The following is a 128,745-nucleotide window of genomic DNA, read 5'->3' as shown; positions in this document are numbered from 1 at the left end:
GTTCGTTTGTCAAATATTTCGCTTGAAGTATTTCCCCCAATAGCTCCGGTCAACACTGACTACATCTTTATGGTGCATTTTGCTGCCTGATGATATTTGATAGCAATTTGATTATATATTGCCTTTGTATGCTTATTTTTATCTTTGTTGTGTTCAATTGAATTTTTCCTTCAGTTTATGGTTCCCTAAAACTGCCAGATATTTTTGCCTGTCTTCTTCACAGCCAATATGTTCTCTGTAGCTCTGATGACTCATGACCAAAGAATGCAACTCTTTCAAAAAGAAGAGATTTCTAAAGTTTCTCATTCATTCACTAAATATCAGATTTAGTATCGTAAAGTTCTTTAGTTTCTTGATCTTGTCTATCTTTGGGCAATATTTTCCTAAGACTCTACATTCATTTCCCCAAGGCCATGTGATTGTTGAAATATCTAGATATATCTTAGCTACTTTTCATTATGGACTCATTTTTTTCTTTATTTTTTTAAATTTTTTTTTATTCGACAGAGAGAGAGAGACAGCCAGCGAGAGAGGGAACACAGGCAGGGGGAGTGGGAGAGGAAGAAGCAGGCTCCTAGCAGAGGAGCCTAATAGGGGGCTCGATCCCACAACGCCGGGATCACGCCCTGAGCCGAAGGCAGATGCCTAACCGCTGTGCCACCCAGGTGCCCCAGGACTCATTTTTTAAAGTATGAAGAAACCGCCATACTTTTCTTTAAAGTATGAAGGAAGCGGTGATGTTCTGCCAAGGAACTTTGTAAAAGACATGGGAGGATTTGGAAGACTTTGACAGAAGGAACAGAAACAGGGCATGATTCAGAGGAATGCCAGGAAAATTTGTGTTTGAGTCTCATCTCTTCTGTGACCTGGGAAACACTACCTTTAAATTTCAGTTCATTGAGGATAAGAAAATAATTGACAGGATTTTTTAAGATCCCAGGTTGATAATACATATGAAGTAAAGTCTATCATTATGTTTATTTCTTTAACTTAATACTACACTGCCTTCTCTGGGTAATAGCTATTTTCCCAGATTGTCAGAACTTTTAGAAAAAGAGAGTTTTCCCTCAGTATTAAAAGAGTCAGCATGCCTCACACTTGGGATTAGGGAAGTATTTGAAATAATGTTAACATGTAGGTTTTATTACTACTCAGACATGGTGAAGCCAACAGATCAGGAGAGCGAGTGACATTGAAAAGACAGTTGGTGACAGTTTCCAAGAGGAGGGAACATGTCATACCTTGGGGAAGCACCAGGATTGGTCAAGAGGCAGAAGGAGCCAGGGAAAATAGAAGCAAGAGACTTTATTGTGTTTCCTGTGTGAAGGAGCAGGCAAGACCAGGTAATCAGGCTTAAGATTGTCTGCTTTGAATAATACCAGCAGGCTCGGGGGCACAGGAGCTGTCCCTAGTTGTCTGGACCCAGATCCTGGGGTGATTAGAGCAGGTGGATAGTGGCTCCGAATGTGAAAGCCCAGTGAGAACTTAGTTAAAGAAGGTTTTTGGGATACGGGCTCTGGCTTGGTTGGAATTGGCCAGCCTTAGGAAAAACAATCTCTCCAGGGTCAGCAAGGCCCCAGATGTCAAGACATCAGAAATGCATGGTTAACACAATACTCTACACCCACCTGTCATGGGACTCTTCTCCCGACTCAACCTAGTTTAGTCCTGCTACAAAGGAAGGCATGCGGTTTTCTTCAGGCCCCTGTTAATACACGTTTACCTTGGGTGGGTGGGGGCAGGACAGGGGCTAAGTGCTGTATTATGACGGACCAGTATCTTGATTCATATTCTCATCCATTTATTTAAATACTTACTAATCAATTATAAGGGTGCCAAGCAAAATTTCCTCCTTAAAGAGCACAGTTAGCCTTGGATGAGGAGCTGTAGAAGGGGGACATATCAGTTACAGTGACAACATGGGGTCGCCTGGAGGCCATCAGACTGGTTGTGGGTCATGGGCAGGGACCAACAGAACCGGGAAAGCTGAATGAAGAAGAGGGCTGCTGTGAAGAGGGATGGACAGGAGGCTGGAAATAAACCAAGGAAGTCTCATAGTTAGGGGAAGAGTAGCCACAAAGAAAAATAGTTTACTGCACAGGGGAAGAGGCTCATCATGGACTAACTATTTCACAATGAGTTTGGAACCAGCCCTATTTATTTTACCTTTCTGAAAATATCTGGTTTTCTAAGCAAAGAAAAATAAAACAAGGAGTGGGATGTATCGGACCCACGCTCCTAATACAGCACTTCTACATTTCTAGAGAAGAGAAAAAAGAGGAAGTTAAAAACCTCTTTTCAGTTGGAACCTTTGGAGAACAGGTACTCTAGAAATCAAGCAAACGAATGAATTTTAAAGTCCTACTCCTGTAAGTTTGAAGGCGAGTCCCCTTCCTTTGAATCATTTCCACAAGAGGCCAGTGTGTCCTCCTTTTCTTTCCATTCTGTCATTGCTCTCATGCGTTTTACAATAAAATGTCTGAGTTCCACCAGGAGTAAAGGTAAGGAGGGGAGAGTGAGGGCAAGGGGGTTAAGCACTTCTATAGGTTATGAAAAGTGTGAAATCCAGACTCTAATGTTTCGTTGTCCAAATAGTTGCACTAGTCTTTCTTTAATTGAAGAATAATTGACATACAATATTGTATCAGTTTCAGGCATATAACATAATGATTTGATACATTTTAAAATGGTCACCACAATAAGTCTACTTACCACCTGTCACCATTACAGAGTTATTACAGTATTATTAACTGTGTTTCCTATTCTGTACCTTACATCCATGTCGTATTTATTTTCTAACTGGAAGATTATACCTCGTAATCCCCTTCACCTATCTTGCCCATCCTCCCAATCTACTCCTTCCTTTAGATTTACAGAAGTGAAATTGAATGGTATTTGTTTCTCTCTGTCTGACTTATTTCACTTGTACAATACCCATTAGCTCCATCCATGCTATGGTAAATGGCAAGATTTCATTCTTTTTTAATGGTTGAGTAATATTCCATTATATATATTCCATTATATATATATTCCATTATATATATATTCCATTATATATATATTCCATTATATATATATATATTCTGTATATGTGTGTGTGTATATATATATATATATATATATATATATATATATATCCATTCATCTTCTTTATCCATTCATCTATCCATGGATACTTGGGCTGCTTCCATTATCTTGGCTTTTGCAAATAACATTGCAGTGAATATAGGGGTGCATATGTCTTTTCAAATTAGTGCTTTTGTTTTCTTCGGATTAATACCTAGAAGTAGAATTGCTAGATTGTAGGGTAGTTCTATTTTTAATTGTTTGAGGAACCTCCATGCTGTTTTCCATAGTGGCTGCAGCAACTTCCATTCCCATCAATGATGCATGAAGTTTCCCTTTTCTCCACATCCTCACCAACACTTGTTATTTTGGTTGCACTCAGTCTTAATAGCAGGATTCAATTTCTACATTAGGCCTACTGGTCTTAATATGGGAACATAGTGTTAGCCTAGGCTTGAGGAAGAAAAAATAGACAAGATCTGACATAATTCTAACTGTGGTGAAGTAAGAATTTTAAAATTAACAAATATGTTGTGTCAGAGGTTATGTTTCCCAGGAAGAAGACTCTGAGACTAAATTTCCTTGCTGGAAGTTCATTGGAGAGTACTCTTGGGACCTGTGGGGAAAGGAGGAAAGTAGGATTGAGTCGAAAGGAAAAGTTGGGCTATGACATAGTCACAGCCAAGGCTCAGATTACCCCATGGGGACATTTAGTGCTGGGGTGTCCTTGCAGAGTTGTCCCAGATTGGAGAATGGGGGCCTTATCCTGTTATCTCCACTTCCTGCTCCTCTCCACCTCTGGCACATCAACTCTCTTGCTAATAATTACCACCCTGTGGTCCAGCTTTTATTACTTTCCTACCAACTCATGGCCTCTATCTTTACTTCTTCCTCCATCTTCACCTCATTCTTGGATGTTGCTCCAGGTCACCACATGGGTCAGCAGTTGAAGCAGGTTGAGTTATAGTATCAGGGCAGAGCACAATGGAGTATCAGGAATGGAAGTATCTGGAAGGAAGTGGTATACATTGAACAGTACATCAAAAGTTGTGGCCCTGTCCTGAAATCTCTACACTCTACGTCGGGACCATGAGAATCTCACTGGTCTCAAAGGGCACTCCACCACACTTGGGCAAACATGCTGCAGAATGAGTAACCCTCACTCCACCACATTTGGGCAAACATGCCCCAGAATGAAGATCGGAAATAATTACTTGTGATCTAACTCCTTAGACCCGCAGCCTCTCTCTGATTGACTCATTCTGGTCGCTCCACATGTTCTTTTCCTTTAATGCCACAAATGATATGCCAGGGCTGGAGAAGAGAAGAGAAGGGAAGACTTGCACAGTCAACAAGTGGAAATATTAGGTGTTCACAGCAGGCAGGTAGTTTGTGGGAAGGTATTTACATGATTGTGAAACGTGAGAATGGTAATGGCCAATAATGTGATGTTGATTTGTAAGAGGAGGGCTAAGGGTCAAGGAGCCACTGCTCTCCAGCTGTTGTTTGGGAAAGAATGGTAGCCAGTGAGGTTAAGGCTGGATATAATTATGGAAGCCAGACCAAGTGTTAAAATGGCAATTTACTAAGGGCTACAGTTTTAGAACTGTCATCAGCTTATGACCTTCTAGTTCTCCTTCCACCTTCTCATTTTCTAATTTGCTAAATTATAGAATATTCAAGTCCATCAGGGTTTCCTGAAGGAGAAATTCACCATTTTCCAATCTGTGTGAGTTTAATTATATCTTAGTATCTAAGCATAACGATTTCTGGAAAGCGCAAGTCACAAAACACAATTTCCACATAGTTCACAAATATCTGGTTTTAAGCACAATGTTTTCAAGTTCCGAGAAGAAATAGAAATTTCAAGAATAAACTTAAAAGGACTTTGTCACGAGGTAACTAATGAATGAAGGAGGAAAGCTGTGATAACCATCAAGCAGGATCTTAAAAGGGAAGCATTTGGAAGAGGCCATATGTTAGTTACAGTTCTTAGTCACGTAAAACAGAATAGAACCCAAACCCCAGCAAAGGCCATTTTGTTTGCAGAGTTAATACTAATTTTTCATGCACCTTTATGAATTCTCGACAGTGTTTCTGTAAAGGACACAGTCCTTAAATAAACAGATTCCAAAAAATCCATCAAGATTAAAAGCTTCATTTTTTTTTTTCCGTAAGAGAGATCAAGCCTCTAAGATTGGAGCAAAGTGGCCATCATTATAGTAAAGGGGAAAAAATTCAAAGGAATGGGAAATCTAAGGGAAAAGCCACTTCTCCAAGCAAACTATCTCTTCCATCACTTCTCTGCTCTGCACTTAAGAGACTGTCAGAAGGTTTCATTTATTTAAGACATTAAGACAGTTAAGACACGTCATAGGAAAATGACTGTCCATGAGACGAGTCTGGCACGGAGTACCGCTCATCACAAAGAGGCTGATGAAAGGATCTGCCTCTTTAGATAGGGAGAATTAAATTTTAAATAAATGGGATCAAGAAAAAAAGTGACATATGGGTTCCAAATGCCACACGTCTCTTCAAAATTAGCCGAATGTGTTGAAGCAAATTAACTAGAAGCATCTTTTGTAAAAATGAACGTAGGCGCACAGGTACCTCCCAGCGTCCATGTATCGTGAAACTTCTTTATGTCATACTAATGGAGGGAGCGGGGGGGAGAGTGTGGCCCTACCCTTAGGAAAACTAGAACAGTTCTGACTTCTCCATTAAATTTAGCATGTCCCTTTGGGAACGTCACTGTGTCTCATTTTTCCCTTTCCCGTCATTTTCCCTCACTTTCCCACTCTGTGAACATGTGAAATGGAGTTAATTTTAACTTTCTATCTCCTCGCAAATAGATAGCAAGGATAGCATGAAGTGAGGAATGGGGAAGTTCTGAGATGTAAAAATACACATTGACTCTGGCCTGGACCCAGAAACTCCTCTGAGCAAGCGCGCTACACACCCCCGCACACTCACACTTGTGTCCCAACGAAGCACCATTAAGGACAGCCTCACACGGCTAAGGAGAGAGAAGGAAGCTGGACACCCTCCCACGCAGAGTCTATCAATTAATACAGTCGACTGTGAACGTATGCTCACATGTGTGCACACTGAACTGTTTCCACGTTTATCCTCCCAACGCAGAAGAGCCAAAATGGAATCTCCTCATTTGTGGGGACCATCCTGTAGTGTAGTGACACATTGTTCTAATCTAATGCTATCAGGGCGGCGGGAGATGTCTGACTCATCAGAGTCTCGGTTCCCTCCACACAAAATTAGGTGAGGAAGAAAATCGCCGTAAAGGTTCTTTTCAACTCCAGCATTTTGGGTTTTTGAAAACTGGAGGAAAAGGAGGGCAGAACTGACCAGTTCGTGTCCTGGGCGCCAGGCCAGACATTCTACCTCCCCATTGTCTCCTTATAATGAAAATAACTTTGGTTCAGTTAAGGCCAATGCAACCTCAATCTCCCACTGGTTTGAAAATCAGTCATTAGACTCAACTCAAAAGCAGCTGATTCTATTTCTGTCTGACTTTCGGTGCCAAAGCTCAACCCCCAGTTTGTTTGGTTTTAATAAATTTATTCTGTTGTTGCGGACATTGTGTAAAATGGAAAAAACAAGTCTAGACTGGTTTGAGTTCAGGAAGTTAGGGCAGGGTCTCTTTATTAAAAATAAACATCCTTCTTCTTGTTTCCTTTTCACTCTTTTCTCACAAATCTGCTCCCCGAAGCCTTTGGAATGAGGGGATCCACTGTGTGATTATTGCCCCAGATCCCTGAAGAACACCTGACCGCTTCATGAATAATAATGCCAAGAATACAAGTAGTTCTTAAGGGAAGTTAACAGTAATACAATTTGGACATGACAAAAAGATTAATTAACTGAACCCTGGTAGGATCTTTTATCTTCCTTTTATAAAAGCTGGCACATTAATCCCAGTGAGTGGGACCCATTTTTATCTTCATCTCCCACTCCATGTTTTTTGGCACTCACTGCCCTTCTAGCTTTAACTAAGGATGCTGGTCTTTATCACTTCCTGTCCCAGGTTCTATAACGGGATCCAGGATTGAGTTTGCACTCAGTCCCCTCCCTTCCACCTTCTAGGGGTTTTCCTTTCCTTGTGAATCTGCCTCTCTCTTTTCTCCTCACAGATTTTGTGAAGTGCTATTAAAATATAGGGGTTTATGATTAGTGAGGTTCACAAGTGACCTGCAAAAGAAACCATACTAATAATTATGTCTAGTTCTTCAACAAACACTTGGAAGGGCCTGTTGGAAGGCAATAGATCATGGCAGTTAAGCCCAGAGGCTCTGGAGTCAGTCTGATTCTACACACACGTATTAACGGTGTGTGTGTTTACAAGTTTCCTAATTCCTCTGTGTCTCCGTTCCTACAATGCAAAATGGGAATAATTAACAGACTAACCATGTAGGTTTATTGTGAAGATCAAATGAAGTAGCACAAGTTAAGGACTTGGAACATCGCTTGGCACAGAGCAAGCATCAATTCTGATCCCTGAGGAATATCCCAGTGTGTGCAGACACACACTTCACAAGCTTTCTTTGCTTTTCCTTCCCCCCATCCTACTTTGTACTACGGTACTAGCTATTCATTCCACATAGAATATCCACTGCACCTTCCCTAATGGGCCGCCCCTCATTAGCCGCCAAGGGCCGCACTCAAATGCATCTCTTTGGAGGTCCCCTCGGGCCTAAAGTCTCCCCTAGTACATGATACAGGGATGTATCAACCAATACGGCAGTGATCATATCCTATTGCCACTATTAATGGACATACACGTCTCACTTTCTTTTAAAAGCATACAGCGTAAGTACGCCTGGGTGGCATAGTCAGTGAAGCGCCAGACTCTTGGTCTCAGTTCAGGTCATGGTTTCAGGGTTGTGAGATCGAGCCCCGAGTCAGGCTCCGCACTCAGCACGGAGTCTGCTTGAGATTCTCTGTCCGTCTCCCTCTGCCCCTGCTGCTCATGCTCTCTCTCTCTCTCTCAAATAATTAATAAGCATATAGCATATACTGAGAACTCAACGCAATTAGATATCTCTGGGATAGATCCAAAAACCTGTTGTCAATCATTTCTTTCCACCACATCTATGCTAATCAGAAAATGTATGAGTATATGACAGTGACCAGTCAGAAAGAGACTCCATGTGGTTCGTCTTTTTAGCATAGAAAACTAGCTAAGTTGCCTCCAAGAGTAAATTTTCTAGAACCTTTTCATTTTCTTCTCTTAGAATTTCTCTCTCTAGATAGATAGATAGATAGATAGATCCCACCTCCACCCCCGACCCCCCTGAGGAAGACCATATAAATTTACCCCTGCTGGAAAAATTAACTTTTTGGAATTTAGCTATTTACCTAAAGAGCTTTTGGAAAATTAAACGTATGAATTAGACATTTTACGGATGGAAAATTAAATCAGGGAGGTGGGAGGAACTGTTGAAGTATGATGTAAAAAAATCTCTTTATTAAATTTTTTTAGTAAATGTGAACAAGAAAGAGGAAAAAGAACAGTGAAGGCAAAAACAAAGAAAGATGAAAACCAAAAAAAAAAAGACACTGACGTTTTTCCTATCTGAAATGAGGAGGCACAAAATGTGGGCCTCTTTCTTCTATCTATCTATCTATCTATCTATCTATCTATCTATCTATCTATCATCTATCTATCATCATTTCTCTCTCTCCGGTTCCTGTGTATACTGGCTCTATCGATAGCCACAGAAGCTCTAGGCGATGGGTGACATAAACTCTCTAACCAACAATTCAGGTTAATCAATTCAACAGATATTCAAAGGCAGCCTAGAATAATGGAAAACTCAAATCTGAGTTTTGGTCTCAGCTCCAGCATTTACTGGTTCTATCTTTGAGCAGGTTAGCCTTTCCAAACCCAAAATGGGAATAACATGAATACCTGGAAGGGTTTTTATGAAAATTAGAAATAATATGGGTGAAGTATCTCAAATGTAATTGACACTGGATAAATAACAGGTATTATTATTATTATTATTATTATTATTATTTTAAGTAATCTCTATACCCAATGTGAGACTCGAACCCACGACTGCAAGATTAAGGGTCTCATGCTCAAAAAAAAAAAAAAAAGTGTCACATGTTCTACAAACAGCCAGCCAGGCACCCCTATTATCATTATTATTACAAAGTATATAAAGCAATATAAATAAACCTGATTCTTACTCTCGGAAAGGTTTCTAAGCAATAAAACCAGAAAAAATTACAGAAAAAATTTCTGAAAATGTTGAGGAAACAGGAGCAAAATGCTTAAAGACACATAAAAGGTTGCAAAATTTCCCGCCTAAAACAATGGCTTGGCATTTTTGTTGGGAAGTAGATTTTGCCCGGTTATTCTCAGGCAAATTGAATACTGTTATCAGTGATCACACACCACATAGGACTTGGTCCGGTCCAAAGGAAATAGATACGATTTAGGTAGACAAAGGGAGAGGAAAGCATTCTAAAAGAGGGGAGTTGTGTGCAGCAAAGGGACACAGGTGTCCGAGATGATCCTGAGCCTTGAAACACCCGTGCCCCAGCCCCAGTGGGAGAAACTTCTGACACCCTTGCTTTATTCAGAGCTACATTCGGGAACTTTTTTTGTAGTCTCGTATCCTTGCATGACACTCAGAGACCTATAGCTGGTCTCTTGACTTCTTGCTACATTTTCCATGTACAGCCCAGATCTCTACCCGAGGACACATTTAACATTGTTCCTCCAGTTCTGTCCCATGCCTTCCCTTTCTTTGATAATAATTTGAACTTGGCCAATAAATAGCATCTTTTTCTGGTCTATCCAGATGATTACTCAGCCTGATCCCATGAGGCTATTATAGCCAGGATTCATGCTGACTACTTGGTCCCTAGAGAGGGAATGGAAAATACAAGATATTTGTAAATTAATTTGACTGAGGAGAGCATTTGAAAAGATGAGTGGTTAAAAACGTTGGCAAAATCTTTTACAAAATTATAGAGTTCTTTCCACACTGCCCATCTCATAAAACACTTTGTGTTTGTCAAATTATATTAGCTGAGAGGGCCCACGGCCCACCAAAGTCTAAGTGACACACTGAAACTTTGGGTCTTAGGTCATGCCAGGTCACTTGAACTATGCAGCCAAAGTCAGCCTCTCCAGAGTGGGAAGGGCTTTCTCTTGTCTTCTTACAGTATTTATGGTCATAGTCATGGTTTTTTTTACAACAAACCCAATTATAAGCCATCATTTAAAAAATGATTTAGCAATATTTTTAGTGTGACTTGGTCAAACAACAAATATGTATTGATCGCCTACTCAGAGCAAATCATCCCAATGAACTTGGTGTTTAAACTCTTTCTGTGTAATTTTGTTGATGTTGTACAATATATTTATTGTCTGGTTTTATTATTATATTGGTTTTATTTATTATTATAACTCGTGAAGGCGTTAGGAAATAGTAAGCGAAAGGATTCGACACGACTCATCTCCTTCATTCATCCCTGAGTGAAAAGCAGCTTGTTTTATGGAGAAGAGCAGGTGGGAACACATTTAGGGAAAGGTGTATTTTTATTATTTTGAAAGATCAATGTGTTTCATTTATATGGACTAATGACTCCCAAATTTGCATTTCCAGTTCCGATCAGACACTGAACACCGAATACACTCTCTACGTTTCTATATAGAGATCACAAAAACATCTCAACTCATTTTCATTTCGCCCTAAAACTGTGAGCTGTTCTAGATCAGCAAGACTTGAATGATCCAGAAACAAAGGACCCATCTTTGAGGCTACACCTTTACCTCTACGTTTACCGGTTCAACATTTCCTTCTAAGTACCTTTTATATCCCTTGTCCTTTCCTTCTTTTCAACATCATCTTGGATTAAGCTACCATCACCGAGCCCTGGGCTACAACAATGGCCCCCCAAACTGATCTTCCTGCATTAACCTTGCCCCTTTTCAATCTATTCTCTACACGGCAGCCAGACTCATGTTTTCCGAAACAGTATTTTATTATGTCTCCCTCCTCCTTCTTAAAGTTCTTCAGTGGTTTTTAATTAGTTTTAAGACTTAAAAATGTGAGGGGCACCTGGGTGCCACAGTCAGTTAAATGTCCAGTCTTGGTTTTAGCTCCAGTCGTGATCTCAGGGTCGTGGGATCGAGCCCTGTATCAGGCTCTGTTTTCAGCAGGTTGTCAGCTTGAGATTCTCTTTCCCTCTCCCTCTGCCTCTCCACACTATGTGCTCTCTCTCTCAAATAAATAAATAAATCTTAAAAAATTTAAAAAATGTTAGCTCTTTGGCATTTTCACATGGTCCTGCCTAATTCCCAAACCTTGTGTCTTTTTTTTTCCAGTTGTATTAAGGTATGATTGACAAATAAAAATTGTAAATACTTGGGTTGCACAATGTGTTTTTAAGTTGTCCAAGATGATAACTTACATGTACATTGTGAAATGATTACCATAGTCAATTAATTCATCCATCACCTCACATAGCTACCTTTGTGTGTGTGTGTGTGTGTGTGTGTGTGTGTGTGTGTGTGCGCGCGCGCGTGCGCAGTGGGAACACTTAAGATCTTATGTCTTTGAACACACACAGCCTCATTCCACCTTATGATGTACACAGTTACTGTATCTCAGTTTTTCTCCTCCTGTTTTTACTGCCCCCTTTATACATTTAGCTCTTATTTATACCTCAAATTGCAGACCAAACATTCTTCTTCAAGAAATTTTTTCCTAACCTCCTAAATCAAGTCTGGATCCATTGTCACATACTTCCCTAACTTGAAGTACTTTTCCTTCATGGTACTTATTAAAGTTTATAATTATGCATTTTCACACTTATCTCATTCGACAAGACTATGTGTCCCACAGGGTAGAGATGCATCCCTCTTCCTACACTGTGATAAGCCTGTGTTGGGGGTAGATGGGGGTGGGTTAACCCAAAGGAACATTCAGATATGAATCCGTGAGCTGCAGGTCACGCGGTGCGTTAGTGCAGACCCTCAAAGCAATTCCTATAATCCTTCCGTTTCTTCTTAGCATTTACCGCTAGCTCCTATGAAATTATTTATTTACTTTTATTGGTTTGCTGGTCACCCCCTCTGCTACTAGGACAACACATAGTGTCGGCTTGATAAATTGATGGTTTGAAAAATGAATGAAAGCAAATGTCACATGAAAATGAAAAAAATTAATGAATCAATTCAAGAGAAATAACTCATGCCACAAAAATGAATGTGTGCCCCAGGGAAGAAGGAAATTACGTCTATAATTAGAAATCAGTATAAATGTGTGACGGTGGTCAGCGTCTAAGAATACTATGCATGACTGGAAAGTGTGAATAAATACCCAGGGAGGCAGCTGTGGAGAGAGCTGCAGGCATCCGAAATGGCTGTGAGATATGTGACTATATTATTACAGTTGTTGAATGCATCGCTGTACACCTCTGTTTATGTTGTTGTTGTTTATTTATTTATTTATTTATTTATTTATTTATTTATTTATTTGAGAGAGAGAGAGCAAGCAGAGGGGAGAGGAGAGGGAGAGGGACAGTCCTGAAGCAGACTCCCGCCTGAGCTACGAAGGCTCACCGTTGGGCCTGATCCTGGGACCCTGAGATGGTGACCTGAGGCGAAATCAAGAGTCGGCCGCTCAACCGCCTGAGCCACCCAGGGGCCCCTGTTGTTGCTATTTTAATAAGCGGCAAAATTAACAATGAGTGGACAGAGGAAGGAGCTGACTAACCTTGTACTCACCCCATGGAACCACTTCAGTGAAAAATGAGCCTCTAATATCGGTTCTAACCTTTTTAAATATTCTAAGCAGCTAAAACTTTGAAACCCCACCATGGCAGACCTATGAACTAGGAGAAAGTGTTGAGGCCATTATTCGAGGTGTGGTTGAGCTTTGGGGCTTTTCAGAGGCTAGAGGAATGAGCAGCACAGACTGACCGAGGTGACTCATGCCAATGAGTCATTCATTCTTTCCATTGAGAAGTGTTAAAAACAAACCAACACAACTTCCTGGTTCCGGAATCTGAAGTCGGAAGTGTAGTGTCTGTGCCCTGGCACAGACCGAAGCTGGCTAACTCCTGAGGAGGCTCTACTGTCTCAGGATGCAGGAGTGCCTACATTTTTGTCATTGTGACATTTGAGTGACTGAGCCTTTTTACCTTCTGGGTTTTTTTTTTTTTGAGAACCGTAGCAGGTACCTCTGTGTATTAAAAGTAGCCAGCATCTAGCACTGTGTGTAGCACACTGTTAATACGCAATAAATATTGTGGGATAAATGAGTCAATAAATGGCCAGAAAGAAATTTATCCAGCAGCACAGAGAGATTACACAGATGCTTGTTGGTATCTGTGTATTTAAAAAAAAAAAAGTGGGGTGCCTGGGTGGCACAGCGGTTAAGCGTCTGCCTTCGGCTCAGGGCGTGATCCCCGCGTTACGAGATTGAGCCCCACATCAGGCTCCTCTGCTATGAGCCTGCTTCTTCCTCTCCCACTCCCCCTGCTTGTGTTCCCCCTCTCGCTGGCTGTCTCTATCTCTGTCAAATAAATAAATAAATAAATAAAATCTTTAAAAAAAAAAAGTTTCCCATGAGAAATCAAAAAGTTAGGCCTTCTCTGAAGGTGGGTTTGAATTCTAAATATATACCAACTTTGTGTCCAAGAGCTCTCAAGTTGATAAATTAGCACAAAATTCTGCCCCCTTGGGCACCTGCATAAAAAGTAGAACAATTCTGGAAAGATAATCCAATAACTTGGTTGATTAGGATTCCCACCAATAGCAGCCCAAATAAGATAAACTCATTATCCAGAGACACAAAACATATGAGGGAACTCATCAACAGACATAAAAATCAAGAAGAGAAAATTAGTGAATAGGAGGAAATATTTCAGCAAACTTCTCACAATTCAGTATGAAAGAGTATTAAGACACGTGGAGGATAAAATGAGAAGGTCCAACACAAATGAGTAAAAGTTGAAGAAAGAGTCATTAAAGAAAGTGTGGCAGAGGCAATATTTGAAGAAATAATTCTTTGAAAATGCACGAATTGCAGAAAGATATGAATTCATTACATTACAGAAGCACAGTCCTGAGCCATGTAAATAGAAACATAGCCTCAGCTCCCCATATCCTAGCAAAACACGGAACACCAAAGAATTAGGAGAAAAATCTTAAAATCACTGAAGAGAAAAGGCAACTGTTAGACTGACATCAGATTTTGCAAAAATATCAGAAGAAGCCAGAAGATAATGGAAAAACATTTTGAAAGTACTAAGGAAAGCAAATTTCAAACTAAAATTTTTATTTCTAAGTGAACTATCACTTTAGAGAAAGGACCAAATAAATATATTTTTCTATTTATTTATTGATTTATTTGAGATGGGGGTGGGGGGGTTGGGAGGGAGGAAGAAGAGAGAAGGGGACAAGCAGGCTCCACACAGGGCTTGATCTTATGACCCCAAGATCATGACCTGAGCTGAAATCCAGAGTCAGTCGCTTAACTGACTGAGCCACCGAGGTGCCCCAAAATACATACATTTTTAGACAAATACTGTAACTTGTTGGTAATGGATTTACTTCAGGAAGGTGTACAAAGAGAAGAAATTGAATGCAAGGGGATTGATAAATGTGTAAGTCAAAACAAATAATGGCTGTATAAAACATTAATGGTAACAGTGACTAATTGCGGGAATAACTTAATTGGCATTAAAACCTTTTAATAATCAAGGAAACCAAAATAATTTAATGAGGACAACATTAGAAAATCTATTATTGTAACTCACCATGTTGAGATATTAACAGGGAGAAAAACAGTGGTATTACGACAGATGGAAAAACATTAGATATAATTTAACACCCCCTTGGTTTTAAAAATAATAACTCTCAGAAGATTAAGATTAGAAGAGAGCATTTTTCTCCTGATAAAGGATACTCATTAAAAAATCTATAAATATATCACATTACAATCAAGAGGCATCACGAGAAGCATTTCCTTTCAAGTTAAGAACAAGGTAAAGATACCTACTGTCTACCTTATTCCTATCAATGCAATAAAACAAACAAAAAACCTAAAATATATTTTTAAAAGGAATATGCAAAAACAGCACTGTCAGTATTTATTGTTTATATATTTTCCTATACAGAAAATTGAAGAAATATATAGAAATCTTTTTTAAATTAATACAAGAGTTCTATATGATTACCATGTTATAAAATACGGGTTTTTTTTTTTTTAAATCCTCACTGTCCCTAAATACACCAGTAGAAATTGTATTTAAATGTAACTTTTAAAATGCCATCCACAAAAGCACTGAAAGTCATAATAAATCAAACAAAAGTCATGCAAGATCTTTGCAGAAAAAAATGTAAAATTTTTATAATAAATATAAAGCAACTAAAGAAATTTTAAAACATGTCATGGCCATGGATAGAGCAATTCAATTTTCTAAAGATGTCATTTCTTCCCAAATTCTTCAGTGAATATAAATGTAATTCCAAGAAAAAAAACCAAGAAGATTTTAAATAAAATTTGGCAGGTTAATCAAAAAAAGCATATGAGAAGCCAAGAAGCCAAGCATAGCCAAAATAATTTTAAGGAAAGGGGAACACTTAGTCTTCTAGATAGCAAAATTACTGGACATCTTGGGAAATTGGAAGATTTGTTGTGGCACAGGGAAAACAGCTCTCTAACAGAATACAGGAACTAGAAACAGTTGCTCTTTGATGGGAGCTTGAGAACATTGCAAATCAATGAGGAAAGGATGACATTATTACATTAAAAGTACCAGAACAAAAATATTTCCAGATGGATTAAAGACCTAAATGTGAAAAAGAAAAAGTAAAATTTTTGAGAGATTATGTTTATGACATCTCAAAATTTACAGCTGGAATTTTTATTGGGATTGCATTGAGTTTACAGGTTAAGTTCAGGAAAATTGCTGTCTTTAAGGTGAGAAATCATCCTATCCATGGGCATGGAAGTTATATCCATCTATTCAGATTATTTTCCATCACTCTTGTTGGAATCTTGGAGTTTTCTTCATAGAGAGTTTATGTATTCTTGGTTAAGTTAATTCAAAGACACCCAACAGTTCTTGTTGGTATTGTGAAATGTATTCTATTTTCATTATTTTTTTCAGTTATTACTGATGTAAAGAAATGGTACTTTCTCAATTGATCTTTTACAGGCAAGTTTGCTAAACTCTCATGGATTCTAATAGTTTGTAGAATGGATGATTATTTTTGTGTTTTTTAGATAATATTGTCTCAAAACAACATTATTTACCTTTCTCTTCCCTTTCAGTCCTTGTTTTACTTCTTTCTCTCTGTATAACACTGGTCAGGGCTTCTAGTCCTATGACAAATAATAGTGATAACAGTAAGTGTGTTTTTCTTATCCCTAGTTTTAAAGGAAATGCATTTTAACTTTCTCCATTAAGAAGAATGTTTGCGATGAGTTTTTGGCATGTAACTTTTACCAATTTAAGGAATTTCCTATCTATCCCTAATTTGGTAAGATACATATATGTAATTATATGTAAAAATTATATTTCTATTTCTAAATATATAAATACAAAATTAATATATAAAATATATATAAAATTAAAACTATACATCACCAGCTGCTTTTTCTCCATCTATTGAGATAATGACATAATTTTTGTCTTTTGATCTATTATTATGGTGAATAACACTGGTATATTTTCTTTTTTTTTTAAAGATTTTATTTATTTATTTATTTGACAGAGAGAGACAGCCAGCGAGAGAGGGAACACAAGCAGGGGGAGTGGGAGAGGAAGAAGCAGGCTCCTAGCAGAGGAGCCTGATGTGGGGCTTGATCCCAGAACGCTGGGATCACGCCCTGAGCTAAAGGCAGACGCTTAACAACTGCACCACCCAGGCGCCCCAACACTGGTATATTTTCTAATGCTAAAAATGCTTGCATTCCTGGTATAAACCTACTTGATCAGTGTATGTAGACTTTTTAATATGTTTTCAAACTATGTTAACTATTGTTTTATTTGGGATTCTAGTATCCACATTCATAAAATAGGCCTAATAATGTTTTCTTCAGTGGTTTTTATCTGGTTTTACAATGAAGAGCTCACTAGTCTCAGAAAATGAGCTACATAACTTTAACATTTTAAAAATTTTGTAGAACAACTTGTATAAGATAGAAACAATTTCTCAAAAGATTTTTATGTCTGAACTAGAAAGCCATCTGCACAGGGAGGATTTTGGAGGGGAGGTACTCGGCTGCCATTTTTGTTTCTTTGGCATTTAATGATCTGTTCAAATTTTCTATTTCTTCTTCCCCCAGTTTTGGGTTTTCTACTTTTGTGTTTGCAGAGATATTTCGCTTATTTACTTATCTTTCAAGCAGTAAGTTTGTATACGTATCTACTACATTTTCTTCTGTATTTCACCTATTTCTTATCATATCCTTATTCTTTGTTCCTTCTTTTCTTGGGTTGTTTCTCTTGCTCTTTTTCCAGCTTGGGTTGCATGCTTAGCTCCCTTGTTTTCAACTTTTCTTTTTTTCTGATTAACATATGTAAAGCTACGCATTTTCCTCTCAGCACTACTTTGATTGGCTCTCACAAATTTTGATATGTAGTGTTCTCTTTATTATTCAGATCTAAGCACTGCTTTCTTTCCTTTAATCCTTTATTTCATTTTTTCCCTAAGGGTTATTTGATAACATATTTTTAATTTCCAAATGTTTCACTTCTTTCAGCTATCTTTTTCACATTAAATTCTACTTTTACTGGATCATAATCAGAAAATGCAGCCTATCTATAATAGCAGTACTTTGATAATGAAGCTTCCTTTGTGTCATGAAATAGAATATTGAAATGAAGTACAATATAATAAGGAAAAAAATCCACAAGATATAATTTAAGGGACGCCTGCGTGGCTCAGTCCATGAAGCATTGCCTTCTCCTTAGGTGATGACCCCAGGGTCCTGGGATAGAGTCCCGCATTGGGCTCCTTGCTCAGCAGGGAGCCTGCTTCTCCCTCCCCCTGCTTGTCCCTCCTCTTCCTCTCTCTCTTTCTCAGACAAATAATTAAAATCTTTTTTAAAAAACCCACAATATAAGGCCTAGATAGTTTAAATAATAGGCTACATGTCATGATCTCGTAAATCTATTTAGAGAATCACTGAAATGTCTCTGTATCTCTTCCTTGCTTGCTCTTTTCTTTCAGGACACTTAAAATGCCTTAGGGTCCTTCAACTACCCTGTGTTTGAGTAATTAATCTTACACCATATGGAAATCATTCCTACAAGGAAGACTTGCGAAATCTACTCATGACAGCCTACGTTGTTGCTTTTGTTTGGGGCAACAGAGAAACACGCCGGCAAGGACAGTGAGTCCATTTTTTTACTTATCTTTGAGCCTCCACAGGAAGCAACACAGCCAGATGAACGTGTCTGGCGTCGGAAGGGGTGGGCCCAGGTATAGAGCACAATACGAGGACCAAATGTAGGGGCTGAGAAGTCCAAGTTGAAGTTGCCGAACTAGCTAAGGCCAAAAGCCTCCAGTTATTCCAGGAACATTTTTACTTTTGTGCCATCGTCCATTTTTTCTGGCACAAAAAATATTAAGTATTTTTTAAAAACTGCTTTTCTGGAGAGTGCACAGCCTAGAGACCGGCCAATATCTGTATCTCAGTTTCTTCTTGTTCCCAAGAATTTTTGGCCTCAAAACACAAATCCCCACAAATCCTCCAGCTCCGGCTTGCCGACCTTGTGAGAAAGTTCATCTGTCACAGTCATCCGAAAATGGGAAGAAAGCGTCGAAATTCGTTCCAATAAATACAGCACAGCTTCTGGGAAAAGGGAAAATGGTACAAAAGTGTCTTCCTTTCAGCTACTCAGTAAAATGTTCGGTGAATATAAAACATTTGCATTATCGAGGTAGATAGAGGAGAAGCTTTTGGTAGCCCAACTCTCTCTTTTTCGAGTTAACTTTCTGTATATTAATTATAGGTAGGTCAGTCCTTTTCTTTTTCAAACTAAAAATGGTGCTTTGTTTTAAGCTCTTTGGCATAGATGAGAGGCTTGTTTTGGTGAACCAGAAAAAAAAAGTGGAGAAAGGAAAGAAATGACATACCGTTTAATAAATGTTATTCACTTCTAATATAAGGAAAAGGGTCATTTAATTAATTAATTACTTCTGCCCTTTGGCAATCTTTCACATATTCTTGATTTCCTTCCATCGAACTTCTCATATCCGTGGTCGGCAAGCATCCGGAGCTATAACACGGAGTCAGTCTCTTTACCTGATCTCATGTTGCAAGTACAGGTCTACGCCAGCAGATCAACGTGTAAAACTTGAGAAGGAAAAGCACGTAAGGGCAGAGCTTACATTTCACACACAGCAATGGTACATTATTTTATTCTTCCGGAGGAAGTCTTGCTTTTCAAGTGACTTTCCTTGAAGAAAGAATATACGTTTTCATGTGTTTATGCTGCAATTTAATTTTACAATGCTGGTATCTGGAAACCTTTCAGGAATACCTGCTATTTCGTAAAGGCGATAGTCCACTAATTCAATCGTTTGATTGCTGCATAACGCAAAGGTAGAAAAAATAGGAGTGAAATGGCATTTTCCCTTCTTTTTTTTTAGCATACGGTGTAATTATTTCATGTTTCAAATGATATCAATCCCTTGTCTTCACAAGAATTAAATTTATATTTTAATTAAAGGGCAGGGATAGCCCGAGTGGGTGTGTAATGTGACTTTGGAGTGGATTGTAAAGGGCAAGATGATTGGGCTCCTGTGGTTTTCAAGCATTGATGACACGTAACGGGACTAAGGCTACAAAGATGAATAGAATACAAACCCTGGCTTCCCTGAGAAGCTTCAAATTCAGTGAAGAACACGATCGTGTAAACGAACAATTTCAGTGTCTGTAACCAAATCAGATAAGATTTATGAAAGGGTGTCTTCGGGTTACCGTGAGAACATACTAGAGACATTTAACTCGATGCATGAATTCAGCAAGAGAATTCTTTCTTCTTTCAGAAAGATTTCAATCTTCTAGAAATGATAGTTTCCTAGATAACGAGGTAGATAGAGTCTAGTAGATGAATATGTCTGGAGACCAGTGATTATACCCTCAACAGCTGGGAAGAGGGTGAGTAGCAAGATGGAGCACAGAAATGCCTGTAACTCAAAAAGGAAGACACATATAGTAAAGAAATAAAACAGAGTATTAAGGGAGTGTTTAAAGGAGAGAAAACACAGTTGGAAGCTAACTTAGTAATACATCTCATAAAGTCAGTGGTTTTGGAGATTAGCTTCAAAGGGTGCCCAAGTTTCCTAGAGACAGACCCAGAAAAGCCAAAAACAGAGAGTAAACAATAAAATGAGCAAAGATATGATAGCAAACATTGAGGGACATCTCAGGAACAAGTTGCTCCATTTGGCTAGAGTATTGGTTACATGCAGGGAAATAGTGAAAGAAAAGAATGGAAAAGACAACCATGAGTAGAGGGAAGGGAACGAACATTTAATGACCAACTACTATATCAGAGACACTGAGTATTTTGCAAGCACTAGCTCATTAAATCTTTACGACAATTTATGGAACAATTGTCATCCCTCACATACTATAGCAAGGAAATGACTTACCCAGAGTCACATAGCTAGTTTGAAATAATAATAATAATAATAATAATAATAATAATAATAATAGTTACTTTCATGGTATATTTACTGCATGCTGGCACTATGCCAGCTAGATGTTCACGGGCATTATTTCATTTAATCTTCATTATAACTGTATAAGCTACTTTCCATGATCACTTCCTTTTTTTTTTTTTTTTGGATAAAGAAAATGAGAATTAGGGAAAAGGCAGAGATCCCTAAGTGATGGATCAGAATTCACATTCTGTCCCATCAACTCCAAAGCCCATGCTCTTGTCTACTGTTTCATGTCACCAGAGAACGGGGATCCATGTGAGAGGGTTATTGGCTTCATTCAAGCAGTGGGCAGTCACTGTTGTATGTTTTGAAGATGAATAAGACCCAGAGGCTAACCTCAAAGCCCTCGAAGTCTGGAGGAAGAGCAAGACAAACAAGTGTTCGCGCCGAACTCTCATCGTTACTAATCCCACACCCCAGCTCCTATCCATTTCACCTACCTGCCCCTCTACTGCTCTCCCAAAACAAAACAAAACACTCCAGTTCATCTTGTTGGTTTTTTTTTTTTTTCAGTTTATCTTCCTTTCCTTTGGATTCCATTCTTAACACCCACTCATTTTCTCCCACCCAAAGCCAGAGGAAGAACTCCACTGAAAGGTCCTTTCATTCCCCTGACAAAATAAAAGCCTCTTTCCAAATTCCCTAGGGACAGGAAATAAATAATCTAAGATTATGAGAAAGACAGGAAACACAGAGAATGATAAATTGGAAGAAACAGAGTTCGGGTGAGGCCACCAAGATTCAGATAAGCACTGGTTATAGGACTGCTTAGGTGAACGCCCCCAGCAGGCAGGGCCGAATTGGATTTCCGCGGGTCGTCCCAACCCACATTTCACTGCAGTATTTTCCATAATGGTGCTATCAGGGAGAAATCGGATGTGGAAACAATCTCTCATTTCGCAGCCTGTTCACTTTGTAGCTTGATCAGCAAACGCACGTTATGCACTAGACTCTCCCTCATAGTAACCGGGAAATTTTTCCTTTGTGTCCTTTCTGAATATTCTTTTTCTTTTTTTTTTTAAGATTTTATTTATTTATGTGACAGACAGCCAGCGAGAGAGGGAACACAAGCAGGGGGAGTGGGAGAGGAAGAAGCAGGCTCCCAGCGGAGGAGCCTGATGTGGGGCTCGATCCCAGAACGCCGGGATCACGCCCTGAGCCAAAGGCAGACGCTTAAAGACTGAGCCACCCAGGCACCCCTGAATATCCTTTTTCTAAATGTCATCCTCTTTCCAGGGTTGGAAATAACTAAATGATGAAACAAAGGAGAGAAGTTGAGGAATTACACATCTCTTCCATGAGATTTTTCTCTCACTGACCAAACCCTGCCTGGGAAAAAAAAAATCTTTTTTGTCCCGAAGATTTCAAAGTATATCCACATCTAATGCAAAGGTAGGAAGATATTTGACTGGGAAACAACAGCTGACAGGGCCTCCTGGCAGGCTGTGATTTATTTGAATGGAATTTTTGCAGGACATCTTGCTAGTGGTTTTCAGGCCCAGGGGTTGACATTCAAACACAAGTCAGCCCGGGAAGCATCATTGGCAAAATAGCAGGAGGAACAGAGTGTTCGATTCAAACACCGAATTATAGAATAATTTTCTATCTTGTTTATCTACTTCAAGGATGAAATAATCTGGAAGCACAAAATTATACCAGTCTATTCCAACTCATGCTTGAAAAGAGACTTAAGCTATCTGTTCAAAAGTCACATAGGCATTATTACGTGGTGGTGTCAGAATGAAACTGAGCTCTGCCAGTTCCCAGTGCTGTTCCCATCGGAGACCTTGCTGATTCGGCCACCCCCACTTTTTGCATCCACTCCTCTGCTTTGGCCATCCCCAGTGATCCATTCCTCAACTACTGGGGAAAATCATAACACTAAACCAATGGAATTAAACCAATCTTTTTGAAATCACATTTATTGGAGGTGTGTACACCATGGCATTGCATGCCAACCAGTACTCAAGGAGCTCTACGTTTATTGTCTTCTTCTTCTTCTTTACATTTATTGTCTTATTTAATCCATCCAACAGTCCTGTGAGTCAGGTTTATAATCCTTCATTGTGTCACTGAGAAATGTGAGGCTCAGGAATTTTAACTGGTCGAATGTCACACAAGGAGTAAGTGGCAGAACCAGAATTCAAATCCAGGCTTTTTTTTTTTTTTTTTAGCTTTACTGAGGTATAATTGACAAATAAAAATTGTTTATATATGAGATGTAATGGTTTGATATGCAAATACTTAGCAACTTGAACTTGAATTAGTTCAAACATACAATACAGTATCATTGGCAATACTTACCATGCTATACAGTAGATCCTTAAAACTTATTTATCTCATAACTAAAGTTTGTATCCTTTGACCAACAGTCCCCATTTTCTACCCCTGGCCATTGGCAGCTACCATTCCATTCTCTGTTCCTGTGAGTTTAACTTTTTTAGGTTCCACATATAAGTGAGATCGTACAATATTTGTCTTTCTGCCTCTGGCTTATTTCATTTTTTATAATGTCCTCCAGCTTCATTCATGTTGTCACAAATGGTTTTTATGGCTGAATAATGTTCATTATGTATGTATCATCTCATCTTAATCCATGTATCTGTCAACAGACACTTCGGTTGTTTCCATTGGCTTTCTTATTCCAAAACGCATATCCCCCAGCCAGAAGAGCTCTTCACTTCCTACAGAGCCTTTCTTTAGAGTCCATTTTAGTTTAGGTGATGGTTTTTTGTCTAAGAGGGTAACAAAAGTATGGAGGAAATACGAAAATGGAATAAGGATGGGAAATGCTCACACACACCCAATTTGTTATTTGTTTGGCTTGAGAGACCAACAGAAGAGCAGGTGAAGAGGGGGTGAAGTGCAAGGGAATTTGGTTTGATTAGATTTGATTCAGGCCTCTAGCTACCAGATTTTCTTCTAGTCAATCTGTTACCTAGAGTTAAAATCACTTTAAGAATGGTTTAAATCCCCATTTAAATGAAGTACCTTCGGATTATACAAGATACATCCAGACATCTGTCTCTAACTGAAGAATTTCAAAGAGCATATTTCATTTCTAGGTCAGATTTAAAAGTTGCCAACTATTTTTTTTTAAATTCTCTTAATAAATAGTGTCGTTGTTATGCTTACTAAATTCCTATTAAATCACTTGCTGTCGTTTACAGCTATTGTCCTATCTTCCTCCAAAATACTTCTTACAAAGTTGTGGTCCATATATACAATGGAATATTACTCAGCTATCAGAAAGAACGAATTCTCAACATTTGCTGCAACATGGACGGGACTGGAGGAGATAATGCTAAGTGAAATAAGTCAAGCAGAGAAAGACAATTATCATATGGTTTCTCTCATCTATGGAACATAAGATCTAGGAAGATCGGTAGGAGAAGAAAGGGATAAAGAAAGAGGGGGTCATCAGAAGGGGGAATGAAGTATGAGAGACTATGGACTATGAGAAACAAACTGAGGGCTTCAGAGGGGAGGGGGTGGGGGAATGGGATAGACCGGTGATGGGGAGTAAGGAGGGCATGTATTGCATGGTGCACTGGGTGTTATACGCAACTAATGAATCATCGAACTTTACATCAGAAACCAGGGATGTACTGTATGGTGACTAACATAATATAATAAAAAAAACATTAAAATAAAAAAAAATACGTCTTACAACTTATAACTGTGCTCTCAAGTTCTTGTATACTGTGACTGATGAGCGAAGCTATCATCCTCTCCCTTCCCTTCATGTCTTGACAAGTGTTAACTATACTCTTGTTCTTCTACCTCGCTCATGCAGACATCAGCTCATTCCTCCCACATCCCAGTTCACCCGTTCTACCTTCAAGTCTCCTGTTCTGTGAGTCTTCTTCAAATATCTTCTTCAACTCGTACAAATTATTGGAGTCCATTGCTCGCCGTCATACATTTCCTGAACATAGGTAGGGGTATTTTCTGTTGGTGAGTTGGAATAATGAAAGGCGAAAACAAGGATGTGGCAAGTGTGGGATGACAGTAGAGGAGATCTGAAAGGGCTCCTTCCCCTCCTCAAAATGGACACCTTGTCATGGTGTTGTGACAGAAATTCCCCAGACTTTAATTTCACACCTCACTCAGAAGCAGCAGCGAGAGTCTGATGAGTAAATGGCCAACCTTTCCTAACTTTATGTCCAGCCAAGACAGGAGACCTAGAACTTGTTCCCTATTTTGCTTTGAGTTGAAGGAGCAGGCAGTAAATTGAGCCTAGATTCCAGTTTTGCTTGGGGTCTAAGTAACTGTAGAAATGGACTTTTAGACACTGCAGAGACGGTATTCTTCTTATACCAAACTAGAGTTAGTGTCAGCTGACAGTCAGCAAACATGGGCGTTTATAGACGTGAGGATTTCTAAAGCAAGCTGAAAGGCTTTAGAAAGTGACATATTTGAGTTGGAGTTTCTTTGGATCGACGATTTAGTGTACAGAGTACTGGATAAACAAATGGGGGACTTGAATTCAAATACCAAACTCATCCCTTCCCCTGGTTTTGTAAATCATTTAACTATCTGGGTATAAGTGGCAAAAGGCAAATCTTTAATTCTTATTGTCCTATTTCAAAAGACATTGAAGAAATTAGCATTTTAAATATGTATATCTCTCTAAAATGTTATCTTTATCTCTGAAACTTGAGACTCAGCAATCCCTGTAGACACCATCACAGAATTCTTTAAGCAGGTGTCAGAACCTTGGCGAACAGTGGGTGGTTGTATCCATGATTCAAGTCATATTCTTTGAAATCATGTAGCCCTGTGTTTCTGTGAAATCAAATAGCCTTTTGCCATTTGGTGACTATGTGACCTTGGAAAAAATACATAACCTCTTTGAGCCCTAATTTTCTCATATATAACATGTGGGTAATTATACTCAGTTTGTAGGATTATTAGGAGAAGTAAGTCACATAAAGAATAAAAAGTGTTTATCATAGTACCTATACGATACATGATAATATTACTTGGGTAGTTGTATAATTATTATTTCACATCTGATATCTTATTTAAAAATTGAAGCTTTTGGTGGAAAGGTAAAGGGTAGAGGAGGTGATCTATATGGGAAGAAAAAAAAACTGTGGCAGCTGTTCCCAAAAAGAAGCCCGGTTTATTTACTATCCAGGCTTCTCTGCCTTTCCCCAGACATCTCTGCCCAGGATTCCCTGGATGTCCCTCCCATACCTGAGTTTGACAAGCATTTATTTTCACTTAGTTCAGCTGAGACAAACTACGAAAGGACTGAGGGATTCAGCGTTTGGGAAGCTATGTCAATTAAGGAATCTGAGATGTAGGGGCATCTGGGTGGCTCAGTTGGTAAGCATCTGCCTTCGGCTCTGGTCATGACCCCTGGGTCCTGGGATTGAGTCCCGCATCAGTCTACTTGCTCAGAGGGGAGTCTGCTTCTCCCTCTCCCTCTGCCACTCCCCCTGCTTGTGCTCTCTCTGTCAAATAAACGAATAAAATTTAAAAAAGAAAGGAATCTGAGATGTAGAATCCACTCCAGGGGCTTCCCTTAAAAAAACAGAACTAAGAGGTCGGCACTGTCTTGGGAAGCCGGCTAAGTTTCTGTCTCTCATTTCGTTGCCCTTTGTTGTCCTATAAAGAGATTTTTGTTTTTATTTTCAGGGCTGGTACTTCCTAATTCTTCTCCCCTTTGCCTTTTTCTTTAATGGTAAGACTAAGGATTTTAGTGCTGCTAGTAAAATAATACTGTGAACTCATAAAACCAACATCCTGTAAATAAAGCAGAATCTCATGGAACAGGAAAAAAAAAAAGAAGTCTGACTGGAGCCAGGAAAATTCCTCAATGAGACAAAATACCTAGTAGTCTGAAAAAGAAAGAACGAATAAGCAAGGATGGACAGAGGAAGTAAAATTGTGGGAAATACGTTAACTTTATTATTACGATGCCATGGGGTTAGTCACAGAAATACTATAGAAAAGGGATAATTCTTTTAATATGTCCACCAGCACATACTTTTCTGAAAAAGCTTCTCCCCACAATAATTTCTGGCAGGTCTGCCAACCTTCCCTCTCCTCCGTTCTTTCCCTGAACTCAGAATTATCTGACTTTGTCATCAGTGCTTTCTGCAATGTGCTGCAAATAAAAATGCTCCTGAGTACCGATAAAAAGTCAGCCCAATGAGAAAATATATCACTTAGACTTCTCTAGGGCCAGTTGGCTGCCTATACAAATTTTTAAAGACGAGGAACCACTAATTAAATTTCTGATCTAAGATCACGCTTGGTTCATGAGAATAGGGTCCCTATCTGCAATTCTCTCCATTATATTTCCAGTTTAGAGCTGGCACATGGAAGATGCTCAGTAGATCTGTTAAATGGATTGATGGTTGGATGGATGGATGGATGGATGGTTGGATGGATGGATGGATGGTTGGATGGATGGATGGATGGATGGTTGGATGGATGGATGGATGGTTGGATGGATGGATGGATTGATGGTTGGATGGATGGATGGATGGTTGGATGGATGGATGGTTGGATGGATGGGTGGCTGGATGAAAGAATAATTAAACCACGAGGCTACTTCTGGCCCTGAAGGGTACGCTCATGCTTCTCTTTTCCTCCTGAGGCAGGTGGAAGAGGAGATCCTATATTGCTCGGTGGCTTCTGTTGCCTGGGTCATACCACACTGCCAATCTCACATGCAGAGTTTCCTGTACAGTCTGAAAACACTGCCAATCATGTCACTGTGTCTCCAATCCCTTTGTTGTCACTCCTGGGAGTATCTGCAAATAGTCTCTCCACCAAAGAATACTCCTCTTTAGTTAGGGGGAAATATCTATATAAATGTCTTTCATAGTTATCTAAAATCCAAATATAAATTGGAGCTTCATGTGGTCTAGTCTTTACAAGATAGTTCAATTAAGAAAATACAAGTTCAGGGCACCAGAGTGGCTCAGTCCGTCGTTATATGTCCAACTCTTGGTTTCTGCTCAGGTTATGATCTCAGGGTCATGAGATTGAACCTGGCCTCTGGCTCTGAGCTGGGCGTGGAGTCTGCTTAAGATTCTCTCTCCCTCTCCTTCTGCCCGCCCCCCCCCACTCATGAGTGCTCTCATAGGAGCACACATGCATTCTCTCTCTCTAAAAAAAAAAAATAGCAGCTGACATTAATTAAAAATAATTTTAATATTTTCTGGCAATTCTCTATCTTTTACAATCTCAGACAAGCCTATTCATAACCAAAGCAGCTCTTGTCTTTTCCCATGTCTCACTTTCAATGTCTCCCATCTTACAGCAGCCTCGAAGCTTTTCTCTCTACAGCTCAATCCCTACCCAAACCTCTCCCATCCAGCAAACCAAATCTATAAGGCTCTTTTCATTTCTCTCCTTCCACTTTTTTCTACCTCCATTTTCTCTCTCTCTCTCTCTCTTTTTTCTGATGAGTCAACCTCGACCCTTTCCAACACAAAGTCCCCATCGAGTTAGTCTAATCCTCTTCATAAACACACATGACTGGAGTCGGCACATACAAAATTATCTTTGCGACAGGGAGTGGTGTGGGACAAGAGAAAAAGAAGGGCTCAGAGCTTTCACACATGTTATTAATTTTTATAAATTATATAAAAATGGTATTTAGCATAGAGGAACCCGTAACTAACTGGAAAACAGCGGAAAGGAAAGATGAATGACTGGTGAGAGACAGTTTCCAACAGAAAGTGTTAACCTTGCAAAACGCAAGATGACAAGGAAACATGCTTAAAAGTTTAGGAAAAGAGCACCTGGGTGGCTCAGTTGGTTAAGTGTTTGCCTTCGGCTCAGGTCAGGACCCAGGGGTCCTAGGATCCAGCTCCAGTTCAGCGGGGAGCCTGCTTCTCCTTCTCCCTCTGCCTGCCGCTCCCCCTGCTCCTGCTCTCTCTCTCTCTATCGCAAATAAATAAATAAAATCTTTAAAAATAAATAAATAAATAAAAATTAAAGTTTAGGAAAGCCAAGGGAAGCAGTGATGAAAACAACTTGTGAGAAAAGGTGGAGTTTACATAGGAAAGAAAAGTGTAAGATTTTCAAGCTTGGATTCAGAAAGCGTAAGAATAAACAATTGTAACGTCACAAGGCAGACGGAGCACAGCTGCCATTTGAACTTGGGAGTGGAGGAGACATGCGGAATGTGGCCAGAAAAGACCAAGTTAACCTACATCACAAAGCACATGTTTGTAGCTGGAAAAGGGAGACTTCTCCAATTCTGGAGATAGGGAGGGGGAGGGGGAGGGGGCGTATCCTACTCATTTTAGGGATGAAACATTGAAACCAAACTTGCTTCATGTCATATAAATTGAGGGTTAGTAACTGAGTTGAATACATATAAAACACTACACGAATAAGCCACAGCTAGCTTGTTTTCCCAAAACAAGTAATGTAGGAAACGCAGTAAATGCAACGTAGTAAACTGGCTTTTGCAAATATAATGATTTGGATGATTTATCTTGGAAAAAGGGCACTGAAGCCAATCCTGAGAGCAAGCTTGTGATTTAAAGAGGGAGACAACCGCCAATCTTGTGACTGGAAATCACAGCGGATGAATTCATCAGGGATGAACATACATTGTCTTCTTTTTGAGATCGTCTTTAAGATTTTATCACAAAGAATACATCTCTTAATATGAAAAAAATCTAGAGGGAAACCCTGACTTTTACTGGTCCTTCACAACTCACGAATCCTTCCAATTACAAGGACTCTGAACTATTTCCTTTAACAGGGAATCCTTTAGTATTTATAAAAGCTCTTCAGAAAATAGAGGCTGGGAGGAAACATGCATCCCAAAAAGACAAAAAGAAAGAGGTATGTGGCTTCACCTAGTCGTCCATCACTGCTCCTTGAAATAAATTATTATTGAAAACTATACGCACCCACTCCCATGCCAACCTTTTGCTGTTCCAGCCCAAGTGAGAGGTCCTGCAGCTTTATTTTTTTTTAAGAGTTTATTTATTTATTTGACAGCGAGAGAGGGAACACAAGCAGGGGGCATGGGAGAGGAAGAAGCAGGCTCTCAGCAGAGCAGGGAGCCTGATGTGGGGCTCAATCTCAGGACCCTGGGATCACGCACCAGGCCGAAGGCAGACGCTTAACGACTGAGCCACCCAGGCTCCCCAGGTCCAGCTTTAGCTCATCTACGATCTGCTGCTCTGTGACTAAGTCCTCCCTGTCTGCCAAGAGGACTCTTGGCTACCAGATAGCCGAGATACATCTTGATAGAAAAGGTTTTTGTTTTTGCTTTTTTTAAAGATTTTATTTAGAGATCCAGCTAGAGAGGGAACACAAGCAGGGGGAGTGGGAGAGGAAGAGCAGGCTCCCAGCAGAGGAGCCTGATGTGGGGCTCGATCCCACAACACCGGGATCACGTCCTGAGCCGAAGGCAGGTGCTTAACTGCTGTGCCACCCAGGCGCCCCAGAAAAGGTTTTTTGATTGTTGGAGAAGGAGAAGAAGGAGAAGGAGAAGGAGGAGAAGAAGAAGAAGGGGAAGAAGAAGAAGAAGAAGAAGAAGAAGAAGAAGAAGAAGAAGAAGAAGAAGAAGAAGAAGAAGAAGGAGAAAGAGGAGGTGGAGGGAGGGGGAAGAGGGGAGGGGGAAGGGGAGGAGAAGAAGGAGAAGGAGAAGGAGAAGAAGAAGAAGAAGAAGAAGAAGAAGAAGAAGAAAGAGGAGGTGGAGGGAGGGGGAAGAGGGGAGGGGGAAGGGGAGGAGAAGAAGGAGAAGAAGAAGGAGGAGGAGGAGGAGGAGGAGGAGGAGGGGGACGAGGAAGAGGAAGAAGAAGAAGAAGAAGAAGAAGAAGAAGAAGGGAAGCAGCTCTGTCTACAAGATAACCAGAGGCACCAAATTACAATCCTCTTCCTGTAAGAAAAGAAACAGCACTTCTGCTACTGAGGGTATAATGGTATAATGGAAGTATGTGTTTGTGAGGACACATGACAGCTAAAGCACAAAACGAATATAGTAAGTAGCTATTACTTACCTCCTTCGGGACGTGTCTTGTTTGTCCCTAGATCTCCCACATCACCTGGCACTGTGCCTTGCCTCTCATCTGTCACTCACTAAGAGCATATTGGATTAGTTCATTATCAGGACAATGCCTTCAGAAAACGAGCAATGGGTACCCTTTTATCTTTGCTGCACTTTAGATCAGTGATATCCAGCCTAAGAGAGCCTTGGGGCACAGGATTGGACTCAAGACACAAAACTGGGTGGGCAAGTTGCAATGGAGCCAATGGAGGAAACAGAACTCACGGCACACTGGGCATGTCGGCCCTGCTGAGCACTGGGAAAATGCAGAAGTTGCTTATCACCAGGCACATACGCAATGGGTCCAGGATCCTTAGTTCAACCCTACTGGCAAAAGAAGTTTACATTAGAACCAGTTTATGAAGTGAATTCCTTTGCCCCCCAGAACCTCTCGTCCATCCCCGAGGGGAGCAAGCAGAACACTACAGCTCTGTCTGCAGACCAGACCTGCAGTCAGGGCCAGGAGAGTGGAGGGGAGAAGGAATTAGGAAGGCAAACACGTGTTTGTGGCAACTCCCTTCTCTGTGGACCTTTGCCCAGGTCTGGCCCCAAACCTAGGGCGGCCACAACGTCTGTAGCTGGGCAGCACCCTGCTGTAGCACAGTCCGGTCCAGGAGCGAGGGAAACTGCCCACCCAGAGGAGATAATATCTGGAAGGAATGAGGATTTGGGAAAAGTCCCAGTGCTAGTTTAGGGCCAACCAGTCTCCACCTTCTCTGGCCCCCTCCCACTGGTTCCTCCCCTTGCAGCTGCTCTAGTCCTTATAAAAACTCCACAGGCTTTCACGAACAGCCTGCAGGAGCCTCTCTCCCCTCTGCTGCCGCACAAGCCGGTGAGACCAGCCCCGGGACGCGAGAGACCATGAAGAGCCTTCTCCTTCTCTCCATTCTGGCTGCCTTGGCCGTGGCAGCTCTGTGCTACGGTGAGAAACCTTTCTCCTGCCGTTTTTCTCGTTTTTCCCTTCTGCCTCGGATTTCAGTTTATTTTTATTTTTTCCCCTCCCTCCTCCTCTTCTTCCTCCTTTCTCTAATAGAATCTTAAAGAACCATCAATTTAACATTTCCCAATCCCTGTGGACACTGATGGGTCCCATCAGGCCTTCTTTACATTTGAAATATCCAGACTTTTGTAGGCAACTTAACAAGCATGTCCTGTCTATGGTAAGTCACTATACACCTAGAAACATCGCTGTTTCAGAAAGAAGATACCAAATTCCCAGCCCTTGAGTTCTCATTTTTGGGGATGTTTATTTATACATTGGGAACAGTTTGGTTAAAGATATTAGTTAAATCACTCACCTTTAAGAAAACCTGTTTTCCCATGAAGTGTTAAGTTTAGCCCCTGCAGGGACGGGACAATCTCGTGAACTCACTACATTTGTTCAGTGAATGAATTTAAAAATGGAGTTTTGCATTTAAAGAATCTCAGAGGAAAATGGATTGTATAATTTCAATTGTCAAAAGATAGATTCCACCCGGTTTCTCTGTGTTGTTAACTACACCTGTGTCTGTTCAAAGTTTATGAAAGAAAATCTGAAGTAAGATTATTTTCAATCTGTCTTACGCTTCAATTATCTGGATATCTAGATGTTTGTACTCTTCTTCTGACTCTTGAAATTATTCACATGTTTTTGTATCAGAGGATTTGGTGTCTTCGTCTCCTTTTTCATTTTTCAAATAAAATCACTTGCTTACGAATATCAACTTCTTATAGACAAATTTACCTACTGTGCACAGGAAAGTCGTAGAAAGAAGAAAACTTTTGCTTTTGGCATCATCTCAGTTTTTCCTCTGAACTGGCTGGCGTCAGCCCAGTGTGAGTTGTCAGCTGGAACCAGTGGTTTCTGTGGCTGCCAAGTTAACACAGGTTCTTAAGAGGCTTCAGGAACCTCTTAGAAACCTAACTTGGTAGAGCCCGGCTGACCATCTCCCCACCCTGCCTGGAGGACTGGGCTCTTTTCTGGACCCTTCCGTCCCTTTCTCAGCCCTACTCTTGGACAGGTCCCAGATTTATCAGAGAAGAAGACTCTCTGGAAATCTGTTTGTAGCACTTTAATTATCTTATTTCACCAGCCTGAAGACCTCATAGCCCTTGGGAACTTTTAGCCAAGACAGTAGCCACTGGCTCCTTCAACATCAGAAAAAAACTAAAGCGTAGAGATGTCTACACCAAAGATAGAGCTAGAGAAACAACTCATAAATCCTAAATGCCTGAAATTTGTAATCCTCAGGCTGCTAACTATATTCTTCACGTCTTTTTGACTCTTTTCTCTCCTTCCTTCCCTAAATTTAGACCGTTGCCATGTGTGATAAATAACAATCAAATGAATCTTTTTTTTTAATTCCAGAATCTCATGAAAGCATGGAATCCTATGAAATTAGTAAGTGAACACTCGACTTCCTTATTTAAATCTCATGTATTAAAGAATCTCTCTTCCTATTCTTAAATCGACAAAATGGTAATAGATGGAGGTCGTATAGGGAAGGGAAAGAGGGCCTCTTTTGGAAAACTAAAGTAAATTTAAAAATCTGTTGACTCGAAAAATCGCCCGATGAGCAACTGTTTAAGCTGGAGAATAGTGTAATATGGCATCGAAGCTGCATTCAACAGGGTTGGAGGTATACGGAAATTTTAGGCGGGCACCACATCAACCACATGGATGGAAAACAAGGAGTAACGACAAATGGCAAAGTATGGAATTAGAGGCCTAGTTCCCTGGGAAACCACAGTCGTCAGCGTGATGTTGAACGCTGTTGACTCTCTGAACTTACGAAGACTGAGTATAGGGAGAAGTAATGTATCACTCTCATTTTCAATTTGTTCATCAGTTTCATCATATTTACACAGTCCATTTCGGGTAAAGTTAAGCTTTACAAGTCCTCAGGACAGGGAGAATTTCTCCTCATGGGAATTAAACACACACTGACTGGGACGACTAAATTGAGAAAGGCAAAGCAATTGCCCAAAGGTGAAATAAACAAACAAAAATAACTGCGGCCTATGTAACTAATCTCTAAAAAACATATACTGATTTCTTTTCATCAGGCAGCTTGTGAAATCGGCTTTATCTTTCCCTCTGACTTTTGTAAGATCTCTCATTACATAAAATGCATGAGTTAATGAGTTTTCAATTATATTTATGTCAGGGACTATTCATGGAAATATTTTCAACTACCAGTTCCCTAAAACTGCAATTATTTATTTTTTCTTTTAAGATCCCTTCATTAACCGGAGAAATGCTAATACTTTTATATCCCCGCAACAGAGATGGAGAGCGAAAGCCCAAGAGAGGTAGGTAACAAAACTTGATGAGGGGAGCTAATTTTTCCCAATGCAGCATCCCAGATCTGAACAGAATGAAAAACAGGTTTTGTAAATCATATGTATTATTTCTAATTGTATCCCCAAATCAAAGAATTTAAAAACAGTATATAGAAAACAACTGAGTTTCAAGAAGACTAGCTTGTGAAAGACCCAGAAAACAGAGGGAGGGAGAAGGGAAAGGAGGACAGAAAGAAAATTTCTATTTTCGTTTAAAAAAAAAAAAATCCCCCGCTCCACCTTTCCCCCTGTTAAATATCTCTAATATTGGGGGATGAGTGGGATCTCTCGCCTATATTTTCTTATTCTTTCTTTTTCTTTCCCCTTTTCCTTTTTTTTCCTTTTTTTCCTCCTACTCTATTTATGCTTCTTATTTTGGACCTCTTTCCCCCCCCCCCCCCCACTTTCTAGGATCAGAGAAAGCACCAAGCCCGCCTATGAGCTCAATCGGGAAGCCTGTGATGACTTCAGGCTTTGCGAACGCTATGCCATGGTTTATGGATACAATGCTGCCTACAATCGCTATTTTCGGAAGCGCCGAGGGGCCAAATGAGATTGGAGAAAGTCTCTCTCTTTCCAGAGCCTGGTGCCTGGTCTTGTATTCCTTCGCAGTAGCATCATTGAACTACATAAACACATACGAATTGCTTATTTCTTAAATGTTCTGTCTGGCTGCTGCCCTCCTTCCAGCCCCCAGATTGATAAGCAGTGAAAGTGCAATGTAGTGAAAGGTCAAGAGTGAGTTAAGATGTGAGATTATTACATAATAAACTGTTGTTTGGATACTTTCATGTTGCGAGTCTGATTTCTTCTAGAAAAAAAAAAATGCTGAGATATTTACATCATGGCCCACCTAACCCAGAATAGGAAATTCTGTTAATCATACTTCAGAGTTGATTAGAAACATAACTACATAGAAAGAATGAAACTTAGAAGACACTCAGCCATGATTTGTCTAGACTCAACCTCGGGATTGGTGAATGATTGCCTCCTATTGTATGTTTTCCAGGGTTTTCAAACCTCATAGATGATTAATCCTATGATTTTTCCTGCTCCCAAATTTCAAGTGGCCCTAAATTCCTTCTGTGTGGATCCCAGGCTCTAACCTGGTTCATCACCCTCATCATTATTTCTTGAGTGTTACCATTTCCTGAGATGTCACAGTTTCAACTCACTTGGGCCAAGAAAAATGTCTGCTTTCACAATAGCCAGAGATTTTTAAACAATTCAATCATGGAATTTTGGAGCCAGACAAGATGCTATATCTCCCTTAAGCTTGGTTTGGCAATAAGGAGATGAGGCGCCCGAGTCTCCAGCTTGGTAGTTCAAGACAGAGCCCAGGACTTTTCAATCCCACTTCAGACTTTGCTCTTCTCTGCCATGAGAACTCATTCATGTCCAGCTTTTCCATCCGCTCCTTTTGGTAGGCCCACTGCCTTCATCTCCTTAGTGGATAATCTTTCTAATCCTTCAAAATGCAGCTCAAAACTCAAGTACTTTATGAAATCAGTAATGATTAAATCCGCCTCCCTCCTATCACACCACTCAAGCCAGTGTCTAGCACTTCGACAATATATGTAGAGTCAAGTACAATATTATTATTCAATTCATATTTTGATTAAAGTTTCTTTTCATGTATATTTTCTTGGCTAACATTATGGTAAGAAACTGCAATTTCTTTTCTCTCTACAGACTTGGTAATATGTTCTGTTCACAAAAGGTTTTCAATGAAAGCAGAGTAAAAACAGAGTGACCAGTCGTGCCTGGGAGTGATCACCCAACGTTGAAAGTGTTACATTCATCATAATAATGTGTGTTATATAATTTAAACCATCATCATATTAATATGATGATAAGCGCTTTATCATTTTCTAATCTATTTTGCATATGACAACTCATTGGGTCTTACAACAACCTAGAAGATGGGTAAAATTTATTAGATGGTAAAGTTGAGACTCAGAGAAGTAACCTTCTGAAGACATTGTAGTAAATGCAGGGGTATATCACTCAGGCTGAGGTATTATTCCCCTGGCCACCAGGTGTACTGGCAGCCGATGGTTCCCAGCTAAGGACTTGAGTGCATTCTCTACAGAGCCCTAGTGCTCTGGCTTGTGTGCATCTCTCTCCTCTCTGGTACTCTACTCTCTGACCACCAGCCACCTCTCTGGACTCCCAGCTCTATCTCCTCAATTTAGGAAGGCAATAAGGCTCTGCTGGGTTCTATTGTCCATCCCATGGCTGAAAACTTTCCAAGAAGCTGGGCAGTTATTGGACTCATCCTCATTTGCCTCAGTGTCAAAGAGTCCAAAAAAAGGTAAAAATGGGGGGAAAGGGGACCAAAAATTGAAAACAAATGGCAAGATGATAGACTTCAACCTATCACAGTAATCTCATTATATGTAAATAGTCTGAATAGACCAGTTATTTTCTTGCTTTTACATGTGTTATAGATCTTATTGGATATTTTTGTTATTTTGGCTTTAAACAGTCAATTATTTTTTAAAAGACTTAGATAATTAAAAAAATCTCATACATTTACCCACGTAGTTTCCATTTCCACAGCTCCTCATTCTTCTCTATGCATCTAGATTTGCATCTGGCCTCATTTTCCTTCTGCCTAAAGTACTTCCTTTAACATTACTTGTAGTTCAGGTCTGTTGGATTCTTCCAGTTTTGAAATTTTGCCTTCATATTTGAAATAATATGCAAATTCTATGTTGTCAGTTTTTTAAATTCTTTTAAGGTGTTTAAATTCTTTTAAGGTGTTCCACTCTCTTATGGTTCACATTGTTTCTGCTATAAATCTGTTGTCATTCTTACCTTTATTCTTCGGTATGTACTGTGTCTTTTATGTCTTGCAGATTCTAAGGTTTTTCTCTTTATTATTGGTTTTAACCAATGTGATTATGAAGTACCTTTGTGTGGTTTTCCTTATTTTTCTTGTTCTTGAGGTTTATTGAGCTTCTTGGATTGCATTAAATTTAGAAATTATCCATCATTATTTCTTCAAATATTTTCCTTCCTTCACTCCTCTTCTCCTTTGAAGACTGCAATGAAATGCACTTGAAGTTGTCTCACAGTTCCCTGATATTACTTTCATTTTTGTAAGTTGTTTTTGCTCTGTGTATTTCATTATTGACAGTTTATTTTAATGTGTCCACAACTTTGTTAACTTACCTTCAGTAATTTCTAATTTAATTAGATATAGTTATAATTATAGTTATAGTTATAGTTAATCCTATCCAGTGCATTTTTCATTTCAGACATTATAGTTTTCACCTATAGGAGTTTGATTTAGATGTTTTCATATTTTCTATGTCTCAACTTTTTTAACATCTTAGATACAGTTAGGATAACTTTTTTAATGTCCTTGTTTGCTAATTCCAGTATCTGTGTCACTTACACATTGGTTTTGATTGGTTGATTATTCTACTTATTATGGATCTTAATTTCCTAGTTCTTTGAATTCCTGGTAATCTTTTACTTGACACCAGACATTGCAAATTTTATTTTTGTGTGTGCTGGATATTCTTGTATTTCTGTAAGTATTCTTGAGCTTTCTTCTGGGACAGTTAAATCACCTGGGGAAAGCTTCATTGTTTTATACATTGCTTTTAAAATGAGACCAACTCAGGGGCACCTGGGTGGTTCAGTCATTGGGCGTCTGCCTTCGGCTCAGGGCGTGATCCCGGCATTCTGGGATCGAGCCCCACATCAGGCTCCTCTGCTGGGAGCCTGCTTCTTCCTCTCCCACTCCCCCTGCTTATGTTCCCTCTCTCGCTGGCTGTCTCTCTCTCTCTCTCTCTCTGTCAAATAAATAAATAAAATCTTTTTTAAAAAAATGAGACCAACTCAAAATCTAGTCTAGGGCCAGTTGCTTTCCCCACACTGAAGAAAGACCTTCTGAGTACTGTACCCAATGTCCCATGACTGGGTGGTAGAAATAGGCAATAATCTCAGCCCTGAGTTAGTGCCAACCACTGTTCCCTCTATTCCTCTTGGATCATTATTTTCTTATATTTATGTGCCAATCAGTTCTCTACTACATATCTAGATATTCAGAGATCCCTCTCTCAGTAACTCTCTCTTCTCCAGTATTTTGCCATGTAAACTATAACCACTGTTGTTTTCTATTGTACTATTACTATTATTGAAAAGTACCACCCTCTGGATATTAAGATATGGCAAGATGATTCTTCTTTGGGGATTCCCACTTATACTTTGAAAGAGTCAGCAGAACTTACAGCCAAAAACTATTGATAACACAGGCCAGCTTGGACCTATTCCACTCTTCCTCAATTCTCCCCTATGCCATATCTACCTGTGCTGATGAAACATGTAGTTTCAGAATCCTACGCCAGGGAAGTTCATTTTTGTTTAAGGAAAATTCGTTATCTTAGCTTTTGTGTTCAACTGGGTTTAGAATTCATGCAACTGTATTTTTATGCAGTCATAAAAGTATCCATATTAGAATGGAGTTAAAGTTATGTATTTAAGTGGTAGTACTAGTAGTATATTTAAGCACTATTTAAATCCCTATGATTACCTTTTCAATAAGGAAAATCTTCAAGTAATCTGTTGTTCTACCTCAGAGTTCTTAAGTACCTTGATTATCCATCATTTGTAGCCTTTCCTTCATGTCCTCAACCCTAATGCTCTAGCCCAGTTCTTTGCCATAATACAGAATTCTAATGAGAGAAAATTCTATAGCGAACCTATTTTGATTTGGAAACTTGAAACTTTCCCCTAGATTGCCTCTGTTTTTTTTATTCATGAACTAGAGTTCTATTTCATCCTATATGGCCCTCCTCTGGAGCCCAGACACTGCTAACTCTCTGATGGTATATCTTCTCAGAGGATATATCTTCTGCTATGCCTACTCCATTAGTAAGAATCCCTGACAATTGATTTTAATTCAGAGCAGAATATATTAAGCCACTCCATTTTCTCTGCAAGAATGGGGCATCTTTATTCACGATGTGTTAGACACCCTAAACTACCAAGCATCATACCATGACATGTCCCCAGTAGAAGACTACATGGGTCTGAGAACTCAGATAAGGAAGCAGGAGTGGCCTATTTATCATATTTTGTAAACCATGTGAAGAATTTATACTTTCCCTCCTTACCATTCTAGTATCTGTGAGTTGGAAATCCTGATTCGTATAGAGAGAACAATTTTACCAGAGGACATTGAAAGAGTCCCATTTAAGCTCTGGATGCTGTCACATCAGTCTCTTCATGCTAAGAGAACAGTTAGCAAGTAACAGAGTCATCTTTTCTAAAGGGGGTCATTGAATATGTTTATCAGGAGAAGGTAGGGCATCTGAATCTAAGAAGAAAAATACATTTGATATCTAAGTAATCCATCAGAATATATCCTGACATTTCTCTGCCCAATCGTGATAGTAAATGGGCAAATAATATATCAACCATGGTCTGAGAAAAGCATGGTGCCCAGCTCACAACTCTCAGGAATGCAGAGCTATTTCACTTAGTAAATTACACACCTAGACCACCAGATGTGTTAACTAAGAGTAAGGTAATCAAGAATGGGTAATTGAAGAGGGAAATAGTATTAGTAGTGACCATACAACCAGCCGCCGCAGCACGGGATGTAGTTGGTCCGGCTAACCTTTATAAGTATTCTTTTTTTTTTTTTAATGTTTTTTTATTATATTATGTTAGTCACCATATAGTACATCCCTGGTTTTTGATGTAAAGTTCGATGATTCATTAGTTGCGTATAACAACCAGTGCACTATGCAATACGTGCCCTCCTTACTACCCATCACCAGCCTATCCCAGTCCCCCACCCCCTCCCCTCTGAAGCCCTCAGTTTGTTTCTCAGAGTCCATAGTCTCTCATGCTTCATTCCCCCTTCTGATTACTCCCCCTTTCTTTATCCCTTTCTTCCCCTATCGATCTTCCTAGTTCTTATGTTCCATAGATGAGAGAAATCATATGATAATTGTCTTTCTCTGCTTGACTTATTTCACTTAGCATTATCTCCTCCAATGCCGTCCATGTTGCAGCAAATGTTGAGAACTCATTCTTTTTGATAGCTGAGTAATTTTCCATTGTATATATGGACCACAACTTCTTAATCCCGTCATCTGTTGAAGGGCATCTCGGCTCCTTCCACAATTTAGCTATTGTGGACAATGCTGCTATGAACATTGGGGTGCATATGGCCGTTCTTTTCACTACGTCTGTATCTTTGGGGTAAATACCCAGTAGTGCAATGGCTGGGTCATAGGGTAGCTCAATTTTTAACTTCTTAAGGGACCCCCACACTGTTTTCCAGAGTGGCTGTACCAATTTGCATTCCCACCAACAATGTAGGAGGGATCCCCTTTCTCCACATCCTCTCCAACAATTGTTTCTTGCCTTGTCAATTTGTGCCATTCTAACTGGCGTAAGGTGGTATCTTAGTGTGGTTTTGATTTGAATTTCCCTGATGGCTAATGATTTTGAACATTTTTTCATGTGTCTGTTAGCCATTTGTATGTCCTCATTAGAAAAGCATCTGTTCATATCTTCTGCCCATTTTATGATTTGTTTTTTTATTTCTTGTGTATTGATTTTGGGAAGTTCTTTGTAGATCTTGGATACCAGTCTTTTATCTGTAGCATCATTTGCAAATATATTCTCCCATTCCATCTTCTGCCTCTTAGTTTTTTTGACTGTTTCCTTGGCTGTGCAGAAGCTTTTTATCTTGATGAAGTCCCACAAGTTCATTTTATCTTTTGTTCCTCTCGCCTTTGGAGATGTGTCATGAAAAAGGTTGCTTTGGCCGATGTCATAGAGGTTGCTGCCTATGTTCTCCTCTAGGATTTTGATGGATTCCTGTCTCACATCGAGGTCTTTCATCCATTTGGAGTTTATCTTTGTGTATAGTGTGAGAGAGTGGTCAAGTTTCATTCTTTTGCATGTAGCTGTCCAATTTTCCCAGCACCATTTATTGAAGACACTGTCTTTTTTCCACCAGATGTTTTTTCCTGCTTTATCAAAGATTAGTTGCCCAAAGAGGCGAGGGTCCATTTCTGGGCTCTCTATTCTGTTCCATTGGTCTATGTGTCTGTTTTTGTGCCAGTACCATGCTGTCTTTGTGATCACAGCTTTGTAGTACAGCTCGAAATCCGGCATTGTGATGCCCCCAGCTTTGTTTTTCATTTTCAACAGTTCCTTGGCGATTCGGGGCCTTTTCTGGTTCCATACAAATCTAAGGACTATATGTTCCAGTTCTTTGAAAAATGTCATTGGTATTTTGATCGGGATAGCATTGAAAGTGTAGATCGCTCTGGGTAGCATGGACATTTTAACTATGTTAATTCTTCCAATCCATGAGCATGGAATATTTTTCCAACTTTTTGTGTCTTCTTCAATGTCTTTCAAGAGTTTCTAGAATATAGATCCTTTCCATCTCTGGTTAAGTTAATTCCAAGGTAATGTATGGTTTTCAATAACCTTTATAAGTATTCTGACTTGCTCCAGGAGTGAACTAGATTTCAAACACGAGCATATACCAAAGGAGAAAGTATAGAGCTAAGAGAGGAGATCACTGTTACACTAAAACTGGGAAACACATTTCTATAAAACAGCCACAGCTTCCAGGAAAAGGTGACTAGATTGTAATTTTTTCCTGGAGAAGAGACCAACCAGAATCCTGGAGAAGCTATTGCTGGAACATATTGTATGAAACAAGTGGATGTAACAGTGCAAGCATGGACTGTAATTAATTTTATGGTGTTTTGCTCAGCTCAGATCCCTTCAGGACTAGGGCACTCAATCCCTCCCATGCCACCAGCTGATAGCTTTCAGTAGGCTGAGTCCCTCTCCTAAAATTGCCCTTAGCTGAAGAGAGCAACTTGCTCCAAGTCACGAAACAGCCCACATCTCAAAACTGGTCACTCCAAGGGCATAAAGACCTAGGCCCTTTTCCCTGACACTGGCATCTTTCAGTCTTGTGATTCCTCCTTTCCTGTCTTCCCTTCCCCCTTACAAGCTCAGTGTTAAAGAGCCAGAATGCGTTCGGCATAATTGCTCAGCTTATGATACATGTATACACACACACAAATACAGCACAGGTAGGATATGGAAATCTTTCAGTGGACTTAAAATTCATCCTAAGATTGAAATTGGCCCCAGTTTTTTCTGATGTAAAAATGTAAACCCCCCTCCTTCAAGTTATTCTTAAGTAAGTTGATGCTAGGGACTACATTATGATGCTCCTCTGTGAATTTCTTTACAGAAATGAACTGGGTGACCTGTTGGGGGTTTTTCCATCTCTCATTTCTCTGAATTCAGGCATTGAAGGCTAACCAATAAATAAGAAAGCCAGAAACATAAGTCATCTGGGGTTGTTAAAACATGAGGTTAAGCTTTGAAAAATACTGTTCAAGAAATGTACTGTTCAAGAATTTCCCAGTTAATACAGGAGATCTTTATGGTGCTTGCCTAGAAACACTCTGACTCCTTTACTTTGGAGAAAGCAATACACAAAATTCGTCTCTACCCATTTTATCTAAGGATAATGACCACTCCTTTTGACCACAAACCTGTAATAAAATAGGAAAATAATCTGCATACGTTCAGATACAGCTTTTAAACATTCTGAGAGAGAATTTTCCTTTTTATAAGAAGTCTTGGAAAAGTTCCTAAAGATAATGATTTTGTATTATAAAAATATTCAAAGAAAATCATAAGCACTATGAATCACTCGTAGGAGTGAATTAGACCTCAAACTTGAGAGTATACTAAAGAAGATGTCATAGAGCTGAGAAAGAGGAGATACATTTTTCACTGAAGCTGGTAAATACATTTCTATATACACCCATGCTATCCAGGAAGAGGTGGCTAGAACTACAAAGTTTAGTAGAAGCATAAGGACAAATAGCACCCATCTCTCTGAAAACATAAAAGGAATTGAGAATTAGAAGTAAAATGGAACAAATTTAGACCAGTGTTTCCCAAATAAGTATTCTAAAGAATGATGTTCCAGCCAGTGTCTTGCCAAAAGTTGTTTTATGCCCAAATAAGTTCTACCGTTTTTGCATAATCTATTCTTGGAGATGTGTATTTATGTGAAATTTGCTATATTAAACCCTCTGTGTGTTCCATCAGTGAAGGAATCTGTTTGAATCTATTTAACACAGGGGAACACAAGATAATTTGACAATAAAATATTCTTTTTAAAGGGTATTGGTCACCATCTTGCACAACTTACTTCAGAATTATTTGTCAAGCCCAGCCTCTCTCTCTTTCCTTCTATCACGTGCCCAACATGTATTTAGCATTTAACAAGTAATTATCATATCCCTGCTCTATACCACGCGATACAGCCATACAGTAGAAAATGATCAGTTTGCACTTGAATCTCCAGTGTTAGAAAATTCTCTAGGTCACATGATACATGAGCTCATTTTTGGATAACTGATTGTTAGGATAGAAATTTGTCTTATATTGGGGCACCTGGGTGGCACAGTCGGTTAAGCCTCTGACCCTTGATTTCAGTTCAGGTCACAATCTCAGGATTGTGAGATCAGCCTCGTGCCGGGCTTCACGTTCAGCACAGAATCTGCTTGGACCTCTCCCTCTGGTCCTCCCCATGCTGGCTCTCTCTTTCTCTCTCTCTCTTTCTCTAAAATAAATTTTTAAAATCCTTTAAAAAATAATTTTTCTTATATTGAATCAATTTAAACATTTTGGCATTAATTCTTCTCTCTAGAATGAAACTGCATATATTCAATGCCTCATTTCTCTTTTTTTCGTTTCGAACTTCTACATTTGATATGCTTCTCAGACACGTTCACACTCCCATGCATCTTTTCTTTTTCACTCTCTTTCTCTTTTTTAGAAAACAGTAACACAAACTCCATTCATTTGTAAAATAAACTTATTTTCTGATCATGAGCATGGTAACCTGGTATATCAGCCATGGTCTGAGAAATACATGGTAAGCAGGAGCTCACAACTCTCAGGAATGGGGGTATTTTTCATTCATCAACGGAAATAGTCTTTCTATACTCATGCAAAAAATCACCCAATGCTCTATGTTCCTTTTGCCATGATTCGAGGACAGAAAGGCCATACAATTTCTTTCTTATTATTTTATTTTACTGTTTAAGCACACTTAACGTAAGATCTACCCTCTTAATTTTTTTAAGTGTATTGTTGTCGTCTGTAGGTACAAAGTCGTAGAGGAGATCTCTAGAACTTGTTCATCTTGTTTAAGTGGAACTTTATTTTTTTTTAAAGATTTTATTTATTTATTCGACAGAGACAGAGACAGCCAGCGAGAGAGGGAACACAAGCAGGGGGAGTGGGAGAGAAAGAAGCAGGCTCATAGCAGAAGAGCCTGATGTGGGGCTCGATCCCATAACGCCGGGATCATGCCCTGAGCCGAAGGCAGACGCTTAACCGCTGTGCCACCCAGGTGCCCCTAATTGGAACTTTATACCCTGGATTTATAATTCCTCGAACCACCCCCCCCCCCCCCCGCCGCAACCCCTGGCAACCATTATCCACTCTTCGGTCACATGAATTTGACTAATTTCAGGTACCTTATAGAAGTGGAATAATGCAATATTTTTCTTTCTGTGACTGGCTTATTTCACTTAGCGTAATGTCACAAGATTCATCCATGTTTCACATTGCAGAATTTCCTTCCTTTTTAAGGTCGAAAAGTATTCCATTGTATATATATACCACATTTTCTTCATCCATTCACCGGTCAATTCTTAAATTTGTTAAGACTTGTTTTATGACCTAATATGTTTTATGACTTAATATCAGAGAAAGATCCATGTATGCTTGAGAAGGACGTGTATTCTGCTACTATTGGGTGGAATATTCTGTATAAATGTATTAGGTCCAATTGGTCTCTAGCATTATTCAAGTCCTCTGCTTCTTTATTAATCTTTTGTCTAGATGCTCTACCCATTATTGAAGTGGAGTATTCAAGTCTCTTATTATTATTGTATTGCTACCTATTTCCTCTTTCAATTCTGTCAACGTTTGCTTTATAAATTTAGGTGTTTTGATGTTAGGTTCATATATATTTGCAATTGTTTTATCTTCCTGTTGAATTGGCCCTTTTGTCATTATGTAATGACCTTCTTCACCTCTTTTGACAGTTTTTGACCTAAAGTCTGTTTGTTTGATATAAGTATAGACACTCCTGCTCTCTTTTGGTTACTATCTGCATGGATTATCATTTTTCCATCCCTTCACTTTCAGCCTATGTATGTCTTTAAATCTGAAGGGAGTTTCTTACAGATAGGATATAGTTGGGATATTTTAATCCATTCAGTCACTCCATGTCTTTTGATTTGGGAATACTATCATCTGAATGTGCCCCCCCCCAGATTCATATGTCAAAATCCCGAAGGTGATGGTATTAGTAGGCGGACCTTTGAGAAATGCATAAATCATAACAGTGGAGCCTTCATGAATGGGATTAGTGCCTTATAAAAGAGGTTCCAAAGAGATCTTTCGCCCCTTGCTGTATGAGGACACAACAAGAAAATGCTGGCTATGAGTCAGGACAAAAACTTCACAAGAATGTGACCATGCTGGCATTTTGATCTCAGACTTCCCAGCCTCCAGAACTGTGAGAAATAAGTTTCTGTGAAATTAAAATGGATATCCATTCTGAGATATTTAGTTATAGCAGAATATAGCCCAAACAGATTAAGACAGTGTGTTTAATCCATTTAATTTAAAGTAATGATTGATAGGGAAGGATTTATTATTGTCATTTTTAAGGTATTTTCTGTTAGTTTTGTAGTTCTTTTGTCTGTCTTTTCCTCTTTTGCTGTCTTCTTTTGTGTTTTGTTGATATATATATCATATGTATCTAATATATATTTTATATGTATATGTTTATTTATGTATTTTTGTATTGGTATGCTTTGATTCTTTTCTATTCTTCTTTTGTGTAATATATATATATAAAGATATATATTAAAGATATATAAAAAGATATATATTAAATATATATTTTGTTTGTTTTGGCTACCTTGGAGCTTACATAAAATATCTTATCTTTATAATAGTCTATTTTAAGCTGGTAACAACTTAAATTCAATCACATACAAAAACCCCACACTATAAATTCTCCCCCCACACATTTTATGTTATTGTTGTCACGATTTGCATCTGTTCATATTGTGTATCTTTTAACATGTTTTTATTTAGTTATTCTTAATACTTTTTTCCTTTTAAACTTTTAAACTAGAATTAAAAGTGATTTACCAACCAGAATACAGTAATACAGTATTTTGTATTTGTCTATATATTTACTTTTACCAATGAATTTCATACTTTCTTATGCCAGTATGTTGCTATTTAACATTCTTTTATTTCAACTTGAAAACTCTCTAGTATTTCTGATAAGACAAGTCTAGTGGTGATGAACTCCGTGATGTGTGTGTGCGTGCACATGTGTGCTGTCGGGAGGGTGTATATTTTTTGGTCTCAGAAAATATTTTTCTCTCCATTTTCAGAGGATAATTTTGCCAGATATGTTATTCTTAGTTGGCAGGTTTTTCCCTTTAGCACTTTGAATATATCTTCCCACTCCCTCCTGACTTGCAAGGTTTCTGCTGAAAAATCCCCTTATGGGGGTTCCCTTGTATGTGACGGAAAATCTTTTCTCTTGCTGCTTTCAGATTCCCTCCTTGTCTTTGACTTTTGACAATTCGATTATAAATGTGTCTCAGAATACAGGTAGCCCTCAACTTATGATGGTTCACTTATAATTTTTGACTTCATAATGGTGCGAAGGCAATACATTCAGTAGAAATTGCACTTTGAATTTTGAATTTTAATCTTTTCTCAGGCTAGCAATATGTAGTATGATACTCTCTCACAATGCAGGGCAGCAATGGCAAATCACAGCTCCCAGTCAGCCACACAATCACTAGAGTATATTTACAACCATTCTGTACCCATACAACCATTCTTTTTTCATTGTCAGTACATATTCAACAAATTACAGTAAATTTCAATAAATTAAAGTGAGATCATCAATACTTGTTACACCTTGTGTTAGATGATTTTGCCCAACTGTAAGTCAATGTAACTGTTCTGAACATGTTTAAGGAGGCCATGCTAAACTGTGATGTTCAATAGGTTAAGTGTATTAAATGCATTTTCAACTTATGATGCATTTATTAAAGCATAACTCCATCATAAGTTGAGGAAGATCTATAGACTTTTTTTTTTAAGATTTTATTTATTTATTCGACAGAGATAGAGACAGCCAGTGAGAGAGGGAACACAAGCAGGGGGAGTGGGAGAGGAAGAAGCAGGCTCATAGCAGAGGAGCCTGATGTGGGGCTCGATCCCATAATGCCAGGATCACGCCCTGAGCTGAAGGCAGACGCTTAACTGCTGTGCCACCCAGGCGCCCCTATAGACTTTTTTGAGGTTCATCTCACTTAGGTTTTTGCTGGGCTTCTTGAATTGAATGCCCATTTCCTTCCCCAGATTTGGAAAGTTTTCGGCCATTATTTCCTCAAATAAACTTTCAGGTCCTTTTTTTCTCTTCTTCCCCTGGGATTCCAATAATGTGTATTGGTCTTGATGTTCAGTTAGTTCCCTAAAGCTTTCTTTACTTTTTTTCATTCTTTTTGCTTCTCTGGCTGAATTATTTCCAATGACCTGTCTTCAAGTTTGCTGATCTTTTCTTCCACTTGATCTAGTCTATTATTGAACCCCTCTAGAGAATTTTTCAGTTCAATTGTGTTCTTCACCTTCATGATTTCTGCTTTGGTACTTTTTCATACTTTCTATCTCCTTGTTGCTATTATCTTTGTTCATGCATTGTTCTCCTGACCTCAGTGAGCATCTTTATGACAGTTATTCTGAACTCTCTCTCAGGTAAAATTCCATTTCATTAGAGTTGGTTTCTGAAGATTTATCTTGTTTCTTTGTTTAGAACAACTTTGTCTGATTCATTTTCTTTGATGCTCTGTTGGTGTCTGCACATTAGACAAAGCAAGCACCTGTCTTCAAAGACAGGCCTCATATAGAAGAACAGCTTTATCTATCAGCCCAGCCAGAGATTCGGGGGGCCTCTATTAATTATTTTCCTCCTCAGGTAAAAGCAGGTCGCTGTGGCTTTTGTCCTCTTGCTCTGTGGTGAGTTGGGGAAGCAGAAGGAGGTGTAACTATGGTGACTGCCAGTCTAAACCATTATTTCCATTCCTCCCCATTGGCTAGACTCTGCTGGACTTATGAAAGCTCCAAGACTGTCAAAACAGTTGCCAGTTCTTGGGGAAACCCCAGAGAGGTTGGGATGCCAGATGCATGGATCAACTCTTTTCTTATCCTGGGGGAAGCTGAGAGCTGGGATTTTTTTCATCTGCTTATCCTGTGCTAACCAGGGGAGAGGATCTATGGCACCTACACACCTAATCCACCATCTCCATCCTTTCCCAGCAGCTAGACTGCATCAGACCCATTAGACTTCCAAGATTGGCATGACTGACAGTTGTTAATTCTTTGGTCAGCCCTAGGAAAGTTGGGGCACTGGACACATGGATCAACTTCTTCCCTCCCCAAGGTATAACTGAGAGCTGGTGTTTGCCCAGATCCTAATCATTCTATGCTGAGCAGGGAGAAGGATCTATTGCATTTACCAGTCCAAGCTGCCATCTCCATTTTTCTCCACACTACTAGGCTGTTCCAAACCTGTCAGAGTTGCAAGACTAGTAGGACAGAAGCCAGTCTTCTGGATAGCCCCCTCAAAAAAGTTGGGATGCTAGGTGTACAAACCAAGATCTTCCTTCCCCACGGAGAAACTAGGAGCTAAAGAGTGTCTTCCCGATCATATGGCTGTGCTGGGGACAGGGACTCCAGTGTGAGGGGGTCCAAAGTTTCTCTATCAGCTTCAGTGAGTCTGGTTTTGTGTTTGCTCTGGACACAGCAGCCTTCCAATTAGTTTCTGGATTACTCACAAAGGAAATTTGTAAATTCTTGCTGAATTGGTGTTTATGGGGAGAAGGCATGTCCAAGACTTCCCACTTCGCCATCTTGCTTATGTCACACACCTCCAAAGCATCTTTTCCTGAATATATTCTAGTTGATGAGTATCTGTTCTATAGGACCCAATATGTAGCACAAAACATTTGTCTGATGGCTTCAGAGTGCAAGTAATTGTGACTGCTCATGACCTAAACCTTGTTGCACTTATTGGAAGTCCAAGCCTGCATTTATTTCCCTCATGGTTGCTTCTCGTGGCCTGTTAAAGCCTTCAGGTATTTTTGACATAAATTGCCAGCAAATCATATCTTCCCCCATCCTGTCCTTCTGAGTACATTTTATAATCTAAATGCAAAGTATATTTTATTGTTTTTTAACTGTCATCGTGTTGAATTCAATAGTTGAGATAATTTTGTCATTTATTTTATTAGTTCTTTTTGGACATCTGACTCACCTGAAAATTTGTTGAAAAAGTCATCTACGCCTTTGAATAAAATATCTTTACCAGCAAATATTAGCAACAGATTCATCAGAAGGAAAGAGCCAAAAAGGGTGAGGGAACGCAGCACTAGGAAAGAAGACTTGGCATTAAAATTCACTCAAAGCTAATTGTATCACCTGCTGTGCCACTGCACCCTCGTTAATGTAGCCTGCTGTACGGGGAGACCCCAGTGCAGATTTAGGGAGCCAATAAATTCATCACGTATGCTGTCAGAGGTCAGTCACTTGACCCTGCTTGCTTTATTCCCTTATCGTTCAAAATGCCTAGGTGCTACATAACGATTGGCTAACATATAATCCAATACAAACCCACTAATTGGGCCAAAAGGGCAGAAGACAAAGAAAGGTCATTAAAAGTTTACGGTGAGTCAGATGAAGTCTCCCAGAAGAAGTGCTATTTAGAGGATTTCACAGGCCAGGTCTTACTCACTCCTCCCCACCCCAGAGATCTGAGTCCATGTTGGGCAGGTACTAACATGTGCTTTGGCATAGGAAGACCCGAGCCCAGGTCATTCTGAGCTAGAACTGTGACAAAGAAGGAAAATATTGTCTTAAGCATCCACACTTTTCCTTTCCAGTGTCTCTTTTTCTATCTACTCCCTTCCCACTACTGACCCAAACAAGTTTGCCTTTGTCTCTCCAAGGAGATGTCTGCATTTTAAAAATAGAATTTGGAGAGGACTATGTTGACACACACACAAAAAAGGAGTCTCAAATAGTGACCTTAAAGGCAGCAAGACAAGCTCCTGAACAAGACGTTTTGCTGCATGGCTCCCAGGGTACATCTCAAACCATATGACAAAGCAGCAACCTAGTCTATGGACGAGTAAAGAGGCTCTTCTTTGCCAGCTGAACAGCTAGGTAGGTTTCTCAAGCTGACAAGTCAAGAGTAAGGAAGAAAGAGGCCCAGACTAACCTGGTCTCTGAGGAATTCTTTAGATGAGGGGGAACCTGAAGCTTATCTGGTCCCCTGGGAATTACTTGTTTCTAGAGCCCCTACCTTTTCCCGGTATATATAAGAAGTCAGGATTGATTTGAAAGAGAAACATACCAGGTCTAATCACTAGAATGTCAGCTGTGGGAGCAGACCTAACTAGAAATGGTATTTGCATGTGCATGCCTACATGTATGCCATGAGAAAAAGAAAAGAAGCAATCTCAGGGCTGATAACCCTCCTCTCTCCCCGTTCAGCACAAACACAATTCAAGCTCTTCTCCATATAAGTTCTGCCCTTACTTCTACCCAAGGACCTCTGGATCTGTGGTATTAATTTTCCATTTGTATAAATGAACTTATTTTAAATGCTTTCGTACATATATATCATTTCCACCAGTATCAACAGCATCTGTAGGTTGTAGGCAAAGAGGTTATTATTACCCATAATCAAGAGATGTGAAAACTAAAACACTACTAGGTTAAAGTCATAAGTAAGATAAAAGCAAAACCAGCACTAACAGTCAATTTTCACTATCTTAATGGTCCCTCATTCACTACAGGTGAGAAGCTTAAGGAGACTTTTTGCAAAAGCAAAATGAGGGATAGACAACATTTGCAAACTGACCAGACTTTCAATGGCATGAAAAGAGAAGATCCAACCTTAATGCAGGAAGAAATGTTGAGACTGAAAAGCCTCTTTGCAGTCATCTTTCAGTTTCTGATAAGACTTCCTTGGGAATCAACAAGTCCCATGTTTGAAACCAGTCTAAACAGCATTTTTCAGTGATAAAGATTCAGTCTCCTGTCTTGGAACAAACTAGATCCCTTGGGCAAAATCAAATAATTAATTTTAGTTTTGCAAGAGGGAAAAATAAACCTGTACTTCAAAAATATTTACAGCTTGGGGCTTGTTTTTTTTTTTTTCCCCCTTTGCACTCAGTGACCTGAAAGATGAAAAGAGGGCTCTGAGCCAAACCAAAATATGTCCATGGTTTTCCACAAGCTGAACTGGTTTCTAAATGTTGCAGCTGAAAAGCTTCAAAGTCATAATTCAGCTCTGTGTCTGCCTAGTGTACACATACCTTACAATGTTAAAAATGACATGATTTATTACCTTCATATTAAAAACAAACAGATATGACTTCAGAGGCTAAATAAGATCTTGACGGGATCAGCTAGGTATTTAGAAATTCAAGCTCTAGAATTAGCCCTATGTATACTTCAAAGTTTTTTCAGTATCCACATTTTTAAGCCTCCAGTTTTCCAAGATCTTTCATGAAAGATCTTCCCTACAGTATAGCTAGTTTATCTAACAGAGAACTATGCTAATCCTGGTACACATAAATCTGGGCTTTCAAAGAGAATTAGCAAAATGCCTTCTTCCTGTCTTCAATACCAACTGAAATGCAAAATAATTCAAGAGATGGGTGGATGCAGGAGAATGGAGACTGTGGCTGCTCCCCATTTGGTGGTGATGTTGCCGGCATAATTCGTCATTGGCTGATGTTTTACCGGGCATGTGACTTTTGGGGAAGGGTGGATTGGAAAGCTTACTCCTTCATGAGAGGGCAAGAAATGTAAGTCACCTTCACCCCATCCATAACTCTCTAAGTTTAACTGGAGCTTGTTTTCAGTATCCTTCTCTATGTCTTCTTGTGCCCCAGTCATGAGAGCCAAAGAGGGTCAAAACTAGAAAAGCAGACCCCTTCCTTTGACCTCTCCTCATGTCATAATCCCATGTAACCCACCTCTCCTCCTTAGAAAGCTCAGATGTACGTGTCCCTTAAATCAGAATGGTTGTCTCTGTTCCAGCTCATTTTATGGCTCTTATAGCCTAAAAACAGGCTCTGGATATCAGAGGCATTATGTCTGAAGGAGAATAAATATGAAAAGGAAAGGGACTTAGGGCTGAGCTGTACGATCAGTGGTTGACATAATGAGTGCTGTTGGGTTTGAAGCAGAGAAGGTGTGTACGACATCTAGGTACAAATATGCAGAGGTATAGCAGGTGGGAAAAGAAAAAGACTTAACATGTTATCCTAAGGGTAGGACTATGAACAAAGGGTGAGGAGACAGGGAGAAAAATTTTGTTTCAACAAACGCAAATGCTAAGAGTCAAGTTCAAATTTGAAAAGGGCTGCTGCAGTAAGCTTCTCATCACAGACTCTTCCACTATGAGCCTGCTTCTTCCTCTCCCACTCCCCCTGCTTGTGTTCCCTCTCTCACTGGCTGTCTCTATCTCTGTAGAATAAATAAATAAAATCTTTAAAAAAAATAAAAATAAAAAAATAAACATGGGAATAACACCACTTGACAGGGACAACGAAAAAGGGATTCCTGGAGTAGATTGTCGGTTAGATCCAATGAAACTTCTAAACTGGTTTTTTAAAAGATTTATTTATTTATTTTAGAGAGAGCGTGTGGGGGCGGTGGGGGGGCGGTGCAGAGGGAGAGGGAGAGAGAATCTCAAGCAGATTCCCCACTGAGTGCGGAGCCTGACTCAGGGCTTGATCTCACCACCCTGAGACCATGACCTGAGCCAAAATCAAGAGTCGGACATTAAATGACTGAGCCACCCAGGTGCCCCTTAATACTCTGATTTTTATCATGCTCAAAGAGGAAAGATATATGAAGCTAATACTTATATCCATAAAACCAGCTGTCAGCAGCCATTCTGTTCAGAATAGGGAGAGGATTATATAATATAAGATGCAAATCAAAACAAGAAAAGATGAAGGAAGTGAGATACTCCAGTCAGACAGAATGAGCGTATGAGAATGGGCAAAAAAGGAGAGGATTACACTTGAGCTATTAGAGGGGTAAACGGTCATAGAATAAAATAAAATAACTATTTGGTATTTTAGGCCCACATCTTGACTCTTCATTCATACGCATAGATAACATATATTTGAAGTGAGCATATTTAGAGCTTGAACTTTACTTTTTGGATAACTGATTTAATTCTTAAGTCTCATTGTAACCACAGCTCTGGGTTGTGAAATAAATGTGGTCAAATGCCGATAACATCCAAGAATTTGACAAGGAAGGAAAGAAAATTTCTATTACTCTCTAAACATCTTGTGCCTTGTAATCTCAAATGTAATTAAACTAATATAAACATGTATTACACATTTCATTTTGCTACGGTCCATGTGGCATAGTAGAAATTCATCTGGGTTTAATCTAATCTTAAGAAGTAGATGATACAGAGAAAGACAAATACCATCTGATTTCACTCATGTGGAATTTAAGAAACAAAACAGATGAACATAGGAGAAGGGAAGGAAAACAAAAAGGATAACAACAGACAGGGAGGACAACCATAAGAGAAGAGACTCTTAAGTATAGGGAATAAACTGAGGGCTGATGGAGGAGAGGTAGGTGTGGGGATGGGGGAACTGGGTGATGGGCATTAAGGAGGGCCCTTGGTGTAATGAGCACTGGGTGTTATAAGCAATTGATGAATGACTAAACTCTACCCTGAAACTAATAGTACACCGTATGTTAACTAACTTGAATTTAAATGAAAAAAAAAAAGGCGGTAGACAATAGATGAGGGCTTTATGCCTAATCCTAACACATGCTGGTTATATGTTACTTAACAGAATCATTAGGCTTGTTTAACCCAGTTTCCTCACTGTGGAAAATAAGGCTAATAATGTCTCTTCTACCTGCCTCATCACTTTTTATTACAACTAAAGCAGATAATGAAAAATTGTGAACTTTAAGTGTATATTTGGTAATAAGAGGGAAAAACATGCAAAAAAAAGAATTTTTGACCCAGGTTAGATGTTTTTATCTACATTACTACATACTTCTAGATATAGAACTTGTAAAAATATATACTAGTCAATATATAAAAGTCATACTTCTTAGCAGACCATAACTCACTTTGTTTTTTAAAAAATTTCTAACATCAATCTTTAAAATAGAAGCTTCCTATATGTTATAAACAGAAAATTGTGAAAATGTACTAATTCATGTATCTCTGTGATTTCTGAAAACTCAATACTTCTAACCTGAATCTGATGATGGAAGACTCTTCATCATACAAAGGACCAACTCAAGGGGCACCTGGGGGGTTCAGATGGTTAAGCATCTGCCTTCAGCTCAGGTCATGATCCCAGCGTCCTGGAATCGAGCCCCACTTTGGGCTCCTGGCTCAGTGGGGTTTCTGCTTTTCCCTCTTCCTCTGTGCTTTCTCTCTCTCTCTCAAATGAATCAATAACATCTTTAAAAAAAAAAAAAAAGGACCAACCTAAGGTAAAATCCTAAAATAGGTTTGTTTTTCTTCACCACCTCTCATTTCCCTTTTGTTTGCTCTTCCTTCTACTACCACCCCTCCCTTCTAGGTGAAGGGTAAGCCTGTGCCAGCCTCTTTAATCCATACTCCAATCCAAAATCTCCCCTTGGGAAATAATCTGCAGTCAGTCATGTGTACCTTGCTACATGAGAATCAAGACATCAGCCTTTTCATAGATAATTACCTTTTCAGATGTATCCCTAAGTATAGCCTGCAAGTCTAGCCCCTACTTATTTTAAGGAAGATGGGGCACAAGTGAGCAGGAGAGCTCGTGTGCTTAGTCGCTTGCCCCTTCTGCCCCAGCTGGCTCTGGGACCTCCCAATTCAAATCACTGAGAGAATTATAGTAAGTCGTTCTTCTAGGCCAGTAAGTGAACAACACTAATCCTGAACTTTTGCTGCGAGTAGCTGTTTTCCTGGTCATTAGGCAGAAACTGTCAATGTTTATGCACCTACAGTCAAAATCCAGAGGCACCAGCTTGACCAAAACTTTCCTTCTCAATATTACAGGACAGTTCTGCTTTTGTACACATCTTACATGAATGTAGAACTGTGTGGTTATATTAAGTTGGCCGGAAAATTGTGTTTTCCTTGACAGCAATTAGGGTTTTACCCAAAGGTCTTCCAGCCTGAAACAACAGTTAAAGGCATATTTTTAAAATTAAGGGAAAAAATTATACTATTAATTAAGCAATGAAACGGGATGCCAGGCCCAGAAAACCTCTGTTATATCTCAGTTAAAATATTCTCACCACTCTCTACGTTTGAACAATAACATGGTATCAATCGATTAACATTTTTATAATTAATTATACATTGAAATTACAAAACATCTATTTGTACTACGTACAAAATTTTCTTTTATAAGAAAATAATAACAATATTTATAACACTCATAATTGCTTTTAAAAAGGAAGAGTGTCAGGGCCCCTGGATGGCTCTGCTGGTTCAGCATCCAGCTCTTGATTTCAGCTCCAGTCATGGTCTCGGGAGAGTGGGATCAGCCCAGCATTGGACTCTGGGCTCAGGCAGAGTCTGCTTGTCCCTCTCCGACCCCCTCTGCCCCTTCCCCTGCGCTCTCTCTCGCAAATAATAAATAAATAAATAAAATCCTTTAAAAAAACATAGAATAAATAAAATAAATAAATAAAAAAGGAAGAGTGAGAGGGTGCCTGGCTGGCTTAGCCCGTAGAGCATGTGACCCTTGATATTAAGGTCATATAATGAAGCCCCACGTTGAGCATGGAGCCTACTTTAAAAAAAAAAGGGGGGGGGAAGAATGAACATAATAAAATGTTGAACGGTGGCAACGTAAAGGATTATATAATTTAAAATTTATAAGAATCCTAATGGCCCCTTATCTGGTAATTAAATCCCTCTTCCTTCCACCCCTCTCCCCAGGGTCTTTGCTAAGCAGTCAATCAACAGAACTCAAATGAAAACATGGATATATGAAAAGTGAGCTTCGTTTGTCAGGAAACTATTGTGTAGATAGATGATTTTGACTGGTTTGACCTGACGATTAACCTATCGTACTAAAAAAAATAAAGATATCAATTTAGATCTCGCCAAACTCCTTCTAAACCATAATAATCATAGTAAGAGAAACGATAGTAGTGATCATTACTCCTTGAGCATTCCCCGTATAACACTGTCCTAAACACTTCACAAACTTTGTTCATTCAGTCCTAATAACAACCATATGAGGTGGATAGTGTTATCTCCATTTGCCAAAAGTATAAACTGAGATGGAGAGAAAGTAATTTGCTCAGTGTCATCAGACTAGAAAAAGCAGAATCAGGAGCGAAGCCTACATCTGCCTGTTTCTTAAGCACCATGTGCTTTGATCCTGCAGGAACTTGAAAGAGATAATGCCAGTGAGAACTTAGACATCAAGACTTTAAGTCTGGCCAAGAGGTGTTAAAACGGTGGCTATAGTTCCTCAAGACTGGATTAGAGAATCACAAACCATGCACATTACGGTCTGTGAACTGCCAAACTCTGTCAAGTTCAGAAAAATAAGCTGAGTCGGAAAGGAGATCCTAGGTACTGTAGTTTCAAAAGGATAAGAATCAAACATAGAAAAAACAGGCTTGTACCACCACTCCAGGAAAACAAGATTCAGAGTACAAGGGGTCAACAACACAAGTCAGAAGAGTGAGGACCAAAGAACCAAACACGTCCCCCCTCCCCCCACCCCAAAAATGGATCTAGAGAACAAGAGGTAACAGAAACTAAGGAGAAGACCGAACGTTACTTTAGTTACTTAAAACTCCAGTTCAATCAGTAAACTTGGAATAATGATAATACTATTACTAAAAAGGGCATTTGGGAGAATCACATGAAATTAAACATATCTGGAAATACGGAGCTCATTGGATAAATGTTAGTGGTGGTCTTGTTGTTTTAGAAGGTTCCCTTCAGCTTTCTAATATAGTGCAGTGTGGTGCAAACGCTCCTTGACTAGGAGTCAATGGTTTAAACAAAGGTTTAAATCTTTTGTTTGCTTTACTCTGAGTTAGCGATGTTGGGCAAAGCACATTGCCTCACTCTCAACAGGATCATCTGTAAAAAAGGGACGATAATACCTCCTCATCAAATTGTTGAGACTTAAGACAAGCCCTTGTGGGGCAGAGGAAGGGGTTCCCTGTCCTCGTGGTATAGCCTCAAACCTAGGAAGGACTCTCGGTCTGGGCTCTGGGATGGGGCTATCTCAGCGCTCCCTCCATCTCCTCTTACCCCACCCTCTGCCCCATCATGGCAGTCAAACTCTGCCTTGTATCTATGAAGGGTCGTGCATGGACAGTTTTCTGCCCCTTATCAATGTTAGTAGACCTCTGCTTTCCATCATTTTAGGCCCCTGAGCCAGATGGGTTTCCCTGCCTGTCCCTCAAGCACAGATGGCTTTTGCTTTAAATGAGAGAAGTTGTGAACCTATTTTCATTACCAAGGAGGAGGAATCTCTCTGATCCTGTCCTGTCCCCATTCTGTCTTATGAACACCAAGTGGAGGCAAAAGATCATGAGATTTAGCGCCATTCTCTTTGAGTCTGGGGCTCCAGCAGATTCTAAATTGTCTTGCTATCCCACACTTGACCTTTAAGGATTTGTTCAAGTTTGGCTGTTTACTTTTTAGCCACTTCTATGGCAGCTGCCTCTTTCTCCTCTATTTTGACAAAGATGAGGCCCCTTATGTGTCCCATCTCTCCTCAGAGGGTCTGTCACCCTTTGATATTCAGTAGACCTGCTTGTCATGTGACTTTGGCTCTTCCATGGATTCCAGAAAATTTATGATTTTGTAGATTATCTGGCTTTTCTCCTCGTTTTTAGGGTAGGAGTGATATTCTTGTAAGGTTTCTGTATCCTAAGTGGAATGACTCAGATAGGGCTGGCCAACTCGAATGTCTGAAGAGTCCACGTAGGTACATAGCATATGTTATTAAACTAGTCTAAGAGCAGAAGGCGGGAATTATGGCTAAATGGAGAATACAAACCCACTTAATGCTATTTAAAAAAATGTTTTAATATTATGCATGCTAAACCAAAATATCTTTTTATTTCACCTGATAAAATGTGGTCCCTGGCTGTCAGTAGAATCAGACGTGTTCAAACCTGGTTAAGCAACTGGTTGATGCATAACTAAAGAGAACTTTAAAATGCATAATTTCAACCTAAAAGGAAACACCTATTAGCTTGCCCGGGAATCTCTACTTAGTCCTGTGCCATTTTTAATATTTTAATTAATGTTTTGATGAAGATATAAAAGAATAGTATTCTAATTTTTGCATGAAATTAAACAAAGAGTTCTTGCTGTCACACTTCATAACAGAATCAGGATTCATGAAGTCACCGACAGGTTAAAATAAGGTGGTTAAGCGCACGTAAAGGTAAGGTCCTGAAAGTGAGCTTGTTAAACGTACTTTAGATTTACAGGTGCTTAGCATTGGTGATGTCTGACTTAACAGTAGAAATTCAAGTGCAAATGACTTATAATTTCTAGTAGGTGCGAATTCAGTGATTCAAAAAATCGATGTCATTGCCCCAAAAAGGGGCACAATTAGGTTGCTACAATGAAGGAGAGTGTTCAGAACAAAAGAAGCCTTAGTCCCATTGATTAGACACATATGTGGTGTCCCGTTGCCACGTTTCACAAGGGTCCTTGAGTTACTGGAATTGAAGGAGGAAGATGGCCAAGATGATAGAGTCTGAGGAACAGTTGAGTCAGAATGTTGAATCTGGAAAAAGAAAACTTGAAAGAATGTAATAAGATCTTCACATTTGGAAAAGAATGGGGAGGAGGGATTTGGCCACCAGTATCAGAGATTATTCAAAAGGATAGACGAAACTGATGTAATAATATGTGTTATTTAATATGTTATTACATTTGGGGTAAAGTAGACTGAAACATTTCTCCTCTGGTCAGTGGGGGAAATAAAAGCTAATAATTAGAGGAATGTGATTTGTTTGTACCGTTCATTATTAGTTAATGTAAGAAGATTTGTAGCATGTGTCAGAGCAAGGGTTCTGTTAGCATAATAGCAGAGTAATGAATTTTATGGAATAAGACCAATATATTTATGACTCAAACATTAATTTGTCAAGTAGAAGATAAGAGTTTTTCAAAGAAAATTAATCTTTAAATTGCCAAAATGAATTTGACTTCAGATATTCATAGAACCTAGGGGAAAAAATGGCTGCAGCGTGGAAAATTCACTCTTCTTGCCACCATCCAGGAAAAGATAGCTCACTCTGCCGGCACCTCTTGAGGGACATCAATGAGCAGTGAACCCAGAATTCACCTCTCTTCTCAGACAGGCAATACCTGGATGGAGGAGAAAGACCATCAATTTTTACCAGAAAACAGAAGCCACACATTTTTCAAGACACAGTCAGGACTAAAGGTACTAGAAGTTAATTCTAATTCTAGGGAGTGGTTTGTAAACCCAGAGAAGCAGGAGACAGGACAAAAGCCCTATCTTTGGTGGAGTAACGTGTTAAAAGAACACTTCCAGAGGCCGACTTCTGAACACAAGAAGAGTTCACTCACTATGAAGATCAGGGGGAAAGTAAGGTTCATTCTCCCTGAATGACACTTTTCTGCTCTCAGCAGTAGAGACACATCACGTAGGAAATACGAGGAAGGGACTGACCACACAAGATGCAGATGTAAACCAGGTAAAATAAATAAATAAATAAAAGCCTTCCAGTCCCTTGGACCTTAATGAGCAAAATGGAAATGTGTAAAGAAAATATTTTTGAATGTAAAACTATTCTACCAAAACAGAAATACCTTAATTTCCTGGGAGTCTAGGAACCAGCATAAGCGTGAAACTGAATTTACAACTACTAATGCGTGGAACACAGAGTTGTTGCTATTGGTTGGAAACCTTGGTGAATACTTAGCAAGCTCCACATACAAGAGAAACAACCAGGACATCAATCAAAACATGTGCCAAAGTGGGGAAAGGACAGAAAATGAAGGAAGCTAGGTCAATAGAAAACTGTATGGTGAAGAATACTTGCATCCAAAGCACCCGGGTGGCTCAGTCGGTTAAGCGTCTGCGTTTGGCTCAGGTCATGATCCCAGGGTTCTGGGATGGAGCCCTGTGTCAGGCTGCCTGCTCAGGGGGGAGCGAGAGTCTGCTTCTCCTCTCCCCACTGCTTGTGCTCTCTCTCTCAAATAAATAAATAAAATCTTATAAAAAGAATACTTGCCTCCAAAATATTATATTATCGCATATATATATATGTACACACACACGCATGTGCACACGTGCATACACACACATACACTGTTTAAAATCCTCAAATAGACATGCCAGCAATCTCACTAGAATGACATTGCGGCATTGCTCATGTCATCATGCAGCTCTTCCCTTGCTTCCTCTCCCATTTCTGCCAGCCTGTTTCCCACAGATGGTCCCACTCATTCCACCTCTGAAAATCTCAGCCCTGCGCATTTCAGGGCTGCCATATACCCAGCCTCCTATGGGCACCACAGGGGGACCCAGGGCCTGGGTCCTGGTGTTGGATGCGGGTCCTCTCACTTGCTACTCTCCCATCCAGGAACTTGCTCTCAGGATTTAGCTGGGATGACAGACCTCTCCCTAGAAATATAATTAACCTCCAGTACCCTCAACCCTGACAATGACTTCAAAATATTATAGCTTCCATTCTCTATTAAAATTGATAATTTGGGGACTATGCCTCAGTTCTAATCCCCATGTTCTAGCTAAATAAATGACTGGAATATATATATATATATATAGCCAGCTGGATGTCCTACAATTAACTCAATCCACCTGAGTCTTACGATCGACTTGGAGATAACATCAGATTCCATGGGCAAAAGATTCAGTCCTTTGAGACTGCCTTCCCCCACTTTAGATGCCAATCACAAGTCCAGGTTATTACCTGTGCTTCTTTTTTGTTTGTTTGTTTCTGCATTTTTTAAATATTTTTTTTATTATATTATGTTAGTCACCATACAGTACATCCCTAGTTTTTGATGTAAAGTTCCATGATTCATTACTTGCGTATAACACCCAGTGCACCATGCAATACGTGCCCTCCTTACTACCCATCACCAGACTATCCTATTCCCCCACCCCCCTCCCCTCTGAAGCCCTCAGTTTGTTTCCCAGAGTCCATAGTCTCTCGTGGTTTATTCCCCCTTCTGTTTAACCCCCCCTTTCTTCTCCCCTTTCTTCTCCTACTGATCTTCCTACTTCTTATGTTCCATATAAATGAGTGAAACCATATGATAATTGTCTTTCTCTGTTTGACTTATTTCTCTTAGCATTATCTCCTCCAGTCCCGTCCATGTTGCAGCAAATGTTGAGAACTCATTCTTTTTGATAGCTGAGTAATTTTCCATTGTATATATGGACCACATCTTCTTAATCCAGTCGTCTGTTGAAGGGCATCTCGGCTCCTTCCACAATTTAGCTATTGTGGACAATGCTGCTATGAACACTGGGGTGCATAAGGCTCTTCTCTTCCCTATGTCTGTATCTTTGGGGTAAATACACAGTAGTGCAATTGCTGGATCATAGGGTAGCTCAATTCTTAACTTCTTAAGGGACCTCCACACTGTTTTCCAGAGCGGCTGTACCAACTTGCATTCCCACCAACAATGTAGGAGGGATCCCCTTTCTCCACATCCTCTCCAACAATTGTTTTTTCCTGCCTTGTCAATTTTTGCCATTCTAACTGGCTTAAGGTGGTATCTCAGTGTGGTTTTGATTTGAATTTCCCTGATGGCTAATGATTTTGAACATTTTTTCATGTGTCTGTTAGCCATTTGTATGTCTTCATTAGAAAAGTGTCTGTTCATATCTTCTGCCCATTTTATGATTTGTTTATTTATTTCTTGTGTATTGAGTTTGAGAAGTTCTTTGTAGATCTTGGATACCAGTCTTTTATCTGTAGTGTCATTAGCAAATATCTTCTCCCATTCCGTGGGCTGCCTCTTAGTTTTTTTGACTGTTGCCTTGGCTGTGCAGAAGCTTTTATATTGATAACGACCCACAAGTTCATTTTTTCTTTTGTTTCTCTTGCCTTTGGAGATGTGTCATGAAAAAAGTTGCTGTGGCCGATGTCATAGAGGTTGCTGCCTATGTTCTCCTCTAGGATTTTGATGGATTCCTGTCTCACAACGAAGTCTTTCATCCATTTGGAGTTTATCTTTGTGTATGGTGTGAGAGAGTGGTCAAGTTTCATTCTTTTGCATGTAGCTGTCCAATTTACCAGCACCATTTATTTTGAACAGACTGTCTTTTTTCCACCAGATGTTTTTTCCTGCTTTGTCAAAGATTAGTTGCCCAAAGAGCCGAGGGTGCATTTCTGGGTTCTCTATTCTGTTCCATTGGTCTATGTGTCTGTTTTGTGCCAGCTGTCTTTCTGATCACAGCTTTGTAGTATAGCTTGAAATCTGGCAATGTGATTCCCCCAGCTTTGCTTTTCCTTTTCAACAGTTCCTTGGCGATTCGGGGTCTTTTCTTGTTGCACACAAATTTAAGGGCTGTTTGTTCCAGTTATTTGAAAAATGTCGTTGGTATTTTGGTCGGGATGGCATTGAAAGTGTAGATTGCTCTGGGTAGCACGGACATTTCCTGTGCTGCTTCTCACCAACTTGCTGTAAGTCAGAGTTTCCCACAAGCACCTCCTTGAGTTCAGTTAGTGCGCTCGAGCAGCTCACAGAACTCAGAAAAACCCTTCCTTACAGTCACCAGTTTGCTTTAAAGGACAGAGATAAGCAGCCAGATGGAGAGGTTCATAAAGTATATATACTTTTTTGTGGTGTCTTTGGTTTTGGTACCAGGATAATGCTGGCCTCATAGAATGAATTTAGAGACATTCCTTCCTCTTCTATTTTTTGGAATAGTTTGAAAAGAATAGGTATTAACTCTTCTTTAAATGTCTGGTAGAATTCACTTGTGAATCCATCTGATCCTGGACTTTTATTTTTTGGTAGTTTTTTTATTACCTATTCAATTTTGTTACTTGTAATCCATCCATCTATTCAGATTTTCTATATCTTTTTGATTCAGTTTTGAAAGATGGGTGGCTCAGTCAGTGAAGCATCTGCCTTCGGCTCAGGTCATGATCCCCGGGTCCTGGGATTGAGCCCCACATCGGGCTCCCTAGTCAATGGGGAGCCTGCTTCTCCCTCTCCCCACCACCCAGTCATGCTCTTTCTATCTCTCTCTTTCAAATAAATAAATAAAATCTTAAAAAAAAAAAGAAAGAAAGAAAGATTGTGTGTTTCATGCTCACTTTGACAGTACATATACTAAAATTGAAATGATACAGAGATTAGCGTGGTCCCTACACAGGGATGACATGCAAATCCACAAGATTATATATTTCTAGGAATTTACCCATTTCTTCTAGGTTGTCCAGTTTGTTGGCATGTAATTTTTTAATGATATTCCCCTATAATCCTTTATATTTCTGGGATATCTTTTGTTACTTCTCCTCTTTCATTTCTGATTTTATTTATTTGGACCCTTTCTCCTTTTTTTCCTGATAAATCTAGTTAAGGTTTTGTCAATTTTGTTCATCATTTCAAAGAACAAGCTCTGGCTTTTATTGATTTTTTTCTATTTTTTAAAATCTCTACACCATTTTTTTCTGCCCCAATCTTCATTATTTCCTTTCTTCTACTCATCCTGGGTTTTGTTTGTTCTTTTTTTTTTTTAGTTCTTTTTGTTGTAAAGTTAAGGTTTTCATTTGAGTTTTTTCTTGTTTCTTGAGGTAGCCCTGCCTGTGTTGCTATATACTTCCCTTTTAGAACTGCTTTCACTGGGTCCCAGAGATTTTGGGCTGTTTTTTGTTTTTTGGGTTTTTTTTTTTTTCATTTTCATTTGTCTGCATGTATTTTTTGCTTTCTTCTTTCGTTGCTTCATTGACCCATTGGTTGTTTAGTGTTATGTTGTTTAGTCTCCATGCGTTTGTGTTTTTTTCCAGATTTTTCTTGTGATTTATTTCTAGTTTCATACTGTTGTGGTTGAAAAAAGATGCATGGTGCGTTTCAGCCTTCTGAAATTGTTGAGGCTTGTTTTATGGCCTAATAGGTGATCTATTCTGGAGAATGTTTCATGTGTACTTGAAATGAATGTGTATTCTGTTGTTTGGGGATGGAGCGTTCTGTATATTTCTGTTATGCCCATCTGCTCCTTTGTGTCATTCAAAGACATTGTTTCCTTTTTGATTTTCTGTCTGGATGACCTATCTACTGATGTAAGTGGAGTGTTAAAGTTCCCTACTATTATTGTGTTATCATCAATTTCTCTCCTTACATCTGTTAATATTTGCTTCATGTATTTGGGTGCAAAGATATTTGCAATCATTTTATCCTCTTAATCGCTTGAACCTTTTATCATTACGTCATTCCCTTCTTTGTCTCTTGTTATAGTCTTTATTTTCAAGTCTATTTTTTTGATAAAAGTATTGCTACCCCGCCTTTTTTCTGCCTCCATTTGCAGGGTGAATGTTTTTCTATCCCTTCACTTTCAGTCTGTATGTGTCTTGGGTCTGAGGTCAGTCTCTTTTGGCAGCATATATATGTCATGTTTTTTTTATCCATTCCACCACTCCGTGTCTTTTGACTGGAGCATTTAGGCCATTTAATTATTGATAAGTATGTACTTATTGCCATTTTTAAAATGTGTCGCTGGTTGTTTTTATGGTTCTTTGTTACTTTTTTCTTCCCTTGCTCTCTTTCTTTGTGGTCAGTGAGTATCTGCAGTGCTTTGTTTGGCTTTCTTTCCCATTATGTTTTTGTGTATTTGTCACAGGTTTTGGGGTTGTGGTCACCATGATGTTCACACACAACATCGTAAGTAAATAACAGTCCGTATTAATTTGATGGTCATTTAAGTACAAACATATTCTAAAATAAAAACAAAACAAAACAAACAAAACACTGAAGAAAGAAAAAATCTTTCTCTTTTTCCTCTTTTCTTCCAAGTCCCTTCTTCACATTTTATGTATATGTCGTCATATTTTACATCTTTTTATTCATTTTTTTTTTTTTAGATTTTATTTATTTATTTATTTGACGGAGAGAGAGAGACAGCCAGCGAGAGCAGGAACACAAGCAGGGGGAGTGGGAGAGGAAGAAGCAGGCTCCCAGCAGAGGAGCCCGATGTGGGGCTCGATCCTATAATGCCGGGATCACGCCCTGAGCCGAAGGCAGACGCCCAACCGCTGTGCCACCCAGGCGCCCCATTCATATTTTTCTTATGTCTAGTTGTGGCCATTTCTTTTCCATTTAAAAAAGCCCATTCAACATTTTAAGTCTGGTCTAATGGTGATAAACTCCTTTACCTTTGGTTTGTCTGGCAAGCTCTTTATCTCTCCTTCAAATCTGAATGATCACCTTGCTGGATAGAGTATTCTCGGTTGTAGGTTTTTTTCCTTTCAGCACTTTGAATATATCATGCCACTCCCTTCCTGCTTACAAAATTTTGCTGAAAAATCAGCCGACAGTTGCTGTAGGCAACTTTTATTTTTCTTTTGCTGCTTTTATGATTTTCTCCTTATCTTTAACCATTGACATTTTCATTATTACTTGCCATGGTTTGGACTTCCTTGGGTTCATCATGTTTGCAACTGCCTGTTATTCTTGAACTTGGATGTCTATTTCCCTCCCTATGCTAGCGAACTTTCCAGTTATTATTTCTTCAAATAAGTTTTCCACAACTTTCTCTCTCTCTTCTGGGACGCTTATAATGTGAATGTTTATTCCCTTGATGTTGTCCAAAAGATGTCTAGCCTCATTTTTAAATTTTTTTTTCTCTTTTTGCCATTCAGCTTCTGTGTTTTCCATTCCCTATCTTCCAGATCACTGTCCATTCTTCTGCACCCTCTAACCTATTGTTGATTCCCTCTAGTGTGTTTTTTATTTCAGTTACGGTATTCTTCAACTCTGATTTTTTTATATTTTCTATCTCTTTATTGAAGGTCTCACTGAGTGTTTCCACGTTTTCCTCCAGCCCAGTGAGTGAGTATCTTTATAATCATTATTTTAAATTCTTTATTAGGCATATTACATATCTCCGTTCCGTTTAGTTCTTTTTCTGAGGTTTTCCTTGTTCTTTCTTTTGGAGCATGTGCCTCTGTCTCCCCATTTTGCTTGACTCTCTGTGTTTATTTCTACAGATGAGGTGAAAAGGCTACTTCTCCTAAGGCTGAAGGAGTGGTCTCGTGTATGGTGTCCTCTGTACAGCCTGTGTGTGCTTGATGACTTTTGCAGGCTGTCCGGAGCTACGGCTGTATATGCTAATTACTCTTGTAAACCATGGCTTTTTACAGAAAGAATAAAGAAAAACAATGATGATGATGATGATGATGATGATGATAAAAGAAGAAAAAAATGTAAAGAAAAGAAAATAAAGAAGAAAAAGAGAACAAGAAAGAAAATGACAAAACCAAAAAAAAAATAAGAATAAAAACAAAACAAGACAAATTTTTAAAGTAAAAAAAATAATAAGTGAAGGGGCGCCTGGGTGGCACAGTGGTTAAGCGTCTGCCTTCGGCTCAGGGCATGATCCCGGCGTTATGGGATCGAGCCCCACATCAGGCTCCTCCGCTATGAGTCTGCTTCTTCCTCTCCCACTCCCCCTGCTTGTGTTCCCTCTCTCGCGGGCTGTCTCTATCTCTGTCGAATAAATAAATAAAATCTTTAAATAAGAATAATAATAATAAGTGAAATTTGAAATTTTTTAAAATGTCAAAAGCCACAAAATCACAGCCTGTTCTTTGGGTGCACCACAGGGTGGCTGAGGTGAGCTTGTGGACCTGGTCCTGCTGAGGTCGCAAGTGCTCTGGGAGCTGGACCTCGCTTTGATCTGGGCTTTTAGGTGGATGAGGAGAGAGCTTTCCCACAGTTCCTCAGCCCTTTTAAACCTCAGCTTTCTTTCTGTGCCTCAGTACAACTGGGGCTGGTGTGGACTTAAGGACCCTGGGCTTGCTGAGGTTACAAGCTCTCTGTGATGACTGGACCCACCAGTTATGGTGTCTGGACCCACCCATTAGTTCCTTGGGACCCTCCAATTATGGAGTCTGAATCTGCCTTTTATGGCAACCAAACCTGCACCTTACGGTGTCCAGACACTGCTCTGGTCTGTGCTTTTAAGGTGGACAGGGAAAGAATGTTCCCGCAGTTCATGGGTGCTTCTAAACCGTGGCTTTTTTTTTCTGTCTCCCAGCACAGCTCAGGCTAGTGTGGGCTTGTGGACCCTGGGCTTGCTGAGGTCGCAAACTTTCTGTGCCAATCTGACCTACCAGTTATGGCATCAGGACCCACTAATTATGGCATCCCAACCCGTGCCTTATGATGTCCAGACCCTGCTCCAGTCAGGGCTTTAAAGTGGCATGGGGAGAGCCCTTCCACAGCTCCTCGGCCCTTTGAAAACCCAGCTTCTTTTTCTGTGCCCCAGCGTGGCTAGTGCTGTTGTGGGCTTGTGGACCCTGGGCTCACTGAAGTCCCAAGCTCACTGAGACAGGCGGACCTGCCCCTTCCGGTGTCCAGACCCTGCCCCCGTCTAGGTGGGGAGAGAACACAAACCATATCCATCTGACCTGGAAAGCTTTCCCTCAGCAGAATTCTAGTGCTGTCTCTTTTATATGCTAGTTGCTCTTTTAAACCAGGCCTTTTTTTCCTGTGCCCAAGGGCAGAGGGATTTGTTCCAAGGCCTCAGTACTGTCCCTCCCCCACTGCGTTTGCAGCCTCAGGGATGGGGGGTGGGGATCCCTTTGTTGCTGAGTCTCCATCTCTCTTGCTGTTCATTTGCCATTCTCTCTACCTTTGGTTTCTCCAGATCTGTTCCGTCAGCCCTCAGTTCTTCAGGAGGGACTGTTCTATTAATAGGTATAATTTGGTGTATGCCCTGAAGGAGGTGAATTCAGAGTCTTCCTACAAAGCCATCCTGAACCAGAACTTCCTAAGGCGCTTTAAGGCACCGCCTCATTAACATAACTCAGGTATGGTTGAAAGGGGCTGGTTTGGAATGACAACAGACACCCATTTCACCCTTATGGCTCTGGAGCTATTTCAGGAACTGGAAAAGATGCCCCTAAAGCTCTTAGCACTTAAGAAATTACAAAGGGTTTAAGAGTGTGTGGCACAAACCACAGACAAGAGCAAATATATATTTATTATACATCTCGATACCATAGGAACACACACAACAGAAGTTGTTCTGTCAAGAATGTTGAGGAGGAAGTTCACAGTGGGTAAAAGATGATGAAAAAAGGCGTTCCCAACACTAAGGTCTTATACTAAGAAGAAGAAGAAGAAGAAGAAGAAGAAGAAGAAGAAGAAGAAGAAGAAGAGGAGGAGGGGGGGGGAGGGGAGGGGGAGGGGCGGAAGGAGAAATGAGAAAGTTTAGATAACAAGTTTCATAATGAAATGATTCATCTCCCAAGTATCGTTACAAATCTGTCGAAGTAATGGATGCAAGGGCCTCCTGAGATAGTACACCTCTTCTGTGATTTCCCTGCCAACACTCTATGACCTGAATCTCATCATCAGGAAATAATAGATAAGCCCCAACTGAAAGACATCTACAAAATAACTGGAAGCGTCAAGGTCAAAAGCAATATGGACACTGAAGAAATGTTCCGATTTAAAGAGACTAAAGACGCTCGAAAACTAAATGCAAATGGTGATCCCGGAAAAGAGCAAGAAAGGAAATTATAGGAAAGGTTGATGAAATTTGTGTATGGACTATGCATAAGATAATAGTGTTCTATAAATGTTAAATTTCTTGATATTGGTCATTGTATTGTGGTTCTAAAAAAGAACATCCTTGTTCTTAAGAAATAAATTCTGAGGTCTTTAATGGTCACGTGTGTTAATTAAAGAAGGAGGCCATCTGACTGAGATGGTTCTAATAGCTTAGCAGCCTAGCAAGCAAGCCAAAACCTAAGTGCACAAAGACCTCCAGGTGAAGAAATCAAAACGTAAGGACAACCAGTCACAAACAGCCAATTAGTCTTCCCTAATGAGGCAAATTCTTAAGCTACAGCCAATCAAATAATGTCTTGCTTTGCTTTCACTTTTTCCTCTATACAAATCTTGCCCCTGGCTCCTGTTGGTGGAGGAGCTCTCCTAATCACTTCTGGGCTGGTGCTGCCTGATCTGAATCTATTTTTGCTCAAATAAGCTCTTAAAAATTTTAATATGCCTCAGTTTAATTTTCCAGTGGGAGATGATGTCTGCAATTAGTTCTCGAGTGGTTTAGAAAAAAGAGAGAGAATGATAGATGAAGCAGGGCAAAATCTCAAAATCTAAACATATGTGCTGTCTAACGGGGGTACAGGATATGAGAGGTCCTTGGACACATGCGAGTTCCTTGCACAGACTTGCGACATTCCTGTAAGTTTAAAATTTTTAATTTAAGCGAGTCATGCTCACTTTTATAAGGGTATTGAGGGTAAAAGAGAACCGACAAGTTAAAATGTTAAAACCATTCTGAATTACCAAAGTTGGGGGTCTCCATCAAACAACCCTCCTTTGGACAACAAGGACTTCTGGCAGTAAGATATCCTCGTTAAATTGACACAGGTCCCAAGGAGTTTAATGAGATCCAAACAGGAAATACTAAGTCTCATTTCAAAACCTTTAGGCCGGTGGCAAAATATACAATTCTCCCTGGACAAGACCCTCTAGCAATGACTTCAACCTATGCTCCAAAAGTAGCTGTAGAAAACTACTCTAGATGTTTAGAATTTATTCTAGAAAATGGGCAAAACCTTTCCTTAAACAGCTGTTTATTTAAAACATTAATAAAAAGTATCTTTCACTTTGTTGGATACTCTATGAGTTGGTCTTTACAAATCTGAGTAGAGCATAAAAAGAGTCAACACGCCTTGAGAAACTGCTGTCAGTGGCAGTTAGGAAACAGGAAACTGAGGAATAGAGAGGTAAAAGACCTTGCCCAAGGTCAAACATTAACGATGGGATAGAACTAGGAACTGAACTAAGGTGTCTCTCTCAAGAGCCTGTGTCCTATTCAGTAATCAATCTGCTTCCAAGGCAGTATGGTTCATGGATCCATTCCATGATATTTTATCGAGTATCTCAATTTCACTGCCGTCACAGCCCTCTAAGAGTGACGTCATCTCCATTTTTACATGTGAAGAAGATGGACTGAGGACTAACATAGCTTGTTCGAATTCAAAAATACTAGGAAGAGGTGAAGGCAAAACACCAACACAGTTATGTGCAATTTTACCCATGAAGACAGCAGAAATAGGTTGCATTTTGAAGAACTGGGTATCATCAAGAAAATGCTACCGGAGTGAACTCCAAGCTCTAAAGTAATTAATATTAAATTAACACATGGAAACAGGAAACATGGGAACTTGGAACACATGGAAACAGGAAACATGGAACACATGGAAACAGGAAACATGGGAACTTTCCTAAAACAGCCCCTAAGGCAAAAGATTTTTTTTTTACTGACTTTAAACATTGTCAGAAAATAGTTTCCATTATCCAAAAATGTACACACACACATCAGACCTCTTGTCTTTCCCTATTTCATTTTATTGTCTGTGTTTCCTCATCCTTTCCTCCGTCCCTCCCTCCCTCCCTCTCTCTCACTGGTTCTGTCTCCGTCTCTCCCTCCCTCCCTTCTTTCCCTTTCTCTCTTCCTCCTTGAAATTCTGGACTGTTGTATAAAAAGGTTACGAAGGCTCCTGCTTCCCCCTAGTGGTATGTGTCTAGAAGTGGCAGTCACATTAGGAAAATCAGCAAAACTTCACAGACAGTAGGAATAAAATGACACTTCGACTCCTTTAGAGTTTTTGGAGGCAGGGGGCCAACGGGGTGAGAGGAAAGAATCTTTGATCACTGACAGTCTGTTTAACCTCACACAGCCTCACGAAATGCACCTGTGATGTGGAAGTTAGACAATCCCCTTCTCACAGTTGTCTTGTGGGTTGAGATAAGACCTATACTAAAGGGGGGCGCCTGGGTGGCTCAGTCGTTAAGTGTCTGCCTTCGGCTCAGGGCGTGATCCCAGAGTCCTGGGATCGAGCCCCACATCAGGCTCTTCCACTGGGAACCTGCTTCTTCCTCTCCCACTCCCCCTGCCTGTGTTCCCTCTCTCGCTGGCTGCCTCTCTTTCTCTCTCTGTCAAATAAATAAATAAAATCTTTAAAAAAAAAAAAAAAAGACCTATACTAAAGGGTCTTGAAACACAGTATACTCCCGATAAGAGATAACTATTATTTACTTTTGACAGATCTGTAAGGTTAGGAAACAGAGGCTCAGCACAGCTTCTTTATTTTCTTAAGTTAACTCAGCCAGCAACCTGTAGGACTAAACCCATAACTCAAGTTTTTAGGCGCCAGTGCTCTTCCTCACACCTCAATCCTCCAAATGAATAGTTTATCGATAATGAGGAAACTTAAGAATCTTAAAAGTCTTAAAAGGGTTATTTCAGACACTACCTGTGTTTTCCATTAAATTAAAAAAATATGCATGTCAATGATCTGTGGTCATATCTCCAGAATGGGGTCTTAGAGTTTCAGGAAGAGAAGTGCACAAAGATTTATGTCCAGAGGCGCCTGGGTGGCTCAGTCGGTTAAGTGTCTACCTTCAGCTCAGGTCATGATCCCGGGGTCCTGGGATTAAGTCCCGCATTGGGCTCCCTGCTCAGCGGGGAGTCTGCCTCTCCCTCTCCCCCACACCCTTCCTCCTACTTGTACTCTCTCTATCAAATAAATAAATGAAATCTTTTTTAAAAAAAGATGTTATGGGGGCGCCTGGGTGGCGCAGTCGTTGAGCGTCTGCCTTTGGCTCAGGGCGTGATCCCGGAGTTCTGGGATCGAGCCCCACATCAGGCTCCTCCGCTGGGAGCCTGCTTCTTCTTCTCCCACTCTCCCTGCTTGTGTTCCCTCTCTCACTGGCTGTCTCTCTCGGTGTCAAATAAATAAATAAAAATCTTTAAAAAAAAAAAAAGATGTTATGTCCAAAACACATTCACAGGTCAATATATTTATTCAATAAACCTTTGTACAAATAATGATAATTGTTTTTATTTCTTCATGTCATTTATTTCTCGGTACCAGATGCTATCTTAAGAATTAGGAACAGATCAAAGCATTCAATGGGGTAGGTACTATTATGTTCTAGTCACTGATCAATCCGCTTCTGAGACAGATCCGTGGATCCACTCCACATTTCACTGCACGGTAGTACCTCGCGTGGACTATTGTGCAACAGTGGAAAAAATCAGGTTTTCAATAATTATTAAATTATATAGAGATGTGCTTACATTAAAAATGTTAAGGGAAAAAATAGTATGAAAAGTTGCATACTATATTATTTCAGTCCTAAATGTGTGAGTGTGTGTGTGTGTGTGAGTGTGTGTGTGTGTGTGTGTGTGTGTGAGTGCAGCACCAAATCTAAATCTAAACAGTACCTTCCTCCAGGTGATAGGTTATGGGTAATTTTGTGTCCTCTTTTATACTTGTCTGAATATCCTGAACTTTTGTAATGAGACAGAACTGCTGAACACCTGGGTGGCTCAGCTGGTTAAGCATCTGCCTTTGGCTCAGGTCATGGTCTCAGTGTCCTAAGATCCAGCCTGTTATCCAGCTCCCTGCCCAGCAGGGAGTCTGCTTCTCCCTCTCTCCACTTAGGTTCTCACTCTCTGTCTTTCCGATAAATAAGTAAAAATTAAAAAAAAAAAAAAAAAAAAAGAACAGCCGTGATCACCAGAAAATTTAGATGAAAAACTATTTTTAGAGTGCTAAAAAATAAATAACAGAATTTTTAAGAATGGGCTTTAGTTTCTCTTAACAGTTAAATAACGAACTGGGAAGTGCAGATGGGAAAGAGTTGCAAGAACAATTACCCCAACGACTGGGAATAGAGGCAAGATGTTCAACCTAGAAAGGGAAGGGCCTGCGAAAGGATGTTTAAAGATTTTATTTATTTATTTGACAGAGAGACAGCCAGCGAGAGTGGGAACACAAGCAGGGGGAGTGGGAGAGGAAGAAGCAGGCTCCTAGAGGAGAAGTCGGATGTGGGGCTCCATCCCAGGACCCTGGGATCACGCCCCAAGCCGAAGGCAGACGCTTAATGACTGAGCCACCCAGGAGCCCCTGAGAAAGGGTGTTCAAAGAGCGCGCGTGCGGCATTAACTCGGCACACTGGACCCTCCTTTGGATTGAGGTCAGCTGTTCAGACAGTAGTCATTAGGACTCACTATAGACTGAACTAGTATGAACCAGTAGGAACTAGTTCTGATGCCTTCAGAAGAGAAAGCGGGGAAGAGCTGTGACCCCAACAGGTGTCATTTCTAGATTGGAGACTTTCAAAGTTACCGCGGAAAAGCAGCAACAAGAGCCTTCCTTCTGACAGTAATCCTAAAAGGTGAGCTGCTTCCTATCAGCCCCTTCCGGGCAGGGCCTATCAGCAGCACCAGATGCGCGGGACACAGCCCCACCTTGAGGTGGCATCTCCTCAGCAGCCCGCGTGAGCCAATCATCCCTCGCAATGGAAACCTGCAGCTCCAGATAATGGCACTTGGCCCCCAACACTGTGCAGCGCGTGCCTTTCCTGTCTTCCTGAGAAGTTAAGGTTGAGCCGCTGAGCCTGACCCTTAACAGGCCTCTGGAATTCCCCCTACACAGACTAGATAAGGGATTTTTTTTTTCAATTGGAAACTAACGAGTTCACTTCACAATCCCTTATTTGGTGCACAGATCTGCCTATTTTCGCAGAGATTTCAGCTCTGCAAATAAGCTGGAGCCCATAGCTTCCCTGGGAGAAACGGCTGGTGGGAGGTGGTCGACAGAAATCTCAATCAGACATGAACAAGGAAAGTTCTTGCTAAGACTCACCCAAAGAAAATCCCGGAGGAGAACGCGGAGCCCTCATTTCAAGATGAAGCTGCAAGAGCAGAGAAGGGTTTGTAACACCAACGAATACCGTCCATTGACCACCAGAGGCAAGAGGATTCTCCCAACGACTACTGCAGTCCCCGGGATGAGAATCTGGCTCCAGTCGGGGCCACTTCCTCTCCTGATGCTGTTCTCTGCGCTGCAGACACCCACCTGGAGTTCGGAGGTAGGGCGCGATCCTTTCCTGGTGACAACCTTTAAATGACCTTTAGTCACTTGGGATCTGATTTCATTCAGACATTGTTTTTAAAATTTTTTTTAATTTTATTTACGTAACAGAGAGAGAGAGAGAGAGCACAAGCAGGGGGAGCGGGAGAGGGAGAAGCAGGCTCTCTGCTGAGCAGGGGCCGGATGCGGGACTCGATTCCAGGACGCTGGGATCATGACCTGAGCCAAAAGCAGACACGTAGACTGAGCCACCCAGGTACCCCTCATTCAGATGTTTTAACCAATAATGCTAGTGAAGGGTGTTGAAAACTATTCTTAAAAATTGTGGAATTCTTTAGAGTTTATAAATTTGGCATTAATGGAAGCTAGAGGCATAATGTTATTTTCTTGATTCTCCATAAAATTTAAGGAAAACATTGCTTCTGTAGGACAAATGATGCAAAATAAAGCCTATTTGGCTTTCGACTGTTTCATAGGGATCAACTCAAAAGAAGTATTATAATTTAAAGTTCAATATGATGAAAAATAACCTAATGTTAAGAGATAACAGAGTACATATTTGAGATCTAGTGATATATTAAAGTGTTCAGAGCTCACAAGATGTTACAGAACATGATACGATTGATTTTGTTTTGTTTTGGCTTAAATAGATTCTGTAGGCCTATTTGTAAACCTTCTAAAAAAAGAGTTATTGGTAAAAATCATTTAAGCAGTCTTAAAAATCTGCTCCATTTTACACACACCTAGATGTCTTCTCATCATAAATAACAGTAAAACACCAAATGGTATGTTTTTGAGTTTAGCCGTACTATCTTTGACATTGACCAGATGGAATCTTATCTCCTAGTATAAGGAATGCTGTTTATTAGAAAAGCATTGTTTCTTTGCCAAGAAGAAAACATCTTGGAATTTAGATAGTTGAAATTATGGCTCTAAAAAATAGACTGATGATACTTAATGAACTTGTATTCAAATCTCTAACTTCAGTTTAATATGGACTAAATATTAATAACTGACATTCAATTGACTACCCATGGGAAATTCTTTTTCACACTCCTGGTTTCTAGGAGAAGGGACTGTCTTAGGCACACTCCTGAGCACTGTACCACTCCCCTCGGGGTGGGCAAATGTGGTTGATTGGTAACATCAGTAATAATAACTGGGCATTCTGAGTTTGACTCTGCTCTTCTTCCTTCTGGGAGTTAGTCTGACAGAAAAGGGCATGAGCTCTGTGTTCCTCTGTGACGAGAATCTTATCTTTGGGCAGGCCACAATCCAACACTGTCTACAGCTCAGTCGGCAAGTCTGCCTTGTTCTGGGGTTTACTCTTAACAAATCTACTTGCCATCAGACCTAAAGATGTGTGCCCCCACAATTCAGTAGTAAAGATGATCTTTTATATTTCATACATGCTCTTTTTTCCTCAATTTTTAAATCAGATCCTGGTCAGAAGAGAGGGCTGTTATTTACTGGGGACCCCTTGGGAGAACCCAACTTTACTCATCACTGAAGTTTTTTCTTAAATAAAGTTCAAAGACTTAATGCAAGTCTTAGGTATTCATAAAAGAGATAGTCCTGAACATCCATGACAGAATGTGAAGGGAAACAGAAAGTATACATAAATTTAATATCATAATTGTTTTTCTTCAAAGCACTATGCAAAAATACTGGTTTTGGTTATGCCAGAAGGATCACTTCCTCCCTGAGGAGGTGAGTTGTTTTGAGCTTTCAGTAATATTTATCAAACCAAATTCCATCTCTGGCACAGGTCACTGATGCAGGAAGTACTAGGGCGGGGTATTGATTATGGGTGAAACTTATCTCAGCAAATACGTTTTGAGAAGACTTGGCTTTATGGAGAATAGCAAGTCAGCCACCACATCCACCATGTGATTGGAAAAGTTAAAGTCAAGATTTTTGTTTTCCTATAGGTTGCAGTTAACATTGACTTTGACTTGGCACCAGATTCCTTTGATGATCAGTACCAAGGCTGCAGCCCACAGGTCATGGAGAAGCTAAGTCAAGGGGATTATTTTGCAAAAGAACTAAAAGTATATAGAAATTACCACAGGGTCTGGGCAAATGCCCACTTCACCTGGCTGAACCAAGCAAAAGATCTCCCCAAGAACATGACTGTTACACACGCTGTGGCCATCTTGGTTTATACATCAAACAACAGTGTCCGCACGGACTTCACTAGAGCCATGGCCAGTGCTGGGAGGTCTCCACAGCAGTATAAACATTCATTCCATTTCAAATACCTACACTACTACCTGACCTCAGCAATCCAGCTGCTACGGGAAGAAATGGTCATGAAGAATGACTCTCTGTGTTTTGAGGTGCATCATGAGATGAAGGGTATCTACTTGGAAGCCTACAGAGGTGCCATCATCCGATTTGGCCAATTTCTCTCCACCTCCCGCTTGAAAGAAGCAGCACAGAAGTTTGGGAACCAAACTCTATTTACCATATTTACCTGCCTGGGTGCACCTGTACAAGAAGTCTCGCTCAAGGAGGAGGTCCTGGTCCCTCCCTATGAGGTGTTCAAAGTTGTAAACATGAGCTCCCACCCGAGAGGAAATTGGTTGCAGCTGCAATCGGCTGGGAACGTGAGCGCATATAACTGTCAGCTGCTGAAAGGTATTAGATTATCGATCTAAATGGAATCTACTCTTATCAGGATCACAGACCACTATTCTTTTAAAAAAGTTCTTTTTCTGAGTGGGCTTATTGGGGGAAAGGCCAAAAACATGGAAATTGGCCTTCAGGAATGGTGGAACTGACAAATTTGAGAAGACCTGCCTCATTTCTTGGTTTCCCTCTCCTTCTCTCTCCCCAGCTACCTCTAGGGGAAAAAAAATGTGTTTCTTCAGTGGCACTAATATGTGGGGCATTCTAGACACAGGGAGTAAACCTCTACTGAAAAAGCGCCTAAAATAGAGCATTTTTACCTTTGCCTTCAAACTTTCTTTTTTTTTTTTTTTTTTTTTTTTTTTGTCATGGTCATTACAGGAGTAAGGAGCGCTGTAAGTAAAGCCGGAGGCATGATTTATTCATTCACTCTTATCTATTACGCATCTTCTATGTTTCAGGAACTGGGATGGGAGGCACCAGGTGATATGAAATGAACAAAGCAAAATCACTGTCCCAGGAGGAGTTTTAGTTTAATGAAAAATAGAAATATGTGCAAATGTCCACACTCAAAAGCACTAAGCAATACACCAGATGTTTAAGCAAGGGTTGTGGCTTCTCGGTGCAGGAAGCTACTCATTCTCTCTGGAGAAAGTGAGAAAGTCTTCTTGATAGAGGACCCCGTGGGACTTGAAGTAGGAATGGGGGTTTTCAGTGAAAGATGAGGGGGAAAGCCATGGAAAGCAGAAAAAGGCATATGCTGAATCACAGAGGTTTCAAACAGCCAGTGTCTAGGGAATCTCTACAATTCTGGATGGCTGGAATTTAGGAGGTAGAGGATGCAGGAAGAGGCTAGGAGTAGAAAAGGAATAGGGGATTGCTTGAGGTGGGGAGATTTCTGACGGGCCAGATGGTTCAAACTCTTGTATTCTGCTAAGGACTTTCAAACTTCATGCTAAAGGTAATGAGATGTCATTAGAAGTTTTTAAGGAGTAGAGCTTCAATTAGATCAGTATTTTAGCAAGAGCTCTGACGATATTGTGAAAAATGAACTGCAGCAGGAGAAATTGGAGACATCACAGAACAAAAAAATATTGTTAAGATCCTTTTTAGAAAAATATGTGGCCACCCCATTCCGTCCCTGTCTGTTGCCAGTCACAGTCCCTGCACAAAACGGTAGTTCTGTGGCAAGTGCTGTGCCCTGTTTGATTTAGAAAGGAGATCGTCCTTATCCACATGTGTTCACACTCAATACTTAACTGCCGTGTCTACCTTGGAAATATCCCTGACTCTTTCTCTACTCCATCATTATCGCTACTGTCAGTAATTCAGGCCATCAGCATTTCTCAGCGTTTTGGGGCTGCAGTGTTACCATGATCCTGAAATTGGCACCCACGCTGAGGTCTTGGACCTGCTCACTCTGGCCTATCTGCAAACACAGACCAGGGGAGAGGGGACCTATCGATACTTTTATCTCTTCCTGCCTGTGCTCAGAAGGGTGGCAGGCAGCAATACGAGTGAAATGAGTATCTGTTCACAGAACCAAGAGATTGGTGTTTGCAGAGGAGAATGGAAAACTAGAGTGTGAAGCAAACAGTGAGATTTTGATAATAAACAAGAACATTCATAGCCACTTTCCACGGTTCTTCGGAACTACACTGTTGCTTCATCCTCATCCTGATGAAGTTGAGACAAAAAATTTTCTACTGGCTTGATGAGCACAGGAAAATATATTAAGTAAAAAGTTGTAGAACATTTACCTCAAACTGTAGGAGACGGAGAAAAAAGGAGTGTGTAATAGAAACTATTACCCATATTCTCTACTCCGTAAGTCTCGAAGGAAACTATTTCGAGACCCTCCCCACTAATCTAATGATCTTTGCTTTCCTCTCAGGAAGCTACTCAACTTGGAGTTAAGGCTTAGCTGGAGTAGCCATGCACATCGCTAGACTCTGGAAGCTTGGCTGGTCTTGAGCAGATATTTGAGATCACAAATCATACTTAAGGGAATCAGTAATCTTGTTTTGCTCTATAAACACTTTGTGGGCAGACATGTGACTACCTAGTATTTCAGTGTTGGGCAGGGAATCCAGGCAGTTTGACCCCAAATCCACTGTCTGGATTCCTATCCAACTTGTACCATTCTTTAGCTGTGTTCTCAGTCCAGTTGCTTAAACTCCCTATGTTTCTTCAACTATGTAAAGAGCATCATAATAGAGACCCACAGGGTTCTTGTGGAAATAAAATAAAATAAAATAAAATAAAATAAAATAAAATAAAATAAAATAAAATAAAATATAAAATGCTAAAGTATTTCTACCTGACCTAGCATGTAATAAATGGTAAATAAGTGTTAACCAATATTAACTTTAGTGTCCTGGCACACGGAGGCGTTCAATCTACATTTGTTGAAAAAAAAAAAGTCCATATTTGTTGAATGAGTGAATAAATGAAGCATTCTCTTTCAATGCTTCCAAGTGATCTGGTCTTTGGGTCAGATGACCAGATAACTCAACTGACTAAAAACAGTTTCAATATTTACTAGAAAGAGTAAATATTCTAGAAAATTCAACCCCTAGTCAAAAATAAGGTGCTATAGCCACGATATAACTGACTGGAATGTGGTCATTTGCAATGCGAGTTACTACATCTTAATTTTTCCTAGAAATTCACCACTGTGCAGTCTTGGGAAGAGATTGTAAATGGCAGAATAAAATGACCCCTGGTCATAGGTGTTTTGGTCAGAGACATTGTGTGGTGGGCCAAGAGCTGGCACGGGAGTGTCTTCCCAGCCAGCACAACTACAGAACTATTTAAGAGATTGAAAGAGGAAGAAGAATCAGCTCAAGCTGCAGGGATGCTAGACTTCCTTGGACTCCACTGGCTCTGGCTGAGAGCTGTAGAGAAGGCTGCTCCAGCCTCCAGTTCTGCTTTCCCTAAACCTCATATAGAAGCCAACTGAGGGAAGCCTCAAGGCTGCCATTGGCTGGTGTCCGCACAGACACTTTAGTTGAGGACAAAAGACTATATAATCTTGACATAAACACAACCAATATCCCCCTGTTGCTACTGATTACAAAAAAAAAAAAAGTGTGATTAATTTCATGATGCTTTCAGCTATTCACTGCAGTGGTATCTATTTTCTCAATGAGTAAGCTATTTCTGAAACTTTCCTTAAGTCACTTCTGTTAACTGACCAGTAACACTCTACTTATCCCAACATCCTGGAGCAGTATTGGATTGAGCCATACATGAACGATAGGAGGAGGGAGGTGGTGTGTTTTTCTTTTCTGGGAGTCCTTCATTGGGAGGGAGTAAGATCAGTGGACTGTCCCCAGACCTGATTTTCTAGCTGACTGCTATTGTCTGCCATCAACCTTAGTCTAGGGATTCCCAGATGGTATTCTGGAGGACTGATATCTAATTCCTCACGAAACTGGAATCCTCTCAGGAGACTGTTTCTTATCCCTTCATTTTTTTCCCCAAGCAGAAACCACAAGTTTCAAAAAGTTCCTCTGAGCCGATGACTTGTTTCCTCTCCTGTTCCCTCTTAATCTGACAGACATCATATTTGAAAGACAACACAAATAGGTTGGCTAACTGAACATAATTAAAAATTAAAAAAAAAAAAGACAACACAAAGACCTTTAAAATTGGTCAGCCACGACACTGTAATCCTCCCAACGAAAAGACAACAGATTAGAGAGTGTAGTTTCCCCAGTCCTTTGATTTATTTCAAAATTGGTTCTGTTAACTTGTAACTACAGTTCTCAAATTCAAAGAGTACCCAGGAATCTGTCGCCTTCAGAGTCAAAAGGTTAAATTGGTAGCATAATATATTTAAGCAAGGGCATTTGCAAAAGAAAAAATTGTTTAAAACATTCACTAACAGCTCTCCCTTCTAATCCTTCTGTCACCCCTCTAGTGACCTATACTGGTTACCATAGAAACAGATGTTTTCATGCCCATTGAAAGACTCAAAATATGTTATGTTATGTTAGTTATTTGTCCTTAAATGTTGCTTTGTTCAGGAAAATAATCCGTGCCAAAAATCTGTAAACACACAAATACGTACTCTGTTCTGTATCACTGGATTCACAAAGAAGGATTTATTTGTTAAAATGTTTTGCATAATCAAAATTCTTACGCTTATTTCTAGAGAAAATACAGTCACCTTTTGTAGTTAGCCTGGTTTTACATGTTAACTTTGCCAGTTACTAGCAGTGAGAACACGGGCAAATGGCTTAGTCCCTGTGTGCCTCCATTTCTTTGTATGTAATACAGGGGGGGGAATGTAAGGAAACCTCCCTTATAGGATTCTGGTGAGGATAAAATGACTTATGCATGTAAAAGCTCCTACAACAGATTCTGACACTTGTAAGTACTCAAAACTTGCAGCTACTATTACTGTTATATATTATTTATTTTAGTAACTTCCTGTTCCTTGTTTTCTTTTACTCTGGGCTTTATCTCAAACTAGTTTTCCCTATTTATGGCATCATTAACCTTGAAGTAGAGTATCTGTCTCAGGCGAATGGATGAAAGAATGAGCAATTGAGGGGCGCCTGGGTGGCTCAGTCAGTTAAGCATCTGCCTTCGGCTCAGGTCATGATCCCCATATCCTGGGATGGAGTCCTGCATCAGGCTCCCTGCTCAGCGGGACGCCTGCTTCTTCCTCTTTTCCCCGGTCCTGCTCTCTCGCTATCTCTGTTGCTATCTCTCTCTCAAATAATTAAATAAAACCTTTAAACGAAAGAAAGGAAGTAAGGGAGGAAGGAAGGAAAGAGAGAAAGAAAGAGTAGTTGAATGAATCTAGGAGACCACAGGGCATGGTGAAAAGAGACCACACTTTGGAGACAGGAAGGGCTGGGCATATATGTTAGTAGCTCTGTGGTCTTGTGTAAATGACAACCTATAAGGCTGTTTCTTCATCTATAAAACGGGGACAAAGGGGAATGTTGCGGCAGTACTTGGCATCCAACCTCTCAATCACAATTGAGAAACTCTGGGAAAGTACTTTGCACATGGAAGTGGGCTAATAGTTTCATGGCACAACTGTGAGCTTCAGTGATATTGACAGTGAAGAAAAACACAAAGGAAGAGACAGAAGAAACAATGCTTACCATTGTTTGAGTGTGAACTGCTTCCTAGATAACTCTCTAAAGGTAACATTTTGACAGAAAGAGGCTATAGATAGCATTTGCCTCCAAACAGCAGATTAACTAGATATACTGCTTGTCAGTTTTAACTTCTTCTGCTTTTTTCAAGGGATCGAGTGTTTCTTTCTGAACAATCTGATATAATTCACAGATTCAGAGTTCATGAAATACAATGTATAATAATTATGTATTTCTCCCGGAACTGTATACCCTAAGGCAGAGATGACCAAATTTAGGTGATAATCCACCAAAAAAATGATACTTACGTAGCAAATTACATTCACAGAAGGTTTTCACACACATTATCTGTTTAATTCTTAGAACCACGCTGTCCATTGGTTACTGACCCCACTATACTGATGTGAATACTGAGGCTGAGAGAGTTTGTGTGAGATTATTCAGTTTATAAAGGACAAAAGTAAGACCCTTTCCCATAGTTTATGACAAAAAGCCCAGGACAATGTTCTCTATAGACTGCTTTCAGGAGATTTGTCTGTTCAAAAATATTACTAAGAACTTAATATTAGTCTCAATCCTCTGTGACTGTGACTACATTACAACTCACTTTGCATACGTGAATATACAAATATACACACATGCATGTGTGTTATCCACGCATGTATAACAAGACAATCATTCACAGTTCACATGCCGTTTAATTCTAGTGTTTTTTATTCTAACGCATTTTATCACATTATTACAGCGATGGTCATGATAAAGCATTAAAGCATCACAATCTCCAATCTGAAAAATACTCAGCTGGGATACAGAGGGAATAAAAGACATTGAATAGATAGTTTAAAGAAAAGCAAAAACAAATACAAAAGTAAATTTAATGTGAGTTATCCTTAAATGAAAGATTTTGTAGATTGCATTTAATTCAGAGATGTTTTTCATTTATTCGCTTAAATCTATTGTCTATGTAAAAATAATGATAATAATAAAGCATGAGGTAGAAATGTTAATGACTGTAAGAAAGAGAAAAAGTAACGAGAGAGAAAAGAAAAGTTACTTTAACCTGAGAAAATAAAATTAAAGTAAGCTTTTTTAATATCCTAGTTATTATGAAGGGGGCTGAAAAGGTGGTTTTGAAGGATGAGTATAATTACAAAATAGTAATGTCCGTATGTTTGTCCTTATTTGAGCATTAATCATTATAGTAGCCATAAAGCAAAGCAAAGGGGAATGGTAGTGATCCTAGTATTTCCAACAGTCTTGAGATGAGATGCTCTCATTTTACAGATGAGAAAGCTCGGGTCCAATGAGAGTAACTAACATAAAGGTCAGCTAGGGGCAAAGCTTCAACACCCAAGCTAATCACTTCCAATAACCATAATTTCTACCCACTATATTATTTCACTGTCAATCAATATTCTCTGATACCTCTTCAGTAGAATTGTATCCCATTAAAAAGTGAGAAAGGACAGAGTCAGAGGTCCTTGTGATCTCAGCCTTAGTGAAGAGAAAACAAAACAAAAAATATTTGAGAGTTATTCTAATGAATGAGCTGCTCAAGTGGTCTTTATGGTCTCGAGGTCCCTGTGAGAATTCAGATAATATAATTTTAATAGGAACTTTGACAAAAGCTTAGAAATATGTATGCACCATTAATTTTCCTTGTCTACACTTATTGGTAAAAATGGATTTTAAATATTGTTTGTATATAGAGAATTCCAGGAAATTCCAGGAAACTCAAAGGATTTTATGCATTATTACGTGAAAGTAATGGGAAAATATTTCTCCATCATCTGGTCATCCTATCAAGCAATATGTTCAAATACTGAGGCAATCACAGAGTTGAATGTCTTCCGACCCCCAAACAACTTTCCTACCTTAAATAGTCAGCGAAGGCTGGTAGAAAAGGAGAGCCTACTCTTTAGAGCATTTTGCAATGTACGGAGAAAAATACTGTGGCTAAAAAGAGTTGAGCCTGACTGCCTGAGTGGGAATGCTGCCTTCACCTCATACTAGATGTGCGATGTTTGGTAAGTTTCTCCACGTCTGTGTCACCGTCTAATCAACAGAAGAATGAGGATAATGAGAATAAATACCTCGTAGATTTCCCGTGAGGTTTAAATGAGCCAACTGATAGCAAGTGCCTAAAACAGACCACAGCACAGAGTAAGTTGCTAATCAATGTTAGCTTTCATAATGGTGATGAAGGTGATGGTAATTAAAATGGGGATACTGGTGGGGCACCTGGGTAGTGTACTCGTTATGCATCTGCCTTCGGCTCAGGGCGTGATCCCAGCGTTCCGGGATTGAGCCCCACATGGGGCTCCTCTGCGGGGAGCCTGCTTCCTCCTCTCCCACTCCCCCTGCTTGTGTTCCCTCTCTCGCTGGCTGTCTCTCTGTCACATAAATAAGTAAAATCTTTAAATAAAAAAAAATGAGGATACTGGTGATGGTGATGGTGACGGTGCCGCTGATGACAATAAAGATGGAAAATCAGGAGATCTCACACACCGACTAGCTGGGTAACCTGGAGTAAATCTCTGAACTTCTTGGTGCTGTTTCATCTGCAAAATAAACAAATGGAGTTCTTTCAGTTAGGAAAAATTCTAAGACTATACTTTTTTAAAAATAGCTCACCTCAAATACTTTTATTAGGAATTTTCTAAGTTAAAAAAAAAGTGAATCAAAGGAGAAATGAGGTCTTTTTTTTTTTTAATTAACTCTGCTACTTAAAAGTTCTCTTTGTGTTCATTTTGACAGGTTCCAGCAAAAAGTACAGCCCTGCTCCTGTGGTTATTGCTTCTTTCTCCTTTTGGACCAGTGTTGTCATCTCTTCCAAAAGTGGAGTATAAAAGAACCTTGTGGTTTTGCTTTCTCTGTGCCCTTTTGCTTGACGCCAGTCAGGGCACCCTGCGTACCCTCGGGGAACCACTCTGCCCAGTTATCCACTGATGCAGGGCTGGCTCAGCCCACTGCCTGTGAGCAGACCTGGAACTCAGCATATTGCTTCTCCAAGAACACAGACATTCATCGTGGACTAGAAAAGGACCCAGTCAGAGCTGGTGAGATACAGTCATGGTAATTTTTTGGAATTGGGACTGGGAGTGGGATGGGGGCCTTTTTATTGAGTGGAGATTGATGACAGCCGAACGAGTATGAGCCGACAGCTGCTAGCAGCTCTCTCGCCCCCAGTGGGGAAGACTTTATCTCCTTGAGAACAGAGCGAACGCAATGAAGGAAGAACTGAAAAATGGAAAGAAACAGTTCTGATGAGAGAATATGAGCCCCTAGACCCAACTATGCCTGAAACTGGAAGCCTGGGCTTTTTTTTTTTAATTACGTAAATCAATACATTATATATTTGCATAAATAATTGAATTAAATGTCCTATCTCAAGCAATCAAAGGAGTTATGAATACTCCTTCTTTTTTATTTAGCAATCCTAAATAGGAGCAAATCGAAAAGCTTGAGTTTGAAAGCACAGAACAAATTCTTCATCAAATGGAAAAGCTTTGAACCCCAGAGAAATAATTCGGGTGTAAAATTTTCTTCAGAGATTTTTATCAGCATTCAAGACCAAACCAGTGCAGGCTTAGGAGGAAATATGAAAACCTGAGATATAAAAGGGAAAGTTAATAAAAGATGTTAATGAAATCTCATTCACTGGCAGTAATGGGGTACCACACGTTTCTAAAATAATACAAAAGTTAGAATTTAAATTCATAAGTTAATTTACAGAGGGACTTTATGGCAAATTGGATTTTAAATCATCATCAAAAATTTAGGTACATTTATTAGGAAAGCATGCGGATGTGTGTGGATGTAAAGGAGAAGATATGAGAGGGAAAAAATCTGATAACCAAGCAAATATCAAAGATATATCAAGTCCCCACTATGTGACAGTAATTAAATACAAGGAAGTCTAAATCACCAAACTTCACAGCTGGGAATGTTCTCCAGCTCTCCTCAGTTGTATATAAGATAAGTGGGGCAATGGGGGTTGTTTTACCTGATTTCCAAAGACCCTGGTATTGGTCTACACAGAGTGAAGGGGAGGACCAGCTCTATCCCTTTAAATCATGGAAGTCCATGCTCCTTAGCCTTTCTGAGATTTGGGTAAGAAACAAGGAAAGTGCAATCTGCTCATTTGACCCTAGAAGGACTTTCTAAAGGGATGGTACCATGAGAGAAGAGACTCGGTGGGGAATTAGCTGCATAAAATCACCTGACTGAGAATTCAGGCATCTAATGCTATCATTCTTCACACAGAATTTTGAGAACAGGGCCAAGCACACCTCTGTCACCCAGCTTCCACTGGCCTCTATACCTAATAAGGCAATTTCCCTAGACACAATTTTCGTGATTTATTGTCCAGGGACCTTGGCTGGTGAGCAGCTACTGACTAGAGAGTCCCATGGGCCTGGCTCTGGGGACAAGCTTTGCTGTGAGCCTTCGTGAGACAGTAGAAAAGCCTCCCAACATCTTACAAGTATTTTTTTTCTCTTAATGCACTTATTGAAACAACTATGTACAGAACACTTTGGGGATTAAAAGTGGAATAGTTTAAGCTAGATCTTCCATGAGTTTGCACTCTCTTGGGAGAAATGAAGAAAAAAACACGAACAAGTCACAGAGGAAATACCAAAAGAAAGCAGAATATCAAGTCTTCTGTTCACAAGAGTGCAAAAGAACTGAGGCAAGAGAAGAAGCCAGGAAGGCTTCAGGGAGGAGGCAGCATTTGAGCGAGGCCTTGGGACACTGGGTGGGAGCAAGGGGTGAGCGGAAGAAGTCAGCGTAGGTCTGTGTCAAGCACTTAGTGCTAAAACACATGCAAATAATAAGTGTTTCGAGTTTAGAGAAAAGTGAGATCCCTCTGTCCTATGGTTGGATACTGCTTTTTATTGGAAATGAAGTTCCAGGAAGGGCTTCAGATGGAAAAAGGAGAGCTGAGTAGAAGAGAGACAGGGGATATAGGAATGATCAGTGTACGCAAGGGTCAGGAACTAGGTCTGGCAGAGGAAAGCTGTAATGTGGACTGGAGAGGAAAGAGCCGCCCGATCAAGCTGAAAGGTCAGCCTAACACATTGGATCTCCATGAGAAATCAGTCTTCTGAGTGAGACATGCTAGATCGGTGATCTTTTTTTTTTTTTTTTAAGATTTTATTTATTTATTCAAGAGAGATAGAGACAGCCAGCGAGAGAGGGAACACAAGCAGGGGGAGTGGGAGAGGAAGAAGCAGGCTCCTAGCAGAGGAGCCTGATGTGGGCCTCGATTCCATAACGCCGGGATCACGCCCTGAGCCGAAGGAGATGCTTAACTGCTGTGCCACCCAGGCGCCCCTAGATCGGTGACCTTAACACATGCTCCCAGCACCTGCAGCACCAGTGTCCCTTAAGCACTTGTAGAAACGTGAACTCTAGGGCCTGATCCCAAATCCGAACAATCAGAAACCCAGAACCTGTGTTTAAGAAGCCCTCCAGGGGCCCCTGGGTGGCTCAGGTCATGATCCTGGAGTCCCAGGATCAAGTCCCATATCGGGCTCCCTTCTTCTCCCTCTGACCCTCCCCCCTCTTGTGCTCTCAAATAAATAAAATCTTAAAAAAAAAAAAAAAAAAAAGCCCTCCAGGCTTATGACTTACAGGATTATCCATAAAGGAATAACCAGGTTTTTGAAAAGATAACTTAACTCTTCCTCCGGCTGCCGCTTTATAGAACCAATCTCCAGAGATAGAAGTTATTCTCTCCAACTGTGCACATTTATGGGTTAGGGATGGACGTGCAGACTTTGCACTCATTCCATCTCTCCCTAGCGTCCTAAGTTTTTGTGCAAGCAGCCTGTGAAGTGGACCATTGGTTTAAATCAATTCAAAGTTCATGAAACTTTAGACCGGTTTCGAAAATTTCCCTGTAATTTCTGCTTTTTCGTTCTGGGCTATCTTCAAAGATGAAATGAATACATTCACATGGCGCATTGAAAGAGCTGGCTTCTAGGAGGTGGCAGAGTATCCGCTCTAGTGATTTTAACCAATGCCTCTCTTCTTTTTGTGTACACAGAAAATACTCTGGCTTCATTTATTGTTTTATTTGTGTCTTTACGATTCAGTGTTCTAATATGCCTATCTGATTGTCCTGAAGCTCCCCATTTGCTCTGACTTTAAAACATAATAAATCCAGTGGAAGAAAATTTCTGTAGAGCTTGATTTACTTGGAGAGCCGTGATTCTTGGCCTGAGCTGTCTAATGATCTGAATCAAACTGACTGCTACTTTATGAACCCAGATCTTGATTTGGTAAAATTCAACAAACATTTATTGAACTAGATGTTTTCAGAGACACCAACACGGACCAAACATTGGCAAGTGATGAAATGTGGGGGGAAAAAAAGGTATTACAAGTATTACAGGACTCCCTCCCTTCCTCCCTTCCTTCCTCCCTCCCTCCCTTCCTTATCTATTTGCAACAAGTGCCTATGTGTTTTATTTTGTTGTGCTTTAGGATAGTTCACTTTTCCTCCACACTATTGCCTCATTCAGTTAGGCCACACTGTGCTTGTGGCCTCGGAGAAGGAATGAAACTAGATATGAGGTAGAAACTAGTGAGTCTTCCCCAGGTTGCTTTTCAAAACCTGAAGGAATGGAGAGAAAATGAGAGGAACCCAAAACAAAGAATTTGAGAGAAACACTAAATAAGAGTAATGAGCTATTGCAGGTTCAAAAATGGAGGTGCCCTAACCTTTCAAGGAGAAAAGACCGTAAAACTCGTAGAAGTGTTAAGAGCTCCTGCCTCCATGTGTCCACAGGCTGGGAAGCAGCAGCGGACAAGAAGTCACCAGACCAGGCAGATTAGGGGTCCTCGGTGGTGAGATGTCTGTGAGACGCACTGTCAGTGATGGCCAGCCTCACAGAAGCCACCAGCATCTGAAAACCACCCACTGTTCCTGACCTCAAGGGGCTGCACTCGCTGCCATTCCCACTGACGTGTGGAGAGGACCTCCCTCGAACTGCCACCAGTCATGCTGCCAGTCATTTCACAGACAGACTCTGTCCAGAACTTTTCTTGGCCCTTGTCCCGTTCACTTCCTTGTGACTCCCCCAGCTGTTGCAATATCCTGGGACACAATCTTTTTTTGTTTGTTTTGCTTTTGGGGTTTTTTTTAAAGATTTTATTTATTTGAGAGAGAGAGCAAGAGCAAGAGAGATCACGAGCAGGGAGAGGGGCAGAGAGAGAGGGAGAAGCAGACTCCCTGCTGAGCAGACAGGGAGCCCTATGTGGGGCTCGATCCCAGGACCCTGATATCATGACCTGAGCTGAAGGCAGACGCTTAACCAACTGAGGCACCCAGACACCCCTCCTGGAACACAATCTTAAGACAGAGAAGGCAGGTGAGAATCTGAACACACACAGGTTCAGAAAAAGTAACATAGTGAGAGCTGCACCTCCCGCCTCCCATTTATGTATGTGTATTTTTGAGGGCAGGGTAGCAAATGGATCAACTTAAAAACGTCCTCAAAATAAGCCAGCTATTTGGAGCTGAGAGAAAATGCAGAGTTCACGTATTGAAATTCATCCTTTCTCCAAGCCCTCTAAGTCCTGGAAATGGCCCAGATCCCCTTGGGCCTTGCCGCAGGACATTCTGAAGGTCTTACTGTTAGGAAGCAAGGAAGCGATTCCTAATTCAAAATTACAGAGGTGTTTCCAATGGCAGGCTTGGCTTTGGAGCTGAGCTCCAGACTCGGGCGAGGGAAACTTCAAAGTTGCCACAACTGGGGAGGTGACCTGGCAACCTTGGTGGACGTGACTGCATCGCAGGCTAAAAAGGACATAAACAGAGCATCTTCTTCCCCCTCTCCACCAAACGTTCACAATTTTCTTCCCTTTTAGTTTCTCATGCTGCGGCCTTATTTTTAAGTGTAGGGAAATACGTTTTACTTTTAAAGGAGAAAATGGGATTTAAGACTTTAGATGAGAAGGTGTTTGAATGAGGACAAAACTTAGGTATTCTCCGAAGAAAAATTCCACAAAGAACTAGAGTTATTAATGGCTTTTCTTATTCTCAACAACATTCCTATTAGTTGTCATGTAGAATAGGGCAATCTTGAAAGCATACTCTCTCCCGTTGCATGAGAGCCAGAGACGTTCTGGTAGGCAAAGGGACTTGTCCAACGCTTCTTCCCCAATACGAGTGCATCTCAGAAATCCTACTTCTACGAGTGTTACGGTCTTTTCTCTGTGAAAGGTTAGAGCACTTCCATTTTTGAACCTCCAATAGCTCCTAATCATAAGACCTCAGTAGGAGGCAGACGAGAATAAATCATTTGCTCTGTTCTTATTCAAGTAAGCAAGGAAACTATTATTCTTCATTCATTGTTCTTATTAACTTCTGGATAAACCATACCAAAAGTATTTAGTGCTGGCTTACGATAGGTAAGGCACTGATGATACAGAGATGGGTATAGGAGTGACAAAAATGCAGAAGGTGGGGACAGCTGGGTGGCTCAGTTGGTTAAGCATCAGCCCTTGGCTCAGGTCATGATCCCAGGGTCCTGGAGTCGAGCCCCACATCAGGCTCCACGCTCATCGGGGAACCTGCTTCTCCCTCTGCTTCTGCCGCTCCCCCTGCTCATTCTCGCTCTCACTCTTGCTCTTGCTCTCAAATAAATAAATAAAATCTTTTAAAAATGCAGGAGGTTATTTTATATTGTTCCTGCACCTGAACAGTAGTTTCTGCCAGGTTATTTCACAATAATGTTTCCATCTACCTGGACTTCACACTGTATAATCTAGAAATAGAATTACCAAGAGTGGAAATTAGTTTAGGGTTATTTTAATTATGTGTTAAGGTGATGTGTAATGTTTAGAGACATCCCCAAATGTAATACATTACCTTGATTTTCTGAACAATATGTTATGTTTAGTGAACCGCCATGTCAAGCAGGCTTTCTTTGATTATTTTTATTTGAATTAAGCAAAACGTGAGGTAAATGGGCTTCCGGGTGACTACTCTTTGCACTCATGTCCTAATAGAACACATTTCTGGCAGCAAAGGTCTTAGAACATACTCCCAAAATTCGTAGGAGATGAACTGATTTTCTGACAGAAATGAGCACCACTGTTGCACTCCTACTGGTCACTGGCTTTCTTGGGCACAGGAATCTTGGATTCCATGGTATTTATGGCTTTTTGGAGAAGCTCTAAGATTGGTCGCAGAGTTTTGACAATTTGCTCCAGCTGATCTGCAACTGATTCAGTGGTGTTCTTGACATGTTCAGCTTTTAGTGCATCCTGCAATTTTTTCAAGATGTCTACTATACCGATTTTGGAGGGACCCGGACTTTTGTCTTTCTCCAATGTGTTGGCATTTGATTGGTCTTCAGTGTCTTTTCTATAGAGGTCACTTAACTGAAGATTCATGATGGGACATGTCATCAAGAGCGAAAGAGAAGATTCCAAAGTGCCAAGGATGTTACTGCTGTTCAGTGCAGCGACAATGACTGGTGTATGAACATTTTTGAACATTTCCTTAGCCGACTGCTGCAACTCCTTTACACTGGTATTCTGCTCAACCATAGAGCAAACCGCTGTTGCAATCTTGGAACATAAAGGTTCCTTTTGCATCTGGTCGTACTTTGCCTCCAGGACAGATTGCAACTCCTTAAAAATTGCAAAGATTTGTTCAAAGACATCCTTAACTTTAGCATCTTCTTTCACATTCATGGAGTGGATCTGGGTATTCATAGTGCTGTTAAACAATTCAATAAGTGTGTTAGTGAAGGCAACAAGATCTTGCATGTGAAAGAAAAACATTTTGGCAGCTTGCACCAGCCTCTCTTTATCCTTTTCTGATTCTGAAGACATTTCTCCAACAAAAATGGTTCAGCACTGCAAAACAAAGTAGTAATCTAGATGAAAACTTAAATTGTATTTGTCAACCGTAAAGAGACTGTGTAATCTAAATGTGAAAATAACTCCTGTCGAGGGTAGGAAAGCTACACCAGCTATAAAGCCAGAATGATCCTGTGCTTTAATAAAAATAACAACAAAAATAATTAAAAGACTAGAATAGGGGTATTTCAATGAATTCAAGGCACAGAGTGAATATCGAGTACTGGATCCTCAATTGGACATGCTGATATATGGGGTAACACTGTTCTCAGGCATTACTTTCAATAACTATCCAATCTAGAGAAGAGCTTTTTGTATAAAGCTTAAAAATTACGTAGAAGGGCTCTGATTCTAGTTAGGATAGAGCAAGCACACTCCATCCAATCTTTCCTACTGCGTACAACTAAAAATCCTGGATAAAGTAACTATCAGATAACTCTGAAAGGTGGGTAACAGCAGACCAAAGAGGTAGATCTTCAAAGATCAAGGCCATCTGACACCAGCTCCCAAGACGTCTGTCTTGCCTAAGAATGTTTCTGTACTTTCATTCCAACTCATCCTCTTCTGCTATAGGAGGACTATTGATGTCTCTAACCAATGTTCACAAGTAGAATTCTGGAGGAGATACAAAGAGATAGGACTGTGAACATTAGCCCAGGGGTCCCAAACTAGCAATCCACAGGCAAAGTCCAACCAGCAGATGCGTTTTGTTTGACCTGCCATAATGTATTTTTAATATTCGTATCAACAGCTAAATTTAAAAATTGGAAGACAGAAATCTGGATTGCTATTGCTAATTGAAAAATGAGATTAACTGGCAGCACTCAGCCCCCATTATCAGTTAGAAAAAGTGTCTAGAGCTATGGCTGTCCTTTTCAAACTGGACATTTACCCTCTACGCCCTATTGTCTGACACTAAGTGTTTCAACTATATGTGTCTTGTCCACCTGCTGTAGGCATTCGAGTTGCTTTATTGGCCATAACCAGCAATGCAGTTTATATAAAGTAAGCTTCCTGAAATCCAAACCTCCTCGTATTATCTCATAATAAAAAACCTTCAATGATTCAGTATTGCCCAGAGAATAAAATACAATTTCCTGACATGGCATTTAAGGTCATCTGCAGGCTGCTCTCAATTTTCCACTACTTCTTTCCCTTCACTGCTCTCACATATGTCCTGGGCCACCAGCATCACAGATTAAATTTGTGGCCTGAAAATGCCCTACAACATTTTGTTAGCTCCTTTGATCACAGTATTCCCTCCACCTGCATTCTCTCCTGCCTACCCCGCCCCCTACACATCTATTGAAATCCTACTCATCCATCCATCTTACTTCAGATGCACTGTCTACACACATCCTTCTTCCTTTTTATCCCCGTGGCCGTACATGGTAAGCCCAAGGATATGTCAAGTGCAAAATGACCCACTGGGACAAAGGTAAAATAATACCCACCCCACTTAGTCCTCCTTTAAAACTATAGAGCAGCACCTTTAGATTTTACACATTTCCTACCTGGAGTCTCGGTTCTGTATCCTCTACCCACCCAATAACGGCAGACATGATTGTTGTTAATGTACAATGAACGGCTACCATTTAGTAAGTTGTTGCCGTGTATCAAGCACTCTACAAAATGCTTTACATGCATTATCTCATTTAATCCATATGACAACCCATCAGTTACTAACTAATCCATCGCGCCAATGGAAAAAAATTAGATTAAGTGACTTTCCCAGGGCTACATGGCTAGTAAGTGCTACTTTGGGTACACAAAATCAGGACTGTCCAATTCTAAAGCCTGTGTTTTTTTCCATTAAGTTATATGGGGACTGAGCGATTATCCTGCTTCTGAGGTGTCTCTGCTATAGAGGAATCCATGGGGATAAGGACAGAATCTAGAGGGAGAAGCACGGAAGACTCTTACCTAAGCTTTAAGGGAAAGGAGTCAAGTTGGTTTCTAAGGCTTTGCTATTGTCAAGACATTCACCAACACAATGAGAGACAGTGTTAAAGAGCAGAACTTCTAGCCAGGAAAGAAGAGCACACACACGAAAACCACATTTGGCGGCAAATATCTGGATTTCTGTCTCTTGAGAATGGAAACAAAGGCATCAGCCACAGAGGGAGGTATGAATGCAACAGAAGCTAAAGGAAACTTAATAGCTGGAATTGCTGACAAGACCGAATCCTAGAACCTGAGAGCTGCAAAGAGCCGTCTTCTCTGCTGAACTGAATTAGCTCAATTGTACAGCACTTTTCAACAATAAAGTCCATTAAAGAACAGAAAGTTAAATGTTTCACCACTTCATTAGCCTTTCAAATTAGATTACTTGATACATACTAATTTTATGTTAATATAGGAAATAGAAGAATTCGGAGAACTAGGAACGCAGAAATAGTCTATAAACCAGACAGGCAGAGGGACCCAGCAGCGACTAGCAAAGGCTGTAAGTCATCACATTCCATGGAAACATCCAGATGAAACCAGATGAAAAAGCCCTTCAACAATATTCCTAAACAACTGCTGGGACGACTGAACTCAGAAACACAGCAAGGTAAGCGCTATGGATATTTCTACTAGTATTGATATGATATTCTGTTTTTCCAGATGAAAGGGTATTTGAAATAACGTATCAGTTTGGAATCCTAGCCATAAATGTGATAAAGTCACAAGACAACTTTGTTTTAAGAGGATTTATGGCAGCTTCCTTGGGATTATTTATTTCTCTGAGGATACCAGATACAGAAGAAAATTAACAGCCTGTATAACTGATTAAGTCAGAGGGGGAAGACAAAGCAGTAATGTTTTAATAAAGACATCAGTGTTAGAAAGGATTAAGGACAAAATGACACCTGTGTATTGTTTACATGGATTGTAACATTTCCTTTTATGTCTCTAACACCAGTATAAGCACTCAGGATCTGTGAAAGAAGGACTGCGCAATCTAATACTAGTTAATTTATAGTGTTTCTGCTCCGTCATAAGTTATATTACATTTAAATGCCGTCTGTCTCCAAATAGACTGTTATCTTCTTGAGGGCAAGGAACATTGTCTACTTTTTTTCTTTTTTAATGTCTTAAGGCATAGAAGTAGAGGATTCTCATGTGAGCATTTGACAAATGCTGGTGAATGTCATTGATATTCTGCTTTCTGGTTAGAAACATTCTTTAGAAGAACTTAGATCAGAAAGAGTGTCATCACACCATCAACAACTTATTGGTTTGTTTTCTTTCTTTCTTTCTTTCTTTCTTTCTTTCTTTCTTTCTTTTTCTTTTTTTTTTGTAATTAAAGGTCAGGGTTGTGGTTTAAATTAAAGGAGGAGTCTCAGAACTAGTTAGTAGCTGTTATTTTCTCTTGAAAACTTCTGTTTCACCTATCCCCTATTCCCAAATTCCCAAATAATCGCAGAGTAGCTGGACCCAATACGGATCATGAGGAAAGTGACATCAGGGAGAAGCACAAAACCTCAGAGAGGACGAGTGACTGACTCAACATTAGAGGCTGAGACATGTTTTCCTTGTCTCTCGTTCTTTGTTACTATGGGAAAAGTTCAAGCATACACAGAAGTGGAGATGATAAAATAATAAACTGGCATGTACCCATAACCCAGCGTCAAAAATTTTCCAGACAAGCTTGATCTTATTTCCTCTGTAACCCTACTCCACACTCCCTTCCAGATTATTTGGAAGCCAATCTCAGAGATCATGCGTATCATTTCCTCATTAACATACTATGTATTTCTACAAAAGCAAAAACTCTTCTTTTTGAAATTTAACTTTGAAATTGTTAACAAATTAACAATATATATTTAACAGAACCATCTTTGGCTTTGAAACATACACAGTGCCTTGCTATAAAAATTTATTTTTGAGGGTGGTATAAAAGTTTTGTAATGCAATTTGCAATACCTATCAAAAGTAATAAAAACTTTAATTCCCATGGATTATACAATTCTTCTGGAAATTTATCCTTAGGAAATAATCCAGATAATTGAAAAGGGGGAAAAACTGTGTATTAAAATGCCCACTACAATACAGTGATAGGGAAACAATTGGGTATTTCTTAAATTATGGTTGATATCTTAAGGTATATTTTATATAATAAAATTATTAGACAACTAAGAATTTGGGAAGGTATTTAAGTAAATTAATATAAGATGAAAATTGTTTTTACACGATTGTTACAACTTGGTAAAAATACTTCCACATCTAAACAAACTTTAGAAAGGAACAACCAAAAAAATTTAAGATGGTAAGTTTATGGGTGTTCTTCCTTCTTTAAAGTGTTTATATATTAGTTGTATTGACTTTCAAGTACTGTTTTATCAAGTCTTTTCCTTTTAATTTCTTCATGGTATAATTCTACCATCTATCAAAACGCATATCACATGTCACTTTCTCCATGAAGCTTCCCCTAATCACCCCGATATCATTTCCCTCTTTAAATTTCTGTAACACTTGACATTTAGCTACCATTCTTCACGAAAGTATCCTGAGAATTTTTTATTTGAATATGTGGTAATCAATACATTTTCATTTTGGAAGGTGATGCCTTCCCCCAAAAAACTAAAACAACTCTACAGTGTCACTAAATAAATCTTAACTTTTAGAAACAATCATCAATATATTTCTACTATTTCTTATACGCTATTTAACCTTGAATGTTGATTTCTTATGTCAACAAAATTGACAAGGTTAATTTCAGTGAGAATCCATTTGAAGCTAGTCTTTGTTTCCATTCCGATTTCCGAAGACATGCCGACCACTGGTGTCAGCATTTCCAAGTTTCTTTTTGTGTGTAAATAACGAGTAATGTTACATACACAATAACAATACATGTGATTTCCAAACTTCCTTTTAGCAGCAGAGCAACAGAACTCTCTCATCAAATAAAATTTTACACCCCCACAGTCCAAATACAGCAACAAGAAAGCCCTGGTGCTTCAGCAAAGGCTAGGGTGAACTAGACATGCTGGAGAGCAAGAGCGCCGCCTGCTGGCCAGCAATTCTCCGTCAGGCTGCCCTAGGGCTCTTTAGAGCCTACCTCACGAATCACAGCAACAAAATACGCAAGTAACAGTACAAACTGCAGTTCAGAAGCGAATGGTAACTGTGCAAAGAGAACTTTTCATAAAGAGGGAGAACTGTTATCATCATCTGATAACAATGTAAAAATGACATTTACCACACAAAGGTGCAGGTAGTAAGAACTGGATTAAGAATACCATTTAGCTACCTGTAGGCTGCAATCTTTAAAATTCATTTATAAAGTGACTTTGAAATGACTTATAAGGAGTGCCTGGCTGGCTCAGTCTGTGGAGCATGGGACTCTTGATCTCACGGTCGTTGAGTTCAAGCCTTTTGTTGGGTACAGAGCCTAACTAAAAAGAAAAAGATTCTTATTTTATTTACTACATCTTTATAAGATTTTATTTATTCATTCCAGGGGCGGGGATCAGAGGGAGAGGGACAAACAGATTGCACTGTGCGCGGAGCCCAACACAGGGCTCGATCTCGGGACCATGAGATCATGACCTGAGCCAAAACCAAGAGCCAGACACTCAACCAACTGAGCCATCCAGGCACCTCAAAAGAAATGATTTTTAAAAGATTGAATTTCAAAGTCAATATTTAAAATGTTACACCTGAAAATATAAGATAGGGAAAAGTATAAGGCCCAGAACTCTTCTTAGGTAAATACTACTGGTATTTGATGTAGGTAAGACATCACTTGTGGCATGCCTAAGTAACAACTAGGATCTTCGAGAAGGGTGGTTCCAAATAATTGCAAGGCTTTTGTTTTGCTGCGTGAAGTAAGCAATTTGAGAGTCAGCTAAATTGTCACGGGCAATCCTGGAAATGCTGCACGTGGCCAACTGTTTTTGCATGTGATGTATAATCTTCTAAATATCAAGCATAATTTAAGAATAACAATTTGGAAGGGAGCAAATATTAACCTTCCCTAGATGACTAAATGTTTCCATATGGCCCTAGTGTTAATACATATTAACCTGTGCGTTGTTTAAAATTTGAATTTGCACAAATCAAGCACCAACCCTATAATTTCAAACGACATAATACTTTTAACTCAACAAGTAGTTTGAAGTCTGTCTTAACTACGTAACTGGATTAAAAATGCCATAGAAGCAGGGACCATGTCCTTTTCATTTTTGTGTGCTCTAGAGAGCCCAGCATGCTACCTTATGCACGCTAAGGTACTAGTCCACTAGACACACTGTTACTGAATTATTAAACTGCTTCCTTCACCAGGCTCTTCAAATTTCACCTGTCCAAAAATAATTCATTAGTTTCACCTTCAAACCCTACCTCTCCCCCACCTAATTCTCTAACATCTCACTGTTGGGATGAAAATAATTTTGAACCGTATTCAGTCCTGGGAAGGTATGGTGACAGGCCTGCTGAAGATCTAGGAGGCATAAGGAGCCCTCCCAAAGCCCTTCTTCAAGAGAAAGGAGCTAGGAAGGTAAGCCCAACTCAGAGAAATACAAGTCCTTCTTCATTCGATTTGAAAAGGAATTCTGAGGACATCATGATGTCTTACTCAAACTTATTACTGGCACAAAATTATAGATCTCTGGAAACTGGTATAAAAGTGCACGTGTCAGGGCTTGGGTGTGTAAAAGAAAGAAAATATCATCGAAAAAGTACTGGGTCTTTAATTTCTGGTAAGATTGAAGTCTTTTCATCAATTAATTAACTACCTGTCTTTTACTGTCCAGAGGTGTTTGCTCATTTAGCTATTAGATAACTACTGTTTTTCTTATTGAAAACAACAGTCTTTAGAAAGTCATACTTCATTTTCCTTACATTTTTCCCAGTTTCATTTTAGTTCTTTTTACATGGTCATCTTTGTCCGTCAAATTTTTGTGTGACGTTTTTCCCTTGGTTTTAAGCTTGTAAAGCCCTCCTCCATATAGACATTTGAAAATTATCCATTTTCTTCTGGCTATTTTATCATTTTTTTTTTACAGATCTTACACTAACTCTTTTAAATTAATTTTTAACCCCCAAAACTAGCCCATTATGCCAGGAAGGAACATTTATAGAACAATGATTTCATTATTATCGATTTGAGAGTCTATATTTATTATATATTAAATGTAGAGAAGGGTCTGTTTTCAGAACTATTTTGTTCCATGATTCCATCTACTCTTGTACCTGTACAACACTGATTAATATTATTTTTATAATGTTTTAGTATTTGGGGAGGAAAAAGTGTCATCGTTCCTTTTCCTGAAAACATAAAAAATCTCACCTATTTAGTTTTATTTTGTTTCAACTCTTGGAAGAAAAGAAAGAGAAAATGGAGTCCTCTATATCTGTGTAGAACCTGGGTACATTTTCTCTTCAAGTAAACAGCATCCTGGTTTATTTTTATTTTATGATTAATTTGTCAAGATGTATTAAAAAACAATGAGTTAACTGGGAAGAAATTGACCACTTGGAAGGATTCAACCTCCTCTCAAGAGGAAGGCTCGTCTCTCAATCTGTTCATCGTTAGGTAAATAGAACCACATTTACCTTCCACGTTTTTCTGGAAGCTATCCCTTCAGATAATGGCAGATCATGGCTGCTGGAGATATATTACACTTTCTCAGGCTCAGAAAGACTCCTCTCACCTAAATATCTGAATAGGACTGTAGTTGATGATCTTCTGAATTCAAAGTAAGAAACTGGAGTTTTCACTTCATGATAATATCTGAACTAGGAGCCAAGAAAAGAAAAAAGTTGAATGGAAAATTTCTAGAAGAAAAAAGAGAAACAAAGTCCAGATTTGTGGTTATCGAAGTACAGTTTGCAACCCAATGGTGAGTTGGGGAATATTTAATAAATCCTCAACAATTTCTTTAAATGAAATTAAGGTATTTTCTAAGTACTGTTTTGTGGAAATTTGTGTAACATGGGTGTGAGCATATGGGTGTGAGTGTGTGTGTGTGTGTGTGTGTGTGTGTGCGTGTGTGCTGGATCTGACTCAAAGACACAAATGAATTTCTGACCGTGATAAAGTTTACTCTATCAGGGGTACCAAGGCATTTTTCTAAACTGAACAGCATAAATGATGACATTCCCAATCCATTTTAAAAAATGTTTCCCCTTTCTATTTCCAACTTATATCTTTATGACTTGGAGGATAGGCTATTTTCATGTTTACTTTCTCGAGAGAAAAACGTCTTCACTCCTTTTTTCCGTGCTTGTGAGATCCCCCATATCTAGGCTAAGAGCCATGGTCTCAGAATAGAGAGGGCCCAAATTCATCAGGATATTGTTTACTCGAGAGAGAGAATGTGCCAGCCCCCGCACAGATTTCATTTTCTCTTTTCTCCCAAGAGTTTAAACTAAAAATAAAAGTACCAAGCACATAGTAAGCCTATTCAAGGTACGCATGTTGTAGTATAATTCTTACAGGGCTCGAATTTTTTAACCAAATATACTCAGAACGTTCTTGTTCCTTTTTTCTCTGCGTGGTTCTCTGAGCCAGAAGCGCACACACGAGAAGGCTCCTACCTGATTCATGATTCATTTGATTCATTCTGTGGTGTCCTCGAGCTACTTCCTCTTTAATACTTTTGTGAAATGGCATTATCTTCTTTCTAAGGCGAATTCTAGCTAATCCTCACTGGGCCCTACTGCATTATAAACCGGTCTAAATAATTTAACTTCTAAGCTTTGCAAATGGAGACCACAGAGATAGCCATAACCGCACTGTCCCCTGCACCATGCCCACTCTCTCCCCAGGAGAGATTTTAATCTAAAGGATTTTGAAGATATACCCTTAACATGAAAATTGTTTGTAAAGATTATAATATGTGTGTTGCCTTTGGTGTCCCCTAGGTTTAGAGAACAAATAATTTGCCTGTAGACACATAGAGTGACTTGAATATTATAAATTAAGATGAGAGTATATAAACAAAATTAGAAATTAATATTCCTGTAAACTCAGAGATCTTAATATTCTTCTGGCCCTATAATTTATCTCCAAATATTAGAGAAATCAATCTAGTAGGTCTACTCATTGTGTTGACTGGGGTTTGGGAAAATTAAGGAATACTGGTAAACAAGAGCTAACTGTATCAAACTGCAGTCTATGTCAAACCTTACTGAATACAACTTGGAAATAATCACATTTATTTATTAATAACCAGATGCTTGGTAAACACAGATGTTTCCTATCTAGGATTTCTCTCACCACGAAAAACTAGTGCCTTCTTTATTGCATCAGTAGGTTGCATTGTTACCCACATTTCCATACACTGACTCTAAATTTCATAAAAATAATTGTTTTAAAGAACCTGTTGAATTTTCTGAGGAATTCCTTAGATAGAACGGTGCTATTTTTCTATTCATAAAGTAAAAGATTTCTTCGTCAAACGCACGCAGACAGCAGGTATTTCTCACATTTTTTAGTGAAGATTTACTACTTTATTTTTCAGAGATTATATTTGAAATATGGCTCAGAGTGACTTCCTCTACCCAGAGAACCCACGGAGAAGGCAGGAAGTAAACCGTCTTCACCAGCAGCTTCTTGACTGTTTGTCTGACAGCTTCCATGCCACTAATAAACTGACTGAGGTTTTAAACATGCATTTGGGGTGCAGCCTGGCCTCTATTGAGATGAAAAGAGATGGGACCATCAAAGAAAACTGTGATATCATCATCCAAGCCATGATGAAAATCCAAAAGGAATTGCAAAAGGTCGATGAAGCACTAAAAGATAAGCTGGAGCCAACCCTTTACAGAAAACTTCAGGATATTAAAGAAAGGGAAACAGAAAAAATTGCAATAGTACAAAAGGTCATTTCAGTCATCCTGGGAGAAGCTACTTCGGCAGCCAGTGCCGTAGCTGTTAAACTTGTGGGCTCAAATGTCACAACTGGCATCATTAACAAGTTGGTCACTGTGTTAGCTCAAATTGGAGCTTCTCTCCTTGGTAGTATAGGAGTTGCCGTTCTTGGCCTTGGCATAGATATGATTTTCCGTGCCATCCTGGGAGCAGTGGAGAAAACGCAGCTTCAAGCAGCCATTAAAAGTTATGAGAAGCATCTGGTGGAATTCAAGTCAGCTTCAGAAAAATATCATCATGCCATTACTGAGGTCACCGACACAGTGAAACACCAAATGAAATGAACAGCCACTGTGCCACTGGAATATTTTTCTACTTCCCGACAATAGTGTTTTGCTTCTTTGATTAGGTTCATTTTCTGTAAGTTTCCAACACGGACAGAAATACAGTTAAGACGTTAGAAAGATGGTTTTTAAAGAGATGCTAAAACTAGAGGACTCCAGAGTTTTGTATCAACAACAAATGCCTACATCAGTAGGTGCTAGACCCTGCGAGCTAAAAGATTATATCCCAGGATACCGTCTTACGCTGCTCTCCCAGATCAACATTAGGTTAAATGCTATTGTAAAAGAGCAGGTGTTGGGGTTACCTCTTCCTTTTCTAACTCCCCAAATTCTAAAAATTTACATTGAATGCAGAGACTTTTATTTCTACCACTAGCTTCAGACATCATTTAGTTCTAAGGGGATGTACTTAGTAACTTCTGCCTAGATACAAACTGTGGACCTTTGAATGAAATAGAAATACTACCATAATTTTGACCTTCAGTTTAAGTCCAATTTTCAATAAGCTAGAAGAGACTGAAATACGGGTTGTAATAATTGACTTCAATGACGAAAGGATGCAATGGTTCTGTAACTTCCACTAATTACACTCTATAAGCTTGAATGGATTTTTAAAAGATGAAAGTTAAAACTGAAAAGATAAAGGTTCTGTTTCTACAATTGCAATCAATCCTGACCAACTGTGGTGTGATGATTACCCCTCAGTGTGAATGTTTGAACACTCTGGAACGTTTTAAAAAAACAAACAAACATGCAAATCCCAACTACACATGCATAAAATGCATTTAGGATGCAGGGGAGGAAGTTGATACTCTTAGGAATTTGTCATTTAAAGGAGAGTCATAATTTATTACCTCATGAGTTTTCAAAAAAAAAATGAAATTTCATTTTCTACACTAGCAGAATGGAGGAAGCTGTCCCTGCTACAGAAAACTTTAGGTGCCCCATTTCATTAATTACCTGGTTTCAGAAAAATCCAGAGGCTAAGGAAGCCTAATGGTTCAGTTAATTTCTGCAGACACAAGTGTTTTCTAAATCCTTCACCCACCAATAACTCCCAATTGTGACTCTTAGGTTCTACTACATAATCATTAATAAGTTGCTGACGTAATAATGTATTTGTTATAGTTGTATTCTTGCATCTAAGTACAAGAAAAGTGTTGAAATTTTAAAAGCTCAGCATATCTCAAAAATTAAAAAGCTACATGAAAGACTTTAATTTTTCAAATGTACTTTCTTCTCTTCTGTCACTGCTTCTTAAAATTAGTTTCAAAACTAAATTAGTTCACCTCCAAAATTGAATTTTATTTTATTACCTAACTTACAAGTTTTTTTTTTTTTTTAAGATTTTATTTATTTATTTGACAGAGATAGAGACAGCCAGCGAGAGAGGGAACAAAAGCAAGGGGAGTGGGAGAGGAAGAAGCAGGCTCCCAGAGGAGGAGCCTGATGTGGGGCTCTATCCCCTAATGCCGGGATCACGCCATGAGCCAAAGGCAGACGCTTAACCGCTGTGCCACCCAGGCACCCCTAACTTACAAGTTCTAAACTACAAGACCTTGTTATTGCTTTCTGGAACTCAAAATTCAGTCTAAAACCAAATCAAGAATTTTCTAAGACAATGGTTTGTTTAGGGAAGGAACCCATCTTAAATAGTTAAGTGCACATTTAAATATTCTCTTAAAAATTAATGTGTATCTCCAATATTTTGGAGTATTTATAATTGACAGTAAGAACTGTCCTATACCTAACATAATTTCCTATAAGGGATATTAAGATCAGAAATAACCAAGGTTATCTCTTAAAGTGAAACGTTTAAATATTTAAACTTACCTTTAACGGGAAAATATAGGGTAAGAGTCTTAGACAAAGAGTGGACAGAAGAGAAGGATGAAAACTAGACCTGATAGTCAGTATAGACGTATAGTGACATCATAAAGGCCTAGCTGGTGAAAGGACCAAAAGGGAAAAGAAGCCAATATAAAGCAACGTCGCCACTCGTAAATTAAAACTGCGTATGTATTCCCACATTTCCTCCTCAAAAAACTCATTGTAGATTACTGTAGATTAATTTCTTGTAGATGAACAATCTGGGCATCTAACACGGGAACTGATTTATTTGCTCAGGTATACATATGTTCTGTGTGCCTATAAACTTCCAGACGGACATGACGCTAGGAAAGCGCAACAAGCGCGGTAGCAAGTGTTATTCAGTGATCCATTTTCAAGCAGACACTATCCAAAGAAATCACACTCGCTTACGTCATGAAAAATACAAAATCCAAAAACTAATACAATTGCAGCCTACAGAGACTGCAAAACAGCTCCCTAGCCGGAATCGACCGGTCTCATTCATCCCGATACACGCAGCTTCCGGAAATTAAGTCAAACTGTCTCGGTCCGAGAGGCAAAGTAGTCTTCTCATCAGCCAATCACCTACCCGACCCGCTTCGTTTGTCTTCTTTCTATTGGCTCAAAGAACTGTCAATTAATGTGGTTGCGGGAACTGGGGGCGGGATCTTAGCAGAGACTCAACCAATTCGGTATTGACTTGGAGCGGAAGAGACTCTGGTCCTGGAGTTCTTGGTTACTCTCTATGGTGCCAGGGCGGAGAAACGCTAAGATCTTGGGCCCTAGGGATAGGAAGTGACGTAAGGATGGCGGAGGGGCGCGAGCTTTCAAGATGGCGGTGGCTGGATGGCTGACCGGCACACCGAGGTGAAGGCCCCTACGGGGTAAAAGAGGCCGAGAATCGTCCCCTCCCCGCTTCTCGCAGTGCCAGGAGTCCAGCAGAAGTGTGAGTGTGCGGAATTGTTTCACTCCGTTTCTTCATCTTTTCCCGTCCTGCCCCGGGCCCGCGCGGTTGCCTCGGGGACGCCAGGCCCCTCTGCCCGGTTCTTCCTCTTCGCGTTTTGGGTGTCCCGGGTCGCGGACCGGGGGATCTTGGAGCCGGGGGCGGTGCGGCTTCCAGCAGTTAAGCTGCTCTTCGCCCGAGTCGGTTAGCGCCGCCTCCTGCCTGTGCTCATTGACCGGTTGCTTTAGATTTGACGTCTTCTTGTACCTCGAGTCAGGGTCAACCGTCGCTATGGTTTCGGCAGTTGCTGCTGCTGTTGCTTTTCTTGGTGGATCTGGGCTCCGTCCCACTGCAGCCTCTTCGGTTCTGTGGCCCGATTTCCCTGTCGTTTCTGCTTTTAGACAAAAAATAGTTTGTGCAGACTAAGGCTCCATTGTCTTCTGTAGAAATTCTCTGTAATTCCTATCTGTTGTTTACTTGTGGGAGAAAAGGGTCAAAACAGGAGCCCGAGGGGAACGGAGAGAGGATAGGAAAAAAGATAACAGGCCGTCAAAGACAGGAGAGCCTGTATTTATACTAATTTTGTTTGTTTCGGCCTCCCTTCTCCCCCACTCCCAGTTTTTCTGAGAAGGAAACCCTGGACAGGGTAAATTAGTTTGCCCCTGGAACAGCTCCGAAGCATGTAGCAGAAATCAAGGCATTTGAACACTTGCTGAAAGAGGCATTAACTAATGAACTTTTCTGACAAAAATCTTCAAGGAAGAGGGAAGGTATCATTAATTGTATGGGCTACTGAAAAATTTACCTCATGCTCTTCCCTTTCACACCCTTTAAAAGTCTACTTTCAAAAGGAAGTAAATTTATCAACTTCATTATTGGGAAGAGTAAATATTAAAAAGTTAAACAATTGAAATAAGAGAGAGAAGTTAATACTAATAAAAAATTTTGACTTGCAAAACATTTTCCCTCAAACACAGTCGTCCCATAAAAAATAGAAATCAGAAGTCAAGTAGGTACTAGTAGAAAAATATGTGTCTTGACATTTTTGTACACTCCTTCGTGTAATACTTTCATTTTTAATATTTGCCCTTTCAGTTATGTTTTAAGCTCTTGACAGTCAAGAATTACATGTGAATTAGAACTAAATTTGAATTAAACAGGCTTAAATTAATGGGTTTTTACTATCTTACAGATGTTGAGAATACATGCGAAGAAAAACCATGGAGAGAGGCAAGGGTGACATTTGTTGCTGAACCCAGATCATTATCCCCATTCCCTTTTTTTTCCTCTTTCACCCTACATGTAAACAAAGGGAGGGTGTAGGAAAAGGACTAATGGCTTTTCATATTCATGGTTTATCCTAAATTGTTGAAGCATTTTCTGATTGATTTTTTTTTTCAATTTCAGAGTCGGTCCATGATCCATTAAAAAAAGTTAATAATCAAAGGAATGCTACTTTTCAAGAGATTGGTAGAAAGAAATTTCATAATATAAAAGAAGAAATTTTGTAACTAGAAGAAGAATAAGCTATTTGTTTGTCTTTGCAGGTTTTTTGTTTTTTTGTTTTAATGAACAAGTAAACCATACAAGTTGTCAACATGGGGCGGAGATCTACGTCATCCACCAAGAGTGGAAAATTTATGAACCCTACAGACCAAGCCCGTAAGTGTCCATTAGCGTGGAATGATAAAGAGGAGTGATAAAAATTGCAAACACTAGAGAATCTATTATGTCTTAACTATAAAATCGGCATTGCTAGGAGTCAGTTGTATAAAGTTATCCAGTGTTGTTTTGGGCACGTGATGAAAGCTTTAAACACGCAAAAAAATTAATACCCATATTTTAAATTTGATTGACTTGCAAAGTAGAATTGGCTTGAAACTTCCTTTTTGTATTTGAAATTTTGGACAGATAAATTTTGAGAAGCTTAAAAAATTCTCAAGATATTGGTTGGCATACTGCTATTGGCATCTAGTGGGTAAGGCCTTAGATGCTGCTTAACATTCTGCAATGCATAGGACAGCCTCCCACATTAATTATTACCTGTATTAAATTGGAGAAAATGCTAGCATTCAAGATTTGAAAGTTTTATATTTTCTCTGTCTCTCTCTTAAAGGAAAAGAAGCCCGGAAGAGAGAATTAAAGAAGGTAGGATTTCAGAAGCATCCTATTAGTCATAAGTGATGTTTGGCACTTCTTAGTATTTGGGATTAGTGGATTTCAAAACAACATTTACAATTATTTGTCAGAAAAGATACTTTATGCTTCTTATAACAAATATTAAAATTTAATAAGCAAAAATACTGTACTTGGAAGCTGAACTGGAATAACCTTGCAGATAAGCTCATGATGGTTATCGTAAATTTATATATTTGATTATCTTTCCCACTGAGTTAAATAAATATCTTTGAAAGGAATATTTTTTATATTAAAGCATACTGCTTTGTTAAAAGCTACCGAATTAAATATGATTCTAAATATGATTCTAAATTAAATATGATTTGTGTGTTCATTTTCCTCATTATGTAGCTATTGAGTTTGTGACAAAGTGTTCTCCCAGAATAAGACAGCACTTACTTTTTAGTATCATTCTTTAACACACTCAAAGAATGCAGATCTTTAATAGTTTTTAACTGGGTTTTCCTGTTTCATTGTTAAGCATCAAATCCTGCAAAACTTTTCTTCAATATATAATTTTAGAATTTAGCCTAAAAAAAGATCTTAATTTTTTTGAAGTAATTGCTAAAGATATCACAAAATTAAAAGAAACATTTGCCTAAGAAAGTACACGTACTAAGTAGTGTTTATGTTTTTGCCTGAAGCTGAAACAGTTTTTGAGAGCCAGGAATTACATAGCTTTGGTTATGGTGGTTGAAACAAGTGATCAGAAACCAAGGAGAAGTCCAACTTCAGTTTAAATAGATTCCTGATGCGAATTGAAATAAAAACTCAGGAATGTTCAGTTTCTTGACACAGTGCTCTTTTTTTCCTAAGAACAAAAAACAGCGCATGATGGTACGAGCTGCAGTTTTGAAGATGAAGGATCCCAAACAGATTATCCGGGACATGGAGAAATTGGATGAAATGGGTAAGAATTTATTTTAAAAGGCTAAATCTTAGAGCAGGGCTAGCAGTCTGATACACAGAGGCAGGCAAGCAGGTAGTGATGAAGCAGCACAGGCATAAGAGAAACAGAAAAGCAGGATGACATTTGGCACTTGGGTTTAGTTTTAGTGTCAGACAAAAATGCAGTGGCGGGGAGAGATTGCACGCTGGGGGTCTCCTCTAGAGTTAGATGAATGCCGTTACTTAGCTTGAACTGGTTACTGAGAGAGACTGAAATCTGGAGTTTTTTGTTTTGTTTTTTTAATGTTGGCAGCTACCATGTAAATCTAAATATTAGGCTACCATGAATTTATGAATTCCCCATTTTTTCCAGTGAGAACATCAGAAATACTTGACCCACCAAGTCAGGTGGTAGAAGAATCATGAAATACTTAAAATCTAATTTTATAGAATATTCTATGTATCATATTGGAATTTCTCCTTTTTTCCACATTTCTTTGAATAATTTTACCCAGTTTCTTTATATGTATCTTCAGTATCACTGCTTTTGTCATAACTGGAATCATACAAGATAAATGCATGTGTTATCTTTCCTTGCATCTATGTTGCTTGAGAATTGTCTGTATGATGCTTCCACTGGAAATTTTATCACAACCCACAAATACCCATTTTTTAATATTAGAACATGGAATTTTTTTTTTCTGCTTCCTTTTATTTATTTATTTTTGCCTAATGAAATCTTGACAAGTTTTGTTGACAAAAGGTACTCAGTTTAAGTGGTTTGCCAAAAATCAGATAGTAAGTGAAAGAGGTACAGTGGATCTCAATGATACGTTAAATGGGTTAAGCAAAAAAATCCAGTAATGTGGGGTTATAGTATGAGAAGCTCTCTTAGGGGCGCCTGGGTGGCTTAGTCGGTTAAGCGCCTGCCTTCAGCTCGGGTCATGATCTCAGGGTCCTGGGATCGAGCCCCACGTTGGGCTTCCTGCTCAGTGAGGAGTGTTATGCAGTTAGCCTGGGCAAGAGTTCTGGGTCAGATTGCATGATCCCAAATCTTTCCCAGTTCAGCTCTAACTGATCCCATTTGTTGCCTCTGGTTTATATATTACTGTGGGCAATTGTTATCCCTAGGGTGTCAAGACATTAAATGACTTCAGATTGATTCATGTGGTTTTAAAAGGAGATAATAGTAGTAATGGAGGTTTATTAAGCTCTTGTCTTGCTACACACCAGTTTTTTTCTACATGTTACGACAACTTTTAGGTAGGTGTATTACCCCTGTTTTATGGGTGAGGAAACTTAGGCACGGAGATTATATACTTTCCTCAAGGTCATGCTGTTAGGAAGTGGCAGGCTAGGATTAAAACTCAGGCGTTCAACATTTTTATTAATCACACTAAGAATAGTGGGTGGTGTAAGACTACCTTCTGAATAAATCACCAAAGTTAAAGGGAATTAGGGAAGAAGATAATTAAGCTTGTTATCTGTTAAAAAAAAAAAAAAGAGAAGGGAGCACTGTTCATTCGGGCTCTAATTATAATTCATAAACCTTACACAGTTTATAAAACTCACAAACTGGTTTAGGCAGAAAAAGTACATACATTGACTCCCATAATTGGGAAACCCCAGAGGGAAGCTCTCCTAGGAAACACAGGTATCATTATTAAGACTATTATTCATCTGCCTGGTCTACTCTCTTGTTAGCCTCATTCAGCATATTGCTAATAAACTTGGGATTGGAAGTGGAAAATGGGTGTGGAATTAGTGGGAAACAAGGTCACAGCTTTAGGTTTATTTTCTTCCTCTTGTAAGAGCTTCACTCTCTTACATCCACATTTAAAGTCTCAGAGAAGGATCTGGTTTCAGTTTGGATCATGTGCCAGTTGATAGCTCTGAGTCAGTCACTGGTGAGGGGAACGGAGGGAGGCAGTTATAATTGACCAGGCAAGCTTGAGAGTCTTGTGCTAATAATCCCTTTTGGGGCAAAAGACCTGAAATGAAGCCCCATGTCAAACACATGGAAAGCGAAAGGATTGTGTGGTAGTTAGGTAAAGAACACCAGTTTGTTCTAAAAATAATTAAGTGGTAAGCTAGACGTCACTGGATATTTTGTGATCACATTTAGTCATCAGATCTTTGCTGTGAAGTAGTTGACGTCCCCATTTTCCAGGTGAAGAAGCTGAAGGTCAGAGAATTCAAGCGCCTAAGATATCAGAATTAAATGACACAGCTCTGTCTGACTGAAGCCTCACGACAACAAGTTGTTAGCATAAAGGGATGAAGATTGATTTTTACAATGGTGAAAATCAATTAATTAGGTGACATTAGACTTTCTTAGAAAAGAAAGTAAAATTAATGGCTATCTTAAAAGTGGTGTTTCAATAAATATCTGTTGCACTTCTTTTTAATAAAATTTAAAATAGTATACCTGGTCTAAATCCCTTTTGAAAGTTTTAGCATATAAGGAAAATTTATTAAATGATAGAGCTGATACCTAAATGAAGTGACTTTTTGTGTTGAATTTCAGTATCTGCTCTTTCCTCTCAGAGTTTAACCCAGTGCAGCAACCGCAGTTAAATGAGAAGGTGCTGAAAGACAAGCGTAAAAAGCTGCGTGAAACCTTTGAACGTATCCTACGGCTCTATGAAAAAGAGAATCCGGATATTTACAAAGAATTGAGAAAGCTAGAAGTAGAATATGAACAGAAGAGGGCTCAACTTAGCCAATATTTTGACGCTGTCAAGGTAATCAAGTTTCTTTAGCGAGATAAACTAAAATGTTGTATTTAGATTTGCTCTTAAAATTGTTAACCGGAGAACTGGTCATGATGAACTTCTTCCTCTTGGCAATTTCTTATCAAACTAAACCTCCTCCTACCCCACGAGCCAGCAAATCTAATGCTGCATATTTATACAAGAGAAATTAATCCATCTGCCAACACAGTAATAGCCAAAAACTAGAAATAGCCCAGATGTCCATTAATAGGATAATGGATAAACAAACTAGTGTATTTATAAAATTGAATGTACTCAGCAATGAAAAGGAATGCTCTGCTGATATTCAAAACAACATGGGATTAAGAAAAAAATTATTAACAGATAAATCTCAAAGCATGTGGAACTTCTTTGATAGGATTCCATTTGTATTCTAGAGCAGGCAAAACTAATCTATAGATGGAAGCACTTGTCACAGTGGTTGCTTTGGGATAGTGTTGGGGATTGATTGAGAAGAAGTTGTGAGCTATGCGCATTTGTCAAAACTCGGAATTTATACATTTCATTGTGAATTTTGCCTCAAAAATGTAAAAACAAATTGTATCGTTTTTGCAAAGTAGGTAGTATAGGTCCCATTTTACAGATAAGGAAACTAAGGAACTTAGTCATACAGCTAGTATGTGGCAGAAATTCAGCAAAGACTAATTTAGAAACCCAGGCTCTACCACCGGATATATACTATTTCTAAGTTAATTGGTAAGTGCTGTTTATCATCCAGAATATTTAGTAGGGTGGCTTTGGTGCTAGATACTTTAAACAGTTGGATTTCTATAGACAGCAGCTATTTCAAACCATAACCCAAAAGGATGTTAATGGAAGAGAAACAGCTGAGTTTTGTTTCTTTTAGAGGCCATAGAGATTTTTTCCATTCATTGACGGACTTTGGAATTGTTGACAAATACTGGTATTCTTGTTTTTTTTCCTGATACTTACATTAGGTGGAAAGCGAATCCAGATTATGAAACAGCAGATACTGAATTTTAATGGTGAGCGTGTAGATTGCTCTGATACTATGGAAAGGTTTTTCTGTTTCAGAATGCTCAGCATGTGGAAGTGGAGAGTATCCCCTTGCCAGATATGCCGCATGCTCCTTCCAACATCTTGATCCAGGACATTCCCCTTCCTGGTGCCCAGCCACCCTCCATCCTTAAAAAGACCTCAGCCTATGGGTAAGGAAGCGGTAGCATAATTAAATAACATTTATTAAAAGTACCTTTTAATTGTCCAGTGCCAAAATCATTGCAGTGGGAGTTAAAAGGCAAGTGTGAATGTGATTGGTGCCTCACTTGATTAAACGTGAAGGAAGAAATCCCTTGAAAATATTTTAGAAGAGGAAATAAATATCTCATTACTATGAATGTGATTACTGTGGAATTTTCTTTACAGACCTCCAACACGGGCAGTTTCTATCCTTCCTCTTCTTGGACATGGTGTGCCACGTTTGCCCCCTGGCAGAAAACCTCCTGGTCCTCCCCCTGGTCCGCCACCTCCTCAAGTCTTGCAAATGTATGGCCGGAAAGTGGGCTTTGCCCTAGATCTTCCCCCTCGTAGGCGGGATGAAGACATGTTATATAGCCCGGAACTTGGTAAGGAGTGACTGTTCCTTTTGCTCTTGCAACCTTTCCGCCGTCCTTTTTTTTTGTTGGCCCTGTTTAACATCTGGTTCACCATCCTCGGAACTTGGGAAATAAATGAGGATTACATGGACATCCTAACAAGATGGATAAATCATAGAATTTACCCAAGTAAAAGCAGCGTACATAAGGAAGTACAGAAATGCTTATTGTGTTTTAAATTAGGCTTTTTTAGAGAAGATTTTGAAACTGTTAGCAAAGGGAAATATTGTCAGACTGTATGAAGAACTCGTATCATATACAGAATCATTTTACGTAATGAAGTTATTCTAAGTTAAATAGCACAATTTTCTGTGCTTTGTTATGCCAGTCATAATACTTGTTTCCTGTTCCCTTCTTCCTTTTCAGCACAACGGGGTCATGATGATGATGTTTCCAGCACTAGTGAAGATGACGGGTATCCTGAGGACATGGATCAAGATAAGCATGACGACAGTACTGATGACAGTGACACTGACAGGTCAGATGGAGAAAGTGAAGGTGATGAATTTGTGCATCGTGATGATAACGAGAGAGACAACAATGAAGAAAAAAAGTCTGGTATGTGCAAATAAACGTTCTGTGGTTTGATCAATAAGTAGCACACAAGTGGAAGGTCCTGATTTATTAATGCATCTATGAGAGTAATTGTGAGTACCTTGAAAGGAAGGATCATAGCTCTCTCCATTTTTATATCAAAAATCTCAGAAGTTCTGGACACATAGTACTCAGTGGACATGTGTGGGTCTGGATAGGAAAGAAAGGAGAATAACCACATAACCATATTGAGAAAGCCATATGCATATTGTTTTTTGATAAGTCTGCTTAAACATTTACATTTGAAGCCATTTAAATTTTCTGTGTTCATTGTGTCTCACATCAACCAGACCATAATTATAATTTAGGTACACCTGCAAGTGGAATCATGATTTAATGGAAGCATCGTAATGTATAATATATGTCCATTTTATTATTATAAAACCAGACTCAGTTATGTGTACCTTTAAAAAGTAGTTATGACATACATCAAGAAAATTTTAAGCGTCATGATAGATACTGAGCAATACAAGGTGTATAATCTTGGTCACACCTCAGTAGTCTTGGTGTTTCTTTTAAGATTGTATTTGTAGGGGCATCTGGGTGACTCAGTGGGTTAAGCATCCATCTCTTGATTTCAGCTCAGGTCATGATCTCAGGGTTGTGGGATCAAGCCCTGTGATGGGCTCTGCGCTCAGTGCGGTCTTCCTCTCTGCCCCTCCCCCTGCTCATGCGTGTGTGTGTGTGTGTGTGTGTGTGTGTGTGCTGTCTCTTAAATAAGATCTTTTCTAAAAAAAAAAAAAAAAGTAAATTGTTTTCGTAACCTACAACATATTTATGTGTTTGTATTACCACTGTTGTTCGTATTTGTAACGATGACAAATCTTTGTCCTGATACTTCTTAAGAATCACGGTTGCAAAGCAAAAATCTATCTTAAAGGGGTGATTAGAGGTGGTGATGAAAAATTATAGAGGACTTATGTAGAAACTAGTAGTAGAAAGCAGAAAGACCTTAGAGCCACAGCAGCTTCATTTTTCTCTGGCATTGTGTGATCCTTTGCCTCATTTTTCTCTTTTCTGCCAACTTGTTTCACTTCTGTGTACTCATCAGTGTACATCACTGTACGTGTGCTGCAAGTGGCTCTCCTAATTATGATCTGATTTTTATCTAATACTTAAATTGACTTTTTACTATAAGGAATTTTCCTAGACAAAGAATACAAAAGTAAACAAAACTAAAGCCCTGCCCACACGGAACATTGTAAACGTCTACCAACTAAGACTACTCCTAATACTGCACCATTTAGCAAGGTGTTTAATAGCATCTAGTGAATAGCCTGATTTATCAGGTTAAAAAGGTCCCTTCTAGTCTTTTTTTACTATAAATATTTTTAAGCATCTGTTGGGGTGTTATTGTGGTTTTTCTTTGTTTATTGTAATGAATTATATTCATGGCGTTTCTAATGTTCAACCTTATCTTGCATTTCTGGGACCAACGCTACGTGTTTATGATATGTTTTTCTTTTAAACCATTGTTGGATTCAGTTTGGTTATAAAATTGGCCCTTGAACAACACAGGGATTAGGAGCACTGACCTTTTGCACAATCAAAAATCCATGCATAACTTTTGAGTCCCCCAAAATTTAACTACTAATAGCCTATTGTTGCCCAGAAGTTTAACCATTAACATAAAGGGGCAATTAACACACGTTTTGTATGTTACATGTATTATATACTACATTCTTGAGATAAAGTAAGCTGGGGAAAAGAAAACGATGCTAGGAATTCATAAGGAAAATACAGTTGCTGTACTGTACTGTGTTTATCACAAAAAGTCCACGTGTAAGTGGACCCACTCAGTTCAAACCCCTCTTGTTCAACAGTCAGCTAATTTTATAGTAGGTTAGCTTTGGTATCAAGGTTGTGCTGGTTTCATGAATTCTGGATTGCCTTCCATTTTTTCTGTGCCCTTTTAAAGGAAATTTCTGTAACTTAATGTTTGGCTGAACTTCTTTACAAAATTATTTGTGCCAGGTTAAAAATAGATTTCTAACTACCATTTCAATTTTATATGTTCTGGTCTTATCACTTCTATGGCCAATTTTTGTAATTTATATTCTTCTAGAGAATTGTCTATTATTTTATCTGGGTGTTCAATTTTACTGGCATAAAGATGTTAATAGTATTCTTTAAATATTTGAAATTTATAGATTTTAGATCACAACAGCATATATTTACCACCAGTTGGCACTTCTTATACTTTTATACGGCTGACTCTTCAGCACTTCTGCCAAATAGTGGGCAGCAATCGTATCTAGTGCTTTCTAGTATTGCATAGTAGGCATTTGCTGAATTTTGTTGTTCCTAATCCACCCCATTCTCTCCCTCCACCTCTTAGGTCTGAGTGTAAGATTTGCAGATATGCCTGGAAAATCAAGGAAGAAAAAGAAGAACATGAAGGAGCTGACTCCTCTTCAAGCCATGATGCTTCGAATGGCAGGTAAGACAGGGAAAGAGTAGTGAAATCACCTTTCGGGTATTTCCTCCTACCAGTTCCTTTATGTACATTTTCCCATTTAGTATCTCAGCAACCCTGAAGTAAATAATAAATCCTTGTTTTACAAAACGTAAGGTTTGGAGACATTTGGAGATTAAGCTGCCCAAAGTTACCCAGCTAGTAAGAGGTTAAACTAGCATTTAAACCCAGGTCCACCTTGTGCTAAAGCCGGGGCTTGTGTCACTGTGCTCCACTAGCATGGATGAGTAGAATATTATTTGATTCCTCCATATCCAAGTAGTTTATTGAAGAAGGCTATTTAGTTGTTAATTTTAAGGAAGCACTTAATTGAGCACGTGTCTTCAGGCATCACTATTTTTCAGGCTGTAAAAAATGAATTAACTCTGTTTACCTGGTTTAAATTTTCTTTTAGGTCAGGAAATCCCTGAGGAGGGACGAGAAGTAGAAGAATTTTCAGAGGATGATGACGAGGATGATTCTGATGATTCTGAAGCAGAAAAGCAGTCACAAAAACAGCATAAAGAGGAATCTCTTTCTGATGGCACATCTGCAGCTTCTTCCCAGCAGCAAGCCCCCCCGCAGTCTGTTCCTCCTTCTCAGATCCAAGCACCTCCCATGCCGGGACCGCCTCCTCTTGGACCACCACCGGCTCCACCCTTACGGCCGCCTGGACCACCTACAGGCCTTCCTCCTGGACCACCTCCGGGTAAGTAGGCACTGATTCGTTGTGAATAAATAAGTCTGTCTGCCATTGGAGCGATGAAATCATTCCGAAAATACGCTTCATTAGTATTGGTGTTTTGTTTTCTCCTAGCATAAGTCACTAAGAGATAAAGGATCAGTGCGGTGTATTTATTCCTACAGCACTGTTTGCAGTTCATAGTACTTCTGCCAGCCGTCTTCTTCAAAGCTCTTCTCTTTTCAGGGTTCTGTAGTTCTGAGGTTAGCAGGCAGAAACTGGAGTATGAAACTGGGGTATCTTTAGTACTGTTTTTTTTAATATGACAAGTCGACCCAATTCTAAATTGATAGCTAATGGGACTGGGGCACAGTAAATACTAACAGACATCCTTCTTTGGTTGGGAATTGTCGTATGTCAGTCTTTAGAGACAAAAGAGGTCAGTATTAATATAATCTTTGGCGTATAAGAATGAGAAGTTTATTTGAAATTTGAACTTCTTGGCTACTTACGATTTTATAGTCTTTCCTCCTATAGTTGTCCAGTCCGGTTTTCTTCACTTGAGTTCATTCTCTTCTTACTGGTGGTGCAAAGCGCATTACCTGTCTTATGTCATCTTCAGTCATCTTTGCCTATGTCTTCCTGTGTTTCAGGGGGAATCCTTAAAGCACCCTGCTTTATATTCCATTTTCAACTTATTTTGGAACCCATTTAAGAATTATTCTCCTCTTTGTATAGTTTTTAGCCCAGCAGAGCTGTGCTATTAAAAAAAAAAAAAAAAAAAAAGCTATGCTTTTTGTCAGTACTGGCAAATAAAAAGAAATGATCTGTAACAAATCCAATTCCATATCTCTGGTGCTCAGACATTTGTTGAATGAATTCTTCTACCTATGTTTTGATCCGTTTTTGAAGTTACCTAATTTCAAGTTAAAATGCTAAGTCAGACCACACTTGAGTTACCTTTATACCACAGTTACGACTTCATATGTATGTCTCTTACATTAATTTGTCATTTTTCTCTTTTCAGGAGCTCCTCCATTCCTGAGACCACCTGGAATGCCGGGACTCCGAGGGCCTTTACCCCGACTTTTGCCTCCAGGCCCACCACCAGGCCGACCCCCTGGCCCTCCCCCAGGTCCACCTCCAGGTCTCCCTCCTGGCCCTCCTCCTCGGGGACCCCCACCAAGGCTACCTCCCCCTGCACCTCCAGGTGAAGCTTTTGATTTCTAGTACAAAATTTATATATTTCATCTGCTCTAAGACATATTTTCACATTTCAGTATCCTGAAATCAAGGGGAATCATAAAATGATGTTTTTTCATTGATTTTGGCCTAGGTTGAAGTTGAGTTCTTCCACAAGGTATTTGTACTGGATTCTGCCTGTCATATGAGGGACTTTTCCCAGGCAGAGACCACTTTGGATTAAATTCTCTATTTGAGTAGGATGTTCGGGGCCCGGGGGGGGGGGGGGGCGGGATTGTGAAGTCATTCCGTATATTTCCATGTATCTGCATGAGTACAAACTTAAAGTTTGAAATTACAAGGCAGATTTCCTTGTGCTCTTACTACATGTGGTAGGTGTATTTCTGGTTTATTACACTGTCCCAGTTTAATGTGAAGGCCTCCTCCGAAATTCCCCAGCTTCGACTCTCAGTGTTACCTGGAATAATTATGAGTCTGTATAAGCAGTAGTATCTTAAGTTCAGTGAAATTTGGTATTTTATATTTGGTCTTAAAAGTGTCATTTGAAGAAAATTAAATCTGCAGTTCTGGGTAAATGACAACAGTATGTCTGAACCGTCAGAGGACATGAATTCTTTTCCAGTGGTGGTAACATACTGTGATAAGTTACATAAGTTACGTTCACGTCCTCTGCTGGTTAAAATTCCATTTCCGGCCCATTGGGTTACCTTTTTCAGGGGAGGAATGGTGTGGAAATGAGTAAATAATGCATGAGAATCAAACCCTGAACCGTGGCCTGGATAGCATCTGCACTGTACAGCTAGAAGAGGGTCTTAGGCTGTCAAATCTGAAATTGGACAAATTTGAAATCATACTTGAAACCAGTTGGTGGTGTCAGCTTTCTATTTTAAAATACTACATTACTCAGAAAGGAAGAAAACCTAAATACAGGGGTACAGACTGAAATTGAATATTACTTCATAATAAAATATTCCTTACTATCAAAATGTATTCCTTAGCTTCAGATAGTAAGCAGCATGGTTTCAGCTTATTTTCTGTAAATTGCCAGTTTTTAAAAAATTGTCAACCTATGTTTTTCACATCCTTTATAATAGTTAAAATGCATTCTTGTAGTCTTCATCTGCCCATTTTCTCGTTCGGTTAGGTATCCCTCCACCTCGTCCCGGCATGATGCGCCCACCTTTGGTGCCTCCACTTGGACCTGCCCCACCTGGGCTTTTCCCACCAGCTCCTTTGCCGAACCCGGGGGTTTTAAGTGCTCCACCCAACTTGATTCAGCGACCCAAGGCGGATGATACAAGTGCGGCCACCATTGAGAAGAAAGCCACAGCAACCATCAGTGCCAAGCCGCAGATCACTAATCCCAAGGCAGAGATTACTCGATTCGTGCCCACTGCGTTGAGGGTACGTCGGGAGAATAAAGGGACCGCTGCTGCTCCCCAAAGAAAGTCCGAGGATGATTCTGCTGTGCCTCTTGCCAAAGCAGCTCCCAAATCTGGTCCGTCTGTTCCTGTCTCGGTGCAGACTAAGGATGATGTTTATGAGGCTTTCATGAAAGAGATGGAAGGGCTCCTGTGACAGCTTTTAATGCCAGCGCAGGTTTCTGTTTGTATCAGTGGTTCGTGGGGAAAAGAGGCTCTTACTAAGCTTAGTGAAAGAGCGACTTTCACTGTCAGGGTATTTTTAAATTTCAGTTCAAGGAATATCCTAAAGTTTAGCCTTGTTCAGAATTTATTGCATATAAGAGAGAATTATTTCATTCAGAATAGATTGGTTATTGAAGCAGTGCTGCTAACATCCATTCCCTTTCATACCACCTTTTCCATCCCATTCGTTCCCCTTCTCCAGTTCTTTGGAAACTTATGATCGGGGGGATATTTGTTACTTGTTTTGATTCTCTTCTTGTGTGCGGTGGCCACTGGAGTAGAGATTTCTGAAAAAACAGTTTATTTTACCCCATCCTGCCTTTTGTGTTTGAGTTATTTTAATATTTTCTTGTAAATATTTTGTAATATTTTAGTGAAATGGATCGCAGTGTCATTTCCTAATACAAAGCAAGATATGTGGGAAGAAAACGTACAATTCTTTGATTAAAATTATTTCCCACTGACCTAAACTTTGAGTGTTTCGTGGAATAAATAAATAAATGTTCTACACCAAGATATCCTCTGTGTTACTGATAATATATAAATGTGATATCTGTGTTATGGGCAGAAAAGAAGCAAGTATTTAAAAATTGTGTTTTAAGGAACTTCTATTGTTGGTACACAGTGAGAATCTTATTGAAAATACGGTTAAAACTAAGTTTTAAATTTTAAGGTATAAAGAGAATTATTTTCCTTCAGGATTATCAGATTGGCTTTGGAGAAATCGAGAGGTTATTAGTTGCATAGAACATGAGTCTTTTCCTCAAAGATTGTTTACTTTCACAGAGGTTTGTAAGCTGACACTAACTGATGGGAAAAGCTTCTTTTAAACCATGTGTAAATTATTGCAATAGCCAGAGAAGGTTACTTTTACTTTATTGTATTTGTCAGTTGCATAAGCTTTTATTATTAAAAGACATAAAATGAAGAAGAATGCTCAATACTGTTAATTTGCACTGATACCATTTTCTTTAAAAAGTGCTTTAATAACTAATTCAGCTAGCCAGTGAGCTTGGGAAATGATGTTCACAAATATTTTCCCCATTTTAAAGATGAGAGTATTGATGCTAACAGTTTATGTGGATTATCCAGTGGCCCAAAGTGTGAATATTTTATGAACAAAGGTACACACACATGCACAATGAGACAACGTGTGCATTGGGTTTAAACCTCTTCTTACTTCCATTGTATCTTAAATACCATTCCATGAATCCCATGTCATCAAAAATTGGTATCCTAAAAGAAATAGTGCAATAACACAATAAGGCTTTTATTTTCTTGCAGCTGATTTCCTTGATGGATTTTTAGATCTCTATTCTGAGATCCTTTGTGTTTGAGACTTTTCTTGGAAATTATTCTTTCAGGTTAAAACAAGTCCTGTCAAAGCAGTCTATAGGTCATTTTGGGTTTTCTTTTTATTTAGTGTGATCATTATAGGCCAGTAAGTGAGTTGAATCTTTTACCATTTAGATGCAGGGGTGGAACACAACCACATCATCATCGAATCAATAGTGTAATTTAAATGTAAACAGTTATTCTTTGGTATTTGGTCTGCAATTTTTTTAATGGTCTTGCTTGAAATTTATATTTTTTCTGAGATTTCTATTTCACATTTATTAAGGAAGCTGTTCACAGTTTATCATAAAGTCATTTCCTAGTATCGCTTGTTTTAGTTTCTGAAAAGTCAGTTCGCTGTATTTGCAGGGAAGGTGAATCAGCAGTTCAAAATCTGGGTAGGTGCTGAGTAGGCATTGTTGTCATGATTAGAATTTACATTATGGTTTTCAAAAAATGGTTGGATCACTGCTAAGCTTGATACAAATCTTTAATCAGATAATACGGATCAATACTATTTGCTTCTTAAGGTGGCATTTTATTACACATTAATTGCCCCTTAAAGTCATTTTGAAATTCCTTTTACTCTTTTTCTTGGGCTTTAAGGTATAAAACGTGAATTAAGGATCACCACAACCATACTCTGCCGTGGTGTGGAATCAGCAGAAAGCCCTAGAAGACATCCAAGGTTCTGTTTAGTTTCAGTTCTCATTTGCATATTCTAGTTTGTGCTCTTCGTAAAAGATTGCTTTATTTATACATAGTTGGGAGACATTTTTAAATATTTCTTAAATTTTTCTTTGCTTCAAGTAATTCCTCTGGCCACAAGATGCCACAATACCACCCCATAGGGAACTGCACACTCAATGTTGTCTTCCATTCCAACTGCAGCAGGTCTAATACATGAATGAGTTTGGAGGACAGGCCTTCTTACAGCACTTCTGGAACTCAAAGCTGTCAGCGAGCAGAGCTATAGAGAATGTCTACACACCCAAGCCTGGGTTCAGGAAGGTATAAAGGAGCTGTGGGGAAAGTTTTCTGTTCTTTACACTCCTGGAATTAAGGGCTTTTAGCAAAGGTCAGAGCTAGGACTTCTGTGAGACCAAAATAACTCTCAAGCACAGTTCTCTTATTTCTAAGAACGCCTTTGAGTTTGGCTATGAAGGGAAGTAGGTAGGACAGGTGGCTAAGGACTGGGTGAGCAGAGGGGTTTTGCTTGATCAGCAAGTTCGCTGAGAGTTAATCCCCAGGAGAGGGACGGGTTGGAGAATGAAAGGAGTGACTGATGGAATGAGCTACCTGAAGGCTTGGGGAGGTATGTCATGAACCATTTATCCTGCAGATAAGTCCCTGAGCGCCTACTGTGAGCTAGGTGCTGGGAAAACTGGCAGGCAAAATCGATGAGGCCCCTACCCTCAGGGTCCTTACGGAAATTTTAAGACATAAGCATCAATGTCTGTATCACTTCTGTCTCATACCTTGAATACAGTATTTACCAATGCTAATTTTTAAAAAGAATTTATTTTATTTAACCTATGGTAATGAACAGTTTGGAAAAAAATAATCTGACAGCTATTATATGCCATGCGCCATGAAGACATAATTGATATACCTTTATAGTCTTTTTATGTTTTAAAACCCTTTAAAGGTTTTTAAAAAATGGAAATTTTTCTCTGAAGTTTTAAAAATACTAAATATCAACTGATTACCTTAATGGTGCTGCAACCAAATAGAGAAAACATTAAAAAAAAATAATAAGTTCACAAAGAAAAGACCATGGATTCCCCAATACATTGTTTTCTTTGAACTGTTGTCTTATTCAAACATTATTTCCCCTCATTAGGCACTTGAAGCCTAAAAATAAGCTACTATTGCAATTTACCATAATGAATCCTTATTTAGTAAGAATTACCTTGCATTTACAGGAGATAAATAACTGAGAACTAGAAGAGTTAACACTTTAAGAATGCTGTGAGAGGCAAAAAAAAAAAAAAGTGTTTTAAGGATTTGTATAGCAGAGGAAAATTAGAATCCAATAGTGTTTATATTCCTAGAATCTCAAGAAAAATTAGAGTCCAAGGAAAAACGGAATTAACTCCATCATTACCACTGTACCCAGGAACCTTGACTCCAATAAAATGGGGAATGAGGTAAAGAAGGTAACAGCCAAAGTTCAGGCAGGGAGAGGGGGAAAACATGAATATAGATAGCTCTGAAATCTTGTCTGATTTTATAAAATACACTACCCACAAATGAAAAGGCCGTGCTATCACGAAAGTTGGACTTTTTTTCTGAGAGTTGATAAAGGTTGCCATATTTAGGGACTTAACTGCAAAACAAAAACCAAAACAAACAACTCCATACCTTCAAGTAATATTTGTCAGCTTTTTCAAGTGATAAGAGAACCAAAATGCAGGCAGAGGACAAATCCGGCATCTCGCATGACCATTCCTATTGCTGAGTAACCCAGGTCACAGGCGGAGCAATTTTAAAATTCGTATTTGTACTCTGAGTTTATTCATAAAATACATGTTCATGAAAAAACTTAAAGTGAACATAAAAAAGTAAAGAATAGCATGAAAATACATTTCTGAAGAAAAATTAGTAGAACAATGCAGTTATTTAAATAGATGCTTTGTGTTCATTCAGTTTTTTATTTTGTATTTTTATTTGTTTCCGCTATTAGACTAGCACAGGGATCAGCAAACTTTCTGTAAAGGGCCAGATGGTAAGGATTTGGGCTTTGTGAGCCTACAGTCTCTGTCACGACGACTCAATGCCACCTTCGTAGTGTGAGCTCCGCACTGCAGGCAGGTGGCCTGTCACACTCCCTGACCTCAAGGAAAGAACCACAGGACATCAGCTCTGGGAGGTGGTCGTGTGAGGGAGTCTGGGCACTGCCGAAGCCAGAGGCCTGGGGTGTGGTTTCCCTGGTGGGAGCCTGCAGGAAGGTGGTCCCCAGAGCGAGTCTGGGCTGCTGGTCACAGAGAGACCGTGCATTCTGGACACATGGCTGGGGCAGACTGCCACCTGATGTCCTCAGACCTCGCAGCTTACCCACCACTACCGCCAGCAGCTTGAGCCCGGAAGAGCTGTCCCTTCCTCCTGCAAAGTCATTCCAGTGCCTTCTACTGAGAGACTAGCCTGCTTACCAAAATGGAAAAAACGATTAAAGGAATTCTGCCTCTTTTCTTAGAGCAAGTACTGAGGTTGAATGTGGGGCTCAGAGGCAAGAAATTCATAACTGGCGTGTGTGCGCGAAGAGAATCCAGTGTCCTGCCACAACGTACTTAGAAAATTATTAGCACCAGCTCCTTTGACAAAAACAAACGGAGTATTTCTCAAACTCCTTCTGCCAGGTAACCAGTTAGGCACTGTTAGCTTATGTGTACTAGTTAATGATAAAGGGTTTTGGGGGTGGTCATCATTGTTCTTAAAAAATTGCAAGAGACCCCTGGTTGACTGGCGGTGTCCATGGCAGGAGACGTTAACTAGAACGAAGCTAAGAAGGAGGAGGTAAGCAAAAACTGCTCTGAGATACCCTGACAGTGGTACTCCCCAAAATTCTCCAACGGGTTCTTCCACAATTTCCAGCCTTCTTTGTAGTTAGATTAAACATGGGGCTAGTTCTACTCCAGGGGCTGAAGCAAAGAAGAGTGGGCATGAGTTCCGCGTGTTTCTGCATCTGCTGCTGGAAGAGACGAGAGGTAGTTTGGTGTGGCTGGTGAGTGGTAGATAATGACAAAATGGCCAACAGGCTGGAATTTCTGTTTTATAGACTTCATTTGAGGTCTACTCTGGTGAAAGCTTCAGGAACACGGGGATCTCATCTGCTCTGCTTGCTTTTGCTAGCACTCTCTGTAGGTCAAGGGTTTTGTGAGGGGGTGACCTTTGTCACGCCAGGCAAGGCCCCGTTACATTCTTCCCCCATGGCAGTGGGCGCCTGCTCACTTTGTGTTTGGATGACTAAGAGCTCTGGCCCTCCAGAGCCCCTCTTGACATATTTCCACTCTGTTCTATCGCCCCGGGAGACTGAATTGTAGAGATTGCATCAGAGCGCCTTCTCTGTCTTTTGGTTTTCACTTGGGCTGGCCAATGAGAAGCAGGATACTGGAGGAAGGGAGGAAAATGAGATCCTGGGAACCAGCATGACTGTCTTAGATTAGCCTCCCTTGATTCTCCCTGTCATGCAGGGCCCCCTCCCCACAACCTTCTCCTACCAGGTCTGGTGAGCACTCTCTCCTTTCACTCCATCAAGCCGAGAGGTGGTCATGGAGCCCAGCTGTCACTAACCCCCTTCCATGTGGTTTCCCTTCTCACTACTCATGTCATTGTAAATAATCCCATTATTACACATTTCTCAAATCACCATATTTGGGCATGCCATCTGTTTCCTGGCAGGATCCCGGCTGATTGAGCTCCTGATTTATTGAATAAATACAAGATTTATGGAATAAGTAAATAATATAGAAAAGAGGGAGACGTCACTGAGCACAGATAACAAATGAGTTAATATCATGAAACTCTCAAGAGCAGCGTTTGGCACATGGGAAGTATCATGCGCTTCCAGAATAACGTTTGTGTTTCAGAATGAGACCGGGGCTGTGATGCAAGGGATAGGCTGGCTGCAGGGTGAAAGACTGGAGCTGGGAGATGCATGAAGACACCCCTCGGCTAGCACAGGAGGGTGAAGGAGAGGAGCTGAAGATCTAGTTCAGAGACAGAAAGCACAACCCTCGATCATCCGAGTGATACAGGGGATGAGGCAGCAAGAGAAATCAGAACTAGTCCCTAGCTGGGGTTGCATGGCAGTGACATGATTCAGGGGACTTACAAAGGGTGTGGTGCTGGGTTATCGGGAAACGCATGAGAACAGCAGCTAACCCTTGCAGAACGTTTGCTGTGTGCCAGGCATTCTTGGAATGCCTTCTGCCTTATGTGCATTCATTTATTCTGTCCTCACGGCCACCGGTGAGGCAGCGACTGTCATTTCCTTCATTTAACGAACGTGTCAATTGAGGCACAGAACGATTAAATAACTTGTGCAGAGTACACAACGGACGGAGCAGGAATTCAGACCTAGGGAGGGGGGAGTAGAACGAAGGGAACTGGGCTAGCTCAGGTTGAGGTCCCTGGGAGAAAACCCCATGGAAACCTGAAATAGGCAATGGAAGTAGGCAGGTAGGGGTATAGATCATCAACATGGACCCAGAGATACAGAAACACAAAAGGGAAAGAGAAAAGCCGCGTAGAAAATATAGGGTAATGATCATAAAAATCGCAGTGATTTACTGAGCCCTTACCACACCCTCGACACCAACTGCTTCATGATGGGCATAGATCTGATTATCCTATTTTTATGCATGAGAAAGCGGACGCTTAACAAGCTTATCAATAAATGTCCAGATTTTTATTGAGTTGAATGGTTTTTTTTCTCTCACCTGAGTTCAAATCAGAACACTGATTTGTATTTGGGTTGGGCCACGGGGAACAGCCTATTGGAAGACAGGAAAGTGAGGTCATGGTATTTACATAATATATACATTTAAATATAAAAAATTATATATAAGTGTATATAAAAATAAGCTGAAATATAAATGTACATTTAACACATCATTTATAATTAGCAATACACAGATTATCATGTTAAAGAAACCAGAACAGTCTTACCCTATACAAAGACACACACATTCAAGATAGAAATTTCCGTGAGGAACAGGAAAACAAGGGGATGTCGTTAGAGGATCTGGATGTTCGGAGTACGTAAATGAAATACCCAGAGACGGTAGCTCCCTCTTTTGCACGGCGCTTGGACACTGCCAACATTTGTCTTGAGATGCTGTGTGCCAGACAAGGGTCTCCTTCCACGGCTCAGCAAGCCCTCTTCTGGGTGTCCCATTTTTTTGTTAGCTCTTGAAAAAGGGGGAAGCAGCCCATGACAGCTCGCAATGGGCCTGGACTATCAGCAAGGCCTTGGTGCTGCTAGGAGCTGGCCTGACAGCCACGCCATGCTGTCCTGTGGGACATAAACAATGTCACACATCAACACCAGACAAGGCCATTCCGTGACCGTGAAAAATCAAAACAAAACCAAGACTACTCTGTAATCATGTTCTGAACCCCAAAGCACAAATATTATCTAAACCACAAAAATACCCAAACAGCCCGAAGTGCGTTAGCCCGATTCACCAATTACAGCTATAGTCTCACTTCATTCTTTACACCTTATTAAATGTATTAAGCCACCAAATCATAGACTTACCCCTACCCAGAGCGGCACGCAATCCTAGGCAATGCCCCTAAACCAGTGAACATATACCCAAATCCTGTAATAAATCCTTTCTAACATCCTCTTAGTGAGACACCCCACATCTCTCCACAGTGTGTCTTCCATGCTGCAGAGAGCAAAAAACCCAACTTGTTCAACTACAGGTGTGTTCCTCGTGATGTTTGCTGGAGGGCATAGACACAAATACAGATTCCACTAAAGCTCCCATTGCTTGGACCAAGACTCTCAACTCAATAAGACCGTGCACGTCTGAGACCCCCTGTGATTCTCTCTGGATAAGGTGCGACCTGTTCAGGGCTGGGAGGTAAGTTCATGCTGAATTGTGTTCCTCTGTTTTGTTGAAGCTTCAGTGTTGAGTTAATTTTGTTTCCCTTGGAAGAAGAGCTCTTGGAATTTTTTTGTATTGTCTGATCACATTAGTATTCTTTGATAAAATTTTTTTAAGATTTTATTTATTTATTTGACACAGAGAGAGAGAGGGAATGAGAGAGCACAAGCAGGGGGAGTGGCAGAGGGAGAGGGAGAAGCAGACTCCCCGCTGAGCAGGGAGCCCAATGCGGGGCTTGATCCCAGGACCCTGGGATCATGACCTGAGCCGAAGGCAGATGCTTAACCGACTGAGCCACCCAGGTGCCCCAATGAAATTGTTTTTAGTCTTCTATTCTCTGCTTTCGTTGCTTGTTAGCTTGCTTGATATTTCGTGTTGTCCTAAGAGGCAAGTTCCATAGGGAGAGAGTGGACAGAAGTCTGACCAATCTATTTTCGAGCTAACCCCTGAGGGCTGAGGCACTCAGGTCTCTTCAGACCAGGGACCCTAGGACAAACTTGGCTTTGGGTTGCCATTTCTCAATCAGAGAAAGAGTTCTGCCTCACTCTTGTCTTTGTGTCCCTGAGGACTGGTCCATTTAGTCACGTCTGTCTGGACCTAGGATCAGGGATGATTGGCCCCTGGCCCAGTTGTGGGCATCAGAAATTACCCATTTTTATAAGCCAGATTATTTCTCTTAGCCGTCACAATCTAAAACTGCACCTCTTCCAGACCAATCACTTGCTTCCTTCATGTGTTCTCATTTTCACAGGAATTTGTACACCTTGCTCCCTAATAAACACAATATCACCAGGGATATTTTAAAGTTGCAGTTGCTACATGGGCTTTTGGCATGAACAAGTAGTTCATTTGAGAAGTTTCTTCAAAACAGAAAGCAAATAAACCCTCATGAGCAGATTGGTTGGTCTGATTTGTCTTTAAAAAATAGGTCACGTAATATAGGGCTTGTCCCTCCTTCGTTTCCATAAATTAGAGTCAAGCAGTATTGGCTTTTTCACTGCATGGCTTGATAAAATTATCAAGGACCGGGTTACAATCCAAAAGTGCTGTTATTCTCTTTTTTGTATGTGTATGTTAAAATCTCTTTTCAACACTTAAACTTTCTTTCCACTCCTTGTAGAGAAAACAAAATAAAGCTTTACAGTGGTAATTTCACATTTGCCTGAAGCCAGCTGGCTTCTTTTCTTTTCTTTTCTTTTCTTTTCTTTTCTTTTCTTTTCTTTTCTTTTCTTTTCCTTTTCTTTTCTTTCCTTTCCTTTCCTTTTCTTTTTCTTTCTTTCTTTCTTTTTGTTTATTTCTATTCCTCTTAGCTCCATTTCCCTCCCTTGGGAAACTAAACATTAGCTAATTAAAAAAAATTCAATTTGTTTGGGTGAAATTTCTCTCATTTTAAACATTTGAAAATACCTACATTATACTAACTCAAAAGATATGTGCACCCCTATGTTCACTGCAGTATTATTTCCAATAGCTGAGATGTGAAAAAAATTTAAGCGTCCATCAATAGATGAATGACTAAAGAAAATGTGGTACACACACACACGAATATTATTCAGTCATAAAAAAGAATGAAATCTTTCCATTTTTGACAACATGGATGGACCTAGAGCGTACTATGCTAAGTGAAATATGTCAGACAGAGACAAATACCATATGATCTCATGTATATATGGAATAAGAAAAAAAACACCACCAAGTTCATAGATACTGACC

The 128,745-nt window shown here is 39.7% G+C and overlaps 5 protein-coding genes and 1 non-coding gene across 6 annotated transcripts; 5 read left to right on the top strand and 1 right to left on the bottom strand.

Moving 5' to 3' along the window:
* The first annotated feature begins 31,594 nt into the window (after positions 1-31,594).
* On the top strand, positions 31,595-34,936 carry MGP (matrix Gla protein). The gene is made up of 4 exons (XM_045781472.2): positions 31,595-31,752; positions 33,178-33,210; positions 34,046-34,121; positions 34,563-34,936. The coding sequence occupies exons 1-4, from the start codon at positions 31,692-31,694 to the stop codon at positions 34,702-34,704; spliced, it is 312 nt and encodes a 103-aa protein (XP_045637428.1). The 5' UTR covers positions 31,595-31,691; the 3' UTR covers positions 34,705-34,936.
* Positions 34,937-63,651: 28,715 nt separating this feature from the next.
* On the top strand, positions 63,652-63,753 carry LOC123781803 (U6 spliceosomal RNA). Its single transcript, XR_006776816.2, has one exon. It is a non-coding gene; the product is annotated as a U6 spliceosomal RNA (small nuclear RNA).
* Positions 63,754-73,940: 10,187 nt separating this feature from the next.
* On the top strand, positions 73,941-88,407 carry ART4 (ADP-ribosyltransferase 4 (inactive) (Dombrock blood group)). The gene is made up of 3 exons (XM_045781416.2): positions 73,941-74,475; positions 76,409-77,117; positions 84,983-88,407. Exons 1-3 carry the CDS (start codon positions 74,293-74,295, stop codon positions 85,072-85,074), a joined length of 984 nt encoding a protein of 327 aa, XP_045637372.2. The 5' UTR covers positions 73,941-74,292; the 3' UTR covers positions 85,075-88,407.
* Positions 88,408-91,342: 2,935 nt separating this feature from the next.
* C25H12orf60 (chromosome 25 C12orf60 homolog) lies at positions 91,343-92,077 on the bottom strand. The gene has a single exon (XM_045781417.2). It carries the CDS (start codon positions 92,075-92,077, stop codon positions 91,343-91,345), a length of 735 nt encoding a protein of 244 aa, XP_045637373.1.
* Positions 92,078-94,525: 2,448 nt separating this feature from the next.
* SMCO3 (single-pass membrane protein with coiled-coil domains 3) lies at positions 94,526-103,461 on the top strand. Its single transcript, XM_045781418.2, has 2 exons — positions 94,526-94,658; positions 101,557-103,461. Exon 2 carries the CDS (start codon positions 101,573-101,575, stop codon positions 102,248-102,250), a length of 678 nt encoding a protein of 225 aa, XP_045637374.1. The 5' UTR covers positions 94,526-94,658; positions 101,557-101,572; the 3' UTR covers positions 102,251-103,461.
* A 1,433-nt stretch (positions 103,462-104,894) lies between these two features.
* WBP11 (WW domain binding protein 11) lies at positions 104,895-119,598 on the top strand. Its single transcript, XM_087855651.1, has 12 exons — positions 104,895-105,047; positions 106,592-106,706; positions 107,161-107,192; positions 108,039-108,132; positions 110,658-110,854; positions 111,920-112,053; positions 112,271-112,470; positions 112,867-113,058; positions 115,433-115,534; positions 115,965-116,258; positions 117,259-117,441; positions 118,579-119,598. Exons 2-12 carry the CDS (start codon positions 106,643-106,645, stop codon positions 119,010-119,012), a joined length of 1,926 nt encoding a protein of 641 aa, XP_087711777.1. The 5' UTR covers positions 104,895-105,047; positions 106,592-106,642; the 3' UTR covers positions 119,013-119,598.
* The last annotated feature ends 9,147 nt before the right edge of the window (positions 119,599-128,745 follow it).

This window comes from Ursus americanus, chromosome 25 (assembly GCF_024610735.1).
Source record: "Ursus americanus isolate L20-20 chromosome 25, mUrsAme1.1.p, whole genome shotgun sequence".
In the NCBI taxonomy this organism is placed as follows: Eukaryota; Metazoa; Chordata; class Mammalia; order Carnivora; family Ursidae; genus Ursus; species Ursus americanus.
This window is presented reverse-complemented; position numbering and strand designations above follow the sequence as displayed.

Bases quoted from the DNA above. Each gene is read 5' to 3' on its own strand.
- MGP (XM_045781472.2), top strand. From the start codon at position 31,692: ATGAAGAGCCTTCTCCTTCTCTCCATTCTGGCTGCCTTGGCCGTGGCA. The intron at 31,753-33,177 runs GTGAGAAACCTT...TTTTAATTCCAG, and splicing joins CGTGGCAGCTCTGTGCTACG to AATCTCATGAAAGCATGGAA. The intron at 34,122-34,562 runs GTAGGTAACAAA...CCCACTTTCTAG, and splicing joins AGAGCGAAAGCCCAAGAGAG to GATCAGAGAAAGCACCAAGC.
- WBP11 (XM_087855651.1), top strand. From the start codon at position 106,643: ATGGGGCGGAGATCTACGTCATCCACCAAGAGTGGAAAATTTATGAAC. The intron at 108,133-110,657 runs GTAAGAATTTAT...CTTTCCTCTCAG, and splicing joins GGAGAAATTGGATGAAATGG to AGTTTAACCCAGTGCAGCAA. The intron at 112,471-112,866 runs GTAAGGAGTGAC...CTTCCTTTTCAG, and splicing joins GTTATATAGCCCGGAACTTG to CACAACGGGGTCATGATGAT.
- ART4 (XM_045781416.2), top strand. From the start codon at position 74,293: ATGAAGCTGCAAGAGCAGAGAAGGGTTTGTAACACCAACGAATACCGT. The intron at 74,476-76,408 runs GTAGGGCGCGAT...GTTTTCCTATAG, and splicing joins CACCCACCTGGAGTTCGGAG to GTTGCAGTTAACATTGACTT. The intron at 77,118-84,982 runs GTATTAGATTAT...TCATTTTGACAG, and splicing joins TAACTGTCAGCTGCTGAAAG to GTTCCAGCAAAAAGTACAGC.
- SMCO3 (XM_045781418.2), top strand. From the start codon at position 101,573: ATGGCTCAGAGTGACTTCCTCTACCCAGAGAACCCACGGAGAAGGCAG.
- C25H12orf60 (XM_045781417.2), bottom strand. From the start codon at position 92,077: ATGTCTTCAGAATCAGAAAAGGATAAAGAGAGGCTGGTGCAAGCTGCC.